This window comes from Patagioenas fasciata, chromosome 18 (assembly GCF_037038585.1).
Source record: "Patagioenas fasciata isolate bPatFas1 chromosome 18, bPatFas1.hap1, whole genome shotgun sequence".
Taxonomy (NCBI): Eukaryota; Metazoa; Chordata; class Aves; order Columbiformes; family Columbidae; genus Patagioenas; species Patagioenas fasciata.
Genome location: NC_092537.1, coordinates 7,512,129 through 7,615,000, shown reverse-complemented (window position 1 = coordinate 7,615,000; position 102,872 = coordinate 7,512,129). Strand labels below are relative to the sequence as shown.

At 48.9% G+C, this 102,872-nt stretch overlaps 2 protein-coding genes across 5 annotated transcripts in view; both read left to right on the top strand.

Moving 5' to 3' along the window:
* The window catches only part of MFSD11 (major facilitator superfamily domain containing 11), a 19,449-nt gene extending 258 nt beyond the window's left edge, over nucleotides 1-19,191 (top strand). For 2 of the 4 annotated variants that reach the window (XM_065852366.2, XM_065852365.2), the window contains exons 2-15: nucleotides 805-961; nucleotides 1,179-1,349; nucleotides 2,784-2,839; nucleotides 3,856-3,963; nucleotides 4,372-4,451; nucleotides 4,550-4,646; nucleotides 6,686-6,744; nucleotides 8,725-8,866; nucleotides 8,981-9,021; nucleotides 9,752-9,817; nucleotides 11,613-11,738; nucleotides 12,143-12,317; nucleotides 13,360-13,495; nucleotides 14,425-19,191. In XM_065852366.2, coding sequence (XP_065708438.1) covers nucleotides 1,254-1,349; nucleotides 2,784-2,839; nucleotides 3,856-3,963; nucleotides 4,372-4,451; nucleotides 4,550-4,646; nucleotides 6,686-6,744; nucleotides 8,725-8,866; nucleotides 8,981-9,021; nucleotides 9,752-9,817; nucleotides 11,613-11,738; nucleotides 12,143-12,317; nucleotides 13,360-13,495; nucleotides 14,425-14,592 — 1,350 coding nt within the window. In that variant the 5' untranslated portion in view covers nucleotides 805-961; nucleotides 1,179-1,253 and the 3' untranslated portion in view covers nucleotides 14,593-19,191. Of the gene's footprint in view, nucleotides 1-75; nucleotides 92-804; nucleotides 962-1,178; nucleotides 1,350-2,783; nucleotides 2,840-3,203; nucleotides 3,322-3,855; nucleotides 3,964-4,371; nucleotides 4,452-4,549; nucleotides 4,647-6,685; nucleotides 6,745-8,724; nucleotides 8,867-8,980; nucleotides 9,022-9,751; nucleotides 9,818-11,612; nucleotides 11,739-12,142; nucleotides 12,318-13,359; nucleotides 13,496-14,424 lie in introns of those variants that run through there. The other 2 variants (XM_071816519.1, XM_071816520.1) reach the window with 2 other exon arrangements.
* Nucleotides 19,192-38,641: 19,450 nt separating this feature from the next.
* Nucleotides 38,642-97,433, top strand: MGAT5B (alpha-1,6-mannosylglycoprotein 6-beta-N-acetylglucosaminyltransferase B). Its single transcript, XM_065852373.2, has 17 exons — nucleotides 38,642-38,898; nucleotides 45,103-45,215; nucleotides 60,207-60,351; nucleotides 67,619-67,731; nucleotides 68,747-68,820; nucleotides 70,277-70,447; nucleotides 71,287-71,451; nucleotides 72,062-72,231; nucleotides 82,093-82,224; nucleotides 83,145-83,278; nucleotides 83,962-84,092; nucleotides 86,368-86,523; nucleotides 87,202-87,348; nucleotides 89,028-89,144; nucleotides 94,782-94,856; nucleotides 95,350-95,624; nucleotides 96,795-97,433. Exons 1-17 carry the CDS (start codon nucleotides 38,831-38,833, stop codon nucleotides 96,991-96,993), a joined length of 2,385 nt encoding a protein of 794 aa, XP_065708445.1. The 5' UTR covers nucleotides 38,642-38,830; the 3' UTR covers nucleotides 96,994-97,433.
* Nucleotides 97,434-102,872: the final 5,439 nt, after the last annotated feature.

Genomic DNA, 102,872 nt, shown 5'->3' with positions numbered 1-102,872 from the left:
AAGCGCTTCTGGCACGGGCGGGGAGTCACGGTTTAAAATGGCGGAGGGGAGAGCGCTGTGAGGGGAGGTGGCTGAGGGCTCTGCGCTCGTTGTAAGGGTTTGGTTTTTTTCCTGGGGTCTTCTGTTTAAATTTTGGTGATGTTTTAACAGGGATCCTCGAAAGTTAAATATCAATTGATCTGAAATTTATTATTTTAAAAATACTGTGAAGTAAAATACTAAGAGTATGTAATTGCTAAAATCACATGGTGTTTCTTGAGACAAAGCTGTGGAAGATTATGAAGACTTTCCTGAGTCACTGAGATAATGAATTAAGGCAGAAGTGCTGGGCAGAGCCTGTGTATTGGTGGAAATAAATCTCCCTTTGCAATGACTTTGGGTGTGTTTGAATTCAGTTAATTAAACGGTTATCTTACATGACTTTCTAAGATGTTTATTATCTTGATGGGTCTTATTTAGTAGATCGAGATTATAATTTATAGCTATGTGATATAATAAAAATATATAAACCTATAACCAAGATTGTTAGAGGATTTATAGTACTTAAAAAGGCGCATAAATATTTTTATTTTAAGGATTAGAAGATTTCCACCCACTAGATGATGTTGGGAGGTCCTTTCCAACCCAAACCATTCTGTGATCCTGGGAAGTAGAAAAGTGTAATTTCATAAAACTGCATTTCCCAGAGTGCACAAGGGTTTCAGGCTGGGTCAGCTGATCTCGGCTGTGAAATGTTCCTTATTTCCTGTCCAACATGCGTGGAGTTGACTCTTGTGAGCGAATGTCTCATCTGTCGCTCGTCAGGTGATTTAAAGGCTTTGGACCAGAATTCTGATTTGGAACAATGGCAGAAACTGAGCTGATTAACTAGCTGGGGATCTGGAAAACTGCGTCTTTCGAGGGAAAAGAGATGGTGGGAAGTAACATACTGCAGTCTGAGCTGTTACTTCATGGGAAAAAGGTAGAGAGATTCTTGGATTTACCTTTCATACCAGATGTTTCCTTTTTTTCTCTTTTATTTTTCAAGTTACTAATTTTGCCATATGTTCTGTAAGAGTTTTTCCAGATTTCTTTATTAGTTTGACTGTCTCCTACCAGCTAATAAGTAACCCTGAGTAATCATAATTTTTGAAGCTTTCTTTTTCATTTTATTCTTTTTGTTTGCTTGTTTTTAACAGAGGTTAAGAGGAAACTTTTAAAAGAAAATAGAGCTTTTTCGGATTGACACTGAGGACTTGGCAAGAAAACACGAAATGTCTCCTGAATCAAAAAAACTTTTCAACATAATTATTTTGGGAGTCTCATTTATGTTTATGTTCACTGCTTTCCAAACATGTGGAAATATTGCGGTAGGTGTGAATTTCAAAACATGGCACATTTCTGTCACAGTTATTAATCCTTTCTCATCTTCTCTGTGCTCTAATGTAAGAGTTACTTTACTTGGGATTTCTTTTTAATGTGCAAGACAGCTCGACGTTTTGTCTCCTTCTCTTGGTTTAGTGTTAACCAGATTAAGTTGATTAAATGGATAATTAATCAGCTATCTTTAAGATAGCATAGCTACATATTTAACTGTTCCTGATTGCTTAGAAAGTATAACCCCTTTCAAAATATTTGCCTAAGTTGTTATTATTAACCATGCCCCTAGGTTTTTTAGAGTGTATTTCCTAATCTAATCTAACATATTTTTCTGTTCTCACAAACTAGACATTGACGAGGAGTATAAGGATAACATCTGACAAGTAGTCAGACTTCCACAATTGCTAGAACTGCCAAGTCACCTTCCATCTGAATAAATAATTTACTGCTTTAGCATCCTGTAACACTTCACATGCTGAAGCAAAATTGGGCATAATACAATCCAAATGTAATATTAGAAGCAGATTGCACTCTAACTACTTAAATTTTTAGAATCCTGCTGCTGACAATCTGAGCCCAGATCCTCTAACTTACCAAGCTGTTGGTGTTGCATTCAGTGGTAGTTACATGCCTGGAGGACAGTTAGATTTCAACACACCCCTTGAGCCTACAGGTCTTACAGCTTCTCTTCTCTTGCATGCAAGAAGAATCCTTTCTGGGTTCAGACAGATAAATGTCCTTCACTGCATTACAGAAACAACTATTTAGAATGGTTTTGTAAAAGTCAAAGTGCAGCGTGAGTCTGGAAGTACCACCCAGTGATCTTAGAAGTTCTGCAGTGAATTGACAGCACCTCACTGGATTGCACCTAGTGATCATGCATTCATGTAATTTGTTATTACAAGCTATTACAAGTTACTTTCAATCAGATCTGCCTGCCAGTCCAGTAATTACATGGTCTCATGATCCCTAATGCTGATTCAAGGGAAAAAAAGGAACAGGAAAATAACGAGAAGCTGAAAAGAACGGAAACTCTTATCAGAACCTGATAGGTCAAATTAAGAGTATTTTGAAACTTCTCCTTCCTCACCCCCCAACTTTTAAAATTAAGATCTTCATATGTATCTACTTAAGAGAGGTGTTTAGTGAAAGAGAAGTTTCATTAAATATTTTAAGGTCTCTGATGAAATAATGATATAATCCTAAAGTACTGCTTACTGCTTCAAATATAAATGTTTCCCTGCCAAATATCTCCTTCACCTTCATTATAAAGGTGTTATGAGTTGTAATTAACACTTTAAGTACTTTGTAGAATCTATTAATGATTACTTCTAACATATAATACTGACTTCAAACTCATACAAGTGTTCTCAGACTACAACATATATTCTAACATATTACAATCTGTGACTTTCTCCACGCAGCAAACTGTTATCACGAATTTAAACAGCACGGATTTTCATGGCAGTGGCTACACAAGGTAATTTATACAGATCTTCTTATTACTTTGATCCTTGCAGGGTGAAGCTGGTTATAATTCCACCTGGTAGAGATACAGTCTCAAGAGACTCTAGTGTTCTGCTGACTTCACAATTTAATAATAAACTTAAAGCAGTTAAAAACAGGCTTCTCACATTCACTCTTTTTCTACTCTGAATTATTTCCAGTTGAACTACGTATCTGTTTTGCATGTTTTATTTGTAGGGAAAAAAACCCACCATATGGTCATCACATTCTAAGCATTTTATTTTAGGAGATGAAGAATATGGATTTTTAAAATAAAAAATCCCTGCTAACTAAGGCCTTGGTTGTTTGCCCTTGTACACCTTTGTGTGTTTGTGTAGGATAGGTGATGCGGATCAACTTCCAGGAACTGCTGCACCATAAATGTGAAAGGAGCCATCAGAAAGACAAGCAGCGAGGTTCAAAGCCAGGAAAAGTTGTTCTGTTTGTTCACTGCAGGTGCGGCCAAACTCGCCAAGCATGATCAGGGACCTCTATGTGCTAAATTAATCTGTCATATAGGAAAACCTGGTTGCTGCTTTGAAGTCTTTACTGTCTTAATTGAAACTAAAAATACAACTGGCACAAACCATATCTATAAAATGTCTGCGGTATAGTTGGCAGAAAATGCAAACCTCACTGGTGTCGATGAATGAGGCTCTGGAACATTCTCTATAAGTACTGGGCAGAAAACTCAGTTACTGTTGTTAAGGCATAGTTTGACAAATGTATGTTATAAATTACGAGACGCACTTGTCTGCAATAGTTTGGGGCTCCTCAGCAATCCAAAAAACGCTGCACGCTCCTGTATTCCCATATGGGGTGCAGTGGGTGAAGGTAACAGAAGAAAGAAATATTTGACTGTGAAAGTTATGCAGTTACTTAAGTTACGTATGTACTTGATACTTTGGAATCAACTGAACATTCTTAAATCAGTTGCACTTATACCCTATGTTTTAAGTACTTAATCATCTTTGTTGTTTATTTATGTAGCATGTCCATTATTTATGGAGTATTCTCCGCATCAAACCTTATATCACCTTCAGTGGTTGCAATAGTAGGACCTCAACTCTCCATGGTGATTAGTGGCATATTTTATAGGTAAGTATTAATTTTGAATTTTTGCCTGCTTCCTTTGAAATCTTTTGTTTTTTCCCTCCTAAGGCTACCATGCCATACATTAAATTGTACTAAGGCAGGCATCTTGCAGACATACTGCCTCTATCGGTAGACGTGGAACTGCAGAGTACTTTAGCCTACTCGAAACAGATTGTGTTTTTTCCACAGCATTTCCAGACTTTGCTCACTCAGATTAATGACTATATTAAAAAAATCTACATACTTAGTGGAATAAAAATATTATCTTATCTCACCTGTAACATGAACTATTTTTCAGTGTCACTTGAGACAGAATAGCTGATTTAGAGGCAGCTAAATGAGATATCTGATTGTTGAAGTGCATTGTCAACTTTAAGTCTATGTTCAATAAACTGATCTGTTCTATTCTAGCCTATACATTGCAGTTTTTATCCAACCTACTACATGGACTTTCTACACTGCTTCTGTTTTTATTGGCATTGCAGCTGCTGGTAAGCACTGTTCTTACTCTGCTTACTATTCTTTGCTACGTTTGAATATACCTCTAAAATATTTTTATTTCCTGAGCAATATATTCTGTACATTTCAGTTCTCTGGACAGCACAGGGAAATTGCTTGACTGTAAATTCTGATGAAAACACCATTGGAAGGAACAGCGGGGTATTTTGGGCACTCTTACAGTCCAGGTAAACTTTATTTGTTAGTCTTTTTGTGGTTGTATACACATTCTACTTTTCACATTTTTTGTAGAAAAAAATCCTCTACTGGTATCTTACAGTCAGTGAAGTGGGATGAAAGGCTAGAAGCCACATTTCTGTTGCTATTGTGCATTATAGAACAATGAATTGAAGTTACATGTAGCAAGACTCTGCTCTTAACATGCTATAATGATACATTTCTGTTAGGGGAACGTTTTCCATAAGTAACATCTTGTTGACTGGGGAGGGCTGTGATAATGTGTTTAAGGACTTGAGTGCACTAATGAGCCCTAATGGTCCTGAACAGCCTCACCTGGCACCTCTACCACACCCCTCCCATGGGGTGGAGCCTCATTTAAGCTCAGCCTGGGGCTTTAGTTCTGCTGGAGCTGTGTTGGAGGAGTACTGCTCTCCAGCTCAGCCACAGTTATGCCTGGTTCTGGCTCTTGTTGATCTGGACTGACTTCCCATCTTGGCTTTGCTCTGCCTTGTCACTGGGGATCTGTGTGGCAATCACAGCACCTGACACTGGCCTGTGGACTGACTGACCTCAGATCTGCCTCATCGACACAAGCTTGTATGGTAGTCTGGACTCTTGGTTGACCCTGCTGAGGATCTTTGGGTCTGCCCTGCTTGCTGTGGGGCAGGGCTCTAGTTGACGAGGCACCTTCTCTGCTGCATGTGTTCTGTCCCTTGACTCTCGGCCCTCTGAGAGAGCAGCTGGACCTTGCTGCTCACTGACAAGTTGAAGTGAAGATAGTCAGAAAAGAGGTCTTGTTGATAATCCTCTGATGTTAAGCTTTGAGTGCTGCCTAAACCAAACAAGTCAACAAGAAAGGTAGTGAGAATGAGGTAGTGGATGGTATTGCTGCCATTGAGTATTTTGTGCAGACAGGGTTGGTGCTTCTTGGGAGAGAGTAATGTAAACAGGGTATAGGAAAAAACATAATAAAATGTGTGAGAAGGTAGAGCTGCTGACTTGAAGAGAGACTGGGATTTGTTCCTTTGGAGAAAAAGTGTTGAGGATTATACTGATGGGTTACTAGGACAGTGAAGGCAGCAGGTGAGCTGTTGCTCACCAAATGCTGCTGTATGGGTCACTTGGTGAAACTAGAAGAGGATTGGTTTGAAACAGATACTAAGTGCTTCTTTACACAATAGCTGATTAAATGTTTGGTGCTTGCTGCCACAAGGAGAGTGTAGAGGTGGATGGTGTCAGCAACAAATGGGATCAGACAGATTCATTGGCAACAGGTCCACAAATGGTTCCTGAAGAGATACCTTATACCATCCCTAACACGACGGCGCTGGATGTTGGGAGATAACAAGTTTGCAGAAAGCGCTGAGGCTGGTGAGCCTGTGCTAGGTGGCATTGCTAATGCTGTTGCGGGGATAGAATACTGGGTTAGTAGAACAGCAGCCTGAACCCGTGACATACTTCTTGTGTTTCTTAAGGTTCAGGAATTAACGTATCAGTATGTTATCAGAGTGGCAATTTCCACAAACCCAATTAATTGTGTGTTTTACAGTGAGTAAAATGCATGGCTTTATATGAGGAAACTTGACTCAGACTGTTTTGAATCACCATTCATTCAGAATTACTGTATTTCACAGAATTTCTCTTGAGCTTTTAACAACCAATTTAGCATTACCGGGGCAATGCTTCAGGCAAGACGCATAACTCTTCTAAGAAGGCAGTATAACAAAATCTCCATAAATATGCCAGCTTTCTAATGTATACCCTTCTAAAATTAGTGAGGGGGCAACTTCGATGCAAATTTCCTCATTTTTCCTGCCACCTGCTGTTTTGCGCATTGAAAATGAATAGCCAGCATTATGGGGAATGATCCTATACTGTTTCAAGTTTTATACAGAGTAAGCAGTTTACATGGGGAGTGACTGATGTCGTTATTTTTTTCACAGTTGCACAGTACAGTTTTTTGCATAGGATAATGTTACCTTGATGCTGCAACTTTAATCTTACCACAGAAAGTGCTGTTCATCTTTCTTGTCCTTTCTGTCTGCAGCTTGTTTTTTGGAAACCTCTATATATACTTTGCTTGGCAAGGAAAAACTCACATATCAGGTGGGTATTGTTTGTTTATATGGGAGTCCATCCCTGAAAATATGGTAGCATGAATAAACAAATGAAATAATGAACTTGAAAGTGGCAAGAAACTTAGACAATATCAGACTTTTCTTCCAATTTATTGTTATATATCCTCTACTTTTGGAGTATTTTTTTGATTCATTGTTCCGTGGTACTCATGGCCCTTGTATTATGTGTGGTTTTCCTGCATGCAATACTCTTTGAGTACCATCTTTTATCTAGGAGATTCTTCAGAACTTGAATTTAGAGTAAGATTTTCTCCAATGGCTGCTCTGGGATTTTCTCTGTGCAGACAGACTTATGCCAAAATACAAATATTTTGGGGGAAAGCTGTTCTGGAATGGCTATATGTTTATTATATGTGCTGCCCTGTTCCAAAGTAAGTTCCTGGTGTAGACTGTCCTTCTAAATCAGATTGAAGACTGATTAACCTATGAACTGAAGGAAGAGGAAAACCATCCCATTTCACTTAATGGCTGCAATGATTGTTGTGCTGGCACGAAGCAGCAGCAGGACAGAGGTTGAGATGTGCAGCTGGGCTGAGAGTGGGTGGCTGCTGCTGCTGCTTAAACTGGCAGCATTGCTGGAAAAGTGTGTCAAACCAAAACAAACACCAAAAAACCCCAACAAAAACAAAGCAACAAAAACCCCCACTTAAAGTTAAATCTCTACTAGAACAGCCAATTCTTTTAATATTTCAAAGATGAGGGTACGTCTGCTGTAGTCAGTCAGGAATAAGATGTTAATTTTTTAAAATTATAGTTACCAGGCTTCAGAAATGCTGCCCCGTTGAGATGTATAGTCTGTTTCATGTCTCTGTTAGATCCATCTCTTCAGGTTCCCCACAGACATGGGCCTGGTAGCACAGGACAGGCTAATTTTTAAAGGTCAGCTCCGACATTCCCTCATCTTTAACGCAAAGGCTTAAGTGTTATTGAAAGTGTTGGAGACACTTTGGATCTGGTGAGCTTGAAATTCTGTGCATTCTAAACTTGATTGTACTTTCGAACCACAGATTAGAGCATTTAGCTATGAAGTTCTGCTCTTATATTTCCACCGATCTTTGAATGTCTTGAGACTCCTCTTCAATAAAAAATGTTGGTATTGGAAAATGTGACAGTACTAAAAATATCAGTTCCTTCTTCCTTTTACTACCTAAATGAAATTTTTACAAGCATTTCAAGGTGAAGCACATATTCACATCATGATCTCTAATCAAACATGTTATTTTTAATTGATGTAGAACAATTTTGTTTACATTTAAGCTAAAGGTGAAGTAAATACAAGTGTAGGCAGTATCTTCAGAATCATACACTAGTTCACTCACAACTATTATTTGTTTTTTGACTTGCTTATTCTGCTTAATATTTGTAAAAGGGAATGACTTCTGGATTATAGACTTTCCTGTGCCAAACAAATTGGTTTGTGCAGCCAAGCTGGTGCGTAGGGCAGCAATTACTGTCCTCTAGCTGCACGTTGGGTGCTGTGTCAGTGAGATTTTGGTGATTTTTAAGGCTTTTGAAGTTTACAAACCTACCAGTTTATGATGTTACAGCACTAATATTTCTAATGCTGGTCAAGAGCGTTTTTTAGAAATCTGGAAGGTTTTGGGCTAGTTTGCTGTGTCCACTCTGAATTATGTGAGTCTTGAAAGATGTACTTTCTTCTGCTAATAATTTATGCACTTCCTTTGTTAATTGGCTCCTCCTTGGTCATAGCCTTTGCATGGCAGAAAATGCGAGTGACACTCTAATATGCCGATATTTTATTGGCATCATAAAACTGAGACAGGAATTTGCCAGCAGCTGGGTACCTTTTGCTCCATGTAAAAGGTAAGTTAGAAAATTAGTGTGCATTTTGTTACGTAGTATGTCTGTATTAGTTTATTGAAGGTAGTTGAGTTGGTTTGAATTGATTTTGCACGTCTAGTTACAGTTCTTGTTTGTTTTTCCACAGAGAGTGATCGCAGAACTGTCTTCATTGCTCTGACTGTTATCAGTCTTGTGGGCACAGTTCTGTTCTTTCTGATTAGGAAACAAGAGGACACAAAAGCTCTAGGAGAGGAAGATTCTGCTAATGAAATCCTGGGGGACAGCTCGTAAGTGCTTATTGCTATCACATGTTGTCACATATCCTTGTTTGTGCTCCCGCTCCTCAGGGGAGCATCATGTGTTCACTTTCCCCATTTTGACTAAGTCATTTATTTATCCAGGTCTGCACAAAACACAATGACAAGAGCGGTGGCTGCCTTCAGTAAGTACTGTTTCACATGAGAGTTGCTTCAAAACATACTGATGTATCCTTTCCAGCATTCCACAGTTCTGCTGATAATGTGGTCTTGTACAAATGACCTAGAACAAGAACTTGTGAACAGATAAGGTTTTAAGAACACATTTCAGCTATTCTGCTTTCAGTATAGACCTTCAGGGGTGGGCCACGTGGAAAAATAACTGCCAGCTGGCAACTGTTTTCAGAGCAGAGATGGCAGTTCACACAGGGATGCGTGGCACGATAAAGTAGTTGCATGTTGTTTTATTTTGTCACCAGTTGATAACAGTTAAACCCAACAATTTCGAACTGCACCATCTACAGTTTCTATTAAAGTTTGATGTGGTCTGCCTGTGACCGTTAGCCTTGCTTTGAGAACATGGGGATCTTCACTGAGAATTTATTTATCCTTTTAGGAGACAATCACCATGAACTGAGAGTACAAAAATACAATGAGCAGAAAATCGTCCGCTAATTGAAAACTGTGTATCCCCCCTTTAATATTTCACCCCTTGCATTTCTTATGAAAGAGGATTTCAGATCACAGCATTTCTTTTAAAGAACAAGTCAGGGTTGGTTTGTTTAGCACTTTGTTTACTGTAGTAAAGTCACAGTTTGCACAATTTTAAGCTATTTTTATGAAGAGCAAAATGAATTGTAGGTTGTGTTAATAGTGTTATCGGTTACATTAATTCCCATTATTATGCCTTTACAGAGAAATCTATAAAGCTGAGCTTCACCAAAGAGATTATGCTGCTGAGTGTTACAACAGCCTACACAGGTATGAAGCAAGAGGAGTGTATTATCGTGCAGCAGGATTGCAATTCTGTATTTCTGCAAATGTTACTTGAATATTTCAGTTATTTTTGAATGAGTTACTTACTTGTGACGTTCCTGTGTCCTGGGTGCTTCTGTTTGGGAGGAGGGATGTGCCTGAGTCTGCAAATACTGACAGGTGTAGTAAAGCTTGGGGTCATCTCTGGGTCACCCAAATTGAAGATTTGGCAAAATTTACATAGCTGTTTTTTATGTGATTTGGCATTACGCTGTCAATAGGTTGTAGATCGTTTAGTGCAATTGTATTGAATTTGAATTAAAATAATGTTCAAAATGTTACTGTGATCCTTTAACAGATTTTTCTGAGGGAGTTTCTTGCTCCTTATTTGCCTTCAGGTGTTTTTCTCTTCGTGATCAATTTATGTTTTAGGAAGAACAGATGCGTTTTCAGAACCTCAGCTCTGAGTCACCCTTATGAAAAACTGTTGTTAGCTCTTGTAGGTGAGAAGAAGAACTTAGATGTGAACAAACCATAAACAGTGCTGTAAGACTGCTGAAGTTTGTGGTCAGTTTCTGGTAGAGAAATAGCAATAGTAGCCATGAAGTTGCAATAGTAGTGATGAAGTCATCTTGTACCAGCCGCTGATCAGAGTTACAGGTTACTTCATAGCATCTCCAGTGTTGCAGAACACTGGACCAAGCTGCCCAGGGAGGTTGTGGAGTCTCCTTCTCTGCAGACATTCAAACCCGCCTGGACACCTTCCTGTGGAACCTCAGCTGGGTGTTCCTGCTCTGGCGGGAGAATTGGACTGGATGAGCTTTCGAGGTCCCTTCCAATCCCTGACATTCTGGGATTCTGTGGAAAGGAGGAACTTGGGTTTGCCTGATTAATCTGAAATTTGAATTTACGAGGTAACAGAAATAAAAATCAGTCCAGTTTGGAAAAAAAAAAGCTGCTGCCACCTGGTGGCTCTGGGTCAATATTGCCACTTTATACAGGGAACTAAAAAATCTTGGAAGGCCAGCAAAAGCTTTTATTTCCAAAATTGATGGTTTGATTAGTAAGACTGCTCAAAGTTCACCCCCTTTGAGGCTTTGCAGTTCATGTTCTGTGTTAAGGAGGCTGCTACATGTAGACCAGAGTATGGTATACCATAATTTTACAGTAGAAAAGGCAAAGTAGGTGAATTAGAAACAGTTCTATTTTTGAACTGTTTTTCTTTGTTTAGGTGTAAGACTTGGCTTAGTTTTGTATTAAGTAACTGGTATTTTTACACTTGTAGTCATGCTAGTTGGCCTCGGCCATGTTACCTTGTTGACAGTAATGGCAGTAGAAAGAAAGAAGAGTTTTAAACAAATAGCAGTTATTCTCAGTTCTAGTTCATTATGTATAGAAAAGTAGCAGTTTAGGGATCTGAATTGTTTTTGTATATTGGGTTTCAGGGAGTTTCTTTTTAAGAATGCCATTACCTGGGCGGGGGGACTGGAGTCCTTACACATGAAATTCCAAAGTTCTTGAAAAGCAGAAATATAAACTATATGTAGAGATTGTGTCAACAGAAACAGTACTGAATCAAAGTGCATGTGATACAGGGCTTTTTCTAATATATTTTTTGTAAACTGGCATAGGAGAATATCATTATTACATAGTTTAGAATTCCCTAATTGCTTGTTATATACATGTCATTTAAATATGTATTTGAAAGGGACCTTGGGGAAAAACAGCTTTTAGACTTCAAGATATTTTTGATAACTTTCATGATAGTTCACCTATCAATTTTGTTTTATTTCTTTCGAAGGCTTGGAATTAACGTTCTTTTCTGGAGTATATGGAACATGTATTGGTGCTGTGAATAGATTTGGTAGTGAAGAGAAAAGCCTTATTGGTCTCTCTGGTATTTTTATTGGTGTTGGAGAAATTTTAGGTGAGTCTAAATTTACTAAGATTTTGTAGTTACTCAAAAGAGTTTTTGTATTTAATGGAATAGTATCTTTCAAGTTTCCAGCAATGATTATGTAAATAAAAAATGAAATATTAGAAATTGTTAACGTGGTTCCTTATTGCACTGTGAATTATACATTACACCATGTAAAGTGAATGTGGACTAGGATGTGAAACACTGATTATGAATCCTAAGAGTTTTGCATTCTTTTTGGGTTAGTGCAAAGAAATACATAACACTTAGAATGAGAGAAACACTAGACTATGATGTTATTGGAGAGTTTTCAGCATTTTATTCTGTTTTTAAATAGTAATGTATTTTAAGGTTGCTTCTGTCCTTACTTCTTCAGTTCTGATTTAATTATCCAATCTTTTCCAATTACACAGGTGGAGGAATCTTTGGTTTACTGAGCAAGCGTAACCGCTTTGGCAGGAACCCTGTTGTGATGCTGGGCATTATCGTCCACTTCATAGCCTTTTATTTGATATTTTTCAACATGCCAAATGATGCCCCTATTGCTCCTATGGAAGGAACAGATGATGTTGCCTATATGATTCCAAGGTATGTAAACTTTTTCCTGTATATCTCAAGATGGATACAGTTTGTTTCTCTAATAGAAAATTCCTTGAAGCTGCTTTAGGGGAAAAATATACAGAGCTTTCTTATCTCCTCATTGCAACTTTCTCTTCAGGTGTGTTTTTGCCAGTTTGTATGAAAATAATATGTTGTCAGTTTGTGCAGACACAGCTGCTAACTTGCAATTAAAAGCATTTGTGCCTGTGGACTATTGTTTATTTAACGGGAGTATTTTTCTGCAAAATGAATTGGTATGTCTACAATATTCCCGCAGTTTTTATGAACTCACCATGTGTGTCTCAGCTTTTAATCACTGCCTTGTGGGTTTTGTGGCTCCAAGCACCAAAATGAGTTCTTTTAGCGGTTCTAATTCAGTGTAGAATTGACTGCAGGTAACAGTAACAAAAGTCTTGGCATTACACAGAATCACAGAATCGACTGGGTTGGAAAAGACCTCATAGATCATCAAGTCCAACCCTTGGTCCAACTCCAGTCCATTTACTAGATCATGGCACTAAGTGCCATGTCCAATCTCAGTTGAAAAACCTCCAGGGACGGTGAGTCCAGCACCTCCCTGGGCAGCCATTCTTCTGCTAGCTCCCTCATCACCCTGGGATGGATCCCGTCTGGTCCCATAGACTTGTGAGGATCCAGATGGCTCAGGAGGTCACCAGCTATTTCCTCCTGGAATACAAGGGGGCTATTTGGCTTCCTATCTTTGTCAACCACCTCCAGAGGCCAGTTGTCCTGAGGGCCACCTGTCTTAAAACTCAGGCAAAGTAGATATTAAGTACCTCAGCTTTCCCCTCATCTTTGTTAACTATATTAGGAAATATTCAAGAAATTAATATCTGATGACACTATTCTTTATGCCAAGCCAAGTGTTCCCAGTTCTTTTCCACTGAAATGTAAAGTTGGAGAACTTTCTTCCATTCTCACTTTCCAAATAAGCCTGCCAAAAATAGTTAATAGATGTCTAAGCTGTTTGAACGACTGACTTTTAAATGTGATTCATTTTCTCCTTCAGCAAAGAGGTGGCCATATTCTGCAGCTTCCTCTTGGGCCTGGGGGACAGCTGCTTCAACACCCAGCTCCTCAGCATTTTAGGATTCCTGTATTCAGAAGACAGCGCTCCTGCCTTTGCCATCTTTAAGTTTGTTCAGGTTTGTGGATGTTGTGCCACGTCACTGGGTGTTCTTGGATGGGTACATAGACAAAAGAAGAGTTAAGTGATGTTTATCTGTTCTTAAGTTGTTAGAATGCCGAAGTAAATGTACCTGTGCTAGTTGGAAACTCAATGAAAAGTCTTCATACAATGTGAATACAAATGCTGCACTTTGGAGAGATCGCTTCTCTCGCAGGCATTAACCTTATTTAGTACTGAACTTTCCAGGTCAGGGTCTGTGTTGATCAGAGCTATCAGTAGAAAAATGGTGTTGCAAAGCATTGAAACTGTTCCTGCATGGTCACAGCAATAGGGAGCAGAGGTCAGGGTGAGCTTATTTTGAAAGGTGACAGCTGCTTGCTTCAAAAGGTGTGGTTTTTTTCCTTGTTCAGTGCTCCATTTTTATATCATTCTCAGTGATAGATAAGAATTTGAGGTAGACACGGAATGTAATGATTCTTTATATGAGATCTAATTAAAACTTTACCCTTAAGGATAAATTGCAAGTAAGCAACATGGCTTGTCAGAGCCTCTAGCTATTTTGGTATGGAATAGTTTGTGGTGCTGTAAAACTGGAAACAGTTTTCTGTAGTTTTATTTAAAGCCTTGACTGTGTTGCTTCTAGACAAACTGTTTTCAAATACCAGAGAACTGCACTTGGGATGCTATGAACGTTTTTGTGTTTGGTGTTAATTTCCTACAGTGAACACTATTTAAATAACAAGTAAAAACTAAATCTGTTGTATATCGCATGCAGACATATGTTGAGGCATAATGAAGCTTTTAAGATTTTCTATCTTCTCTAGAAGCACACTACTGAGAGTTGCATATTAAGTTCTGTATGTGTCAATTTGATAACCTTTGTATGATAACGCTAGCCTGGATATCTCCACTGATAATCTCTTTACGTTGTGTTTTTTCTCTCAGTCCATCTGTGCTGCAGTTGCATATTTCTACAGCAACTACTTCCTTCTGCAGTGGCAGCTCCTGATCATGGTGGTCGTGGGCTTCTTTGGAACAATCACCTTCTTTACAGTGGAGTGGGAAGCAGCAGCCGCCCTCGCTGCCCGTGGCTCGGACTACAGTAGCATTTGACCTCAGTAACATAAGAAAAAACACTGGCATGTTTATTGGCAAGTGATGCGAGAAGGTGGAAAGATGAAGGTGCTGCACAGGTTAAGATGGAGGAAGCTGCTACTGAATCACCGTTAGTCTAACTGAGCGTGAAATACGGGAGAAAAAAGATTCCGAATTTTAAAGGCTTTTTTTCATGTTTTAATGTACTGAGCGTGGTTCTTTAAAAATCTGGTATTAGAAATGGAAGGAAGTGCGGAGATGTATGTATTGAACAATTCTGTTCTGAGACATACCTTTCGGAATATGATTGCCCAATTTCACTCTACCATGCACTACAGAATTACAGTTGAGTTTTTTTCCCCTTAAATTCTGTTTCCTATATTCTAGTCCTGCAGACACTTGAATTCTTGTATTGAATGGGTGATATTTTTCTAAGATACATTATATTGAAGAGTGTGTCTGCACAACTGAGAAATCAATTAATGCCATTGACGTTTTCAACAATTAGATATGTGGAAATATTTAGGTGGGAAATGTTGCTGCCTTGTTCTCTACTGCATGCTTCGTTGTTTCCCAAACATTTGTTTATTGCTCTATTTCATGTGCTTAAATTTTACCAGCTAAATTTTATTTTAAGAAAGTACATCAGGTTGTAGTGTGACACAAAACATTTTACAAGAATTTGAGGAAGTTCCCCTCAGCCATCTCAAAGATGTGATTCTGCCATCTGTGAAGTGTCAGTAATGGGAAATGGTACCTTGGATCAGCATCTCAGAATTGACTGCTGAAACTTGCCCAGGGGAATTGTACATGAAGGACGGTAGGATGTGGCTTCCCTCCCAGACTCCCAAATAGTTCTTTTGAGTTCAATGGAACTTTGATAACTATTTGTGATGCATTATCTACGATAACTTTTTAAAGTACAAATAAGCTCAGAATGTGAACTGTAGGAGTAATCTTGCAGTATTTATTCTACTGCATAGTCTAAAAATAGCTGAAACACTTGCCATAAGTTGTTTCATTCAGTATATTTTGGGCAGATTGTGCTGGAATCTTATTCTGCTAAAAGTGCAAATAAGGATACTATCAGAGTAAGTTTTAATCCAAAACAGCGAATACAACTCACTTTCATTTCTACCTGTCTCCATGACTTTGTGGTATTACAGTTATGTTTCTGTCTAGCGGGCAAACAAGAGGCAGCTGGGAGCACGTATGGAACACTCTGAAGGTGTTTTTAGATGCTCCATGTAGCTGTTTTTAGAAAAGCACCGTTCACCAACCTTTTTTTAATACACACTCAGAATGTTAATGCCTTCTCTTTAAAGAGAAGTAAAGTCGACTCAGTATGTGTCGGTAGCTCCTGTGTGTCACAACTCCGTAGGTGTAGGCAGGATTACACTTGGTGAGGGAGCGTCGTGTCTCCTGTGACACTTGCTGTCACTTTTGCCCTCACAGGGCAGGTGACATGACTCCTGTGAAGTGCAGCCCTCCCTGTGCACAACAGCAGAGAGGGATTATTTTACAGATAGATAGAAAGGGATTTTTAAATTCACTGCAGGTTTTTGCTGTGAGATGAGGAAGATGCTAATGGGAGGATGGGAGGGCACCTGAGCACCTGCCAAGCGAAGAACTCTGCGAGGACAGCTGGGAAAGTGAGGCTGGTGTGTTCCCAGGAGATTTAATGAGTGATGTAAACGAGAATGAGACAGAACACACGTTGGAGCAAGGGGTTACTGAAGCCATTCCAATTTGTCAGCCAAACTGAAAAAGCGTTCAGTATTCAATCAATATCTGTGATTAATGTGACCAGCAGCACTCTAATGCCTCTCTCTTATCCACTCTGTTATCCTGTAATTTGAAGCATGCTATTTTTATATACTGAGCACCAGAAAAGGTATAGATGATAGGATGCTGGCAGTGATTAGAATTCTCTTGTTGCTACATGCTTGTATTTTCTCCCAAGAAACAAAAGGGATAGAGGACTTTTTTTAAGATAGGTAATTACCAACTTTTGTCTCTGAACTCTTTCTGGGACTTGTTTTTCCGTACATATTAATGAGAGAAGAAAGACTTGAACATTCAAATGGAACAATTTTATCTTACATCATATGGGGAGAAAAACGATTCTTGAGTCTCGTGGTGATGAGTAACTTATAAATGCTTTTAAAACAATGCAGTTTAATTGTAGCTAGGTTACGACTCTCATGAGGTTGCTTTTTAAATTGTTCCCTGTTAATGATGAACTTCTGTGATGTTCATCTGCCCTGTAATAATTATATGAACGATTTTATTAGAAATTAAAGATAATTGCTAAGTTTATGTAGTTTCAAAAAGCACTTTGAGACCAACTTTCAGGGATATTAATGAACTAGGTCTGGTGGATTTTCAGTACCCCTGTGAATCTGATGCTTTACTTTTCCCCGGCCTTTTTTTCTCCCTCTGTTCTGTTTGGTCTGACTCTATCAGATAACGTTAGAAGGCTGTTCAGAGCTATTTATTGAGTCATTAAAGTGAAGTATTATTACTCCGTGACAAGTTTTACAAGAAGTAGTGAAATTCTCAAAACTGCATCATGGATAGCCATTTTTTTTAAACTATTAACTATATTAATATCGCTTTTGACATTGAATCTGAAGAGATGGTTCTCATTTACTCAAGTTGATGGTGACATATGGTTGCTTTTCACTTATTTATATTTCTTTGATTTGTCAGGAGGTGAAAAATCCAGCCAGCTATGCACAGTTGTTAGTTTGGTCATAATTTTTGGTACAGAAGTACAAAGAATAGCAACGCTGATGTCTATTTACGATTCCATCTCAGTGTTTGTATCAGCATTTACCAGCCCCAAGACTGCGCCCCATTCATTTCATCTCCTTGGCCTTTGAACAATTTCTTGTTGATTTGAATTGAGAGTTTACTGTTAAATTAAGCGGGATTTGGAAAAAAAAAGGCTTTTGCTATGTTTGTGGTATTGTGGGTTTGCTTTATATTAGGGACTTTATAAGCAACTTTACACATTAAGTTGCTTGGATTTATTGAAAAGAAGCTTGTGTGGTGCTTTTTTGTTTTTTCCTTTAGGGGGGATACTCAAGTTTGATATCTTGACTTATCACATCCCCAGGTTTTTGAAACAAATTCTAAAGAGGAAATGAAAACTGATATTCTTGACATTTGAGTGCCAAAGAAGCTGCTACAAATTAGCCTTAACACACATCAACATATGTTTTTTTGTTTTCATTTTGGTATGATTGTATGGAAAGAGAAAATTTCCACAACTAGACCTTGTTCATAATCAAGTGATGTGCTTTTACTTCTGCTGCGTTCATTTCATTAGGCACAATCCACGTTAGCAAGTTGAGAGAAGTAAGAGAACCATTTATAAAATGTTCTTTATAAATAATCCTGATCTATACATTTCTGCAGATCCAGCTAAGTTGGTAAGGGATACAAAAAAAGACAAACTTCCTAGTGTAGTTTGCTGGTACAACTTTATGGAGAAGTAATTCCAGTGTAGAAAACCATCAGTTCAGGACTATGTGTCAGTAAACCAGACTGGGAAAGCTCCACTTGACTTTCTTTGAATTCCAGAAGTTTTCTCCAGCCGGGGAAGGCAGTTCCCTGGAAACCAGCCTGTGGCAGTGCTGTGATTAACGCCGCAGGGGTTGCCTGGCGGCTCGTTCCTGTGTGAAGAGCAGGCGCGTGTGAACAGAACCTCCAAGATGGTTTTCCAGGGCAGTGATTAATTGTTTGCTGTCACCGTAAACAGGAACTGCTATGTTCAACATCACGCCAGTAGCCACAAGAGTCAACTCTGGCTCGAATTGTGCAGGTATGTTAGTGAAGACAGGACCTTACAATTGTGACTATTGCTTTTTCAAAGACTTTATGCGCACCGCTATTTTCCTTGGAAGTTTTATAGCCCCACTCATGCTAATTGAATAGCGGCAGTAATTAATACGATATTTTCCTTGTTCCTTGCTGGCAGGCATATTAAAAAAAGGGAGAATTTAAAGATGAAGTTGTGAAATTGGCTGCTTAACAGAATCCTTGCGATTCTCTTACGGCCACACCGGTTCAGACGCCAGGTTGAGACTCTGTAGATTTTGTGGATAAATTCCAAATGATGCTTTGATAAGTTTGACTCCAGAAGTTGTGTAAGTACCACAGAGAAGCACTAATGTAAGAGTGGGGAGAAAAAAGATCCTTGAAGTGCAATAGAGAGCAAATCTGGAACAGAGAAGAATTCTCAGCGAGCACGTGAAGGGGGTGTTTAATTTAATGGAGTTTGCGCATTTTGCTGCTGTTGGCATTGACTCCATTTCTATTTGTTTCATACTTTCTCTGCTATCTTGGTTATTTCAGCTGTTGACATGTCCTCCTCCAAGCTATCCTTTCTCTCTTGTTTACGTTTTGATGCTGTGCAGAAGTCTAATTTAAATGATTGAAACATTTTTACCTTAATAAAAGGTGTCTCTGGGTTTGAATTGGGAATAATTGAGAACAGGCTCACACAATGATTATCCTAATGAAAACACTGATTTCAAGTGAATGTACTGCCTCTTTATTATATTTCTTTCCATGGTGACAGCCATGCAAATAAAAGTGAATCACAGACAATGTTTTTGTTAATACGCTTGCTAAGTTGTCAGAATTGCTCTTTGTCACTGTTTTAAATTGTCGTGCCAGGGACTTTGGGAGAGGGAGGCGCAGTTGTGACTGATGGGTCTCTAAGGGCCTGCGTAGGGAAATGAAAATGTTTGGTTTAGTGCTAAGCAGCCCCTTTTGAACCACTTAATTCTAGTCATGGTGTAGATTAGTGAAATGTCTTTGGGAAATCAGGGTGGCTGCTGCAGGCTTAGTCCCTTTTCTTTCCCAGTCCTGTTTGAGAAGCTGTCCTACCAAAACTGTCACTGTTGTTGAGAGCAGAATGTGCCTAATGTTATGTTTGGATTTGGGTTATTTTGTGCATTCCTCTTCCATTATCCTTTCCCACGACTTCAGATAGATTTCTCCCAACTCAAGTGTCATATATCTGAAAGACTCCCCCAAACTTACCAGAATCATGGAGTATTTGGGTCCTGTTGATCTAAAATGAAATGCAGATGTAGAGGGCTATTGTCCAGTTAGACTGCATAGCTAGAAGGTGTCATTTAGTCTTGGCTTCGTACTGTGATTAAAGGGCACGAAGGGAGCATCATGGAACAGATTTTTCTGGCTGTATTTGGCTGGACTGTAGGTGAGAAAATCTGATTACCGAGATGAAGATGGTAACAGAAGAAGGTAACAAGGGCCTCATGCAAGGAGGCCAGTACAGGCAAATTTTGCCTGCTGCATTTTTATCCTCCAGATTCATGAAAATCCCCTGTGGTTCCGCTGGTGTGATCTTTGGATGGCCTTGGTGTTCTGGTTTCTGAGAGGAAGGATTTGTATTCAGCAGCTGGCTGTGAAGTCCTTCATGTGAGCAAATAGAAAAGAACCGCACAGGTTGGCTTTTGCTGTGCACAGCCCTTTGAATCTTCGGATAAAAGGACATTTAGGAGTTTGCACTTCAAAGTTCAACCATGAAGGGGAGAAAAGTAGGTTTGTGCCTTAAATGAAAAAAAAATTATTCATTCTGTCATATTGAAGGGAAATTGCTGTTTGTTAAGGTCACTTAGTGAAATTAGCTTCAATTAAGCATGCTTACTGAATGCAGTGGTGACTACTTATTGTCAGAGCCACTCATCTTGTGGGAACGCCTGACCCTGCAGACTTTATGATTATTAATCCTTGTAAAAAAACAATTATACAGATAATAACCTGTTTAAAAGAGCCTCACCACCATACATCATTATTTGTTTTGTGCTAGTGGGTGTGTAACCCTGGTACAGAGCGTTTAACAGCTGCAGAGCTGAATGATTGTGCAAAAGCAGTGAAGTGTCTCAGGCACATGGTGTTAATTTTGGGGTTGTCGTATGCAGGGACAGGAGTTGGACTCTCTGATCCTTGTGAGTCCAGCACTATATGATTCTGTTATTTCCTCTGTAGCAACCAACAGCAGAGGATGCTCAGGGCTGTGAGCTCTGCTCCTCTGCTGGGGGATGGGGAGTGGGGTGTCCCATGGGGGGACAGTGGGACAGTGTCACAATCTGCCAGGGTGCCCTCAAGCAGCAGGACTGATGGAGGAAAATGCAGGTGGAGGAAGTGGTGAGTGCTCAACCTTTTTCCTTGCTGACATTTCTCTGAATGCTCATCTAAAATTTGCAGACTGAATTTTTAAACTAACTTTCTTCCTGTTATACATATTCCTATGAAATATAGAGGATATAAATGACCGCTGTCAAGTATTCTGAAATCTTGCTAAGCCACATTTCTTTGGTATAATTAGCAGCGACTGGTCTCCAAGGTTTTACTAGATGGAGAGTGAGCTGTGCAAGTGCTGTCTCTCCGGGAGTGAGACTCCGCTTGGAGATCAGAGGGATTAACTACGTGGGTTCTCAGCATGATGGTGGCTGCTGGAACCAAGCGCAGCTGAGCTGGTGCTCAGGAGCGTGAACGAGCAACCTGAGCTGGTGAAGATGTCCCTGCTCATGGCAGGGGTTGCACTGCATGAGCTCTGAAGGTCCCTTCAACTCAAACCATTCTTTGATGTTCTCTTCTGTGTGGGTGACCAAGCCTTGCAGCACGATGAAGGTTCCTGCTCTTCCTCCCCATGGAGCTGGGATTCATCCTCTGCTGTCAGCGCGCGGGGATCAGGCTGATGCTGTCTGCTGGGGTGTTAGTGCACACAGCGCTGAACTCGGCACTACAGCGGGCACTTGTGCAGTAACTGGAAATTTTGGAGAAAATACCGCATAAGTGAGCCAGTCTGAAAACTGAGTGTTCCAGCGTTCACATTCACATGCCATCCTTACCTCGGTGCAGAGTGAAATAGAGCAGCAATCACAGATCTCAATGACATTTATGAGTAATTATAATAATTATACATCGTGAGAGCTTAATTCTGCGAATTCTCAGACGTGCGGGTAAGACACGAAGCGTTGCCCTTTTGCAGTCGGTGGCAGAGGACGGTGCTCGGTGTCCCTGCGGGTGTTTGTTGGGATCAGTGTGGAACGGCGCCTGCCTACGCTTGGTGCTTTCATGCTGCTGCAATTTGATACACATAAAAAATGACTGTAGGGGAAAGCGAGGGCATTATGCACACTGGGTTTCATTTCATGCAGAAAGCAATCGGATTTAAAAGTTTCCTAGCCAGTAACAATATTTATGTTCTGCAGCAAACAAATAAACGACCAGTCGCAGGAATTGGGAAGGGAAAACGACTTGAAATGCTGCAGCGCTGGAATCTTCATGTTCAAGCAGTGCTTCCCGGATAAACACCTCTGAGCTGAGGGGGATCCGGGCATGTCGTGTGATGCTCTTAGTGAAGGAATGTGCCATCGGCTGCCCACAGAGAAGGGCCAGTGACTGCAGACAGCCCTGAGATGTTCACAGGGACCTTTCCTGCTACAGGCTGGCTACCAGCACCATGGCATGTGGCAATTTCACCAATTCCACAGTCTGTTGCCCACCCTGCTCTGACCCCCTGCTGTCCTCTAGAGCTGGGTTGGAGCTCAGGTCCTCGACCTTGATCGAGCTACAAAGCAGTTGTGTGTCCATGTGTGGCCTTTTACTGTGTTGATCCTGACCTACAACTGCCTGAAAGGAGGTTGGAGCCAGGGGGGCTCTTCTCTCAAGTACCAAGTGACAGGACGAAAAGAAACGGCCTCAGGTTGTGCCAGGGGAGGTTTCATTGGATGTTGGGAACAATTTCTTGCTGAAAAAGGCTGTCGGGCATTGGAACAGGCTGCCCAGGGCAGTGGTGGAGTCACCATCCCTGGAGGGGTTGGACAGATGCAGAGATGAGGTTCTCAGGGACACGGGGTAGTGCCAGGGGTGGGTTAACGGTTGGACTCGATGACCTTGAGAGTCTCTTCCAACCAAAATAATTGTGATCTGTCCTATGTCTTGATGTGACTTGCTCACCTGGCCTTGCACCTCCCTTCTCCAGTGCTCGCTGACCCTGGCTGCCACCTCTGGACCTTGTTCAGGTGCCATGGGCCTGTGTCCTTGTTGGTGACAGCACTCCCTTGCCAAGCTGTCACTTCTGCTGCTCCTTGGTCCTTGGGGAGTCCTGTGGGTCTGTTACAGATGGAGCTCTGGGCTGATAGATGCATTCCTAGGGGTGTCACAAGGCTGTGGACAATCAGACCTTGGTTTTTATCAACTGTGAGCATTTTTTTTTCCCCTGTTTCCTTGGTATTCACGACCTGGCTGGGAAAAAGTTTCCCAGGGCATAAGCTGGTTCTGCTTGGGCAGATTTACCCAGTCCAGACTCTGGAAAAAAAAAAAAAAAATATATATATATATGTGTGTGTGTGTGTATGTATCTATATATGAGTCTTATTCTGCTTTCCAACACCAGCTCAGCCCCGCTGTGGGTCTGGATTCACTTGCAAGGTCAAATCTAAAGATTTCAGTCTGTGAGGGATCCAAAGGCTGCAGTTGCCTGTGGCCAGAGGGGGTCGGTAAGAAGCCACGTGAGATGCAGAGGTGAGTGCTTTAAGACGGAGAAGGAAAACGAGGTGATTATTTATCATATCCAGGCAACTGGGAGTTATGAAATGATGACGTTTGGATAAATGGTGATAACGAGGGATCAGCAAAGCTCAGGTTTTGATTATCCATGAAGATGAACCTGTGAGCCAGGCTTGTGCAGAGCCCAAAATGGGCTCTCTGTGTGTGTCTTCCTGGTTTTTCAATGCACAGCATCCTGTGGTTTAATTTTCTGTATGTGTGTACATGTGTCTCTTCATTTTAAGAGGAATGTGAAGGGTCATGTTGCACCATTAAAAATTAAACTTCTTTTCAGATGGAGATGAAGTCTTAAGGTGGTGGGGGCTTAGGCTGTGGAGAAAAGGAGCGGGAATACTGTGGTAAATTCTAAGCAGCTGAAAGTGCAGTTTGATGGTCAATGTTTTAATCAGAGGCTATATTTAGCAAGAATGATAATGTTCCTGGGTCACTGACCGAAACTCTCAAATGGACTTGTTTTGTATCTGATGGAATTAAAGGCTTAGGGTATTGATAATATGTAGATGCCGGGACTACTCAATATTTTCTTCCCCAAAGTACTGCTGTGAAATACTTGATTTGTTTTTCCTCTGCTCATAAATTCCTCCCACCAAAAAAAATCTTCATACAGGACATAAATATTGCAAAACAAGAGAATTTGGAAATAGAAAGTGGTGCGCCTAAGGCAGTGGGCATCCTCAGTGCTGGAGCTGGGATTAGCAGCTTGTTGCTCCCAACTAATCCCATTTGCTAATTCCCAGGCAGCACTGCTGTCCTGTGAGCTGCATGTACCTGCAAACAGCTCTACAGGAGGCACAATACTTTCCAGAAACTTCACAGAGGCCTTCCTGCCTGAGGTGGGAAGCACTGCGCCTTTATGGGATGATAAACAAGGCAGGATGTGGGTGCTCAAGGGGTATGAGAAGCAGTTTGAGGTGCTGCAGCAGCAGAGCCTGGGGCAGACACCGGCTCAGCCCTGACCGGTTCACTCTTTGCTGGCGAAAAGAGTGGAAATTCGGCCTGAGTGGAGGAAAACTGCACTTTCGGGGGAGCAGAGAGAAAAGTGCTGTATCTGCTCTGTGTTTGGCAGTGCTGTGGGAAAAGCTCTGCGGAGAAACACCTGGAAACGAGCTCCTGCATCCAGGTGCTGCAAGACCTTTGGGGCTTGTTGCCCTTGGTGTCGCGTCTGTATGTGTTGCTTCTGATGTTCCCTCGGTGCCTGCTCAGAGCAAAGCAGCCAGGCAGGGTCTGACTGAACAGGCAGCAGCCCAGGGTTGCCCAGCCCAGAGTCTCTAAACCCAGGGTCTGTCTCTCCTGGGGCAGCTGCAGAGGCTGCTCCCGCCCTCCTCGCTGCAGCGCGGAGCAGCCCCGAGGTGCCTTTTCCAATCTCAGTCCCATCGCCAGCAACTGGCTTCCAATTAAATCCAGCTCAGGTCAGCTCTCGACAAGCAGCCTCCCTTGTAACTCCAGGAGGTTACCAGCCAGCAGAGTCTTGAAATGCATCTTAAAGAGAGAAAGGCTTGGGCTGGGAGCCAAGACCATTTTATTTCTTTTTCTTTTTTTTTCTTTCTCCCCCATCTTTCTCTGTAGCAACTTTTCCTGCAGACCTGTGGCTGGGATGGGAGGCTGTGGGCACCAAGAGGTGATAGGGTGTGCATACTGCTAATTAGCTGTTATACCTGCAGCACCACCAGCATGTAAAACCCTGATAGACCCAGCTGTCATAATTAATCACTGCAGAAATAGCAGAAGGGCTCTTAGACCTTGTGCTGGGGGATTTAAGCCAATTTCTAAGTACTAGAAACTACAAAGAGGTTTGAGTGAGGGCACGTTGTCCCATGTGTTTGGAAAGAGTTTCTTATATCCTCCAGAAGCAGCCAGAATGTGATGCTCTGTCTTTCAGGATGGGAGATACAAGTACTTACAAATATAAACTCTTCTGATGGCTTCTGCATTCATCTCTCTGTCAATAATTACAATTGTTCTTCATTAATAAGAAGATGTTTGGTGTTGTACTGCACAGATGGAAAATGTGGTATAATTGGAGCCTCTGTAGCATATTTTGCAGAGCCAAAGGAATGACGTGATGTTTCTTTTGAGGCTCCAAACATGAGCCGCCCTGTTCTGCTGACACAGAGTGTAAACCAGGAATTGCTTATGGGGTGGGAGAAGAGCTTGGCCCCCTGGGATGAGCAAACTGGGAATTTCAGTTGCACCAACACACAGGTGTGAAGGTAACTCCTTGAGTCAGCAGGAGCTGCTGTTGCTGCTTGAATGGCTGTGGAGACTGCGTGTTCTGGGTTTGGGGTCAGCTCAGGTGGGAGACCCAAGGAGGAACTGGGAGAGGAGTGGGGCTGACCTGCTGTCCACTGGGAAGGACTGGGTTTTGGAGCAAACCCTCCTGGCTGTGGATGAGAGAGGTTTGGAGAGTCAAGAGGGACACAGGAAGGGACAGGGAGATGTTGTGATGCTAGTGGGAAGTTTGTGGACAGCTGGTGAGGGTCTGGTGCACGGGATGCTGGTCTGGATGTGCATTAGAGGATGAGGCTGATCCTGGAAGCTTCTACTGCTCTTTGTGGGGTGCCACCTTCATCCTGTGGGTTCAGGAAGGTGATTAGGAGCCTTTGAGTATTGTCCTCTGAGGATATTGTGTGCTATGGGAGGCATTTTCTGGTATTTTTGTATTTGATGTGATTGATCAGAAGCCACACTGGGGCAGGGGGGTGGTGCGTGGCCTCGGTAGCACCTTCACCCTCCCAGTGTGACCACACAGGTGGCCGAGCTGGGTGTACTGGAGCTGCACAGTCTGTGCTGGCCCTGGGTTGCAGGACGTGAGGTCCCACTGACCCGCCCCGCTTTGGGGACGTGTCACAGCCGCACAGCGGGAGTCCCTGCTGTCCCCATGCTGCTGGCTGGCCCTGGGCTCAGTGCTTCTGCAGAGCTCCTGACCTCCTTCCCAAAGCCCCTGCGGACGAGCGGGTGGAAATAGGCAGGTGCAGAGCCCTGGGGAGTGGAGGAAGCTCTTACAGCTGGTGATAAAGTCCTGATCCTGACAGCATCTCTTCTCCCCATGGCATCGTTATCCCACCCACCACCTGGACCAGGGCTTGGGCAGGCTGGGTTTAGCTGAGCTGAGCACACCACACTTGTGTCATCCCCTGCCAAGGCTGTTTGTAGCAGCACTTGCTGGCAGAGTTTCTTGCTCTGTTGGGCACATACAGCTGCTGACCTGCATTTGGCTTCCCCCTTATCTTGCAGAGAGACAATTCAAGCCTCTGTAATTAATGATTCTCTCCTGTCAGGGTCTTGGGTGAAGCACCAGCACAGGAAATTGGCTGGGCTAAGTGGTGTCTGTGCTTGGAGCCTGGCTGTGAAGGCAGACCTCAGCCAGCCAAGATGAATTGTGGCTTGGCTGCTGAATTCATTTTTCATCCTCGGGTCTGAAGACAGACATGGGAACAGCTCCTGCGCCGTCTGAGCTGCGGACTCACCACAGCCCTCCTCTGCCCACGGCCTCGTTTGCTGCCAATATCCCATGTGCTCACAGAGATCAGACCAAGGCTTGTTGGTCTGTGTCCCTGGGGGTTACTTGTGCTTGGGTTTTGCAACGGTGTTTGGGGACCAGACAGTCCAACGCCTCTCCCTGGAGAAATAAGGCTACAACATAAGGGGTTAAACCTCAGAGAGCAAGCGGGCTGCTAAATGAAGCACAACTGCTCTGATCTAACTTGAGGTTTGGTTAATCCCACCAGCTCACCCTGGATGTTGGGTCTGAGATGCTGTCAGCCTCGCAGGTACAGCGAGTGTGCACCAGGGCCACCATTTCAGAGAAAAGCCTCTTTATTTACCTTGTAGGGAAGCATAAGATTAAACATGCAGCAGGCTGCCTATTGTTTAAGGAAGATTCTTGTTCCTGTATCCTTGTGGTCACTTATCACATCCTTTTCACAGGAATCCCCTCTCCTGCCATTGGGGTGAACTGTGAAGCCCTCCTCTCAGGTGGCACCTTTTAAGGTTTGCAGTTGTTGGCAATTAAGGATGTTTTGGAGACTATTGGATGACTGGGCAAGGACCATAGCAGCTTCCCTTGCATTGATGAAACTCTGCCAGCCCACTGTGAGGGAAGGAGCAGATCTGCTGGAGTCCCTGAGGAGGAAGGATGCTGAGTGTGTTCAAACAGGGTGGGTTTACGCCTGTGCATGTGTGGGAGGGAAAAGCGCATTTTGTAGAAGTAGCTTTTCTTGGCATCGCACTTCATCTTGTTAATAAATCTCTTGTAACACCTCCCCGCAGAGCCCCTCAAGAAATCGGCTAGCGTGAGAAAGTCGAGATCAAAGATAAGCCTCCTAATCCGTTATCAGCAAATGAAATCAGACTCTCCATCTGCTATCAAAGGCCCCTGCAACCCAACAATGGGGAGCCAGCATCCGCCGCCTGCCCGCACAGATGCTCGGTCACCACCGCGCCGTCGCTGCCTCCCTCTTGAATTCAGCTCGGTGTCATCTCCGATTAGTGGGCTTGTGCTCAAAGCCTGTGGCTCCTCTTGGGAAGCGCCAGGTAGAGCTGATGTGCTGAAGCAAGTGCACGCACCTTGGCTGATAAACAAGCACTGAGTGGTGTATATAGCCATGTTCAATTTAGTGCTGTGTGGTCTGGTAAAGAAAAAAGAGCCCTCTCTTGGCCAGGATTGCTTTTGAGAGTGTCTGTGGAAGGAGGAGATGTAGAAGAACTCTTATGATGGGTATTTATTAATGACATGGCTGGGAGTGCCGGCTTTCCCTTCCCCCTCGCTCCATATTTGAGCTCAGACCCCTATGGGGGGGAGCAGGGGCAGCCCTGGGGTCTGTGGCTGCAGCACGTCACACCTCTGTAGATGCTCAGTGAGGGGACAGTCCTGCCTCAGATAGATGTATGGCGGTTGTGGTTTAGCCCCAGCTGGCAACTAAGCACCATACAGCCACTCATTCATCCCTCCCCAGCAGGATGAAGGAGAGAATAGGAAGAGTAAAAGTGAGAAAACTTGGGAGTTGAGTCAAAGATAGTTTAAAAAGTAAAGCAAACCAAGAGATTCATTCCTTCCTTCCCATGGGCAGGTGGGTGTTCAACCATCCCAGGACAGCAGGGCTCCATCGCTGGTAATGATGACTTGGAAAGACAAATGCCATCGCTCCAAATGTCCCCTCTGCTTCTTTCTTCTTCCCCCAAAATACATATTGAGCATGATGTCCTGTGGTGTGGGATATTCCTTTGGTCAGTTGGGGTCACCTGTCCCAGCCATTTCCCCTCCCAGCTCTTGTGCACCCTCAACCCCCTCGCTGCTGGGGTGAGGAGCAGAAAAGACCTTGGTGCTGTGTAAGCCCCGCTCGGCAGTAACAAGAACATCCCTGTGCTGTCAACTGTTTCCAGCACAAATCCCATACCAGCTACTATGAAGAAAATTAACTCTATCCCAGCCAAAACTAGTGGTTGAAGCTGAGGACCCCGTTTTGCAGGTAGGGCACAAAGATGCCACCTGACTTTTCGATGGCACTTGAGCACAGAGCTGAGACGTGCAGGCAGGGCTGGGGTGGGCAGTGTTGCCCTTTCTACCAAACCATCTCTCGTGCCTTCTTGCTCCTCAGGCTGATGATCACAGACTGGCTGAAATTGGAAGGGAGGTCTGGATGTCACCCGCAGCAGACACTGTCCAGTTCATCTGTGAGGATGAAGACTCCACCACCTCTCTCGGGATTCAACTTGCTGCACAAAACAAGCAAAAGAACAACACCAACAGCAGGTAAAAAATGGTTTAATTTAGTAACTAATTTTCTATAAAGTAATTATTTCTTTAAAAACCCAGGATTCGCTAAAAGTATCACAATTACTTTTTTCATTATGGCTACATAATGAAGTGCTCGTTTAATTAGTAAACACTTGGCATGCCTTTAAATAGGTTTTTAATTACATTAAAAGGACACTGCCAAGGTGTCTTTCATCTTTTTTAACAGACTTGGATATATTTTTTCCCCGATACTCAGATGCAGCTCTCTGGGTTTGATTGGCTGCTCTAGAGAGAAATTGGAGAAGATGTTTCCCTAGAAAAGAGTTTTGAAAAGGCTCATTTGCAGGTTCAGAGCTGAGATGTGCTCTCCCTGCCACCTTTCAAGGTCCCTTCAGTCCAAACTATTTTGTGATTCTATCAAGGGAAAGAAATAACAGCAGAAACCAGAGCATGGTTGGCGGGAGGCAGTGCTGGTGGCACCTCTTGGGGCTGTGTGCATGGGTGGCAATGGGGCTGGGGACATGTGCTGGTCCTTTCTGTCCCCTCTGAGCCATGTCTGCTGTGCTCCTTGTGCTTTTCACAACCTTAACAACTCCCTCTAATTTTTAATTCTCTGTGGGACAGGGCTACCCTGATGCTGCTCCGTACCCTGTCAAGGGGAGCCAAGGTCCCCAAGGTGCCACCTGCGCACTGGCTTCATTCCCACACCTGCTGCGGAGAGAAAAGTGGAGCAAACGCTTGAGAATAACCACGGTCATGGCTTTGCAAGACTTCCATAGAATATGAATATGTGGTAACATTTGCATAAATTATTCAAGGTAATCAGCACGGGGGATATTTCTCTGGCAATTTCACTTGGGCTCCTGGAGCTTGACGGTCCCACCTGCTGGGTGTGTGGCAGCCAGGGGAGGTCCTGGGCATCCCACGTCTCGCAGCTCCTCCTGCAAACTCCTCTCTCTCCTGTCTCCATGTGCTTTCCCTCAGCTCCCTGTGCTATTAACATCTCTAATTAGAGCTGCTTATTGATGTACTGCTGTTTATCTAAGTGCAGCTGATCAAGGCAGAGGAGCCACCGCAGCTGAATGTGAATCGCAGCTCCCTGCCTTGCAGCAGCCTGCACTCCCAGCACGGTGCTTCAAGGGCTGGGGGAACACAGAGAAAAGGAGCCAGAGAGTAAAGAAAAGGCGGAAGCAGAGTGTGCTGCCAGCCACGCCTTGTCCCTGGGTGACTCCAGGTTATGCTGGCATTTTCCTTGCTGGCAGTTGTTACACGAGGTGCTGTGCACGCAGTGTCCCGTGGGAGCGATGTCCCTGGTGCATGTGCCTGTGAAAAGCGCAGCCCTGGTGGGGTGTCAGAAAAAAACTCATCATATGGTGGGGGCCCTGTGAAGGAGATGCTTTTGTCCTGGCAGTTATAGAAACACCATCCTGTGGGGGTCATCGCAGAGCTGAGCACCCAGAAAGCAGCCCCAGCACCAAGGGGTGGATGGGTGGGTGGTGGATGGATGAATGAATGGGTGCTCACTGCAGGAGAGCCAGGAGCACAGGGCCCTGCGGGTATGAGCGTGGGGGTAGGATCCAAACCCCCAAAAGCAGCTGGGCAGATGGGTTTCCCCCCACACTTGGGATGCTGGGGGGACACAGTCCTGCTCTCTCCTCCCAACACAGGTACCTGGGAGTTTCTGAGTGTTTGCACCTCTGTAATGCCACCCCCAGATGAGAGCAATTACCAGTGCTGAGGCTGTGCTTTGATGATGTGGCCGGTACTGGTGTAACTGGTGTAGTGAGGGAGAAAAGGAGGATTAAATGCAGCACCATGAGAATGTGCATTTGGTCTCTGCCTCCTGCCAGCAGCTGGGCAAAAGTCTGTGCAATGAAATGAGTTGGATGCACTGAGGCAGCGTTCCTGACCTCCTCTCCTTGCTTTGAACCCAGCATCTTCTCCTGGACCACATCCAGTGACAGGAGGTGACACTTGGCCACAGGGCCTAGCAACTGGGTGTTGCAGGAGGAGGGATGATGGCTGTCCCTAAAGCACGGCCACCCCCCGGCACCTCTGACTGATCCTGGGGACAAGGTGGAGAGAGCCATGGACTCCAGAAGCAGTGTTTCCCTTCCCTGTTGCTGTCAGGTTTTATTAATTCCTCAGGCGCTGAAGTCTCTATTAATAACGGCTCTAGGATCTGGTGGGTGAGCTGGGTAATGAGATTCTCTACCTGCCGTTCCTGTGCTGCTGTGATTGTGTTTGAAGGACAAAATTCTATGTGGATTAGTTAAAATGAAAAACAAAAGTTAAAAAAAAAAAAACAAAACAGAAACAAAAAGGCTTTGTTTGAATTATTTACTAGTTTCCAGGAGACAAAGCAGTAATTGCAAGTGTCTTATTGCAGGTGTTTGGAGGGGGGATGCTCCTTCCTCCGAGCGAGGAGTCTGGTTATTTACTGGTGTTGGAGCAGATTTATCAATCCTCAGGAACGCCGAGCACAGCTTCAATTGCTCCTCAATTTGCTGATTCTGATTTTCTCCTCTTGGTTTTGTAAATTCAGAAGAGACAGGTTTAAGACAGCTTTGATGTGGGTAAACGCGCGAGCACAGGCTCTGCCGGCAGCACGCTGTGCCCTCGCGGGTGAGCGAATCCGAGGGAAAAACCACAACCCCAGCATCACACCCTGAGGAACTGCCTGGTTTTGTTGGTTTTGTTGGTTTACCAGCCCTGCCAGGGCCCCTCTGGGTCACTCAAATGCCACCGTGTGTTCCTCGTGGTGTCCCTTTCTGGACGCACGTTGTGCCGGGGGATCCTGAGCCTGAAGCAGCATTTTAGGGAATTGCTCTGTGCTTTTACTGCTCTTTTGCTTGACCGTTCCTCACCCCGATTGCCTTTGTCTGTCTCCTTTCAACCAAGGTCCTCAGGAGCCACCTAATTGACTTCAAATGGAACCAAGACTTGCTTGAAATTGAGTTTTACATTCCCCCCCACCTCTGTGACAGAGCGCCTGGTGACCCCAGCTCCTGCAACAGCTCACCGTCACTGTTCATCTGCAGGACAAGCATGAAAGAAAGAATGGCAGATAAAAGAAAATAGTGAAAAAAGATTCCATATGGTAATATGTGATCAATGTTCCTTTGTCTCTGTATTCAAATTGTGAATCTGGCTGAGGAGGAACAAGTAGAGCTGCCTTGTTGGAGATGAGAAGTTAATCTTTAAAGACAATAAAGATTTAGGACAGTGTAATTGCTTGAAGATTTGATACTTCAGGCTATTCAAACTTAAATCCTTGGCAATGGAGGTGATTCAAGATGAGGAGCAGTGACACCTTGGTGTCCTGGAGAGAACCTGCGGTGATGATGTGGACCCTTGGGGTCGCTCATGGCTCGGTGGTGGCAGGGGACACATGACAGCTGCATCCTGCCTGTCCCTGACTGTGTAAACCCTGAGTAGAAGATGAAGACGACTAGGATGGGAAAGGACATATGGACAGGTGAAGGAAAATGCATAACCTGCATGGCAGGACAGGGTTTGTCCTGGAGTTTGGGTTCATGAGGGTGTTTTTTTGGCAGCCCCAGATGCTTAGCAGGAGTGAAATCACCCTGTTTTAAGCCCCAGCTAAGGCAGACATGTTCTTGCTGTGGATGCCAAGGCCTGGATCTTGCTCTGGGTGCTCTCCAGCCCCAAAGGGGATTGGCAAAGCCCAGCACCCCTTTCCCTTCCCTGCTGGGAGCGGGGCAGGATTACCTCCCAATCTTTTCTGCTGTTGTGATTTTAAGGTGTTTTTGTGGGAAGGGAGCACATTAGTGATGAGGTAGATCATTATGGGCTTGTATTATCAGCAGTAAAGCAAAGTCACTTTTAATTCTTAATTCCACCATTGTCTGACAAATTTCTCTGTGAGTTTTCTATTCATCCCTGTTTTGTGGTGTTTTTTTTTTTTTTTCCCCTGGATCTCCACTAATAGAAATTGCTTTGTTGTTAAACTCAATTTCACTCTTGACTGGATTGAAATACGCTTATTTCCCTTCTAAAGTAATAATAATAATAAAAATCTGAAATTATTTTCACTGATGGCATATGAAAAGTGAACATTTTTCTTCATATGGCCTATCAGGTTGAAATGTCTGAGGGTTTCAGAGATGTATTTTTTAATGGTCTAATTGCATGATCTCAGCTCATAGCTGGGGGCTTTCCAGTTGTTGCTTTATAGATTTGAATAAGTCAAGACAATATATGATTTCCTAGGTGATTTTTGAAGTCTTTTGGCAGCAAAATGAGATTTCTCCCATCTTCTGCCTCCCAACGTAGCAGCCTTCAGCATAGCCAGGGCTGGTGGGCACCCAGAGAAATCACTTTGAGCTGGGCAGAACTGCCAGCAGCTCTGTCCCCAAGGGTGACAGGAGAACCCCCCAGGGGAACTGCAGCCCTGTTAATGCGCTGCAGCAATACAGATCCATCCCGGTACTCTGCTGTACAGCGCGCTCTCTCTCTCTTTAATTTTTAATTGCTGCTCTTGTTTCCTCTGAGCATCTCCCCTTGCAGCAAGGCAGTCAGGGAAGCTTTCTGACCCCTAAAGCTGGTTCAGGCTTTCCTTCTACCTTTTGCATTTTCTTCTTGGCGAAGCCAGGGTCGTTGCTGGGTTTAATCAACACAGTAAGAGAAGTGCAATCATTTCTCTCTCCGAGAAAGGGAAATTCAGCTTCCCTTCTGCTCTCAAAACACATAATCCTATTGGGAGCTGAGGAGTGATCCTTACCTCTCTTATTTCTTCTACTTGAAATGAATTAGCAGTTAATGGAAGTGAAGGATTCCCTGTGCTGACAGCCTTGCAAGGGCAGGAGCTTCCCAAAGTCCCCAGGTGAGGCTGTGCTGACACTGCCCTGTGTGGTCAATTACTTCTCCTAAGTAACAAGCGATAAGATGAGAGGAAGTGGCCTCAAGTTGCACCAGGGTAGGTTCAGATTGTATATTGGGAAAAATTTCTTCCCAGAAAGGGCTGTTGGGCATTGGAACAGGCTGCCCAGGGCAGTGGTGGAGTCACCATCTCTGGAGGGGTTGAACAGACGCATAGATGAGGTTCTTAGGGACATGGAGTAGTGACAGGTTTGGGGTAATGGTTGGATTTGATCTATGATTCTGTCTTATGCCTGCCCTGCCTGTGCACCTCCAGCAGGTACCCAAGCACCAGAGCTGTGTATTCCGTGCAGCACCGTGGGCTGCAGCACCCTGTGGTGATTGCAGCTGCAGCCCAGTGAGGGTCATGATGCTCCTCCTGCTCCCCAAGCACCATGGAGTGACCTGGTGAGCTGGGAAAGCTCAACCTGACTGCTGAGGGCTTCAAGCAGCCTCTAAACCTGACCAATCTCTGCCTGGGGATGCTGCTGGCTCTAACCTTTAATAATATCACAGAATAGTTTGGGTTGAAGGCCCTGTATCCCAACACAAAAAGCCAGAGCCATTCTGATGCCCTAAGAAAGCAGCTTCACCCACAGCCTGCACGCAGGACAAGATCATAGAATAGTTTGGGTTGAAGGGACCTTCCCAGCTCCCCCAGTGCCACCCCTGCCATGAGCAGGGACATCTTCACCAGCTCAGGTTGCTCAGAGCCCCGTCCAGCCTGGCCTGGGATGTCTCCAGGGATGGTTCATCCACCACCTCTCTGGCCAACCTGGGCTGGTGTTTCACCACCCTCATTGTAAGAAATTTCTTCCTCATGTCTAGCCTTTAAGCTATGCAGAAGTGCTGTGCACCACTGCTGGGCTCCCAGCTACTGTCCTGGGGAAGGAGGGAGCAGAGAATGGTGTCTGCCTGGGGTTATGTTGCACACACTGAGACCTCAGCCATCCAGAGAGCTGCAGGGGCCCTCGTAGTAGATAAAACACCCCACAGGTAGTGTCAGGTGTCCTCTTGCAGCTGCATTTTAGCTGAGCAGTGCTTGGGGTTTTCAGACTTGGAAGGGAAATAGCAATCAAGCCAGTGGATGAGTCTTCAATACTCGTAGCTTCAGCACTTTGGCAGCAGTAAGGGCATCCCAGTTTCTCTTCATCCCCTTCAGCAGTCTTGGGGAGCAGTGTGGCTCCTGGGCTCCCTGTGGGAGGGGACACAAAGGTGGCTTTAGGACACTGCCACCCCCTCCCTGCTCTTTTCCTGGTGCCTTCTCCAAACACCAACACGTGAGCAAATTTAGGGCTGGTTTTGCTGCCCCAAAGAATGGGCAGGAAGGCTGGATGTGTTGCAGGGATGGAGCAGGGCTGTCTGTAGGGGCACAGCAGCCCTTTGGCAGGCAGCTCCATGCCAGTGGGGTGGCTGGTGATGCTCGCCGGCACCAGAGATCGGTACCAGGCTCGGAGCCTTTCCGCCTTGTTGCTACAGAGATGGACAGAGGCGTGAATGGAGTAATTGAGGCTGAGCCAGTGATGGAGCTAAGTTGTTTTATATCAATAAAGAGCGCCTTGTACCCAGCAATGTCGCTTGAGGGGGATGGAGAAGTTACTGTGACTAAGTGAGCTTATGCCCAAAGCATTTGGGCATTGCAGCTCCTGCAATCAAATTATATTTCTTCTCTCAAGGGCGAAATTGTGCACGGGGAGAGCTTGAGAAAGTAGCTTGTCGTAGCACATTACAGCTCAGTGGTTTGCTGTGATTCTACTCCTCTGTGATCATTATTTTTCCATGAAGACTCAGTAGCTTGAGGCTCGAGAAGAAGCTCCAAGAAGAAACATGGGCAGAGTCTGAGCCCCAGGTTTTGCAAAGATTTGAAGAAGGGTCCTGGCTGGAGCAGGGACTCTCTGAAGGGTCCTGGGGTGCCTTTGGAGCCCTGGCAGCACTCAGGCATTGCTCACCAAAGGGGATTGCTGGGTTAGGGAGCTCTGGGACTTGTGCTAGTATGGTTACTTAAGCTCAGCTGAAAATTCCTGAGGTCTGTTGCCAGTCCAGCAGTACAGGGTGAGTCCCGTCTGCTGGAGGATGCTCTGGTGTTGGAGCTGGGACTGCAGCTCTGCCTCAGGTCACAGGTAGGATGGTGGAGGTGGCATCTGAAGCCCATACTGGAGATGCTCCATGTCTGCCTCTGGTTGGGCAGGGGCTTTAACTGGTGGAAAACTGGTTTCTTTTGTACCAGCTGTCTGCTGAACATGTTCTTTCCATTCTCTGCTGCTGCCTGATTTATAATAATAAGAAATATACGTGTGTGTATGTATAACTTCAGCACATGATTTTTGGGGCCATTGCTTCTAAGCTGCTGAAGAAGATAATTCACCACTTTGTTACCATCCTTCGATTTTAGATTTACTGCTCTAAACAGTCAGTGAGCTGGCAGTTAATTAAGTTTTTTGTTTCAAGCAGCAGCACAAGGAAGAAACCTTCTGCTGCAGTGGTTCTCCTTGAGGACCAGGGCCCTGTGGGGCCAGTGAATGTCACATTCTCATCCATGGGGTGACGGATGCTGCATGGGATGGTGCTGGCAGGAGTTGGGAGCAGCAGAGGTGTCCCCATCTCTGGACAATCACTCTCCCACGTGGAACCTGGGACAAGGCTGGATGTTCTGCAGGGAGAGGCAGGAGACCTGCAGCAAGGGGAGCAGCCAGCTCTGGTGGCTCCATCCTGTTCCTGCACATTGGGGTTCCCCCGGTAATCATGTTTATGAGGTTTTGCACATTGCTAATGGGGCTGTTACAACTTCACTAATGCCTGTGTGCTGCTGTGCACGCTAATGGACAGTTGCCGACTAATGTGCTGGCTGGAGCCAAAATAAAAGCTTGTTGAATGGGGATTGCCAAGAGCAGATTTCTGCTTTATTTTACAATTTTATTTTATTTTATTTTTTGCTGGCTGGTGCCAGAATGACAGGGACCGAGGCACCCTGGCATGGGGTGTCTGTCCAGCCCCGGGGGTCTGCATGGCCATGTCCATAAGGTCCCTATGGGATGGGCTTTGGGGTGGGATGTCCTTGCTGAGATGTTGGGCTGCTTGTATTGAAGAATAGGGAGAACAAAGGGTTTGAATTTGGCTTGACAGCACTGACTGCTGCTTCAGGGCCATCCTTTCTGCAAACCCTCAGCATGTCTGTGTGTCCATCTGCCTCAGCCCTGTGTTATCCTACTCAGACCTGGTGTGGCAATGACTTCTTCCCTATCCCCTGCCCACGAAAACTGTGGATAAACACAAAAATCCTGTTGTATTTATGAAACTCGAAAGGATGTGGTTTTTCTTCTCGCTTCTCCTTGGCAAAAAGTGCTGTTTCATGGGGAGAAAGTGCTGTTTGTGGAAAATTTCCAGCTGTCTTTCATCTCTGAGTTTGCCTGTGGCGGATGCTGTTGCAGCATATGCTACCTGGAGCTCTGCTGACTGCAGCCACTCCTGTTCTACACCAGGGAGGAGGGAGCAGAGTGAGCGCCTGGGATCCCTATGGAAATCAAAGTTACGGTATCACAACAGTCCTAGTACGACATTGCTTCTTCAACACCCTCATGGGAAAACATCAGGATTCTGCACAAGCGAAGGACCCCAAAACTAGTTTGTAAAAGGGGGTGGTTGGCTGTGTGGTGCTGGGAGGTAGATGCTGGCAGTAGACGGTTGAGCGACGTCAGGTTGTTGGGGTTGAAGGGATGTTTCTCACCCAGGGAAGCAAGCAGGATGGAGAAGGTTTGGGAAGGGCCATGGAAGGAGAGTGTCCCACCGTGGGAAAGGCAAAGGGGCAGCTTTCCCTCAGTGTCACCTTCTGCTTTATGGTGCCCATGGTGGTATGAAGTGCAGAGAGGGATGGCCAGCCATGGGGACAGCATGACATGAGGGGGCCCCATTTGCACCACAACCCCCATGCGCAGCAGCCTGGTCCTGTCCTGGGGCCTGGCCAAACGTGCACACTGAGGACAATGCTCTCCTTTCAGCTCTTGTTGGTTTGGTGCTCACCCTGCAGGGTGATGCGTCCCCTCCTTCATGGCTGGTGGGGCAGCTGGGCACCCTGGAGCCAGGGGATGGAAACGGGGTGTCCCCGGGCTCTGTGCACATCCAGTTACTTTAAGTCCAAAGCTCTGGGAGGCCTTTTGTGCCTGTCACCTTTCACGTGTGAGTCAGGAACACCTCTGCTGAGCTCAGCAGCTGCTTCTCTTGCCTCAGCTCTCATGTCCACTTCTTTGTCTTCCCAAGGACGCTTCCTTGCCCCATCCTGCCTGCCCCATGCCATCCTGCTCCTTTTAGCAGCACTCAGGGGTGCCTGGGGACACTTGGAAGCCACATGGTGGGCTGTGACTGTGATCCCCCAGAAATAAAACAGCATGATGGGGAAGCAGAGGCGCAGGCTGGTGCTGCCAGAGGCTGACTCCAGACCTCTGCTTTTCCCCAGAAGTGGGGCTCACCTTGCTTCTTGGAGCCCCCCAAAGCAAACAGCCCCCGGCGGGGGCTGCACAGTGGTGATTCTGGTTTAACCACCCCCAATTTTCACAAGGGCCACCCCCGGCTCCCAAAGTCACCACGCTGGTGGGACGCGGCCGCGAAACGGCCATTCTCCCCCCAATAATATCTCTTCCCCCGATCCCGAGGGAAGCACAGCACCCCCCGCCCCCGGGAATAACCCCCCGGGCGCCCCCCAATGCCGCTAGATGGCGCGCGGTGCCCGGCGCAGCCTGCGCGGGGCGGAGTTTCCTGCGCGGGGCTGCGCGGAGCAGCGCGGAGTGGGGCAGGGAGGGGAGGGCGTTGCGCCCGCACGGGCTGCGCGGAGCGGAGCGGCCCCGGCGATGGGCTCGGCCGGCAGCGGGTAGGGCTGAGGGCGGGCGGGGAGGAGGCTGCTCCGCGCCCGCTCCGCGCCCCGCCATGCGCCCCCGCGGAGCCCCGCGCTCCGCCCGCTGAGCCCCGCTCGCTGCCTCGGTGGGTGGGGGGTGCGGGGGACGCCTCCTCCCCCCCGCTCAACTTTGAACGATGATCACAGTCAACGCGGATGGGAAGATAATGGTCAGAAGATGCCTCGTCACCTTGAGACCCTTTAGGTAAAGTTGTTTTCCTTGTCCCGGCTCCCCCCGCCTTGCTCGTCCCCCGCGGTTCTCGGAGCACGTTTTGCGGGGTGGGGTGAGCTGTGGATCGCTGTGCGGGGGCGGATTGAGCCCATTTTAGGATGTCAGGGATCCAGGTGAGTTTGCCCGCAGGTTTTGCACGCTGGTCCTGCAGCACTCGCTGGCTGGTGGCTCCCAATTCACTTGTCACGCCAGTATCTTTTGGGGGTTAATTATAGGGCTGTTTGTCTTTATTTTAATGCGTTTCTCAGAAACGTGGGTATTGGTTCCCCTGGTTTAAATCCGCTCATACTGATGGGGATTTTGAAACCTGCCCTGAACCGGCAGCAGGGTTGGGGTTGATATCGAAGCCTGAAATCCTCTGGCTCCTGCATGCCTGTGCCCACCTCTGGCTTTCTTCCCCTTGGTGTAACTCCCCATTTTTGCCTCCATGCATTTGCTTTTCCCCACCAGTCCTTGCTCTCCAGTTTCCTTATTTCAACAGAGATCTGCTTTGGTTGCTCCCAGGCTTCAGACATATGGGAGATACTGGTAATTCCTTGGTTTTAATATGGGAAAAGGGACCAGAAACATTCAAAAAGGGAAAAGGCAGGTGGATGAAGCACAGAGTGGGGTGAGCTAAACCCAGTGGTTCCCAGTGCTCTCTGCTGTATTTGGGGGCTGGGGATCACTTAGGATCACTGAAGGGATCTACTTGCTGCCTTATGGCTTAGCCCTGGAGGAGGGGGCTGTGCCTGCACGGCTCGCTCGTGCTTAGGTTTGGAGATGTTGTCTGGCTCTCCCCTGCAGTTGCCTGTTCCTGTGATTCCTGCTGCTGGATCCCGCGGCAGTGCCCTGGGGCTGGGAGACCGGGCCAGGGTGATGTTGGGAAGCAGTGGCGGAGCAGGGACATGAAAGGTCCCCACACTTTGACCTTGTGCTTAGTATGGGGAGGGGAATGACTGTGAGAGAGGAGGGAAGGAGCTACACACCTCAGGGGTATGCTCTTTGGCTGGCTGTTTGCTTTCTTAAGTAGGTTTGAAGTCCATAGCAAGGAAGTGACTGGCTTGAGCATGGCTGTCCCTGGGTATCACTCCCAGGGTGTGGGGAGCCCATCTTCAGTGGTGACCTAGGGTCAGGCTGGGGAACACAGGGAGTGAGCCACAGGGTGGTCACAACGTCCCTTTAGAGATGGGGGTCTGTGTGGATGAGGGGTTTGTGATGGTAGGAGAGCACCAGACTGGAGGGTCCCTGGTGTCTGGAGCAGAGCCCCTGCACAGCCCTGTCTGCGTGCCCTGGGCTGGCATCTGCTCTCAAACCAGTGCAGACCTGTAAGGGTGCCCCTGGAACCAGTAGGGTTACCCTATTGTTAACCAGTCAGGCTTTCCTTGTGTAAGAGGGGAATTCTTTTCCCAACACCCTCTCCTAGCTGCCTTGTGGTGTCCAGCTCTGCATCTCCTCCACGTCAGTGTTGTGCTGAACCTGACCCTTCCACATCACGGTCCTGTGTCACCTTGCTCCCAGCCCAGCGTCGGCAAGGTTGGCAGTGCCCCGCTCCAGCCATAACCCAGTGCAAATCAGCACTGCTCCCCTAAAATCAGCACCCCATCTTCTCAGCTGATGTAAATCAGGGACTACCTGCAGGAGCAGAAGATAGTGGCAGTCAGGATGGATCCAGGATTTACGATGGGCTGCTTGTTGCTGGCAGGGCAGAGCCTTGCTTCTCTATGGAAGCCCACGGTGCAACCTGCTGCCTGGTGTAGACTCCTGGCAGCGGTGCCATCAGCAAACAGTGAGGAGGAAACCTGGCCCTTTGCACCAAAACATTTCATTAATCACCCTCCAGACATGCTTAGCAAAGCAATGCAAAGCCCTGAGCTGTGAAAGTGCCTGCAGCAAATAGGAAGGGGAGAGAGAGCACATCAGTGTAGGAACGGTTTGTAGAAATGCCCAAGGATGGCTCTGATTTGATCTCAGCAGCCAAGGATATTTCATTTGTGACAGTTTCAGGTTTGGGCAAGAATTCACCGTGGAGCCCGGGTCCAACTCACCCAGCTCTTGGTTTTGCCGAGAATCGGGAGTTCAGGCAATTTTGCCAGCTGGAAACAAAAGCCAGGCTTTCTATGTGTCTGTAACATGGGCCAGTAAGAGAATTCACTGTAGTCCGCTTCGTGGAGCAAGATTCTTGTGGCTGAGCATTATTTCAACAGTGCCGTGACGGTGTCGGGCTCTGAGCAAAACAAGGTTTGCGGGAGAGGGAGCATTTTTTATTAGCCTGGCTGCTGCTGTTTGAAATTGTGGTTCAGCTTTTAGGCTCAAGAGACCTGGGTGTTGAAAAGTTGCCTAATAAAAGATATTACCTTTCTTTGTATCTCTTGGGTTCCCTGTGCACCTGCGTAATATTCTCCCTGTAGGTCCCAGCTGGGTGATGCAGCACCGTGGGCAGACAGTCCCAGTGTCACAGCCCCATCCTTCTGGTCCTGCTGCCTTTCCTTCCCACATCACCTCCCAGCTCATCGCTCAGACCCTCCTGCCCGCATCCAGCTTTCAGTTCTATGAGCCAAAGTCTGAAATGATTGGAGCATCACTTCCAATTTTCACTAAAGACTTGGAGAATTTGGCTTCCTTCTCTTTTGGGCACTGAGCCAGGTTGCAGAATTGTGAACATTTCAGTGTGGGGAGGATGTGGAGAGGGACTTGGCGCCAGAACCATGCCTGGGCGATGAATTAAACGTGACGTGTGATGACAGACAAAGCCAGCGTCCACGGGAGATGTTACTTGATTGTTGCAGCTCTGTGATCTTCAGTGAGCAAGACTTGATTTTGGGGCCAGGTGTACCAGTGCATTTGGTGGGCAGTTTGGAAGATCTGGGCCCTGATAGATACATTTTACCTGCTTCGTGGTATTTTCTGCATAAGGGGTTTCAGCTCAGTTAAGGCTGGGCTGTGCATTTTTATTCAGCTGGAGAAGATGAGCACAAAGTAAGAGATGAGGTTCCCAGGCTGAGCGTCCGTCCCTGCAGCCCCCCTGCTCCCTGGAGCACGGTTGCTGGGCTGGATCCGCTTCTCTCCTAGCATGTTCATCCTGGTTAGGCTCTATCTATTTTTGGGGGGATCAGGAGGGGAGGGAAGCATCCTGCATCTCCTCCGCTTTCTCTGTAATACAGTCAAAATCAAAAGATTTTGTCTCCTAATGAGATGCTAGAGCACAGATCGCCTTTGAATCTTTTTCCTTCCTTCCTCCCTCCTTTTCCTTCCTCCCTCCTTTTCCTTCCTCCCTCCTTTTCCTTCCTCCCTCCTTTTCCTTCCTCCCTCCTTTTCCTTCCTCCCTCCTTTTCCTTCCTCCCTCCTTTTCCTTCCTCCCTCCTTTTCCTTCCTCCCTCCTTTTCCTTCCTCCCTCCTTTTCCTTCCTCCCTCCTTTTCCTTCCTCCCTCCTTTTCCTTCCTCCCTCCTTTTCCTTCCTCCCTCCTTTTCCTTCCTCCCTCCTTTTCCTTCCTCCCTCCTTTTCCTTCCTCCCTCCTTTTCCTTCCTCCCTCCTTTTCCTTCCTCCCTCCTTTTCCTTCCTCCCTCCTTTTCCTTCCTCCCTCCTTTTCCTTCCTCCCTCCTTTTCCTTCCTCCCTCCTTTTCCTTCCTCCCTCCTTTTCCTTCCTCCTATTGGTATTTCACTCCTTGCCAGAGTACAATTGTGAACATTAAAATGCATAAAGGTCTTGCATGATGATGAAGATATTGTCAACAGGAGGGGTGAGAATGAAGAGCAGGATCAGCTCTAGTTATTTACTCAGGTGATGCTTTGTTAAAATGCCCTGTGGGGAAGGGGGCAGCTGGCAACAGGATGGGACCTTGGGTGGGTTTTGTAGCATGGTGGGCTCCCAGGGAGAACCCTCGGTTGTGGGCTTGGCTTTGACCTCCTCTTTTTCCTCCTCCAACTTGTGCCTTCTCCACTCTGCTATTGGTCTCTCCTACCAGGGAGAGACTGTCTATAGCTTGTTTAAACTGCTTTCCACGCCCCAGGGCAGGCTATTTCAGAAATAAAAGGGACTTGAGCTGCTTTGCCCCTGCACAGGGATGTTGGGCAGTTTTACCGAGCTGTGCCTGGCTGCGGGTCAGGGAGCATTTGCGTGGGGCTGAGTGTGCTGCTTGCAGAGCTCGTTAATGCTAACGAGCCCAAGGTGTTGCTTTTTCTCTTGATTAGGTGGGAGGTGAGAAGGGCATTGGGAGCTGCAGGGTACTGCTTGTCCAGAGCCCATGGCCAGGTGACCTTGGTCTGCTGGGACCCAGCTGGGGACAGATGGATGGATGAACAGACAGACAGGGGTGAGATACCCGTCTGGGGTGGGCAGGGCTGATCCTCCTTTGCTCTTGAACTGCCTGATGCTGAGAGCAAGACTGCCCTGGGTCTGAGCTCCGTGTGCCTTGACTGGGCGAGAGCAGCATCGGAGCTGGTGGGATGGAGGTGGGAGCCTGCGCGGTCCTGGGAAGACTCTGTGTCTTGCCCAGGAGCATCTGCAGGCAGGAGATCCAGCAGGAGATCCAGCAGATCTCTCCGGGGAAGCCCAGTCTTTGCTGGACGCTGTGCTTCCGCTCTCCACAACATCTCCTGTAGCTAATGAGTGCTTTGAAGCAAGTTACTTTACTTGCCAACCCTTTCCAGCAACAGATAATTGCAGTGCTGGCGTGTTGTAGCCCAGACTTAATAACTGGCTCCTAATCCTCTGCCTTTTAACGACATGATAACGATTAGAGGGAGGGCTGTGGCATTCCCGTTCCTTTGCAAGCCTTTCTTTGCGAAAGCCTGGCCTCGGTGTTGGGTGGCTGTGCTGTGTTTCTGTGAGCAGTTTCTGTGATAATGTTGTGAACTTGCAAAGTTGAATCACCAGTTCCTGCTTCCCTTCGGCTCAGGGATGCTGAGAGGCAGAAATGCCAGCAGGCACCCCTGAGGGCTTGCTCAGCTCCCTATCCCACATAGGATCTATCTATTTGAAGACAAACCCATTGTTTCCCAAGGCTGGCTGTGAGTTGTCTTTTCTCCTTTTCCTTCTTGAAATATGCCTCGGGTTTGGCCGGCTGAGGTCCCTGGTACGGCTGTGGCTCTGGGAGCTGTCATACACGGTGCCTGGCAGCGGCTCTGTCCGTGTGTCTGCTGGAGGATGCTCCAGCTCCACGAGGACCTGGACACAGTGGCAGCATCCCTGAGAATGTGAAGTGGCCAGGTCATTGTGCTCCCTGGTGCACAACCCTTGTGCTTGCACAGAGTTCCTCCTCCAGCCTTTTCACACCCAAAAAGTTACTGGGCTGGATTTGGTAGGAACAGGAGCAGGGCTGAGAGCTGCTTGGCTGGGAGCGACATGTGGATTGGTGTCCTGCGTGGCACATCCCTGTGGGACACACTTTCTTGCCGTCCTGGTCTGCGCTCTGGATGAACAAAGCGGTGATGGGACAGATCCAGGTCACCGCATGTGCCATCAGCACTTGTCCCTCCTCATCCTGATGAGCACAGGGCTACCCGTGCAGGCGATGCCAGACACCATGGTAAATACTGGTGGCCTAGTTACAGGGGAACAAAAGACCTTTTTTTGAGGGGGGAAAAAAAATAAAAGAAAAGGTTTTATTTTTTTAGATCCTTTGAGCGGAAGGGAAGTTACAAGGTCTTTCTTTTCTCTGGACTGTCCCAGGAGGAATATGGGAATTATTCATTGTTGTGGTTTCTGTGGTGTTCTGGGGCTGTTGGCTCCTGGGCTGGATCTCATGGAGCATCAAGGGCAGCTGAGGTCCGGTTCAGCTTTCCCACCGAAGGTCTGAGTCTTCTGCTCCCTCGCCAGGCCTGGCCATTGGAGCAGACTGCAGGGATTTCGGAGGGTGTTCCCTGGCAAAATCTGCCTACTGGGTGCCAGGGTTTGGGCAGAAGCATCTCAGGCCTTTTCATGAAGCGTGTGTGTGTCTGGCCATGGTTGGGGTGAGGTCCTTGTGTGCTCTGGTGGGGCTGTGGCTGCAGGGGTGCTCCTTGCTGGGACTGTATGGGGGGAGCCACTGGGATGTAGACGGGGATTGTCCCAGCTGCCTCTTCCAGAAACCCCCCAAAAAGTGGCTCATGCTGCTCTGCAGAGGGGTTACCTGGGGGGACAAAGGGTGGTGGGGTTGTCTGAGGAGGAAGCTGGTTACTCGTCACACATTGCTGCAGCTTTGCTTTCCCTCCTGCAGGATATTCGTGCTGGGCATTGGATTTTTCACCCTGTGCTTCCTGATGACATCTCTAGGAGGGCAGTTCTCAGCCAAGCGCCTGGGGGATTCACCCTTCACCATCCGGACCGAAGGTAAGAGCAGCTCTGTGCCCGTCCTGCCCCACGTGATGCTTGATGACACCTGTGCATGTGGTCCAGCCGAGCTGACAAGCACCAGGGATGCAGGGAGGATGGTGCTCGGATGCCTCCATCCCCAGGGCTCCCTCCTGACTCATCTCAGGGATGTCAGGATGGCTCAGGGTCCTGTTGACCCTTCTCGTCTTCTAGAAGAAAGCCCTTGAGGTGCTGGAGCGAGTTGAGAGAAGGGAATGGAGCTGGTGAGGGGCTGGAGCACAAGTGTGATGGGAGCGGCTGAGGGACCTGGGGGGTTCAGCTGGAGAACAGGAGCTGAGGGGAGACCTTCTGATCTCTGAACTGCCTGAAAGGAGCTTGGAGCCGGGGGGGTCGGGCTCTGCTCCCCAGGAACAAGCGCCAGGATGAGACGAAACGGCCTCAAGTTGCGCCAGGGGAGGTTTGGGTTGGATCTTGGGAACAATTTCTTCCCCAAGGAGCTGTCAGGCATCGGAACAGGCTGCCCAGGGCAGTGCTGGAGTCACCATCCCTGGAGGGCTGTAAAAGAAAGTTACTTTCCTCCAGAAGAAGAAGACTAAAGTGCTGGTTTCCAGAAGTCAGATGGTGCTCTTAAACTGCTTAGTTGACTTTTGGAGAGATGAATGTGCAGCCCACAGCAGCTGGCTTTGCTGTCTCCCCTGTGGATGGAGCATGTGTCACCTGTCATTTCTGCCCCCATGCTCCCCTAATTGTTCCCATCACCAACTCCATTAAACCCCTTTTCCAAGGGACTGGGCTTTGCCTGGCTGACCTCGTGCAGAGCAGGTTGAGGGATTGGTGCCTCTTGGTATTTTCTGCATGTCCTACCATGATCAGGGTACCTGCCCCTGCAAGGAGGGTGGGTGCTGTGTTAATGTCCCTGTCCCCATGCCAAGCTCAGCTCCCAGGAGGGCTGGTTATAGGGGATTTTTTCCCTGTTGGTATGAGAAGCGACACACGAGGCAGGTGGGCAGAAACCCCTGGACCAGCAGCTTCACCAGGATACGCTGGGGCTGTTCTTTTTTCTCTCTGGGTGTCCTGAGCAGCTCAGCACTGAACCTCGAATATTCCAGTCCAAAGGGAAGCTTATGAAACCGTCCCCAGACTTGCCCGGAGCTTTCTTGGCTTCTGAACTGTGAGAGCAGCCAATCGAAACCAAAATGAAGATAGACGTAAGGCAGGAGCATGGAAAGGAGAAATGGATAATGTCACAGTCCAAAAGTTAATCCCATTTTTAATTTTACTTTTATATGAGAATCCCTTTCTTGAAGGCTCTCTCCAAAAGCCAAGTTTCTCAGTATGTGCCAGAAATCATTCCTCTGGTGGATTCTGTGCACGGTGATTCGATGCAGCACAGGCTTTGCGTCTTAACAATAAATAAAAAAACCTTCTGAAATGCAAGTTATTTTATACTAATCCGCTGCTGTCAAGTAAACACAGACAAAGTTTCCTTTGTTTTGAAATGGCTATGGAGAGAATTTGTTCTACAAACAAAGCTAGAGAAAAAAAGAGAACAGACAAGTCTATACATTTTGAATGTGGGAGATGCTTTGAGAAGGGCTCTAGACTCAAGAGATTTGAGGTTTTTGTGCCCTCTTCTCCTTTTTAGGATTTAAAATATGCGTTTTTTTTTAAATTTAATTTATTTTTAAAATTTATTTTATTTTTTAAATTTATTTTTGAATTTGGTTATTTTATCCCCCCCTCCCCCATCTTTCAGTTTTGTTTTACTGCTGGAGTGAAGCTGTCTTGGGACAGGGGGCTGATCCCGAAAAAGCACCCAAATCTCTAATTGTGGTCGCAGTGTGGCCGGGCGGGTTCGCCAGCCCCCGTGCCCGTGCCCCGCTCTGATATTGGCGCCGATGCACGTCCCGCTGGTGGAGCTTGCTGCTGCAGAGGATTAGCGGAGGAAAATAGGTTATTAAGTGTTAAAATGTGATTAGATGTAGCTGGAATGCTGCCTGCAATTGCTGTAGCTAGTTTAAAAAATGGAAAGGCTTCTGATTTCTCCTGCTGTTGGTTCCTGTATGGGAGGGTATGAGGTGCTGGAGGGATTTGCTGCAGCCCCAGGGGCTGTCCAGGACTGGTCCTGGTGTCCTGATGTGGCTGGAGCTGAGCTCTGCCCTCGCTGTGGGCTTCTGATTCCTGCAAGAGGGCTCTGATTTAATTTCACCGGACCTTGGTGGCACTTTGATACAAGTGCTTTGAGTGGTTCATCTGGATAACTCAGTGCTTGGGGTCTGCATGCTGGAACAGCGGTTCTCCCGCTGAGGTCCTTGGATCTTGGTGCCTTTGGGAAGTGGTGGTTTGCTGAGCCCTGAAGTTGTGTGTTTACTCTCCCTGTAACTGTCTTTTTCAACCCGTTTTCAAGTGTTTCCTGCCTGAATTGATGCTTTGCTTGAGAGCTCGACACCTGCCTTTTTCCACCCCAAAATGAGCTCCCAGCAGCATCTCCAGCTGGTTTGCTGTTGGTGACCACAAACGGGTGCTGTGTGGGGACAGGTGACAAAGAAAGGACAGGGATGAGGTGAGAGCTGATTTTACAACACAAAAAGGAAAAACAAGTTAGCAGGGGTGAAGCACATCTCTGCAAGGCTGTTGCACCTTGCCCTAGGGTGCTGAGATGTGTTTTGGAGTCTGTGAAACACTGTCCCAGGTTGGCCAGAGAGGTGGTGGATGCCCCATCCCTGGAGACATCCCAGGCCAGGCTGGACGGGGCTCTGAGCAACCTGAGCTGGTGAAGATGTCCCTGCTCATGGCAGGGGTGGCACTGGGGGAGCTGGGAAGGTCCCTTCAACCCAAACCCTCCTGTGATCTTGTCCTGCGTGCAGGCTGTGGGTGAAGCTGCTTTCTTGAGGCATCAGAATGGCTCTGGCTTGTTGTGTTGGGATACAGGATTCTCAGGAGAGGTCCAGCAGACAACAGCCAGGACATGTTGCAGTGGAAACGGTGCTTAACATCACCCAAGCCCAGCCCTCCTGTGTTCCAGCTGCTGGAGTGCTCTACCTCTCCCACGGCTGTTGCTTGCTCCAGTTCCTGGAGTCTCATCTGCTTAAAACAATTTCTTCCATCACTGAACATAGAAGAGGAGGAAGAAGGAGGTTGTTTTGAGCTGTGCAGCGCAGCTGAATACTTTGGTCTTTGTGGCTCTGCTTCTCTCCAGAGGGGTGTTGGTGGAGGGGGCAGAGGAGCGGGAATTGTGCTGCAAAAAATAATGTTGAAGGATGCTTGGGGTTTTGTAGGGCATCTTCACCGTTCCAGAGTCATAACACTGAAGTGATGAGATCTGATGTTAGTTCAGTCCCTGAGGAGCGGAGCAAAGAGGCCAAATAGAAACATGAGAATGTACATGATCTCCCTGGGGGGGTCCTTTGCTCCTGCTCCTCTCTTCTGCTTTTCCTTCTGCTCCAGCAGCGTCCCAACTGGGTTAGCATGGCCAGGTACCATCAATTTGTTCTCACAGAAGATGCAGAAAGGTCAAGCTCCGATTTGCTAACGATCACAGTGAGTTTGAATAACTGTCATCCATCCTCACAGCCAGCTGTGCTGGGAGAGGAGGAGGAGGAGGAGCAGGTGAATGATCCTGACCCACTCTGCACCCTCTGTGTGGGACTGATGGTGAGGGAGGACAACAGAGGAGGGGACAGCTCAGTTCAGCTCTGCCTGCGATGTCCTGGCTGCTGCAAGATGATGCTCAGCCCCAAGGAGCTTTAAAGCAAAACACAGATGTGTCCCTCCTCACGTCCCCATTTCTCTTGGGAGAGGTGATTTCTGGACCCATTTGCAAACTTGGGTCGCTGCCACTTGTGACAGATCCCAGCCTGCTTCTCAGTTATTTCTTCTGGGCAGAGACAGGAGCTTGAGTTGCGCAAAATACCCAAAAGTTGCTTTGTGCTTTGACAGCCCTTTGTCCTACCTGACCTCACTGGAGAGAGCACCCGGGAGTGAGAGCTGGTGCTGCCGCCTCCTTGAGATGTCATACACAGATGTGCCGTGCCAGAGACGCTCATGTTCCCTTTGCTTTCAAAAAGTCATGCGAGTTAAGTTATAAATTTATCCTGCTGCCTTTAATGCACAGTGAAGGCGACAGGAAAACCAGTTGCAAAGTCTTGTGTAACCAAGTGATGGTGACGGGGGGTGACACGGGCAGAGGGAGGGAGGGAGCCGGGCAGACTCTGCTGTGCAAACTCAGCACTAATTATTTGCAGTTTCTTCCCCGGTGACTTATAACCCTCTCCCGGGCTGCTTGTGCTATGTTTTGATGTTGAGCAGCTCTGGATAACTGTCTGCAGCAGTTTGTAAGCAGCTTGTCAGGATTCGCTGCCGGAGCGCGTCTCACCAGCTGGGATGCTCGTGCGGGTGGGTGGAGGGAGGGATGAGGTTTGTGCTCACGATCTGAATCCAGAATTTGCTTCTGCAAAACCATCTTGAAAGGCAGCAGGGGGTTCCCCTCTCTGGTCCCCCTCTTCCCGCAGTGCCTGTGGGGTTGTTGGCTGGAGCATCTTCCCAGGTCCTCATGGAGAGGCTGTGGGTAAGCGGGTGCGTGTCACCTCCCTGGTACAACTGGGACACACAGATCCTGCACACCCCCATTGCTCAATTGTCCTGCTGCTGCATCCAGATCTATGTTTGAGTCTCCTGGAGCCCATGGTCAATCATAGAATCATTTTGGTCGGAAGAGACCCTCAAGATCATCAAGTACAACCATTCCCCCACCCCTGGCACTAACCCATGTCCCTGAGAACCTCATCTCCCTGTCTGTTCAACCCCTTCGGGGATGGTGACTCTGCCACTGCTCTGGGCAGCCTGTTCCAATGCCCGACAACCCTTTCTAATCCATGCGAGAGCCGTGGGGAGCAGTGTGCTGTGCGGCTCCTCCCTGCCCGGGGCTCATTTCCAGCCTTGCTCTGTCTGTCCCATCCCAAGCAGCCTCAGGGGCCAGAGCTGATCCTGCAAGAAGTTGCCTGGTTGGTGCCAAGCAGAGCTCGTCGGTTCTGAGAGCACATCTGTGGTGAGGGGCTGTGCTGGGGGAGATGGACTTTGGCGTTTTCCTCACCCAGAAAAAAGGCTGGAGCGGTGCACTTATTCTGCTCTTCCTCTTGAATATAGGGAGACTTTTTTGCTTATAGGTTGAAGTGGTGCTCTGTGCTGAGGAATGGCTGTTGGTGACGGTGGTGGGTGCTGCTGGCAGTGACTGTGGGTGCCAGCTGCCCCCCAGCGCCCCGTGCAGCACCCTGGGGTGCAAGATGCTGATGCTGGGGTTGCACCCGCATAGGCAACACAGGGCTGCCCTTAATCTGCACTTTTTTGGAGCAGACCATTGCTTTGCCTGGGGAGGAGAACGTGGGGTTGATAAAAAGCACATGTCCTCTCCTGCACCACCTTCTCCTGGTGTCCCTGTGTGCCACTGTGTTTTGGTCCTGGGGTGCTGCATCCCCTGTTGGGTTGTGAACCTGCCCTGTGCTCCTGTCTCCAACCCGGGCTTGGAAAGGGAGTTTAAATTGGAACTGTAGAACGTTACTGCTCTTATCCAATTGTGGTTGCAGACAGGGAAAGGAGTGCTGTGAAAATAAAGACATTAAGAGCATCTGTGGGGGTTGCGCATGATACCAGGGGTTACTGCCCACTTCTGCAGGGAGGCACTGGAGGAATAAAATGCCCATTGGTGCTTTGCAGGGCACAGAGGGGTAAGAAACAGCACAAGGACTGCTGAAGTAGCAGTTAAGGCTTAATCCACCCTGGGAGCACATCTGTTACTGAAGAAGTGGCCGTTTGATACAATTGCTGCTCAGAATTGAATGCCTGCAGGCTTAAAAATTAAAAAAATAAGTGCCACCCAACTTATTGAGAGATGGAGACGTGAATTGGTGAGTCTGGAGCTGGCGGGCAGAGGTGGAGGTCTGTGTGCAGGGATGTGCGCTGGCCCCAGCGCTGTTATCTCCATCAGCAGTGACTCCCAGGGAATGATTAAATCAATTAATTGATTTTCTATAGCTCATAAGGAAGTCAAACGGCGTTTCCATCAACGTGTGATGAGCAAACACCCCACCACAGCCAGGAGGGATGTTAATGTCTCTTTATGCTTTTATTGCCTCGTTTCACTCCTAAATCAAAATTCATCCTGAGCCCGGGAGGCAGCAGGTACTTCAGAAAATGAAACTAGCACAGTGGGAACCATAGCAGCCTCTGTGAAAGCTGTTTTTTTCCCACTGATTTATTTGTTGCTCTGGCCTAAACAAGAGACCAGGGCTCAGTTCAGCTCAGGCAGAGATTAGCTGAGGCTCGTCCCGTGGCTCTGCCAATGCCCCCGGCTCCCATGAGCTCTGCTTTGGGCTTCTGCCCCGCTCTGCTGCTGCTGGAAGGGTCTGGCTGCTCGTTTTGGCTGCAGCTGATGGATTTGCAGGAAGGGGATGATTTATTCACCCCTGGAAACCGAGTGGCAGGATGCCCGGTGCTCTTTGGCCAGTATTTTTGGCTGAAGGAAAAAAACGGTAATAATTTTAGAAATGTTAAATTAGTGAGTTCTGCTGTTTCTGAAACATAATGTTTTGGGGCAGCTGTAAATAAGGCTGTGGACTCGAGCGCTGGGCATGCGGAGCCAGAGGCGTGATGCTGGTGCTGAGCCACCCAAACCTGTCCCTGGCTGATCTCGGGGCGAGCAAATGCAGGGTCGGATCCTTCCTCTGCCACAGGGGTTTGGGCTGATTTCTTGCAATCCTGAGGCTATCGGCTCTTGATAATACAATTTTCCCTGGGTCAGCAGTGGGGACTGTTAGGAGAACTAGGTGAGTTAAGCGCTGATGCCCTTAGAGATATGCTGTCTTGTAAAGACCAAGCACCAGGAGGTGGGTTGGTGATGGGGGGGATCCCTGGTTGAGGGGTCTCTGGGGCTGCCCCTGTGCCATGGGGCCGGTGTGTGCTGGGGGTCCTGGTTGCAAAACCAGGGTCCAGTTTTGCCCAGGCAGCATCCAGCCCGGTGCTGGGTCCAGCCGTGCCCCAGGAACCCTGCTGTCCTCTGGGCTTTGCTACTGGCAGCTGCCCTTGAGTGAGCCCTGCGCTGGAGCCCTGGTGTTTTAGGAAGCAATTTAAGATCGATGTTAATCTTGTAGTTTGAAAGCCTTGCCTGCAGTGTGAGGTGTTTGGAGCACTGCAGAACAGCTTAAAATGCAATTTAAAATAGTGCTGGCTGGCAAGAGAGGAGCAACTATAAATACCCTGCTGGTACTTTAAAAAAAGAAAAAAAGTGGAAGGGGGATGAGAAAGGGGAAATAGATGGGTTAAAAAATAAAATTATATAAATAAAAGCTGAAGTGCAGCTTGTGCATCTTAGTCCCCTCTTCCCCAGCTGCCTGCCTCCCCCAGCCCTTCTCCCCAGGCTGAGCTCAATTTGTCTGGAGAGCGATGGCTTGTGGTGGGACTTGATGTTCCTTGTGTGACATGGGGACAGTCCCACAAGTCTCTGATATGTGGTTGGGGGGGGAGGGGGAGGGCAAGGAGTAATAAAAGTTGGGGGGAACAGCCCTGCTCTGTCTTGCGGTAATGAAACGTTCCCATCTGTGAATGTGTCTATTTGTATTGCTCAGCTCCCTGCCTTTTCTTATTTATATGGAAATAGGGATGAACATGTGTTGGGGTGGAGGTGGAGAGCTGCTGTCTGCTCCGTCAGGCATTTCCTTCTGGGTGGGGAGCTAGGGGGAGCTGGGTGGGGTGGAGAAAGTGGCAGGACCCCCTTCTGTAGGCTCAGTTTGGGAGCAAGACCCCCGACCCAGTGAGATTGGTACGGGGACACTGGGCTGGTCCCTCTGCCCGTGGTCCGTGCAGCACCAGGCTGGAGGAGGACTGATGGGACCTTGGGTGGAGGCTGAGGTTTGCTCAGAACCTCGCTGTGGCCTCTCTCTAACCATCCTCCTCCATGAAACCTGGTGTAGCATCACCCTTCTGAGAGCATCACCTGCCCATGGGGTATCAGCTCTCAGGTAGCATCACCTGCCTGTGGGGCATCACTGTCCTGGGGAAGGACCTCCAGCCTGCAGAAGGAGAGCGGAGGTGCAGCCCCATCGCTCAGGAGCCAGTGGCAGCGCAGGAGAGCGGAGCCCAAGGATGTGGCTTTGCCGTGGCTGTCAAGGAGCAGGGTGGGCAGAGCGGTGCCTGGCCGTAGGGGTGGCACGGTGCTTGTGGGAGTGATTTGTAGGGTTGAACGGGGTTGCTTCCCATCTGCTAGCTCTGTTTTGGGCAACATGCACATGGCACAGCCAGTTCTTGCGTTCAGCTGGGCAACTTCTGCAGCACATTGGTCTCCCTGCTGTGTTAGCTCACCCCAGGCACCATGGGCATGCGGGGAGCTGTAGGAAAGCCAGGGGGTCTCTCGAGCCCGTGGCAGGGTTGCGATTGCTGCTATCGCACGGCTGCTTTAGCAGAGCCCTGAGGTGGCTCCTGCCTGGCTGGGTGGTGGCACAGGGCTGCCAGCCCCGCGGTGCCGGAGCCGGCTGTGCGGGGAACAGCGGAGCCTGATGGGCTCTGCCTGCTCAGGGATGCCGTGAGAGGGAGTGAAAACATCCCCGAGGCTGCACATTTGCTGCTGATTGCACAGCAGTGGACGAGGGGATGGATAAATCCAGGGGGTAGATGATAGCAGGCAGGCAGGACATAATCTACTCTACCAGCTGGTGACTTAAGGCTGCTTAATTTGGCTGATTACCAGGGAACCACTTCATTGCCGACCGTTTCCAGCGGCTCAGCAGCAGATCGATGGTGCAGCTGGGGCCATACAGAAGCATCTGTCTCCCTGGCAGCCCCCAAACTCCTTTGTGGGCATCTTCAGGTCCAAATTACTGCTGGTGTGACAGCTCCCTGTGTGCCTCCTCATGCTTTTTGCATTGGAGCAGTAGCAGATCCATATTTTCTCTGTGTAACTTAAAACAATAAATCCATAGTAGTTTACTAGCAAAGGTGGGTGGGTTTGTTGGAGGTAACAACAGACTTGGTGCACCCACCACGTTGGGGATCCTCCGGTTCCTTCTCCAAGAAATCCTTCAAGAGTGCATTGTCCTTTTGAGGGGTTTAAGTAGCCTGGAGTTGTCCTTTAAAGGGGAAAAACAAAGCAAAGCAAATGATGCTTTAGATTGAAATTAATTCAGCTGGTATTTTCAATGGATGTAAGTAATATCTCACCATCTCTGAGCAAATTCCCTGCTTGTACTGGAGCGTTCAGCTGTTACAAGACAGCCAGGCAGGGATATGACTTATGTCTGAGAAAAGGAGGGGAAAAAATCAACAACAAATCAGCCATGTTATGAACAGTGGCAATATATTATGGAATTGCATTTTAAATGTCAGGAGGATGTTTTGGCACCATTCACGCTGGTCTGTGGACATGTGGGTCGAGGTTGCACCTTTGTCTCCCCCCAGTATGGTCAGCGATGGGCTTGTGTCACCGCCAGGTAGGGGAGGCTTTTGCTGCCCTTGAAACTGGGCTGTTTTTTGGGTGGAAAAGCTCACTATGGAGGTGGGGGTGCCACCCCCGCACTCGTGAGTCAGCACCAGGGTCCTGCACCCATTTGGAGGAAAACACAAGGGATGGTTTGAAGGGAGCAGCAGCGTGCAGCTCGAACACCATCTTCCCTACATGTTTCTCTTTCTGCGTCTTCTTGGCATGAAACTGATGCTGGACAGCGTGAGACCCGCCCTGAGCCAGATGAGACCAAGTGACAGGGACAGGGAGCTGCCATTGGGCAGCATGAGACCGCCCCAAGCCAGATGGGACCAAGTGACAGGGACAGGGAGCTGCCATTGGGGTCCAGCACCTACGCAGAGTAGGAGGTCTGAATCGCTCCAAATGCCTAGAGGGAACATGCCACCAAAATGCTATTTTTTTTTTTCTCTTGACGGGTTTTATCTCCTTTTGAAAACCTCAGCCCAGGCATCCAAGAGCCCCACATAAACCTGTGTGACAGGGTGACATCCTGCATGTTCCATTTGTGTGAAGTGCTGGGTGGAGGTGGCTCCCAGCATGAGCAATGTTGGGGCGGCGTGGGGAGGATGCTCAGCATCCCAAAACACAATGTGTGAGCAAGGAAACTTCTTCCCATCTGCTCCTTTCCCCGTGACACAACCTGGGCTTTGCCAGCACCACTTCACGTCACCTGCACTGGTCCCAGTCCCGCACTGGGGTGCCTGTCAAGGAGTCCCCTGCACCGTGGCCATGCTGGAGATGCTCCATGAAATGCTGTTTTCTCAGCTGCTCTCCACTCCTGTATGGTCACCACAAGGCATCTGGCGTTGACCTTCACCCTTGTTCCAGCTGTGCACATGCAGAACTCAGCCCTGCCCTGCCTTCTGTTCCCAGAAGTGTCGGTGGCAGGTGGTGGCATGGGGTGGGACATCTGCCCAGGGATGTGCTGACTCCAATAACATGTTTTAAAGATAAGTGTATCATCAGTGAGTTCCCTGGGCTTTCGACTCATCCAAATTTGACCATATTGGCTGTTGACTGTTCCACTGGTTTTGCAGATAAACTATTTCTTCTTCCACTAGACATCACCCTTAGGGGATGCTTGCTTTTTTTTTCCCTGATTTCATCCAATTACTTAGCTGTATGCTCTTCTGAAGCACCATAAATAATTCTCCTCCCTCTGCTGTGTTTACCAGCATGTCTCATGAAATCCAGTAAGATATGATTGATTGCAATCATTATTTCCTAGTGCTGCTATGAAAACCCCTGTCAGGTTCAGTGATTGCCTTTAAAGAGCGGCTGCCACTCAGGAAAACCGTCAAAAACCTGTCATCCTTTAGCAAACTCCAATTAATCTGTTGAGCAGTTTTACTTGTGTTTTCTCTCCCATCATTGCTGATTATCAAGGGTAATTAGAATATTTCTCTTTTGTAATTAGCAGCTTGCTTGCTTTTAAAGAAAAGCCGTCTTGCAGGACTATTTTGCTGGCTTTTCAAGCTATGAAGTTGGGTTTGGGTTTATCCCGTCTCTTGAAGATCCTCATTGCTGGGTTAAGGGGGTACCCAGACCCCCCATGGCTGGCACAGGCTCCAGGCAGCCCAGCAGCCGTTCGGCGGGTGTCTGGGGCTCCGCTTCACGTTAACAAATTAATCCCGGCTCTTGCATTTTTTAAAAGAGTCGCTTCAGCACTTTTCCTCCTTTTCTTTTGGTTTTAATGAAGCACACTTTCCAAGAGATGTAATAATCATTGCCAAAAAATGTCAAATTGTTCTTGTTAGCCTGCTTAGGCTTCTGGAACAACAACAACAAAAAGACCAAGAACAGAAAAAGAGAGGTGTTGATGAGGAAGGGCTTCGACTTCATCTCAAAGAGACAGGGGAAGGCAGGAGGGAGATGTTTGCTGTGACAGCTCTGCTTTCTGGCAGGGTGCCCAAAAAGATAACCCAGAGAAAGCTGAGATTTTATTTTATTACTATTTTTACTTAGGATTTGGGGTGTTTTTTTATTTCTTTATTGGAGAAGGAGTATCTCCACTCGCTGTTGACAGCAAAGCTCAGAGCTTTACTGTTGAAAAGCATCTTGGAATTGCTTGAAACCAGCTGGGGAATTGGCTGGTGGCAGCAAGACGAGGGGAAATCCGGGCCGGTGCTGGGGGCTCAGCTGCGGGGCTGGGGGTCACGGCTCTGCCTGTGCTGCCTCCTCTGGGATCCAGGGGGAAATGGGATGATCCCTCAGTGGGAATATCCTTGTCCCTCCCTAGCGATTTGGGACAGGGCTGGGATGTGGGTGGGGGCTCAGAGCAACATCCTCAGCTGGATTGCAGGGCTGTGGATGCAGCCTGAGCAGGTGGAAATCTCCATCTCCTGCTTGAGCACGGGGTGATCCCTGGGATGCAGTACGAGGCACCCGTGGGTGCTTGGCAGGGACATCGTCTCACTGCTGCCTGTTGAAAACGTGAGCCCTATGTAGCTCCGTGCCTCAGTTTCCCTCATCCCACTTAGCAGAGCTGGAGGGGCTCATGGACCCATCCTGAGCTGAGGGAAAGGGCTTTTCACAGGTCTCCTCTGTGGGGACAAGCTCCGTACGTGTGTCTGGGTTTTAATCAGGGGCCAGAGCTGTTTCTCTGTCCAGGCTTTGCGAGCAGCCATTTAAATTTCAAATGAGCTACACCACTAAACAGGCCTTCGTAATTAACCAACGGCAGCCTGGCTACAAATTGGGGTGACAGCCCAGCCCCGAGTGGCAAAGGCAGCAGCGGCTCTCAAATCATCTCCATGGCATTCCCAGACGCGATCTCTGCATCTTCCCAGTGAACCAGCAGGACCTGACCCCCCTAAAACGAACTGGGTCACAAATTCTTCGATCAAGGGTACCACTCCATCCATGGAAATGTGGTGGTTGTGGTTTAAGCAGCTGTAGGAGTTGAACTGGGTCCTTTTCTTGTCCTCCAGCCTCCATCGCTGGCACAGGAGCACGCAAGGAGGATGCACAGTCTCCGTCTGGCTCAAAAACTGAGTTCAAGGTCTAAGCTCTGACCCACTGGCAGTGCTGGGATGTTGTGGCAGGAGCAAATCCTGAGCAGAAATCCCCACTTGGGGAGTGGTTGGTCCTGGACACTGCCCAGGGCAGGTGGGTGAAGGGTCTTGGGGGCTGTGAGCCCTGAACACAGCCCAGCGTGGCGGGGGGGTCACCGGGGCGGGCTCAGTCCTGGGACGGAAAGCCCCTGGGGAAATAACTAATGTGGGTTTTCTGAGTGAAGCCTATCTCAGAGCTTTTCTATTTTCATTGGCCGTGTCTTTGCCCAGTTTGTTGAGCTGTGTTTGGGGAGGCTCCTGTACAAACCAGGGTCCAGGTTTCCACTTTCTTCCCCCCATAGCATCTCTTAATTGCAAGTTCGTTAGCACTTCTGCCCTTTCATGGGACAGGCCATGGCTCATGTATCCCCCAGGGGCCTGCGAGACCTTCCTGGTGGGATGGGCAAAGGTGTCTCCAGTGATCCCAGACCCATCCATGGGGGTCTGGGGCTGCACAGGACCTTGGGCACCCACTGATTTGATCAGAAGCCACCGAGTTTTTGCCATGGGACTACAGGGAGCATTTGGTTTCAATCCCTATGAATGAGATTTTTTTTTGTTTTTTTTCCTTGAGGAATTGCTTTTTCTCTCAGTTTTTCTTCCGTTTTCATAGATAGTGTCAGGAAAAATAATGTGTTGTGGATAATCTAAGCCAAGGGTGGAAGACGTCCCTTGGTGAGGTCTGGCTGGCCTGGTGTCAGCTTCTCGGGAGGTTAAGGGTTGGCTTGTAACCGTGTGTTCCCGTGCCGTGTGTCTGACAGCATGTGATACTGTTGGGATGCCCCACTGCATCACACCGCTGGGTTGAGGGACCCAGGGAATGCACCAGCACAGACTCCTTCTGGCTTTGCAAGACCCAGTTTTGCATCTGTTTGGAGATGCAGGAGATGTCTGTGTGTCCCGGTAGCCACCTGGAGTGTCTGGCAGCTCCTCGCCTTCCCTGCGCCTGGCTCCTGCTGCTCCATAAATGAAATATGTGCTGCTTCTCGAAAAAGTATGTATGAGTGGAACGGCGGAGATAAGCTAAACGGGAGAAGTTCAGGGGATTATGCACTGATTAAGTTATTACTAACATGAAATGAGCTGTGCTGAGATGAAACAGGAGCTTTATTTTCTGTTCCTTGGCTTCGGGCTCAGGGCTGCCTGTCGCTAGACAGCCGATCAAACTGGGAACCGGGAACTCATGTTTCCCCCGGCGCTTTCATCCCAGTGGTGGATTGGTGCCGTGCAAGCCCATAGGAAGCACAGCGATAAATGGGGCTGGGAATTGGGGTCTTCCCTGCTGGGGGGTGTTGCTGAGATGCAGCACTTGAGACAGAGCTATTTCTAGTGCTGGAGCACCCACCCTGTAGCAGATTTGAATAGAGAAGAAATTCTTCTCTACAACAGGAAAATCCAGTGCTGCTGGGAGGCTGTTTTGGGGGAGGACCACCTATTTGCTCTGTTTCCTGTTCTTTTCCTTAAGAATCCCCTGTAGGCTGCTGTCAAAGGCAGGATGCTGGGCTAGGTGGGTCTTGGAGAGTGAAAAATAGAAGTGCAAACTGAAAAGCTGCTTGGTTTGTGTTTGAGAATGGAGTTGGTTTCCTGTAAGCACTCGGGACAGGCTGGGTCAAGTGAACAAGTCAGGAGTTAATGCCTGGAGAGCAGTTAATGCAGGTGAGGAGGCTGGATCCACGGTTGGTGTCACCGCTGGTTATCGGGAGCTGCAGCAGCACAACTGGGTTTGGGCACAAGCAAGGATTAGAATCACAGAATCGTTTTGGCTGGAAGAGACCCCCAAGATCATAGAGTCCAACCGTTAACCCACCCCTGGCATTGTCCCATGTCCCTGAGAACCTCATCTCTGTTCAACCCCTCCAGGGATGGTGACTCCAGCACTGCCCTGGGCAGCCTGTTCCAATGCCCAACCACCCCTTTTGGGAAGAAATTGTTCCCAAGATCCAACCTCAACCTCCCCTGGCGCAACTTGAGGCCATTTCTTCTGCTCCTGGCGCTTGTTCCTGGGGAGCAGAGCCCGACCCCCCCTGGCTCCAAGCTCCTTTCAGGCAGTTCAGAGATCAGAAGGTCTCCCCTCAGCTCCTGTTCTCCAGCTGAACCCCCCAGGTCCCTCAGCCGCTCCCATCACACTTGTGCCCCAGCCCCTCACCAGCTCCGTTCCCTTCTTTCAACTTGCTCCAGCACCTCAAGGGGTTTCTTGTCATGAGGGGCCCATATACTGAGGATTTAGTTCATGCTTAGGCAGGACAGTGTGTCTGGGGCTGTGGGTCTGTTGGCAAACCAGGGAGGGGATATCTGGGGCCAGTGGAGCACTGAGATGGTCCATGTGCCTCTAAGCCCATTGATGGGGTTGGGAAGTGCAGGACCAGAGGCAGCTTTGGAGCTGGAGCCATGGGGAGGAGGATTTCCTGTCCTATCATCGTGTCTCCCTTATTCTTTGTGTGCCTGCAGTGATGGGTGCGCTGGAGTCCCGAGGGGTGCTGCGGCGGATGAGCGACATGCTGGAGATGCTGATGAAGAGGATGGACATCCTGGCCAGGCTAGAGAACAGCACTGACTTCCACAAAGGGGATGAAGCACGATTCCCTCTGGACAGGTCAGTTGTCTGCGCTGATGCCCCATGCAGACCCTGGGGAGCAGCACCAGGCTTGGGGATTTTGCAGGAGTAAAAAACCCCTGTGTGCCCTGTGATGTTGGGCTGAGCTGCTGCGTGGGGATAGTGGAGCCCACCAGGGCATGGGTCTTGGGCAGATCTTTTGCAGTCTTGTTGTTTGCCATTTCTAGAACCCTTTTCTTCTGGGCTTTCTGAAATTACTGTGATTTTTGGAGTTATCTGTAGCATCTGTCCCAGCTGCTAGTGTTGCAGAGTGGGAGGGTGTCCCTGCACTGCTGTGCTGTGGTGGGACTCACTGAAGACTGGAGCAGTACCTGGTGCATGGGCTGTGCTCCTGCTGCCGGTAAATCCCAGAGAAAGTTCTCGTTGGTTCCTTAGTGCCCGTATTCCTCAGGTAGCTGTGGAAGTGATTGTTGTTTGAAATCTGGGGCTGATGTGTTCAACTTTGGAGTCAGCAAAGCTTAAAATGAAAGAGGAGGAAGCTGAGGTCCCAGCACACACCGCATCTGTCCCAGCCAGCACCTTGAGAGATGCTGTCAGATCTTCCCATCATGACATGCTGCTTTGCTAAAGAGACCTTTCCCTTTGCTTTGAGAGACTTTAAACATTTATTAATACTAATTTGTCTGTCAGGCCAAGGTCTGAAAAAGTGGTAACTGAAGTGAGTTGAATGTGGAGGGGCAGCACTTGGGACAAACTTTGCAATGTGCAACAGGTGCAAATGTAGGTTTTGCTTAGATGGAATCGCAGGTGACATGCAAGAGGTGACAGGGATGTGACATGCACTGGGCTGCTCTGCCCTGTGCCATGTCACAGGGGCTGGTGCATCCCAGCAGCTCCCCTGGCCCTGCTCAACGGCCAGCGATGGTTCCTGTGCTGCCCTGTTTCCATCATCATTTCCATTTCTCTCCTTCGTTTCCCTTACGAGTCTCTTTTGCGCCTATAATGGAAAACGAAGTAAGAGAGCCTGTAATTAAAGGCTGTGCTGTGCCGTACTGCCTGCCCACATGAATTAAAGCTGCACAGGCAGTCTCGGAGTGCATGGTCTTGCCTTTTAAGTAACATAATTTCAACCACTGAAAAATATAATTTACCTTCATAATGGCAGGTGCTGGGGATTTTGTTGTTAGGAGGCTGGCTGGTACCCAGGCACAACAGGAGAACACCAGTGATCCCAGGGAGGAATGGACAGGACTATTGCAGCCAGCAACTTGAAGGCGATGGCTCACATTTGATGATTTTTCTTGGCCAATCTTGTGTTAAAACAACCAGTAATTTCAGGTGATGGTAATTTCTGTTCACCAGTGGCCAAGAGATAAACTCCATGCTGAACCCCCCCGTTCCCTCAGCCGCTCCCCATCACACTTGTGCTCCAGCCCCTTCACCATGCCCGTTGCTGTAATAGAATAGCGGCTGGTGCAAAACCTGGGCTGAGACCCCGCAGAGCTGGGGACAGGTGTGCTGAGGTCCCTGTCCCTTGCGGGGTAACGGGCTGCAGACTCCCTGTGCCAATGCAGAACCGGCACCATCAGTCACAGCAGGACTGAGCAGTGGCTCCTGAACCCAGATCAGCCCCGTGGCCATGGGAACACCCTGCTCTTGTTCGTTATTAGGATTCTGGGACTTCACCAAGGGCTTGTTTCCACTTTCCCTCCTTTTCTCTGTCTCTTTGATCACCAGTGACTGACTTGAAGCTGTCAGTGAGAGATAATACAATTAAAGGATGCTAATTTCAAAGGGATTTTATTCTTTAAAGCGTCTCTGGTTAGCACGGCGGCCGCCTTCGTCTCCTTCCCTGCTCAGCAAAGCCACAAGCGTGGGTTTTACAATTCCACCTGCGCAAAAGTGGATTAATTCTTGTTTTTACAAAGTGCTTTGCTGCTTAACACTGGATCTCCGACGAAATCAGGAGGGCTTGGGTTTGCAGAGCCCAGATGAAGAGGTGAAGTCGAGCAGCCTGCCAGTCAGCTGCAGAGAAATCAATACTGCTGTTAATTGAATGCAACCCTCATAAATCATCAGAGGGGAAGGAAATTAGAAGTACTTATAGAGGCTTCCTGGAGAGCTATTTACTGGGCAAGGGAAATATTAGTTTGCAGTGGAAGTGTTGGTCCCCGGTTGGAAAGCGCTTGGGACGGAGGGAGGGAGGGGGGCTGGAGTGGCTGAGCCAAACCAGAACCATAACCCAACAGTGCTGGGGCTCAGAGGAGCCCTTCTCCAGGGACAGAGCTGTCCCCAGTGCGCCCCATGCCTACAAGGAGGTGACAATGGGGACAACTGGGGTCTACAGCGCTGGCATCCCCAGTCGTCCCACTTCCCCACACAGTGGTGAGCCTGCAAAGGGTGTTACTTGCTAACGACTGATTAATCTTCAAGCTTAATTACTGCCAAGGCTCAGTTAATTTCCACACACTTTAAGTATTTGTTCTTGTAATCATTACATGACTCCATATTCCCCTGGTAATTAAAAGTCTCACAATATGACACTAAATGGGTGATGTTCCTGCATCCTGCCAGCCTGGCTCTATTAATTCCTGAATTGTCGCTGCTGATAAGCTGCCTTTAGTGAAATCACTGCCAGATGCCACGGTCCCCTTAGCGGTCTCGGACCCCTCCGTGTGTCCTCTCCCCATCTCCTTGGTGTGCTGTGGGGCTCAGCGGGGCCGTCTGTGAGGTGAGGCTGGTGCTACGTGCTGTGAAAGCCATCTGGGGTGGGCAGAACACAGAAGCAGCCCACGGGGAAGGTAAGACCCATCCTGTGATCCAGCCCTGGCACGCGAAGCCGCTGTGTGCTTTGCTGGGTGGTTGTTTTGCCAAGTAGAGCTTGGCCATGGGGGCAGCATCGGGGATGCAGCTGGCAGGAGCCTTCGTATCCTTCCTCACCGGCTCCACAACCTGTTTCATCCCGGCAGAGGCAGCAAGTTGTTTCTTGCCAGCTGCTGAGGATGTTTCCAGCCTGGTTGTGGGTGCTTTTAGCATTAGATTATAGGGGATGGGCACAGCGCAGGGGGTTGCTGAGGATTCCTCACTTCTGGAGTCCCCATCAGGGCCAGGGGAGGAGATGCCTCCAGCTTCAATGTAGTTTACCCAGATTCTTTTACACCAGAGGAGCAAAGTTCTTAATTGTTCCATCTTTTCAGAGATTTAATTCACCTTTTTTAGTTATCCTTGGCTTTCCTCGGCTTGTTCCCCACTGGCTGTTGTGTGACTCCAAGCTCGTCCCACCAGGGTGGGTGGCTGGTGAGAGGAGCCTGAGCCCACGGGGTGACCCGCTGGAGATGTCCCCCGGTTCATTTCTGCAGGAGATACCTCAGCTGTTTTAATGGGCAGCACATCAGAAGCTGCAGCAGCAGCCAGGAGGATGGGAAAGGCCCTTTTCCCATTGCCAGGAAGGATTATCCTCTGGGATTTTGGTTTCCTGTCCTGGAGAGTGAGGCTGTTCTGGGGCTGGAAGTTTGGGGGGTGATTTATGTCCCCAGAGCCCAGCATCAGCCCCAGCTCCTAGACACCCTTCCCAGCTCCTTTCTGCTCTATCTTGGGTCTTTGGGCCAAAAAAAAAGACCTTTAAAGAGGCAAACAAGAGTGCAGACACTGTAATGAGCAAGTTGGAATCCTGTGGTAAACTGCTCCGTGCAAATGTTGCATTTGTTGATGTGTTATCTTCAAAACATCTGCTTTTCTCTGTATTGGTCTTCCCAAAGTCACTGTTTTCACCAGTTAATAGGAAGAAATATTGGATGAACAAGCAAATATGTTTAAGGCTTGTATTATGAAGACAACACACAAATAGAAAGCGATTCATCTTTTCATAATGCCACTTTTATAAAAGGCAATAAAAATACACTGCCTTGTAAAGGGATAAGCAGGGTGAATTGGAGCTGCTGCTGCAGGGTTGGGGACGAGAGGCAAAGTGAAGGGAACCAAATTAATGCATGAAAAAGTAAAGGAAAACTCAACCTTTGGCTATATTGTACGGCAACTGATCTGCCAGTGGGGAAAGATACATCTTAATAGCAGTTTTTGAAACTAGATGAATACTGTATACAGTGCATTATAAGGCACATTGTGATCTGAATCTTAATCAACATGGGGAAACATAAATCTGAAAATAATAAAGATGAAATCAATATTGATGGTTAGAAGTAAAAGTACTGTATTTGCTGTAGTAAACGGTTTTAAGGTCCCAGGGAAAAATTTGTTCTAGAAAACCCATAGTAATTTACTATAGTTTCAATAGCTGGCACGGCCCCAGTGCATTTTGATGGCATTTATATTGTCACTATAGAAAAATTTAAAAACCAGCAAGGGGAAAAAAAGCCCATTGCTGCTCCCTGTGTAGCGCTGGAAGCGAGTTCATTGTCCCACGGGGCTGGCAGGGACTGTGCTGGTGTCCCGGCTGGATGGGGACACATGGTGGGACATTCCCCTTCTGCTTCGCTGTCACCGAGCAGAAAAGACCGCTTACCTTGTCCTGTCCACTGCCTCCAGTTGCTAAGAATAAAGCATCAAATTCTGACGAGCTACAGGAAACCTTTTTGCATTTCAGGTTTTGCTTTAAATGTCTTATTTTCTTGTCCCCTGCCCAGGTGACAAATCACTGTAATGATAGGTGGTGTAACTTATGCTTAACCTTCTTGCCCTCTCTTTAATACGTTAAACGAAATTTGCTGCTCAAGTGATAGCCTTGCTGTCCAGCAAATAGAAACACCGAGGCAGGTGACTTGATGCTGCTCGTGTTAGTGCCAACACCAAAGCCCATCAGTTCTCTCTCTCCAGCCTGAGCATGAAATCCCTTCCTCAACGTCATGAGGATTTGGAGAAAACTAGTTTGACAAATAAGGGTGATGAGCATCCAGGTGGTGGGAGTTTTAAGATGGGTTGCTTTTTCGGAAGGACGTTTTCTACCATTTTTCTGTTTTCCTAATATATATCAAGAACCACCATGGACATTTTTTGTGTCACTTCTCAGTAACTTTCTGTGTTTTGGGGAAAGTCCCATGGAGCCCGTGTGATGTGGCTGTCGTGTTTGCGAGAACTGGAAGTGCTGCCTGAGTGTGGTGATCGAGCATTTGATTACATCAAAGGGCTCTGAGCTGAAATCTTCGTGTTTGGGGTGCAGCTGTAGCTTCCCAGAGCTGGATGAGCTGACATAGACGCCAGACCCATCACCCAGTGGAAACTGAGGCTGGAGCTCCGGTGCAACTTAGACTGGCTGTTGGACTGGGCCTGGAAGAAGAAGAAAGCTGTTTATTTAGGATAATTATGCTGATTTTTGTTTAAATTTGTTTGTGGGTGCTCAACCCTGGGTGAGCTGAGTTCTGGAGGGCATCAGAGAGGAGATGGGGACCAAGGTTGCTGTTGACTTTTGGGTTTCATATAATTCCTTGAGTGTTTTGGGAGCTGGTTCTGACCCGAGTGAGAGTTGGCATAGATTCTGAGACGAGGCAGGAGTTGAGTTGTGGGCTGATTTGGTGCTCTGAAGCACGGGAGCAGGGCTGCCACTGCTCTGCTCATCCTTTCTCCTTTCCATGAGTGGTGGAGAAACCTGAGGAGGTCTCCACCAACCTCAGATTCCTCTCCTGTTGTTGGAGCAGGAACCTGGGCTCGCTGGCTCTAAATTCATGGCATCCTTGGGATATTTTGCTCCTAAGCTGCCCATCCCAGCTTTTCCCTGTTTACTGAGCACATGTGCATCACCTGCATGGTCTGACAGCTGATCACCGGTGGAAAAGGGCTTGCAGAAATGGGGAGGTCTGAGGGTTTTAAGGGCTGACTGAGCTGTAGAGCCCTCAGCAAAGGAGCATGTTGTCTTCTCAGAGCCATGCTCTCAAGCATTGCTCATCACAGGTTATTTTTGTGCCCATATTTTACCAGATCTCATGAGCAGCCTCCCTGCTGCAGCGGTGACAGGAGCTGGCAGGAGACCTGGGGTTTATTCTCTGCAAAAGGTTGGAAGTTACTTGGGGGCAATGGTGTCCTCTGCATTTAATTATTATTTCTTAAAAGCCGCAGATATGTGGCTCCCTGTGGAGGTATGCAGGTCGAGTATGGATGGTCATAAACCACACCAGAAGGAAAAATGTGGGCTGCTCACTGCTAGCGAATGGACTTTAAATCAACAACCGAAGCACTATCGGTTCATAAAACCAGGATTTTTTTAGCCTTGAGGACAGAGGTACTTTAAATCCCAGCCTTCGTGTTCACTGATCTGCTGGAGAACAAGCATAAAACTTCACCCAGAAGGACCTGACATCAGCACATATTTTTTGTGCCAAGAATATTCAAGGTAGCCCCTTTTGCTTTTACTCACTGCTTATGACATTTCCTTGTATTATAATGATCTCAGCAGCAGCAGGAGGAAAAACTTATGACCCAGATGCTGCAGAAGGGGAAATTATTTACAGCAATAACCGTGCTTGTCGAGACGTAGTTGTTGTTGGCAGCGGGAATGGCAGGCGAGGTGCTGGAGGTGGAGGGCACCGCTGCTGATGGATTGAGTTCTCTCACCCTTTTATGTATTACACCAGGGTTTAATTGACACCCAGTGTCTTTACAGCACTCGTGTCTGCACAGTGTGTTATGTAGATGAGTTTAATGGTGCTGTTTACCCAGGATGGTATTGATTGCAAGGTTTAATTCTATTAATATGCAGCTATTCACACCGGTGGAATCTGATCTCAAGCCTCAACCCCAGCGCTCTATCCCCACACAGCCCTCGCCGGGGGACCTGGAAATCCGCTCGCATCAATCTCTGGTGCATGTTTTGCATCCTTCTGCACTCTGCTTCAGGCCCACAAGCTTCCTCAGCCCTCCTCTGGTTTTGCCTTCCTTTCTCTGTATTTTTATTCTTATTCTCCTTTTTTCCCAGCATGGCTCCCTTCGTGCACCACAAGGCCAATAATCACAGCAGAGGATTTTCAAACATAGCACATCTGAAATAAGACAACCCATTTTTTTCCAGCCTATTTAATATTTCCCCATGTAGAATGCACAGGTGTATCCGTGTTTATCAGCACACTGTGAAAAATGGCAGAATACCGATTTACATACATTTTTAATCATACCTCTTGGAAGGCAATGACCTCTTTGCCCAGAAAACACTGGACCAGGGGTTCCCATGTTGCATCCTGGAGCTAAATTCAACCTACTGGCAGCTTCCAAGGACAGCATGTTTGCTATGAGCACCCCTGGGTGTCACCTCTGGGAGACATCAAGTTTTCAAGGTCTATTTATGTATTTTTTTCCCCAGGTTCCAGCCAGCAGCTGGGTTGATGGAGAGGATCCAAGCTATAGCTCAGAATGTCTCAGACATTGCAATAAAAGTCGATCAGATTCTCCGAAACAGCCTCCTGAACGGAAAAGGTGAGTGTCCCCAGGGGTTCCCATGCTCCCAACCTCCTGCGTGTTTTGCAGTTGCAATAGGGAGATCCAGCCAAGCCCACCATGAAAAATGTGGTTACTCAAGCCTGCCAGGGAGAGGAACGGTGACAAATCTGAATTTCTGTCAGAAAGAAATGCCACAGAATTAAATGCAGGATTAAAGATGAGAAGCGGTGCCAGCACAAACACCTGGAGGGAAAAATGTGGCGGTTTGGATGCGAAGCCCAGGGGCTGGGATCCAGCACCGGGAGAGATGTTCCCATCCCACTGGCAGTGCTGGGGGGCAGCTGGGCTCTCCAGATGTTTCTCCACATGGCTGCTTGGTTTCTGGGATCTGGGTTGGCATCAACAAGCAGAAAATGCATCCGTTGCCTTTCCCACCTCATGCTTTTCAGTTATAGGCAAACAGGGCTTATAGGAGGGACGGTGCCTTTTATTAATCCAACCACAGAGGAAGAAAAGATGCTTTTACCTTTTTAACCACTTTTGTGCCTTATTCCAGGGCTGACCCCGGAGGCTGAGTCTCCACAGCTCAGCAGGAGAATTTTTATTGCAAGTTTATGGCGTAAAGGCTGTCAAGTGCTTCCTTAGACACTGCAGCCTGCTTACGGATGATTAACAGGAGCATGGATAGATGGGGCCTGGGGTCTGGAGCAGGCTGAGTGCAGCAGGCAGGTGCTATAAAAAGACCTGCTGAGATTTAGGAAAGGGGAACGTGCTCTCGGTGTTGAAGTAGGGCTGGAGGGTTTCCTCTGTTTCCTACCTGACCTTGGGTAAGATGCTTCACGTCTTGGTGCCCTGTTCCATCAAGTGGGATGGGGCTGTCTCCTGGCCCAGCTGTGTTGTCCATGTGTGTGCTTGGGGTCTCACAGCTCCATCCCATTGCATCCAGCTCCACTCCATCCCATCCCCACCCTATCCCCATCCCTTCCCAGCATTTCTAGCTGCTCTGCCAGCACATCCCAGCTCTCCCCATGCCCAAATTGTCTTTTTGCAGTGGTGGACGGCAGGAGGGACCAGTGTGAGGTGCCCAGGGACCCCAAGTACCCTGACTGTGCTGGCAAAGTGGAGGTGAGTCAGGGTTTCCAGCCTGGGAGAGGGTCTAGACCTGGGCTGGAAGCTGCCAAGAAAGGCACAGAGCAACGACCCTGGGAGTTAAACTGGGAAGGGCAGTGGGGAGAAGGACGCTTTCCAGAATAAAACTGTTTGCTTTAAAAAGGTGCAGCCTGTTGCAGGAGGAGGAGCAGAGCCGAAGATGTGGAAAGCTGAGCACGGCTGTGCTGTGAGGAGAAAACACAGGGGAGGTGTCTGACCTCCTCTGGTGCCTTTGCTATATGAATTCAACTGTTGTCCCTTGATAATAAGACATATGCCTTCAACTTCAGTTGTATGAATCCCTGAAGCTGTGGTACCCAGAGGTGTGCAGGCAGCAGCAGAATCAGCTCTGTGAGACCAGCCCTCCCTGCCTGCAGTTTCTGTGTTTAACGACAGAAGCGCGGTGAGGAGAAATCGCTGTCGCATCCTCTTTAAACATCTGGAACGTTAGCTGGTGTCTAGGGAATAATGTCAGTGTTGGCACAGAAGAGCATCTCATTAGGGTGTCCAGGACCTCCGTCTCCAGTCGGATGTCCTGCCTGACCCAGCCTGCTCTTTACACCTGAGTGCAGCCTGGCATTTGGCCCAGAGCACGATTACTTTGTCGGAGAGCATATTTACATCAGCTAATTAAAAGCATCTCCCTCTTCCCTCCCCTTTCCCAGCCTCCTGCTTCAAACTCAGGCTTCTGCAGGGCTGAGACTCCCTGAGAAGATGTTGAAGGGTGTATTAAAATGATACTGAGGGAGGCTGTATTTTCCTCTTCTCCTGGTGCTAGGCATCCTTTCCTTCCACAATCTGAGCAAATTCGGAATGTGATTTAATTGTGGAAGGCTGTAATTCGATCTCCTGTCCCCGTGGTTGCTGCGTTTTACATATTGGGTGCAGCGACCTGTCTCCCGAGTAGATTTGTTTTTGTAGCTGAGTTAGGAAGAGGCTGGTGAGAACCGTTGTGGGGAATGATAAATCGCTGCTCCAGTTGCTGGTTATTCTCTGCCGTGTGAAATCATCCTCGGAGACTGCGGGTGGATGTATCTCCTTGCCCCGCTGTGCCGGAGGCAATGGGATCTGCAACTCGGCTTGTTCCCCAGCAAAACAAAGGAGAAGAAAACCCTGTGGCATATCATTTCCTGAGGATTAATGGCTTTGGCCTTCAGGGCATGCACGTTTTACTGGTGCTAGAAAACCAGGGAGCCACCAGCAAACCCTCCTGGCTCTTCCTCTGCCCTGTGTGCCCCAGAGCCACCAGGCAGGCAAACATCAGCACCGGTACTGGGTGCACCCTGGTTTGCAGCCCATTATCCACCCTGCCTGTTATTTCTAGCTCCCAGCTTGAGAAGGGTGAAGGAGAACAGAGGTTGCCCATTGCAGGAGCAGCTCGCAGGGCTGCCATTTCCTGTCCAGCCCGCTATGTTTCTTTGCCCTCTTGCAGTGGATGAGGGCCAGGTGGACCTCCGACCCCTGCTATGCGTTTTTCGGCGTGGATGGCACTGAGTGTTCATTCCTCATCTACCTCAGCGAAGTTGAGTGGTTCTGCCCTCCCCTGCCCTGGCGAAACCGGACGGCGGCTCTGCCTTCCCCCCCACCGCTGCCGCGGGTGCAGGTAAGGTGGGGGCAGCCCGTGTCCTGGGGGATCTGGGGTATTTGGTGGCTTCAAGGCTGCTGGAAATAAATGTTCCCAGAGCCAACGGTGTCAGCAGGACCAGGATGCTGTGTGTGGGTCTTCATAGAATCATAGGATAGTTTGAGTTGGCAAGGGTGTTCAAAGCTCATCCAGTGCTACCCCTGCCATGAGCAGGGACATCTTCACCAGCTCAGGTTGCTCAGAGCCCCGTCCAGCCTGGCCTGGGATGTCTCCAGGGATGGTTCATCCACCACCTCTCTGGCCAACCTGGGACAGGCTCTCACCACCCTCAGGATAAAAAAATATATTCCTTATATCTAGTCCAAGTCTCCCCTCCTTTAGTTGAAAACCATCACCTCTTGTCCTATTGCTACAGGCCCTCCTGAAGTCTGTCCACATGTTTCTTATCAGTCCCCTTCAAGTACTGAAAGGCTGCAGTAAGGTCTCCCTGGAGCTTCCCTTCTCCAGGCTGAACCCCCAGCTCTCTCAGCCTGCCCTCCCAGCAGAGCCGTTCCAGCCCTCTGATCATCTTGGTGGCCTCTGGACCTCCTCCAACAGGTCCAGGTCTTTCCTCTCCTGAGGAATCGAGGATGTCACAAGGTGCTCTTGGTGCAATGGGGCCCCTGGGATTTGATACATTAAGTGGAGGAGCTCTAGCGTCAGGTCTGGTGGCACCAGGGGAAACTATCCATTGAGGAGGGACCCGCAGCACCTCAGCCACAATGGCCAAACCTCCACCAGCCCCTGTGGCAGCCCAGGGGCTCCTCTCACAGCTACTTTTCCCTACACTCAAACTGCAGAGCCTGCTCCTTTCCTAGGCAGCTTTCCGGAATGACCTGGCTCACCTCCTGGAGCTCATCGGCACAGGCAAGGAGTCCCTCAGCTTCATGAAGAAGAGGATCCGGCACTTGGCCCAGCAGTGGCTGCGGGCGGCTCGGCAGCTCGAGCAGAAGCTGAAGGGCCGGCAAAGGGACCAAAAACACGTATGAGTAAATTGCACAGAGTGGGAATCACGATGGGGTGATGGAAAAGTTGAGCCCGTGGGGACACAGGGAGAGGAGACAGCTGGGATGTCAGCGTGCTGGGAGGAAAATTAATTTACGGGAGCATGTGGATCTGCAGTGTCCGTGGGTGCGACTGTGCATTTGGGATGTTGCAGGGCTGGTGATGCTGAACGATGGGGTGAATTTTGGTGATGGGTCCTGGTGGGTGGGAGATGATGCCCAACCAGTAGGCAGCCATCAGCAGCAGGCAGGGAGTTTGGGACATCCCCTCTGCAGAGGTGCTGAGGTTGCTGGCCGTCCTGTTAGTGTTTTTGTGGTGCTCTGCCTGGGAGATGCAGCTCTGGTCTGTGGGACGGACTGTGATGTACCTTGGGAACATAAACCAGGGCCCAGGATATAGACCACCAGTTGCTGGGAGCTGTTAAACTCTATCAGGTCTTTGCTGATTGGACATAGATCACTTGTCTTTACACCTGACTGATTTCCCATGCAAAAGGAGCTGGAGGAATCAGGGACCATAAGTCATTTTGGGCTGGAAAACCCAACTTGTCCCTTTTCCCCAGCACCACCCCTCTCCTTGTCTCTCCAGATCCTGATCCACATCGGCTTCCTGACAGAGGAGTCGGGGGACGTTTTCAGCCCGCGGGTGCTGAAGGGGGGACCGCTGGGCGAGATGGTGCAGTGGGCTGACATCCTGGCCACCCTTTTCCTCCTGGGACACAGCCTGAGGGTCACCGTCTCGCTGAAGGAGCTGCAGAGGTGGGTGCTGCGGTGCTATGGGTGCACAGCCCCTCCCAAGAGGATCTGCCCCCCAGCACATGTGTGGGTTTTGTGTGAAAGCACAAGGTCTGCAGAGGCTTGGGGGTGGCTTTTCCCCCCACCAGCATCTCAGGCTGTGTTGGGTAGGTGCAGACCACCGGTGTCACGACTGGGATTGATCCCAACCCTTTCACATCACGGGGTAGTGGGAAGGACCAGTGCAAACTAAGGCTTTGCATGGGACTGATGTGGAGATGCCAGGGGCAGGACTCTACCCTGTGGTCCTGGCACCAGCTCTGAGCAGCATTTAGTCCCATACTGTCAGCACACAGTGTCCCCGTGTCTCCTGATGCCTGCCGAGGGTTGGGTGTGGGAAAGGCTCTGGTTTACCCCTCTGTTCCCCAGGGATGCTCTCTGCAGGGCTGCTGGCCATGTGGCTGCAGGATGCAGGTGTCGTTGCAGGTCGCTGGCTCTTCCCACCGTGTCCGGCTGTGCTCAGCCCTCATGGCTTTGCTGGTGCTATTTAAGCAGCGACTGTGCTCCCTTCCTTCCTTCTCTCCTTCCCTTCCTGCTCAGCTGGGCAGCTGCCAAAAATAACTGCATCCCTTGCATGGGGGTGGCAGCCACCAAGGAGTCCATCCTCAGAAGGGGCTGGTGGTCACCTGGGGACCTGCGGGGGAATTTACTGCCTCTGGGGCTCTTCGCAGAGGGATGGGTGTTTTCTGCCATGGGATATGGGGTGATGCAGGGTGGAAGTGTGCAAACAGCACCCTGTGTCCAAGAGGGACCGATATTAGATGGAGAAAGTAGGAGAGAACCATGTGCCGCGCTCCTCTCTGTTGATGCAGTTCTTTCATCACCGGGCAGATGCTGCTGCCATATGTAACCTCGCAAAGTTTCCTCACCTCTTGTGAGACATCTCAAGTGGAGGGCAAGTGCCAAGGAAAATGCAAATTAGGGTGGGTTATAAATCAAGAAAAGCCTGAAGCTGCCGCAGGGACTGGGGAGGTTTTGGGTGATGCTAAGCCAGCATCGGCTGCATAATGAGCCGTGCTGAAAGGGGAGTGAAAATAAATAACAATCCTGGGGAAAAAAAAAAAAAAAAGAAAAAGAAAAACAACAAAAAAACCCCAACCCAGCCCCTGCGGCATTCAGAATTAATGAACGGAATTAGCTCCCAACTAATTAACTCAAAAAAATAATCCTGGTCCTAATGCAAAAGGCAGCAGCTTCTCCAAGAGGCGGGCATGCACCACGGCGATCTCTGCGTGGCGCGCTGAGCTAAACTGACGTGCTGAATGATACCCGTGTGCTCAAGGATGAAAGAAGTTAATGGCTGGGAGGGCTGTGGTGGTGGTGTTGTGTGGCTCTTGTTTGTGCCTTGTAATGAAGAGCCTCACACAGTGGTCGTTTAATGAGGGGAAGGAGCCGGCTGAGTCTTGCAGGGGGTTTTGGAGCATCTGTTTCCCTTTGTGAGTGGCTCTGGAGAGCTCTGAGCTGTGCCTGTAGGAATTTGCCTTTCTCAGAAGCGCAGGAGCTTCCACATCAGTTGGCAATGAGGAGACCACCTCTTGGATGTGGATTTGGACATGTCCCCTGGGAAGTCTGGGAGTGGCAGCTCCGTCTCTTCCTCTTTGTGGCTGGGATGGGGAGCAGGCGAGCTGGGCTGGGACCGCATGTCTGACGCTCGTCCCTGTCCCAGCGATAGAAACTGTCCCCACCTCCCCGAGCGTGTGTCCTATGCCTGGCTTTGAGGACATTTTAAACGCTGGACACCCACGTCGTGGATCCACCCCCATGGTGGGGTTGGGGTGAGTGGAGGCAGGACCTGGGGCTGTAGCTGGGTACCCTCTGTCCCTTTGGAGACCGAGCCCAGTGCTGGCTGGGACCCTCCTGCAGCCCAGCAAGAGGTGGGTTAATGCAGAGATGGGTTAACACAGGTGTCGGAGAGCAGAGTTTCTGCCAAGGGGAGGACTGAGCCATGCCAACGATCCTGCTCCATGCTTTCTGATCTCTCGATAATGCTGTAGGGCCGGTTCAGCATCAGCGGTGGCTCTGAGGAGAGCTGAGATAAGCCTTTGTGTGACCGCGAGTGAGCGGAAGGCTTAGCAGAACACGTGTAATTAATCCTGAGTTGTGCTTATAGTCGATCTCTGGTACTTCATTAAAGTCTAGTGGGGACTTTACCTGCAGCTGCAGCTTTGGGCAGGGGCTGGTACGCAGCGGGGAGGGGGATGCGTGAGGGGCTGGGGCTCGGCTGCAGGAAGGGACAAAGATAAAGCTGTGTCACTGTGGGAGACTCAGCCCAAATGCTCTGATTTCTTACCCCTGTGCAACCTCCTGAAGCAGCAAAGCTTTGCTCCGCTGGGAACTGGGTATCTGTGATGAGCTTGCAGCAGGACAGGCACCAGCCTCGGGGCGAGTTTGAGACTATTTTTTTAAAAGTTGAGTCCACTTCTTGTTTATTCTTCTTTGGCACCCCCTGCTCCTTTCACAACTCAAAGCTGTAGCTGCTCCCACCCAACACAGCTTTCACGGAGCAAAGGCCAGTGCCCATAAATTATTCAGCATGGAATAATTTCTCTTTTGGTTTGTTCTTTTCCGTCTCTTCAAATTTCTGAGCTGATTTTTCTACACGTATTGATCATTGGCAAGGGATCACTGGAAGGTTTGCCTGCGTACACTTCAGCTGGTAGTTAGGTAGTTATCTGAGAGCTGTTCATTATTAGCATCTGTATCGATTGCAATGCAGCAGTGCCTGGAGGCGGTGGTCAGGATTGGGTCTGAAATACTGGGGATCAGGGTTGTAGGAGGTTGTAGCGAGGGGGAGGTCAGTCTCTTCTCCCAAGTAACACATTATAGGTTGAAAAGAAATGGCCTCAGGTTATGCCAGGGGAGGTTTAGATTGGATCTTGGGAACAATTTCTTCCCCAAAGGGCTGTGGGGCATTGGAACAGGCTGCCCAGGGCAGTGCTGGAGTCACCATCCCTGGAGGGGTTGAATGGACACAGAGATGAGGTTCTCAGGGACATGGGTTAGCGCCAGGGTTGGGTTAATGGTTGGACTCGATGATCTTGATGGTCTCTTCCAACCAAAATGATTCTGTGATTCCATGATTTTTTCTGCAAACCCTTTGTGCTGCACTGGCAGCCAAAATGTGCTTTCAGAGAAGTGAGAATTGAGGCTGGTGTGTGTATGTGTGTGTTGCTTGGTAGTGGAGGAGTGCCTGAAATACCTGAGCTGGGTTTTTAATGAGGCAGATGTTGGAAAATATGAAGTAGATGTTGGAAAATCACAAGCGGCATATTTGGAGTGATGGTTGCAAAAGCTGCAAGAAGCTGAGCCTGTTCCTCCAGAACCCTGGGGGCAGGTGGGGAAGGATGGGCTCAGTCTTTTCCCCCAAGAGAAGGGACACAATGGGGGCTGTGGGGACCCTTAGCTCCTACCCCTGTCCTTAGGTCACAGGAATGGTCCTGTCGACATCTCCAGCTGCTTTTGTGGGGCTGAGGGACATGAGTCTGCGATGCTGGAGCAATGGGGGCTATTGATCTCTGCGATGCTGAGAGGTGCTTTTTGCAATGGCCCCCTTGAAATGAACTGCTCATAAGGCAGGACAGAAAGTCGAAGAAAACAGGATTTGATGCCTCGTGGGGTCAGGGCTTTACAAAGTGTTCTCGGAGCTTAATTGCTCCGGTGTCAAGTTCTGGACTCTTAAAACCAGTCCTGGCAAGGCACTTAATTTTAAGCACGTCCTTGTATCCCGTGCTGGCAGCCTGTTCCCTGCTGAGTGGTAGCCGTGCTTGACGTGTGGTTTGAGCTTCTCTCTGGGTGCCGGGATGTTGTGGGTGGGCTGTGATGGGACCAGCACCACAGTGGGACGGGGCTCCGCTCCCGTTGGCGCCACTTTCCTCTCATTGCCTGGCACATACTTAATTATAACTGCGATTTTCCTGTGCTTTCCGCAGTCACTGAGGTGCATTCAGGCTGCAAAAAGGGCCGTTCAAATGGAAACATGATGTCCAGATGAAGGCACTTCTAATTATTTTCTGGCAGATAAAAGCCGTCTTTCTGTCTTGCATCTGTTCACATGAAAACCCATGCAATGCCCAGGCTCCAGGCTTCACCTTCCCTCGCCAGCTGGCAAATACAGTCCTGAACTGCTCGGGCGAGCCAGGAATTGCTTTTGGAAATGGCCAGAAGTGGCCAGTCGTGTATGGTCAGGATGGAGCTACATGACATGGCTGTGGGATTTATCAGCTCCACGCTGGTGGGGAGGAAACCTCAACCTTTAATGCGGCATCAGATGATCCCGTTACTTGAGACCGAGAGTTTCTGTTGGAGTAACCAGGTTGTTCTTTTTCTGCCCAAGCTTTGATGTTTGTGCTGGGACACAGTTACGTGTGGGATGCTGCTGGCTTGGGAAAGGCTGGATGTTTGGCGACAGGTCTCGGTAGGAGCTGAAAATGATGCTCCCGATCATGGGTACTCGACCACTGCAACTCTTGCAAAGATGGAGGTGATATAGCCTTAACCAAGGGGTTATGCTGGACACATAACTTTATTGGATTCTCCAGCTCATAGTTTAATTGGGACACATCTCCAGCAGACATATCATAGGTGATGGGTTAGGCAGAGGTCCGGGGTGTTAGTCGGTGGAAATCAGCTTTGCTGTAGTGAATATCCATGAAGATTTGGCTAAAACTGCCACTTTACTTGGAGCAGTTGGGACAGCAGGGGACAGCCTGTCTGTCTGAGGGTCTGCTCAAGTGTCACAAGCATGCGTGTGCTCAGCTCATGCTGCTCCCCAGAGGACCCCAAGTATCTATTTCCTTCTCCCGGGAAATTTGTTCATTATTTACTGAATTTCCAGCCAGAAAGAGCCATTTGCTCTGGCACTCTCCTATTCTTCTCCCAGGTCTGACTCTGTCAGTGGATCCCATCACCTTCCCTCTTCTTCCTCCCCTCCAGCCGGGTACAGCTGCTTGCAGAGCTGACACTGTGTAGCTCTGCAATTAAAAGCTGGGTACATCGCAGTGAGCCTGTAAAAACTGCTCTCTTTAATTACAGCAGCTCCTCGGTGCCTCCGAGGACGTGGATCGGAGCTTTGCTGGCAGCACACGTGGGGAGCGGGGATGAGCCGTCCTGCCCGGGCGAGGAGGGATTTCTTCCACTGTTGAGGGCTTCATATTGTAGGAGAGGAAAGTGCATGAATTAGCAGGAATTACCGAGCTGTTAAATTGTGCTCCTTCGTGAAATGTGTTCATTTTGTAGCCAAATGACGACTCGCTTGCTGGCTTTTTTGCCATTGCAAAAACTTCTGCTTTGTCATGTAAAGGTTTTTTCAACCAAAATGATTCTATGATTCTATAAACTTATTAATCGCTGGGTGATATATATAGGGTTGATCCTCCCTGGGGGGGCCCAGAGCCACTGTGGACTGGTGAGGTCAGGAAGGATGGAGGTTTCTGAACACCTGGAGATGGTTCAACCAGGAGCCCCTGGATCAAACCCAGGCTCCAGCCCTGCAGAACTGTTGAATCCCCATTTCTGGGGTCTTTCAATCCCCTTATAAGATGCAAAACATCCAGCAGTCTTCATTCCTCATAGCTTATCTTTGCAGCCCAGAAAAAATGCCTTCCAGGGGATGTCCAGGCAGAGGGGACCTCCCATCAGAATCTGCCCAGACTTGCTAGAGCTGCTGCTGCTCAGCCGAGCAGCGAAAACTCGGTGTTAGCTGTCTCTGAGAATGGAATGCAAAGGCTTCCAGCAAGTGCTGTGTCCTGCCACGATGGGAAAACAGAGTTTTCTTGAACCTTGGAAATAAATAAATTGATTTCTGGACGTTGCCCCCTGGGCCAGGTAGAGCTGTGTCACACGGGATCGATGATGGGCCAGAGAAACAGTCCAGATGCGCTTTGCAAATGGTAAAACCACTGCAGGTGGCTTAAAAGACAGACTGCAATTGCTTGAAAACCCCTGCTTTTGAGGTCATCAAACCTCGCGTTTGAGGTCATTGTGTCCCTTCTAGCAGGAGGAAGAGCTGGGAGCAGAGGCCAGGCAATGGGATGTTCATCTCATGGGCTCCAGTTTGCACTTTAAATTGCTCGTGATGGGCTTGTCACAGACCCCCGGGAGCTGCTCGGGCTCTGCTCTGGCACCTTCCATCCCTCAAATAACAGCTCTGTCTCCTGTGGACAAGGGGAAGCCGAGGGAGCAAAAAGGGCAGCAGCCCTTCTCCGTCTCCCCAGCTGCAGTCGCTATGCTGATGACAGCAGATGTGCGCAGGGAAGATGCAATTAAATATAACATAGGATATTGGCCCAGCCTGCCAGCAGATGCCCACAAGATCCATTTAACGATGGACTTTCCAGCCCCAGGAGTGATAATGTGAAAGGAAGTGTTGGGTTAATCTGAAAATAGGTCAATGAGATGTAAAGATAACCCCACAGTCATCTGATTCCAGACAGCCCGCACCGCGCTCAGGAAGGGAACACGTCCCCTGGTTGATTAAAGTACCTATAAGGGGAAAATCACAGGACAAGGAGCTGCTGTAGATTTATTCTGGAGTGGGCACAGCTGGTGGAGGCGGCTGGCGGAGATGTGAGCTCGGCGCTTGCATCCGCTTGGGTCAAAACCGTTCCTCCCAAAAAGGAGCTGATGTTCTAATCCTGGATGTTGGGATGGGACAAAGGACAAGCCACCAGGTCACCTGCCAGGATGTGCTGAGCCTGGGCATGAGCTGGTCACCTTTCTTGGCTCCTCTGGGACAGGAGGTTTCTCCAGGAGCTGGGATCAAGTGGATTTCAAAAGCAAATCTCTTGGCTGTGCTGGCTGAGAAGGAGGCATTTGCACTCATTGATTTTATTTGCGTAATTTCAAGCGCCATTAATAGTACATGGCAGGAGGAAAAATCAGGGAAATTTCACTCCAACCATGAGTGAAATTGGGTTTAGTAGGAAAATTAGTTGACTTAACTGGCAAATGATGAAAGCTTGAATAAAGAATGTTTAAATAAGGAGGAATGAAAAAAAAAGTCCTCCCCACCTAGGACGTGCAGCCTGGATTTACGTGATTGGTATATTAAAATCAGTGGTTATAAAGTGTTTAGAAAGGATAAAAGGGGTAAATGAGAGACATGCTCTGGTTCAAAAACAGAAGTCCTGCTTTTAGATCTATTCTTGCCTCACAGCCTTGGCGCTGGGAGTATAAATGGATGTGGCAAGGTCTTGAACACCAGGCAAGGGTGCAGGTGGCAGATCATGGTGACAAAGTGAGGCTGGGGGAGCCAGGTGGAAAGATTTTGGAGGCTTCGATATGAGATACACCGATTGCTGTCTCCCGCACACCTTTGTCAGGCTTGGGTTAGAACTTTTTAAAATTATGGCGTAGTTTGCAAGTCAGTGGCTTGGGTGATGTGTGCCAGCTAGAGGACAGGGTATGCTGCAAGAGAAGTGGTACGGTTTGGGGATTTTTAGTTAAATAGGAGGTTTATGGATCAGCTGGGTTGTTCTGCTGGAGTGCCAGGTTGGTGTAAATCAGCATTGTTATTTGGCTCATGACTGAGGGAAAAGCAGCACGTACGTGAGCAAATGTGTTTAGTATTGCATTTCTATAAAATCCTGCAGTTCTTTACTGCTTTAAAAATTCCCCTTCAGCTTCCCCAGGAGGGGTTGGTCTCCTTGTTGCCCTGTTTATCGTACTGAGGTGGCTGTTGGAGGTGAGAGTCTTTCTGTTTCTGCCATCTTCCCCATCAGCCATGTCGTGTAAAATTGTGCATAAAAGTGATAAAACCGCCGCCTGTTTCCCCTGCGGCTGACCCGGCCGGCTGCCCTGAGCTGACACTTCTATTCCCTGTGACAAGAGCAATGAAGCAGCTACAAAACAGCACTTTGCCTTAAATTGAAATTCTGTGTTTTCCTGGCTTTGATGAGCGATGTGGTCCCATGTTTACTTGCTCTCCGGGGTCACCGTGTCTCAGGTGGGGATGGAGCTGGAAGAAGGATCTTGATGCCCAGTGCATGAGGGCTTGCAAGCTGTATCAGAAGAAGAGAGAGATATGGCCAGGAGCAGATCAAGAGCCCTTTGTGGTAGAATCACAGAATCATTTTGGTTGGAAGAGATGCTTGAGATCATCAAGTCCAACTGTTAACCCAGCCCTCGCACTACCCCATGTCCTCGAGAACCTCATCTTGAGGGTTCAGCCCTCCAGGGATGGTGACTCCACCACTGCCCTGGGCAGCCTGTTCCAATGCCCAACAACCCTATGAAAGAGAAAACCCAGGTAGGGCTGGAAAGAAAATTCTCAGATTCAGAAGGGGAAATATGGAGAACTTAGGAGAACCAGTAAGAGAGGTCACATAGAGTGAAGGCTTCAAAGCCTGGAGATGTAAAACCTGGCTGGGCCTTTTATTCCCAAGAAAAGGGAAAACGCTTACAGGGATGGCTGGGTTAAATTCCCATCTCCAAGCAGATGCCAGGAGTAAGTGAAGAGCCCAGAAGAAAACAGAGACAGACATCTTGGCAGGCGGGAGCTAAGGGTGAGATTTCACACTGTCTGAGCTCAGACTTGCAAAATAAAACATAAATTCTTAACCTGTTAGGAGGACTGAGAACGAAACAGGGAGACTGCGTTGGTGGGAGTGGGGCAGAGCCTGGGTGGATTGAATCATCTCAATGCTTTGGTTTTCCATGAGGATGTTGCTGTTGCTCTTTGGGTGCAGAGTGGGGTTGTGGGGGTGAGGATGAGGAATTGCTGTCTTTGGGAGGACAAAAAAAATACAAGAACATTGAAACTGAGGGGTGGATCAATTGTATTTCTGAGTAAACCGGCACTCAGAAATCACAAGTACACGTAACAAGGTCTTTGAGAAACCTGCTGAAGCTGGAAAGTCTCACAGGTTTCTGAGAAGGAGGAAATATGGTCCAGACAAGCAGATGGGCTGTCAGGCTGACATCAGTGATACTCTTAGTGGAACAGCTTTGGAGAGAGGGATTCACAGAGGTAATTGGAAATGGAAGGAGATATGCTGCAGGTTTACCAGCTGTGTATCATGCCAGATTAATCACAAATCACCTTGGCAGCGAGGTAACTGATAGTCTTGATAAAGAGATTGCAGTCGATCTTGTTTATCTGGATTTTTATAATGCATTTTATCCGCCGGAGGAGGAAAGAGTATGGTTGTTGTAAGGAACCGGCTGAAAAACCACTGAGCGAGACCTGGGGTCCAACTGCCCTGGCTTTATTGAATTATTTCATAAATAGGACAAAAAGTGAGAAATATTAATGAAATATGCACAACATCCAAGGACAGGCAGTGCCATCAGAGCCAAGGAGAAGCCGTGGGTGCTCTGGGATGTGATGGGTAGTTGTAAGGACTGGAATAAGAGAAATGGAGTGTGGTCTGTACTGGAGGGGCTATACGGCTGGGAATAGGGAGATTTGGGCTAAACTGAGAGCCTTGCAGGGAGGAAGGAAAAGACGTGGCTGTCACTGGTGTGATTGCATCGAAAACAAATGAAATCTGGTGTCTCCAACAAGAGAGATCCAGGGGAGCATGTGTGTTGGATGAGATGCTGGTGAGCCCTGGCTGGGGATGCTGTGCAAAAGCCTCATCATCCTCATGGGATGAGCAGGAACTCGGCTGGAGCAAGTGCACAGGTTGGGAGGGACCAGGACTCCCCAAAACCTCAGGCTTTTTGCACAAGAAATAAATACTGGGGAGAGGAGAATGATCTTCCCCTTACATCAGCTGGGAGCTGGTTGATGGCCCCTGTTACAGATTGGGCAGGGAAATGAGTGTCTGTGTGTTGCAGGGTTTTGTGGTGCTGGGGGGCTGACCAGTCCCTCCTGCTTCTCCCCAGTCACTTAGGGGTGCCACCAGGACGGGGCAACTGCCCCTTAACCAATCCTTTGCCTTTCGACCTGATTTACACCGACTACCACGGGCTCCAGCAGATGAAGCAGCACATGGGGCTATCCTTTAAGAAATACAGGTAAGCAAAGCCACTCCCTTCTCTTACTTTCTGTTTCATTAATTAGTAAGCAAAGACTAACACTAATGACCTCAAAGAATAAGCCCCTACCTCCAAGGAGTCAAGCCCTTCGATTGCACCTTTAATTTTTGCCCAGCTTTGGCAGTTGCCACCATGCTGTGTCCCCCGATGCTGCAGCACCAGGAGGTCCACTCGCTCCAGAACCTCACGTGTTTAAGACAAAACCTCATTAGAAGAGACGGAATTGTTAAAAAACCCCTGTGTGTACCTGTGGTACGTGTGTGCGTCCCGGTACCATGTGTGCAGCCGGGGTGGCCACAGCACAGAGGGAAGTGTGAGCCTTTTCTGTTTGCAAGAAGCAGAACCCCATCTCTGTCTCCTTCGTCATCAAGACAAATGTCATTATCCCCTGGTACATCACCAGCTCGGAAAATATGCGATTTAATTTAGTGCTGATAGTCCTGCTATTTATTATGTTTTCTCCCATCTCTTCCACTATCCTACACAATTTTATTAGAGAGAAAAATGACAAGTGGTGTTATTGCTTTTATTATAAATGCATTTGAGCTCACATTCAGCTTGTTTTGCTCTTCTCTTGTTTGATGCTCCCCTTCTCTTCTTGGTCTTGTGCTGGTAGTGCCTGCCTCAGCATTCCTGGGATATTGGGAAAAGCATTAATGAGTCTACAGGAGATACATCATTCTCAAAACCATCAGGAAAGATGAATGCCCTGCATGGGGAAATTGCTCGTTCTGGGAATGAGCATGGGTTTGGGAAATGCTGCTGGGGATGTTCCTGCACCCTGCGCTTGGGGAGCAGACAAGGGACGAGCTGCCTGGGGACACCAGATATTCTTGGCAGTGGGACTTTCTTGAACAATGGTCCTCAAGGTGTGACTGTGGTCCTGTCTCCTCTCTCAGGTGCCGTGTCCGGGTCATCGATACCTTTGGGACAGAGCCGGCGTACAACCACGAGGAGTATGCCACACTGCGTGGCTACCGCACCAACTGGGGCTACTGGAACCTGCAGCCCACCCAGTTCATGACCATGTTCCGTAAGTGGGGGACGGGACATGACGGGCTAGCTTGGGGGGTTTGCAGGCACCGCAGGAGTGGGTCTCGCCTCCTTTAGGAGGTGATGCATGGGCAGTGCTGTCCTCCCCGGCTCTACTTGTGCTTCCCCTGCCTGCAAGGAGCTCCTGAATCTGCTTGGCCACCTCTTGGGCTGTAGAAATGTTCCAGGGAGAGAGACCCGGCTCCTTCCTCTGCAATGGGTCACTGGCTCCAGCACAGTCAGGAGCTGCCAGCTCCTGGGAGGGGAAACGTGGGGTGGTTTTGGTTGCAAAGCCTGGTTTTATTTCAGCTGGGGTTGTAAAGGTGAGAGGCAGCTCAGTGGTTCAGACTTGCCTGTGGCACGAGATGTGCTTGTCTGAAAGGAGCCTGGTGACCTCTTGGGCACTGAGTGACTCAAAAGTTGCTTTTTCCTGGATGAATAAAGCCCGTTTGACAGCTTTTAAAATGCCTTACTTTTTAAAGAGTTGCTAAAGGAAGTTCCAAAGCCTGTATTTTATGAACCACTTGCTTGGAATTCATGCTGTTTTTCCTTAAAGCTCCAGCAAGGCTCTGGAACTGGGCTCCTCTTGGTCCCCATGCTGCAACAGGGCCACATCCTCAACCCTGATGAGGTCTCAGAAAACATCTTGTCCATCCACATATTTTCTCCTCTTGGTGTCCACAGCTCACACGCCCGACAACTCCTTCATGGGCTTTGTGTCAGAGGAGCTCAACCAGACGGAGAGGCAATTCATCAAGTCCAACAAAGTGAGCAGCATGGCAGTGGTGTACGGCAAGGAGGCCAGCATCTGGAAGGTGGGTGTCCTGCCTTTGGCTCTTACCCTGAGCTTTTGAGACGCAGATTTCAGGGTGTTTGTAGAATGTGACATGTCCAGAGCCTCTGAGCAAACACAAGCTGGTGAGACCCTGTTCCCCAGCTCTGTGCTCTGGGTGATGCTTCATCCCAAGAGGCTGCTGAGACTGAGGAGTTAATATCAGTGATTTTATCTAATTAATTACAATGATTGCTGTTAGATGATTTCCTGGGTTATGATGGGGATGTGGAAGGGGGTTTGCTGCCCTCACACCTGTAATGCCCAGGGGAGGGGGTGGGCAGCGGCGTGGGGCTCTTGCTCCATCCTAGGGGGTGCTTGGTGCTGGGACCCTGCACTTGGCCACATTGGGTGCCTCCTGGCCAAGGCCACCTCTAGGCCAGCAGATGTGGGGTAAAACCCTTTGCTTTCTTCCCCAAACTGCTCTGTCAGTGAGCAAAAAGACCAACAATACCCCCAACCCCCCAGAACATCCTCTCTGCATCTCCGGTAGCAGTCAGGGGATGTGTTCTTCTCCCTGTCTTATCCAGGGCGAGCCAGCTGCTTTTCCTTCCAGGGCTTAAAAAAAAAAAAAAGGGAGCTAATTCTCACTGTCTCTTGGTTTATTTCTATTTTTTTCCCTTTGTGCACCACCCGGGGCTGTTCCAGTTGCAGGTACTGTACCGCACCAGCTGCTGCTGGGCTTTACCTCTGTGCATCTTCCCACCAGAGAAAAGGTTTTGCTGGAGTCGCCTTTTTCTCATCATGGGCTTGGTCCTCCCAAGCTGCCAGGAGTGATGCGGGTTGATGCAGCCAGAGTGTCCCCTCCCTGTCCCCACTGTTCCTGATGTAGTGGATTTGTTCTTGCAGGGCAGGATCTGGCCATGCCACACCATCTCCTCCTAGTCATGGGTGTTTGTGGCTTTTCCATCACCCCCCACATCTGAGAGCAAACCTCCCCGCCATCCATGTAGCTCAGGGGCTCCCCAAAAACCCCAATGAAACCCACTCAATCTCATTTTAGGGGAACCATAACATTTAATCATCTTTTTGTATCGTGTCCTTGCCCTTCCTTATCCAGGAGTTTCATTTGAGCTTAGTTAGGTTAATTTGGGAAGGCACTAAAGAGAGTTAAAACCTCAGAACGGACATTTTCCTTCAGCCTTAGTGCTGTGAACGTTTGCTCCTTTTAGCCAGAATTCACAAACATCAGTTTCCCCAAAACTGCATATTTGGGGTAATTACTGAGTGAAGAGGCTGGGACTGATTCTTTCTGGTGGCTGTTCCTCAAGGCCAGGTTGTCCAGGCGTCGCTTTGCATCCCCATGTCCCATGTGAGAAAATAAGGAGAAAGAGGAGCTTTTCCTTATTTTGAGTGATTTTTGAGGTCGGTGGTGCCAGGTGTTACCCAGGGACTTCAAGCTGTGTTCCTCTCCCATCACCCCAAGCCTTTTGCATTAGAGAGTTGATAACAAAATCATGCTGATTTGGGTGTTAGTGGTGCTGTGGTCAGGATTTCACCCTGCAGCCTCATCACACCAAAACCACTTGTTTTTTAGCATTAGAAAAGTCTGGGAATATGTGGCTGAGGACAGAAATGCGATGTTCAGGGAGGCTTTAAGGCAACATGTGGAGTTTTCTCAAATTCCTGATTTATGCAGCCTTATTCCCTCCTGGTCTCTGCTCTTTCAGAGCCTGTTCCAGCACTGGAACGAGCTGAAAATGCAGCATCTGAAGGATGGTCCATGTGTGGTTTTTCCAAGCAAAAAAAAACTGCAATAGAGAAATGGTTAAAATGGAAGGCTGCTTTGGAAAGCAAGAGGAGGAAAGCCTCCAAAAGGAGAAAACTGATGACACCTGGATTTCTCCAGGTAGTAAAACAGGGTTAAACCTGAGTGAGAAAATCCTGGGGACTTATTACTTGGAATAAGAGGCCATTAGCAAGCTGTGGTCTTTTCAAACTTCCCTCTGAAACCTTTAATTCGGCAGCTCCAGAGTGGAGGTTGCAGGAAGGCAGGAACTCGAGGTTGTTGATGTTCAGGGAGCTGGACTAGTCCAGGATGCGTGTCCCAGGGCTGCGGAGCGTGTAGGTTTTGTGCTGCTGCGGGTTGGGCTCGAGCATTGACTTGATGATCTTAAGGGTCTCTTCCAACCAAAATGATTCTATGATTCTATTGTGGGTGCTCTGGTTTGAGAGTTAAATCATCCCCCCCATAACCATGGCATGGTGGGGTCAGCACCATCTTCTGGTGCAGTTCACACCTCTACCTTCCTCTCCAGGGCAAGGAGAAGTTCCTGGCCATCCTCAACAAGTACATGGAGATCCACGGCACGGTTTATTATGAGACACAGCGGCCGCCTGAGGTCCCGGCATTTGTGAAGAACCACGGGCTGCTGCCGCAGCACGAGTTCCAGCAGCTGCTGAGGAAGGCAAAGGTGGGCAAGAACCAGCCAGGGCATCGTGGGACCCGTCCCCCCTTAACCAGCCAGCAGCGAGAACTCAGTTGCCTTGAGAAATAAAACCTAATTAAAGGAGACGCCGTTATCTGCACTCCTCCCAGGCTTGCAGGCACTATCAGCGGGGCTAATTAGCCAGGAGCGGAGCAGAGCACATCATCTCAAATCAAGATGTGTCTGATGAGTTTCTCCTTTCAGACTGTCCGCAGACGGAGCACAAAGTTTCCTGATTAATTCATTTGCTGCTAAGTGGGGTGTTGGTTTTTTTTCATTCTTACACCTGCGTTAAAAATAAATGGGATTCTGGGAGCGAGTGTGTGGGATGCGGGTGCATCCTGGTTGTCTTCAGCTGGAGTCTGGGGGAAATGCTGGTGGTTCCTGAATGGTTTTGCGAAACCACTATTTCTACAGGACCAATACGATGGTTGTAGCCACTTGCAGCTCCTGAACACCTCGTTGCTTTGCATGAGTGGGCTGTGAGCCACGGAGCAGCGGGAGTTTTTAGCGCATTGAAGCTATAGGATGTTGAGCCACGTGGAACTGCCTTAGAGGCCTGGTGCACAGGACCAGAGCAGAAGAGAGGGATGCTGATGGGTTATTTGGGAGACTTTCCTATGGGAATGGCTGCTCACCAGCACATGGGTTTCTCTCTTGCAGCTCTTCGTTGGCTTTGGGTTCCCCTACGAGGGTCCTGCCCCGCTGGAGGCCATCGCCAACGGCTGCGTTTTCCTGCAGGCGCGTTTCAACCCCCCGCACAGCTCCCTCAACCACGAGTTCTTCCGCGGGAAGCCAACGTCAAGGGAGGTGAGGCTGGCAGGGGGCGAGGGGACGGGGGGGGTGGAACCACGGGAAGAGCAGTTGCTGAACGGAGATTATTTTTATTGGTGAGATTTCCTCCAAATGCAGAAGTGCAGATACCTGAAGATGGGATCCCCTCTCCTATCCTTGCATCATACAATCACAGATGGTTTGGGTTGAAGGGACCTTCCCAGCTCCCCCAGTGCCACCCCTGCCATGAGCAGGGACATCTTCACCAGCTCAGGTTGCTCAGAGCCCCGTCCAGCCTGGCCTGAGATGTCTCCAGGGATGGTTCATCTACCACCTCTCTGGGCAGTGTGGGCCAGTGTTTTACCACCCATCATCTCCATCCAGAGCACTTGGATGAAAGGGACCCTGTCTTGGGTTTGGGGTTACAAAGAAAGTAGTGCAGGAGATTTCTTCAAACCACAAACCCCAGCTCCTTCCCCATCAGCACAGCTCTGTGCACAGCCCATACTGTGCTCCCAAACCAGGGTGATGCTCCCCTTTTGCACACCCAGAGGGATGCCAGGACTGCTACGGTGTTGCAAGGGTACAAAATCCGCCCCCAGGCTTGCCTGCCACTGGGAATTTAATCTAAGTGAAGCAGGATCTCTTTAAAACTTAAAGGGTTGAGAAAATTGCCTCTTTTATTATTAATAAAGTGGATAATGCAGTGCAATGCTTGCTCTCACTGAGAAGGGCTTTGCTGGGGGCTGTGCCTGCTCAGCCCTGCTGCAGCCCAGCTCAGTGGTGCCCGTCGTGGGTTTGGGGAGAAGGGCTGTCCTGCACCCCCGTGTCTGTCCCATGCCACTCTCTAATTAGCTAATTAGCTGCCAATGTTAATAGCCATCCCAGGTGGATGCTGTGGTTGTGCTTCAGCTCGGAGTTGGGGGCAAGGGCTGTGAAATGCCCTGGGGTGTTTATAAGCCGGAGGACAAGGAGGCAATCAATCTGTCAGCAAAAAATGGGAAAGGACAGCAAGCCGGAGAATGAAGTAGCGAGTGTGCACTGCTCTCCTCCTCCAGCTGGCAGGTTTTCAGGCCTCTCTGCAACACTTCACGGTGCCCCCGAAACGCCTCCTCTGCTCAGCATCCTCTCTCTACCTTCCCTGAGAGATCTGGGCTCTGGCTGCCTTGCAGCACCGTGGGGCTGAAAGTGAAAAGGCAGATCCCAAAAATTACTTGGTTGAGAGGTGGGTGGCTGTGAGGTTCCCATGCACACGGCTGCCTGTGGCACCGGGGCGATGCAGCTTCCAGCACTGCTCTCCCCCAGTGCCACACTTCCATGGCCATTGCTGGTGATGGATTTTCTGTCTTGTATCTGGAGCTGGCACACACAAAAGATAGGCTGCCTTCACAGAGATTTGCTGTTTCGGTCTATTTTTGCCATTCCAGGACCACAAATGATTCGAGCCAAATTTAGGTTTTACCCACATGACAGTGCTGGATATACTCAGGGCTTCAGGGGTGATTTCAGTGTTGATGGGAATGGGGCTTTCCAACCCAGTGGGAATTTTAGAGCATTGACCTGAGGTCAGGGGGGCAGCTGGATTCACAGGAAACCTCCTTTTTCTAGCACATCTCTATGTGCAGTGGTTTAAAACCCAGTGTGCTGCTCCTCTCTGTGAGCAGCAGCTGTTCTGGTGCGGGTTGCAAAAGCCAGCTCATGCCGCTATGTTTTAGGTGTCCTCTCAACACCCGTATGCTGAAGACTTCATCGGGAAGCCGCATGTGTGGACTGTCGACTACAATAACTCCGAGGAGTTTGAAGCTGCTATCAAAACCATCATGAGCACCCAGGTACAGCTTGGTGGAGGTGGCGGGGTGATGTCCCCACTGTTGGGTTTGCAGGGACAGATATCGGCCTGGTGCCTGGCTCTCCCTTTCGAGTGTTAATTGCTTTTTCTTCCTCGTTTGCCCTTGGAAATTATTTGCATGTGCAGAGCAGGAATCCTGTCCTGCAGCTGCAGGGGACTCATGCTCTCACCTTGCTTTGGTACTGAGCATCGTGGTTGCCCAGGGCAGCGCTGTGCCTTTGAGGGACGCCCTGGGAATCCTCCAGGCAGAACCAAAGCAAGGAGAAGCTGAGATAAGGGAGATGAGGTTTGGGAGCAGGAGGCTGATGTTGCTGGAGACGTGTGGCAGTGGTGGGACCTGGCACAAAGCAAAGATAAACCCAGAGAGCATCTCCCTGCAGGTACCCCGAGAGCCACCGACCTCTGCGCCTGCCGTTCCCCCATTTCGTTGTTCATCACTATTGTTTGGATTGAGCAAATCACTAGGAATAGCTCCAGGAGTTGCCCTTGTTAAGGATGAAAGGTTGTAATGAAGGAGGGGAATGCTGGGGCCCCCCAGGAAGGCAGCGCTCCCGCTACTCCTACCCTGGAAACGCTCCTGTGTTAATGTGTTAATGTTTTCCTCCTGCCCTGTGGCAGGAGCCTTTCAAGTCATCCAAATTATTAAAGTAAATTTTCCCAGAGGGGAGAAAAGTGCTGATCTCCGTTTTGCTTGCAATTTGCTTCGCTCGGGATGAGTCGTCGCCTCACGAGGACAGGGATGCGCTGTGAGACCAGGCTGCAGTGGTTCACAGGACTGGCTGGGATTTTGGGGGCACAGGGGTGATGCTGGCGGGAGAGGTGTCATCTTTGCTTTTCCCTGTATTAGAGGCTGCAGAGGCGGGTGTCTGTGACAGTCTGGAGACTTTATTCAGCTGATGTGGCCATGCTGTCTGCCCGGGTCTCACACCTTATCGTGGGTGTTGCCACTGCTCTTCACCTCAGGCTGATTTTTCTCTATGAGTTTGCAAAGACTGAACAAACCCGACTTAGGAAAACAGTTGTTGTTTTGCACATTCATTTTGGTGTCTCCATTAAAATTAAATTAAAAATAATTACATCCCTGCTGCTGTGCTGCCGGGCCAGCTGTCAGTGTTTGACCCTCCACCATCTGGGCTGGAGAGACGGTCCCAAAGCGAAGACGATGCCACGGGTGGGTGGTGAGAGCTTCTAGTCTCTGTTTCAGGAAAGAGAAGGAAATCTTCTGTATTTCCAGAAATGGGGAAGAAAATAGCGAAGCCTGGTGCTGCTGTGCTATTAAAATAATTTTTAAAAAGATTGGAGAATTAAGGCGGGGGGAAAGGGCTCGGCTGGCTCCTGAGCAGCTGTGTTGCGCTGCAATGTTGACTGGATGTGCACCAGGTCATTTAGATGCTTGCTGATAACCCTTGGTTGAAAAGAACAGAAGGAAAATGGATTTAGGAAAGAATCTGGCAGTGTGATGAGCAGGAGGAGCTGGTGTGGGGACCCGCTGTGCTGCCCTTTCCTGTTTCGCCTAAAGATGAGCTCCCGTCTCTGCTCTTCTGCCCATTCTCACTCTTCTTGTAAATGCAGCTGCGGTGCAGTCACAACACATCCCTCCTCCCTCTCTTAATTAACATTTCTTCAGTTTCAAAACAGCTGACAGAGGCTGGAAAGGAAGAGAGGAAATGGCCTCAAGTTGCACCAGGGGAGGTTGAGGTTGGATCTCAGGAACAATTTCTTCCCCAAAGGGCTGTGGGGCATTGGAACAGGCTGCCCAGGGCAGTGCTGGAGTCACCATCCCTGGAGGGTTGGACAGATGGAGATGAGGTTCTCAGGAACGTGGGCTAGTGCCAGGGGTGGGTTAACGGTTGGACTCTATGGTCTCGAGGATCTCTTCCATCCAAAATCATTCTGTGTATAGCTGGATAAACTCCATCTTCCATAGGACCATGGGGCAGCTAGAGCTGCCTCTCAAAGCCTTATTTTGGAGGGGTCTGGCTGCACCCACTGGGGACCCCCACCCTGAGCTTCCCTCCCACGAATCGTCCCAACCACTGGAATGACCTTCGACTGCCGGGAGGCTGAAGTCCTAAATTTACTCAAAGGTGTAAAACCAGCTGCTGACACCCCACTGGCACAGGAAAAGTTCAGTCGCTCTGCATGGAAATTATTCTTTCCCACCAAGAAGCACGCTGGGTTAATCCCACAAATCACCTCTCTGGGTATTTTTAAAGATATTGTATAAATCCTTCTGAAGCAGAGCAGAGAGTGAGTGTGAATAACTTACAGCAACTTCCTTTTTTTTTCCCCCCTTTTTTTTCCTTTTTGCCTTTCAAATAGAAAGCTCTGTTTTATTAGAGATGTTGTCAAGGCAATTAAGCCTAAAAATTGACCTACCTTACAGGTTTAAAAGCCTTATTATGGGCTTTGGCTGCAGGAATCCCGTGGTATCTTGTCTTTAAAACACTGTTTGTTGCCGCAGGAATTAAAAACAAGGGCATTAGCAGGAGGAGCTGCAGAAAGCCGGTAACCGGGCAATTTAATGTTGCTGTTCCCAGACAGGTAATGGAGCTCGGAGAGACAATTCTACTGGCTCCCTTTTTTCCTCGAAGGCAAAATGAGCTGTTTTGTTATCAGAATATCTAACAAATTTGTCTGTGTTTCAGAATAACCACCATCGATTTGTTTTTTTCAGTCAAAACATTTCATTTCAACATTACTGGTATGAAATAATATTTTCTTTTGTTTCCCATCTGCCTGCCTTTGTTTGAAAACACCCTGCCAGTTTATTGAAAGGAAGACTCATATCTGAAATGATGCATTTGCTTTTGCTTCACCAACCCAAATCTGAAACACAGCATTTTTCCCCTTCTTGATGGGTGGAAACATTGGAAATTGAAAACAGACCTGAAACAGATTTTATTTTTCTTTGTTGTTGTTGTAAACTTGTTGATAAGTGAAAATTTGATTTGATTTTTTTTTGTTGATAAGTTGTATATTTGCTGATAACTGAAAAATCACTTATCCCATAGCTTTACTTTTGCATCTTCCAGGCAGAACTCAGTAAAACAGGTTTTTTGGGCTGGGATGTTGTGGGAAGCTATGAGATGCCTTTGCTGTCAGCTTTTCCCACTGGCAAATGTGCCGATTGCTGGGGAACTGGGGTGCTGGGAACCCCTCAAGGGTTTGGGAGCTGTTTTCATGGACCTGGTAGTAATTCTGATGTGGTCAAGCTAACCGACAAGCTCACCCTGGTTTAGAGCATCGTGGCTCTGGGGGATTTGCTGATGCTGCAGCAGTATTTTAGCGTTACTTTGGCTCTCTGGCCAGCTCGCTGCCGGCTGTGGCTGTGCAACCATCCTGATTTACATCACAGATTCCCAGAGCTGCAGCTCAGGATGGATGTGCTGTCCTTGCAGCTCCGGCCGGGCTGGCAGAGCTTCCTCTGGTGTGCTGGGAGCTGGTGGGTCTGCTGGCCGGGATGCTGCCGTGTTTGTGCAAATAAAGGAGCTGAGATGCAGCCGGAGTCCTTCACCAACCCAGATTTGCTTGAAAGAAACTTCTTCCTTCTGAGGAGAAATCTGAATCGTGGCTTGGGTTTGCAATATGGGTTTTTTTCCCCCAAGAAAAGCCCTTGTGCTCTCCTCCTGCATCCTTTCGGAGGTGGTACCCACTCCAGGTCACCCTGCAGCTGCTGGGAAAGGTTTTTGCCAAACTCTGCCTCTGCCATTCATTCCTCCCTTGGAGCGGTTTAGGGTTTTCCCTGATGGCTCGTGTCCCTGACCTGTTTATAAGGAAAAACTGAAACCACGGATCCCTCTGCCCCAGAGATCAAATCCTCGCACAGTCACACAGGGCCAAGAGACAAACCATGTCCCTCAGGGAAAGTGATGCTGGGAGGGTTGTCCCAGGGATGGATTTTGCCGTTAGTCAGGGCTTAGGGGCAGGAGAAGGAGAGAGGTTTTCAGGCACCACCATTTTCTTGGCCTTCAGCTTTTTGTCAAAAAATAGCCCTCGCACAAGCAATTTAATGGACCCGATATTCTGGTGTAGTGAAGGGAGAAGGCTTCATTATATCGAAGTCAAACATACAGGAATATAATGGAAAATTATACATTTCAGACTATGCTTGAAAGATTGGTGTATTAAACATCACAGTGAAAATAGCTGGTTAAAGCGTTCCCAGCCTGCTGTTACGTGCCAGCAGAGAAATGCATTATTTTTCTACTTATTTGTCTGATGACATTTTGTTTGGTTGGGTTTTTTTTTTCTTTTTCATTTTGAGCTGGGGAGACTTACTGCTCCCTTCAGCTCCGGGATTCCTGCTGGAGACTATGAAACCAGGGCTCTTGTGGCGGTATCACTGTGTGGTACTGATAAATCTCCGTTTGGTTGATGGAGAGCACTGGGGTGGGGTGTTCGCATCCTGGGTTGCAATGCCTTTGCTCTGGCCCTGAGTTCCACACTGGTGCGTGGGGGAAAGGATGGCAAGGTCCATCTTCACCAACCCCCTGTGCATCACTGCGCCGGGTAGTGCGATGCAGTGGTCCCCACCTGGGACCCTCTGTCTCTCCCATGTGTGCAGGGAGATCCTGAGCTCCCGGTACAGGGAGCGGCATTTGCCGTGTGGCTGTCAAAAGGAGGCCAAGCCTGTCAGATTTTAATTAAACAATTATCTTCCTGAAATTGACATTTTCTATCAGTCCTGGGCACATGAGCTGAATCCTAATGAGACCGGCAACAGGGAGCAGGGGAGAGAGAGACTTTTGGGGAGCCCCCGCTGGAGATGGGGACACACGGGGTGATGGGGCTGGAGGAGCAGGGGCTGTGTGTGCTCCTGATGCCCTTGAACCTCACAGAGCTCCTGGTAGCCTGCGGGCCCATGGGATTGTGCGCAGAGCATCACCTCTGGGTGCACATACATGGACATTTTCTGCCTCCACCCCACTGTGGGTGTGCTGCATCCCACCAGGTACTCCGGCAGTGTTTTGAGGGGAAAGAGGCTGTTTTATAGAGCTACATCTGTACCGTGCCTGGTGTATTGGGGTCCTGGGAAACCCCCCAGCATCGTGGCCATGAGAGCAATGGTAAATTGAGACTGAGTGTTGGCGATGCTGAGCGAGGGGTGGTTTGTCTGCCCCGAACAGGTTTTGTGTGATTCTGACAGACAGTTTTGCTTGCCTAGGACTCTGCCCTGGTTAACTGAGTGCCCGTCAGCAATTCAGAGGCAGGATCAGTGCCTGTCATTGTGTCAGCCCTGATTAGCATGCACAGCTGTAATTAGATGGAGCAGCTGTGATTTTCAGCCCTGCCGAGATCTCAGGTGGGATATTTATGGCAGGGAGATGCTTAGAGGGATCTTCTCGGCAGACTGAACCTTTGTGCTTCGGTTTGACAGGTACTTCAAAAGGGAATAGATATTTTGGAGGCATAGAGCTCAGAAAATAGAAGAAACAGTGTTTTCCAGATGAATTACCTTTGGGATGTTTTTGCTTATAATCCTTCTCTGCAGAGATGCATGGGGGGAAGCGGGGGCAGAGCCATTGCCCAGGGCACTGCTGTTCCGGGCCACTGGGCCCAGGGGAAGGACACGGCTGTCCTCGCTTGCTGCCTGCATTCTGCTCTCCCCATTTCACAGGTGGACCCTTACCTGCCTTACGAGTACACCTGCGAGGGGATGCTGGAGCGGATCCATGCCTACATCCAACACCAGGTTGGAGAGCATCCCTGTTCTCCTTGGGGACCATCCCTGTTCTCCTTGGGGAAGCATCCTTGTTATCTTGGCCAACCATCCCAATTCTCATGGGGGAACCATCCCTGTTCTTCCATGGGTTTGTTCCTGCATCTCTGGGCAAGCAACCACTGATGCAATGCAGGTCCCCAATGAGAGACCCCTAATTGCAGAGAGCACGAGAAGATGGGGGAGGTGTGTCATGAACAAAAGATGCTGGGGGCTTGGTGGAGGGTGGCTGGGGATGCTGGGGTTGGGTCAGGGCATTTCTGAATAAGTCAGCACTGGGAGAAGAAGAAGTGGCCAGTGCCTTCATCTCCCACTTGCAGGACATGCCATCCATGCATGCAGGTGACCTAAACCTGAGGAGCAAACTCAATAGCCCAAGTGTCCTCCTGTCCCACCAGCAGCCTCTCATCCCTGACGTCTCACCCCATCTCTTCAGGCACTGACCTGTTGTCTTCTCTTCCACTAGGATTTCTGCACCACGCCGTCTCCTCCTCTGCCTCCCAAGGCCAAGAGTCCTGCTATGCAAAGCTCTCCGAGTCCACTGGCCCTGTCCCCCAATGCCACCCACCTGGTGTGGTCCCCCAGTGCCAGCCGGGACCCGCACGCCTGGCCCCCGGTGGCCTCGCTGCAGGTGTGGGTGTCGGAGCCCCAGCACTCCTGCACCGAGACGTGCCAGCGGCACGGGCTGGTCTGCGAGCCCACCTTCTTCAGGTTCCTCAACAAGAAGGAGGTGTTTCTCCAGTGAGTTGTGACCTTCTCAGGGAGCTCATCAGCCAGGCGATGTTCTCTTTGCTCCCCCCATCCCCAGCGCACATTTCCCTCATGTCCTCCCTTCTGAAATCCCGCAGAGGTGCCTTCGTACCCAAGGCGATGCAGGCAGGGTGCTGCCTGTGGGGCAGCCCGTTACTTGTACGTGTTGGTGTGAATTTTGGGGTTGTCCCATGCAGGGACGGGAATTAGGCGCAATGATCCTTGTGGGTCCTTTCAAACTCAGGACATTTTATGATTCTATGATGATTCTATGACCTTGACCAGCTTCACACTTCAGAAGGCAATGACAGCCTTTCCAGGCATGTTTCTGCCTCTCTCCCACCTCGTTCCTCTCCACTGCTTCCATGCTCTCTCCCTTTCCTTTTTCATGTCTTTCTCTGCAAAACTGCATTTTGAACACACAGCAGTGAAGTTTTAATAGAGTATAAATCTGCCATGGGGCTCCGTGCTGCAATTAAAATGTGAGTGTTACCATGGCTGGCATGCTGGTCAGGCAGGCGCTGGGAGTCCCCCTGACATTTTTATATGATAAACTAGAGCTGAGGCTTGGATTTCACCTTCTCCCCTCCAGACCTTAAACTAAACTGGCTCAGGGACCCACCAGCTGAGGGAGGTTGGTAGGAGGTGATGCCAGCGCAGACATGGGCAGGATGGGAGGAGAGGGATGCTGAGATCCACACTGGGCATTTCTGCTGCTCCTCAGGGCATTTGCTGATGCTCACCCTGTCTTTCCTGGCTAATCCCAGCTAACGGGACACATGGGCATCCATTGGACTCAGGGGCCATTCGCTGCTGTGAGGGGTGACCATGGAGAGAGCACGGACCTGTTGGTCAGAATAAAAAAGATGTGGGTGGATTTTGGTGCGTGATTTCCTGAGCCATCCATGGCCCGTGCAAGGGTTGGGGTGGTCTCTGGGCTGTGGGTTTGAGTTGCAAGGGTCACCCTATCCTGCATGCTGCATTGGGTTTTCATGTTGAGCCAAGGGCTGCCAAACATTGCACTTAGGGTTCCTGGTGCAGCCAGCAAAGATCTGGCTCAACACTTAGTGAAGGAACCTCCCCAGGAAAGACAGAACAGCACTAAAATCCCTTCAGTGACCCCCCAGGCAGCCAGGGACCCACCTTTGTCTTTGTTCCCAGGCTCAGCATCACCTGTGACAGCACCGAGTACGAGATGAACCATCTTTACCCAGCAGTGGCCGAGAACGTCCACGAGTGCTACCTCCAGAAGGAGCCGCTGCTCTTCAGCTGCGCTGGCTACAACCCCAAGTACCGGCGGCTCTGTCCCTGCCGCGACTACCGCAAAGGACAAGTGGCTCTGTGCAGGGACTGCTTGTGACTCGGCGTGTCCTCTCCTGTGTTGGCGACACGCAACGTGCAACGAGTGGCTTTTTCTCAAAGCTTCTGCAATAGAAGGGAGGTGGGACAGGTCCCTCCTGGCGGGTGAGCCGGGGGTGTCAGACTCTGGGGTTTGTTTCATCCGCCAGTCAACTGTGAATGACCATGTCCTCACCTTTGGTTTAATTTTCTTCCCGAGGAGCATCATCCAACTGCATCCGAACCCACCTGGACCTGGTGACGCTGGGACGGGGTGGTGGGGAGAGGGGGGCTGGCGACACCCCTCCCCTCCTCTGGCAAGGGGACAAGCCACCAGCAGACTGGAGTTTCAGGGTTTTCATCCTCTTCAAGCATCCTAAGTTGTTTTATTTATTTATTTTATTTTAATTTTTCTAACCCTTCCCCCTGACAAGTGGTAAATTAAAGGGGAAGCAACACCCAGCCCTTCTGTGGGAGTTACTGGGCAGAGCTGTGTTGAGGGGCGCAGGGGGGGCTGCCGGTGCCTGCATGGGCTGTGGATCTGGGGGAGGACAAAGCCCAAGGAGAGTGGCTGGGTTGGGTGGACACAGCGGGGTCTGTACCCATGATGGCCCCAGGAAGAGGTGACAGGGGCTGGACAGTTCCCCAGGCTGTGCCTGGGGAGCGAGGGGTGGGATGAGGCTGGGAGGCTCCCAGGAATGATGCTGGTCCCTGGGCAGAGGTGTCGAAGTGAGTCCCTGCAGGGACTGAGGCACAGGAGGTGGCCATGGGGGCATGGGAGGGGGCAGTGGTGCTATTCAGGGTATGGATGAGGAGGAGGATGCGCTGCAGCAGCCAAAAGGAATTGCCAGGAGGCATGGACTTAGGCTAGGGGAGAGAGGAGAGGACAACACAGCCCTGTCATGTCTCTGCGTGCCTCAGGTGTTGCAGCCATGGGAAGAGGTGAGCTCCAAGAGACCATCTTGAACCAGCACTGGTGTGGCCAGCAGGCCCGGGGCAGTGACCGTCCCCTGTACCTGGCACTGATGAGGCCAAACCTCAGATCCTGAGGTCAGTTTTGGGCCCCTCATGACGAAAAGCCCTTGAGGTGCTGGAGTGAGTTCGGAGAAGGGAAATGGAGCTGGCGAAGGGCCTGGAGCACAAGTGTGATGGGAGTGGCTGAGGGACCTGCTCGAGCCCTGGGAAGAGGGACACTACCTGGTATTGGTGTCTTCTGACCATCCCTTTGGCTGAGCCCACCGTGGTGAGACCGGCTGCATCCTGCACTGGGTGAGGTGGGAGCTGGAGCTGCTGCCGTTATCCTGGAGCAATTTGTCATCTTCAGTGCAAAATCGCATAGGCAGCCTCCATCCTGCCTGTGATGCCAGGCAAGGAGAAGGATTGATTAAGTAATTTTTGTGTCTTGCAGCCAGCATGCATATAAATAAAAGCAACACAAGCCTCTATTTGCAGAGCCAAACAGCAATACCATGGGCCTTGCCATGGCACCTTTCATCTTGGTCTCAAAGCATCGCCTGGCAAAGGCTCCTGCAATGCTTGCCTGGCTGCTGCCAGCCCCGGGAGGGACACGGGATTTGCAAGCAGGAACCACCAGCAATTCCCTTCCTGGGGTTGTAAGGACCAAATAAAACCTGGTTTTATAGGAAATCTAAGCGAGCTTTAAAGACCAAGAGGTTGGGATGCCTCTCGGTGCACATCAGCTCCCCGGGCAGGTTTCTCCACCCGTTCTGCTCAGCTGCTTTAAAAATCGCCCTCACCTTTCAGCACGCAGTGCCCACCTCCTGCCTCAGCGAGTCCCAATTAGCCCCTGGCAGGAGTATTTTTCTCCAAGCTGAAATAAAAAGTGTCTGGTTCACCTTCGCTGCTGTCATGGGAAATAATGATCTGGCTGGAACCTTGTTGGATCTTGAGCCAGGCTGTAAATCTGGGGGCTGAGCGATGCTCTGGTGTTACCTGGTGTGTCTTTGCCCCATCCCATGAGGAGCAGGGCATGGTTTGGTCTGTAAAATCCCACGTAGGGACAAGGTGGGATTTTGGCTGGTTTGTTGGCACCAGTACTGGGTATTAACAGCAGCTTTGGTTGCAGAATAGGCACCAAATTTTTTGCGATGTGGGGATGCGTGCACCAGGGCTGTGTGTGGCTCAGGGTGTATCAGCTCCTGCACCCTGACACCAAGGTGACAGCAGGGGACAGAGCCACCGGGCCAGCAGCAGTTCCTGGAGGAGCTGCCTTGAAAGAGAAGGGACTTTGACATCTGGAAATGCGTTTTTTCTCCAGCTGTTTGTGGCCCTGGCTGTGCCTGAGCGATCGCTGGAGCATCCCGCTGCTTCCCGAGCCCTTTCCCCAGCAGCGCTTGCCCTGCTCTCCCCAGCCAGCACATGTTTCCATCTGGAAGGGAGATCTGAGGATGATACAGACATTAAATTCACATGTTATTAAGTAGGAGCATGGAAGAGATTTATAGGGAAGCTGAGTCACTGCCATATGAAAGAGATTCTAATTACCACAGCTAATTACAAAGAATAAATCCCCAGTTGGGAGGGGGAGGAGAGGGGGGAAACAGTGTCAAGACTACAAATAAAATCAAACAATTAAAAATCAAATGAGGAGCTGTCAGCTACAGCCTCAGATGCTGCTGGATGGGACAGTTTATTTAACAACCAGAGCACATGTGTGGGAAGCCCCTGGGGTCTGCTCGGGGGATGTGGACCTTCTGATGGCATCTCCAGTGGCATTGTGGCAGGCAGAGCCTCCTGCAAGGTTTGTTTGGAATCTTTTTTAACCTGTTTTCCTCTTCTGGCAGCTGTGAAACCAGGACAGGCGTGTCGAAAGAATAATATTGTTCTGGAAATCCATTTTCCGTGCTTAGAAATGGAGCCAGGGGTGATTTTTGTTCCTGAGCCTCGCCCTTCTTAGGAATTCCACTCAGAAATTTCTTTCTGGAGTGTGTTGTTTTGTTTTGTTTTTTTCTTCTAGTTTTAATGTTGATGGCATCAAACCCTTTCCTTGCTGGGGCAGTGGGGGGGCCTGGGTGGTGAGCAGATGGTCCCTGCCCATGTCCCCTCACAGCATCCTGGGTACCTCTCCTGCACCAGCATCTTCCCCTGCAGAGACTCAGCCAGGGTTGGCCCCCGGAGCAGCAATCAGGGCTGTAAATCACACATGGAGAGAGGTAATCGGGCTGCTCTGCTCTTATCTGGGGCTTTATTAGGAAATCGTTAAGCAGCTTTTTCCCTCCAATCCTCTGCTTATCAGCAGCTGAGTAAAATGGCAAATAGCATCCGCGATGCGGACAGGCCATGCAAGAGCAACCCATTTATTTCCCCTAACGGGTTTATCACTAGATGAAGGAGCTGCTGAAGATGTAAGCACCGGGGCTGATTTCCCCAGGTGATGGATCTACCTGCCACACAGCCGCTGGGAACCAAAGCGTGCTGCCTGACAGGGACGGCTAATGGCCCCACGGTCGGGACTACTGGCTCATGTATTTCAAGGTCTTGCTTTAATTGAGTCCTGTCTCCCTGGTGTCACGCTTTTTATTTATTTATTTATTTTATTTTTACTTTTTTTTTCCTATTATTATTTTTCCTCTTCAGAAAGACTTCCCAAAATAAACTAATGCATTTAATCTCCTGTCCCCTTCCCTCATCTCTCCCTCCCTTTGACAAAGCCAGAGCCATAAAGAAAGTGAACAAATTGAAAATCCATCCTCAGACTTATTGAGTGGAAAGAACAGTGAAACCTTTTGCCTTTTTTCTTTCTTTATCTTTTTTTTTTTTCCTTTTCTTTTTTATTGTAGAAGGGACTTGGAGAGGGGGTGAAACTCCTTTTTAAAGCTGTGGGGCTAACTGTTCCCTTTCTTATCAGCTCCAGCAGTGATGCCCAGTGACACTCATTGTGGCTCGTTAGCGGAAAGCCATTAAAACCCTGGATCGATATGTTCTCAGGGGAGATAGGACCCATTCAATATTATTCCCCAGGCAGAGAAAATACCAACACCCGATCCACAAAGCAGAACAAAACTGCTGAGGATGCAGCTTCTCCAGGCTGGGCAGCATCAGAGCCAAGCCAGTAAAGACCAGTCGGAAACAGGACAGAAATTTGCCTATGGTTTTAAAGCGAGCTACTAGACGTATCAGCTTTCCTATAAATATAAACCAGAAAACAGGAAAGAACGATCTGCCCTAATTTAGTTCCTTTCATCTCAGGATTCAAAGTGTCTGACAGCATCTCTGAAAAATAAGGCAAGACTTTGTGACCTGTGTGGAAATGCAGCTGTTTCAAGGGTACGTATGCAACTTTTTGCTGAATGTTGCGTTGCAACCCCTCGCTTGCCAGCCCCAGTTCCTCCCCAAATTACCCCGATTTCATGTGACTGAGACTTGGATCCCGCACTCCTTCTTAGCAAGTCAGCCCAGGAATGGGTGACATTCTTGCAGCTTGGTGCGACACACAGGTGGCTCAGTGCCATCGAGCATGGAGGATTGTGTAGTTATTCAATTAATTGAATTAATTAATTTTTAGAAGAGTGTTGAGGAAAATAATAGGAAGTGCCAGCGGCTCTGCCAGGTGTCTTGCTGAGCTGGAGCAGGACCATGATCCGTACACGGGGCTCCGGGGAGTGAGGGGACCCCGCAGAGCAGCACTGGGGTGCTGTGAATCACACAATATTTGGGGATGAAGGGATGTACAAAACTCATCCAGTGCCACCCCTGCCATGAGCAGGGACATCTTCACCAGCTCAGGTTGCTCAGAGCCCCGTCCAGCCTGGCCTGGGATGTCTCCAGGGATGGTTCATCCACCACCTCTCTGGCCAACCTGGGCCAGGCTCTCACCAGCCTCAGGGTCAACAATTTCTTCCTCATGCTCAGCCTGAATATCACCCCTTACTACCACAACAGGCCCTGCCTGAAAGTCTGTCCCCATCTTTCTTATCACCCCGTGTTAAGTATGGAAAGGCTGTAATAAGGTCTCTCCGGAGCTTCGCTTCTCCAGCCTAAACACCACAACTGGGTTGCTAAAGCTGAGCCTCGCTGGCTGACACCAGCAGTGGCACTGCCACCACAATCTCTGTGTTGTCACACAATCGTGACCAGCCCTCTGCCTTTCCAGCTGTGGCCAGATGTGGCAAGGCAGGGACTGGGCTTGGGAGCAAGAAGTCCATCAAAGAAATCTGGGAGGCAACAGATTTCCACACTTAATTAGTTCAACAAATTAATCCCAATTAGAAGCTGTAATTGGGATTATAGTGGTTAATCATCTTTCCCCCCCAAGCAACAATGGCACTATCTGCCTTAATTTTATTATAAAAGCAGAGGATGTGGAGTTCTGTGTCCCTGACACCAGAGCTGCCACCACGGCTGCCCAGCACACGCTGGGCAGGGGTTTTGCACTGGGTCTGGTCCCCTCCATGTGTTGTTTCCCAGGATGGGTGACAGCTGAGGGGGTGGCACTGTGTGACCCAGCGACCCCTCCTGACTGCCAGGGTGTGATGCACTGGGTTGCATCATCACTGCTTGAAAACTGCAAATTTGGCTGCTGTTCCAGCTGTTTCCTACCAGAAGGCTAAATCATGGGGATATTTCATCGGCTTTTTTTTTTTGTCCTTCTCCACCGCTGTTTTATGCTAAAAAGACCCTGAATGAAAACATCTGCTTGTTCTTTTTCTGAGCACATTAATTAAGCAGCGTCCTCCTGTGATGGGTTCATCTCAGCGGTAACGCGGAGCCGTCCTTTCCTCCTGCATCGCTCTGGATCGCGTTTGCTATCCCACAGGTGCCAGTGGGCTCTGAACCACTGGGGGTCCCTGCAGCAGCTCAGGACTGAGCCCAGATCTGGCTCCAAGCCCCCCTTGCTTCCCCCCACTGCTCCCTAAACCCCAATGCCAATTCCCAGTGTGT

Excerpts from the sequence above, each read along its gene's own strand:
- MGAT5B (XM_065852373.2), top strand. The coding sequence starts at position 38,831 with ATGATCACAGTCAACGCGGATGGGAAGATAATGGTCAGAAGATGCCTC. Across the intron at positions 67,732-68,746 it reads CAGCCTCCTGAACGGAAAAG|TGGTGGACGGCAGGAGGGAC; the intron begins GTGAGTGTCCCC and ends GTCTTTTTGCAG. Across the intron at positions 82,225-83,144 it reads CTATCCTTTAAGAAATACAG|GTGCCGTGTCCGGGTCATCG; the intron begins GTAAGCAAAGCC and ends CTCCTCTCTCAG.